The sequence below is a fragment of the Rana temporaria genome, chromosome 2, assembly GCF_905171775.1.
Source record: "Rana temporaria chromosome 2, aRanTem1.1, whole genome shotgun sequence".
In the NCBI taxonomy this organism is placed as follows: Eukaryota; Metazoa; Chordata; class Amphibia; order Anura; family Ranidae; genus Rana; species Rana temporaria.
In genome coordinates this window covers 259,534,345-259,678,523 of record NC_053490.1, presented here as the reverse complement: position 1 = coordinate 259,678,523, position 144,179 = coordinate 259,534,345, and the positions used below count along the sequence as shown (strand labels likewise).

Below are 144,179 nucleotides of genomic sequence, written 5' to 3'. Positions count from 1 at the left end.
TTGCTTTGTAAGAGGTTCCTTTTTTAAAAAAGTGCAATTTTAGGAAACAGCCAGCAAGTCTGTGTCAAACTGCAGACTGCTTTATAGCATTTCCTTGAAGTCCTCCCATGTCATGCAGTGAGCTGATTACACACAGTTTAGCTCTGGACAGACAATGCCATGACAATCTAGCATTTATCAAAACCTCAGTTATTGTGGAAAGGGGAGGGGTTTGTGAATAATTTATTAAGTGTGCTTATCTTAGAAGGAAAGATCTATAAAGTAACCATGAAATCACTCAACTCAATAAAAATATTGCCAAATATATATAAAAGATATCTATGAAGGTCCCTAAAAACAATGAGTCATGTTAAAGATTTATAAAAACAGTTGCAATTATTAATGTGAAACATACTTATTTCCAGAAACTAAGATTCCATGACATTTTTAGTTATCATCCAAAGCCTTATTTTTTTTAGTTTGTAGCTGTTCTGTCACCAGTGTTGTTGTTCAGTATCCACCTACTCCAGAGATCGTGCAAAGCCTGCAGCACTATACTTTAAGTGGGACTTCTCTAAAGATTGTTGTTTCTCACCGCAGACCGCCTAAAACCTAAAGTGTCATGACAATATAATACAATATTTAACATTAAAATTTAAAATGAAAATATGCAATTTAAAGTATATTTAAATAAAATCATTGACATTTCATATAAATTGTAACATGTTACTGTAATTACAAAAGTTGTTTTCAGTCTTTTTAAATATGCAGCTTTGATTAAAATAATGCCAGGTGATCATGACACGATAGTCATTGTTTAGGCACCTAATAACTCTATAACTTTTTTTATGTTGGCTTTTGAAGCACATGTGTGCTAGTTAGACAATGAGAGCACTCTAGATCCGTAGCCTATTGTATAAGCCAGTCTTTCAAGACTCACTTGTGAATGCTACTATAGACATGACAAAGATTCCTGGTATGTGACCATCAGGCTCTAAACTCAGCATTGTTGCACTCTCTAGACCATTGTATATTGTGTCAGTTAGCCATAGAGTACCTTTCAGCTCTAGAGCAGTGTTACAACCTCTGATGTGACCCTGTCCCTGACAAATCATTTGTTGCTAAGTCTATAGTACAGAGCCATGGCACAGGGCCTGGTGTGCCTCAGTCTCTGATGACTCACTCTGTAACTAGCCTATTGTTCCAGTGCCTGTGGATTCTGAACTCTTGAGCAGTAGCACAGCTCCTGGTAGGCCCTCACACATTGTAAGTGAGCTTGTATTGGGGCTAAACTATCTTAATAAATATATCCGTTGGGTACCTGCCTCTTTTTTCTACATTTAGAGCAATGCCACAGCCTTTCTGGAACCTGACCTCTACACATTCACTCTATATAATATCTCTGTTGCATTTTACATATTGTGTTATGTAACGCTATTATAGTGGACTCTGCCTCATGTAGCTTGTCAGTCTCTTGTGTGCTATATCGCCAACAGGCAGCCTACAATCAAGTTTTAAAGCTATGGCACAGCTTCTTAACTGACTGTGTCTCTGACAACGTATTAATTTGCCAAGGCAGTTCGGCTGCAGCAGCTGGAAATACTTGCGGATTTTGTTTATATGTGTTTTTATTGTTATTTGGTTTTACAGACACATAGAAGAAACAAAGGGTACAAATTGCATGTACAACCAAAAATACAGTTTGGCTCTAAAATACAGAGAAGGTAAATACTTTCTTAACTTGAATACATGAAAGATAGGCACAAGTGTGAACCTGCAAACCAGATCTGGGTAATAACACCAGAGAAGGAAGGGAGAGGGGAGGGAAAGAGGGGGAAATTGTGACAGGGAATCTAAGAGAACCATCAAGCAACCCCCATAAGCTGATATAAAACCGTTAGGCTATTAAGTGGTCTATAACGTTACAATGGGATAGAGAATGGTAACCCAACTAGCACTCCAAAGAAAAAAAGCACTGGAAACCATTGGAGCAGGTGTTGTCCACCCAGGTTCTAAGGCCCCTTTTATATGGAGTGAACTCCATCAAGGGAATCCACTTGCTTAGCAGGGGATCTGTTTGCTGCTCCCTACTGAGCAGGCAGATAACAGAAACACAGATGTTCCCCAGCCATCTAGCGGATCAGATAACAGTCGATTGTAAACGGACAAGCAGTCTGTTTCCATCCGACTGCCCCATAGAGAACAGCGGGCTGTGTTTGTGTCCGCTCTGTATCAGCGGAGCAGACATGTTCATAGCCTGTTGTTATCCATGGGGCGGCCAGATGGAAACAGACTTCCTGTCCATTTTTATCCAACCATCATCCGATCTGAACTGCTAAACGGATGGGGAACAGATCCCCATCTGTCTGTTTTTGACTTGTGTGATTCATCCCATCCACACTGTCTGTAAAGAATACCTATGATCAAAGTCCTCTGCCAGCTGGTTATTCACATTCCTTATGTCAAAAAGAGTATTAAAAGGTAAATAAAAGCTTAGGATGCATTAAGGTGAAAAAACACAAGCCTTTACAACCCCTTTAAGTTATTATTAGTTAGTTATTATTTCTGATATTTGTTCTTATTTCCAGATTTTCGTTCTTTTGAATTCTCAGATTTTTGTTCTTATTTTCAGATTTTTGTTCTATTTTTCAGATTTTTGTTCTTTTGAATTTTTCGGATTTTCATTCTTATTTTTGGATTTCTGAATTTTCGAATTTCCGAATCTCCAAAATATAGAATTTTTGAAATTCTGAATTTTAGGATTTTCGAATTTCCAAATTCTGAATTTTTTTATTTTTAGGATTTTTAAATTTTGAATTTCCGAAATTTAGAATTTCCCAATATTCGGAAAAATTCAGATATTTCCGAATTAACGAATTTGTCTAAATTGGTTAAAAAACAAATTTGGAACTAAACAAATTACACATGTCTATTGCTGAGCCTGTCATCTACTAGGACCCCAGGTACTTTTCCATCCTAGATTTCCAAGAGGTTCTCCCCCTAGTGAATAGATTGCATTCATATTTATGCCACCCAAATGCATTATTTAATTTTTTTCCACATTAAACCTCATTTGCCATGTAGTTGCCCACCCCATTAATTTGTTCAGATCTTCTTGCAAGGTTTCCACATCATGCGGAGAAGTTATTGCCCTGCTTAGCTTAGTATTGTCCGCAGACACAGAGATTGATCCCATCCTCCAGGTCGTTTATGAACAAATTAAATAGGAGTGGTCCCAAAACAGAACCCTGAAGGACACCACTTTATATCCCTGACCATTCTGAGTACTCCCTATTTATCACTATCCTCTGAACTTGCCCTTGTAGCCAGTTTTCAATTCATGTACTCATCCTATGGTCAATGCACAGTATTTGTACAGTAAACGTTTATGGGGAACTGTCAGGTGCTTTTGCAAAATCCAGATACACCACGTCTATGGGCCTTCCTTTATCTAGATAGCAGCTCACCTCCTCATGGAAGGTAATAGATTGGTTTGGCAAGAACGATTCTTCATAAATCCATGCTGATTAATGATAAAGTTTTCTTTACTAAAATCATGTATATAGGGCCAAATCCTCAAAAGAGATACGACGGAGTAACTGCTGTTACTCCGTCGTATCCCTGGTCCTAACTATACAACTGATCCACAGAATCAGTTTTCCATAGTTAGGGAGAAGATCCGGCATGTGTAATTGAATTACACTGCCGGATCTTAGGATGCAGTACCGCATCCGCCGCTGGGGGCATTTCGTGTCGAAATGCTGCCTCGGGTATGCAAATTAGCACTTACAGAGATCCACAAAGCTTTTCTGCTTCGTTTTTTCTCCGTAAGTATTAAGTTGCATACGCAAAATTAGGGCTGCTTTTACATGGTGTAAAGTTAGTACACCATGTAAAAGCAGACCCTTCTGTCTAGCGACGCGTTTTTTTTCGAATTTGAATTTTTTTTTTCGCGCCGTATCTTTTTTTTTTTTCGACGCAACTTTATTGACCCGTCGCAATCAACAAAGCCCGGTGTAACGTAATTTCGCGCTATGCACGTCGGGAAAATGACGTCACGAGCATGCGCAGTACGGCCGGCGCGGGAGTGCGCCTCATTTAAATGGGAATCGCCCCCATGAAATGAGGAACGCCTTGCGCCGGCAGAATTTAAGTTACACGGCCAGAAATTTCTAGGTAAGTGCTTTGTGGATCGGGCACTTAGGTAGAAATTTTAAGGCAGTGTAACTTAAATTAGAATTTCGCCGTTACGCCGGGTCTTTGTGGATTTGGCCTATAGTCCCTTATAATCCCCTCCAGGAGCTTGCACACTATTGATGCTAGGCTAACTGGTCTGTAATTCCCAGGGATGTATTTTGGCCCTTTTTTAAATATTGTTGCTACATTGGCTTTTCTCCAATCAGCTGGTATCATTCCCATTAGTAGACTATTAGTAAAAATTAGGAACAATGGTCTGGCAATTACTTGACTGAGTTCCCTAAGGACCCTTGGGTACAAGCCACCTGGTCCCGGTGACTTATTAATGTTACGTTTTCCAAGTCTATCTCTAATTCTGTCCTCTGTTAGCCATAAGGGTGCTTCCTGTGATGTGTCATGAGGATAAACACTGCAGTTTTGGTTACTAAAACCCGATTCCTTCGTAAAGACTGAGGCGAAAAATAAATTCAATACCTTTGCCATCTCCCCATCCTTTGTAACCAGATTTACTTCCTCATTCTTTATGGGGCCAATAGGGTCTGTCCTCCTTTATTTACTGTTTATATACCTAAAGAATTTCTTGGGATTTTTTTTGCTCTCCTCCGCTATGTGTCTTTCATGTTCTATCTCAGCCTTCTTGGTCGTTCCTTGACCTGACCTATCCCGCAGTGCATTTGTCAAATGCTCGCTCTTCTCTCAAGAAGATTTTACTACTTTGTTATTTACAGGGAGATTTTCTTCCCTTTACAATTTTTTCATGATAGATAAGCCTTTATCATCACCCTGTACTTGTCTAATCGAATAGGCAAGTCTTGTTTTTTCCTTCTACGATTTACGTAAGGCTACAGTGCAATTTCATATGCCCTTTATGGGTTCCACCAAGGTAAAAACGTATTCTGTTTTAGCATTGTGCTCTTTGCAGTAGACTCATTGATTCCTCCTTTCTTCTCTTTTTTCTAGAACAGGAAGTTTCCTAGTGCCAACATTAGGATTCCTGCTCCTCTCTCTTCATTGAAGTTTTTACAGTTTCAGCTATAATCTGAGGACATTTTGTACTCAAATACTGTTATTCCAATGCAAATTTGCTGGTGTCTAACAAACTCTTCTTTGTGGTATTGTCTTCACAGGCTTCTTTAGTTGTTGCTCTAGTTTTTGTCTGACCCATTTAAAAATAAGGGGCGTTGATTCTCCTTCCCTTCCCCATCCTTTTAATACTTTTAAATGTTTTACTCCTCAGAGATATCCTACTGAGCTTTCAGCTCTCTTACTGATTTTTATATGGTTTTCTCTTTTTTCCATGAAGTCAAAATTTAGGCATGCTAGGCTTATGCCATAATTTTACTGATATCTAACTTAGTTTCATTATTTGACATATATTTTTTTATTTCCTTTGATTTGACCAGGTCTAGTTTCATCTGCTTTTCAGATGCTGTAGTACTCTCTTTATAATTGATAGACTGCTACTCGATCCTTCATTTCCGGTTTTAGGACCATGGTTTTTTAGTTCAGTGCTTTCCCTTGATATAGGTTTCTATTCTGCTCTTTAGTTCTTGGTACTGTCTTACTGTTCTCACAATAGTGATTGCTTTTTCCTTCTGATTGCTTTTTCATATATAGCCTTCTATACCTAAGCATTGTTTTCTTCCAAGTATATTTTTATTTCAATGCTGTTGAATCTCTCAGTAGCTGTTGCCCTTCCCTTCAGTTTGACCACTTTTGTCATCCCTTTTGTCTATGATTATTTTCTGATTGTGTTCCTCAATGTACAATAAATACAATAAGATTTTGTAATTACCGAAAAATATTTTTCTTGAAGTCGTCAGAGGGACAAGGATCCTGCCCTCTTGAGTTCTTGGCCTTATGTATTGCTTGCTCACAAAACTGAGGCATGATGGTTGGAGGTGGGGTTCTACAGTGGGCTGGTTTACCATTTTTTTGTTTTCCAGTGTCCCAACCTCCCGAAGGCAGCAGGATACCCCATTTGTCTATGATTATTTTTAGTCCCTGTATCACTCAATGCACTTTAAAAAATATTATTTTTTATGATAAATACAAAAACCTTATTTTTATGGGAATAGCGCATGATACATAGTACTTTCACAAATTAAATATCAATTGAGGGTTTAGATCTATTTTTTTTTTACGGCAAAATATATAAATACAGTATTACAAAAAAAGGTGATTCTCATAATCAGCTATATATTATACTGCAACAAAATGCAAAGTAACAAAACATCCTGTCTTAAAAACTGTAGAGTCCTAACAAACATTTGTTGGATCCTGTTATGTCAACACCCAAAGTCAATGGCTTTATACACAGTCATACAGTGGCTTTATAGCAATTTCAAGGCAATGACAAATACAATGTCTGGGGGGAAGAGAGTTCCATAAACTTAACACAGTGTTCTATATAGTCAGAGTGGAAGAACTCCAGACATCCCAAATTGTGTTGTATTTTTGGAACACCCTTTACGTTCAGATTGTAATTTTTCATAAGGCCAAATTTAGTGGGTTTAGATCTACTTTAAGTTCAGATGTTATGTAAAACTCGTTCACAGTGATGTAAAATATTGGTATAAATTTAAATAGATCCTGTCAATACATTTAACACTCAGTTTTTCTATAATGTATGATAGGAGATACCCAATGTTACCCAGATATGTTTGCAGTTACCTCTAAAACAAACACTGGAGTGCACTGTATGCAAGCTGAGACTTTTGCCTTTGTCACACCAACAGGTGAAATATCCTTTAATACAGAGAATGACAGAGTATAGCTGTTTGGGCAGTACTCTCTCTTCTGGACTGTTGATTTTCTGTACAGCGATCAGCAGCCTATGTGCAGCATATAACCAGGCTTTGGGATGAGAAGTTTCATTTTGGACAAATATGATTGGGGCATAAACCCCCTACTATGAAAAAGTATAGTAAAACGTTTTTTTATTATTAAGAAACAGAATAGGCAATAATGGAGAGATAGCATGACACGTACTGAATATTTAATGCGCACGACATTGAATGAAGAATTTTTTAAAAGCCCATTCATTATGTATTAAACTCATATCACCACATGCTTGGCCAGCATAACAGAAATTAGAAAGTTTGCATTGCAAACTCCTTGTATTTAAGCATGTGTGTGTGTGTGTGATCAGACTTATCATACTACTTATGTTGTCACAGTTACTAGGAAATTTCATCTTGGTGTGTTTTTGTTCATATATTTTTATTCATTGTATAGACAAATGTATTTATGAAAAATTTGTTAAAGTGCATTTGTATGAATTATTTTAATATTCTTTTTAAACTAAAATAAAATCAGTTTTAAATTATACAGTATGTGTATACATGTAAAAGTCAATCTACAATGATAAGTTCTTTTGCAGAGCTAAGACATAGGAGATACACTGTTAGTTACACTGTTAGTTACTGCAAAGGTACTTTAACCTGGAAAACAGTGTTCTGCGTTCCCTTTGATTTACTTTGCTACTGGAGACTTCATGGCTAACCTTTTTAAACAGCACTTACAAAACGCCCTTACTGGGAACTGAGGTGGTCTAATTGCACAAGTGGAATGGCAGTTGACATGACTTATCTAGAAACCTCTTGTTTCTGGTTAAATTTAGAATTTACAAGTTTATAGTTTAAAGCGGACCTACAGTCATTTTTTCAACCTTCCATCTATTAAAGGGGAGTTCCAGGCTTTTTTTATGTTTATTAAAAGTCAGCAGCTACAAAAAGTGTAGCTGCTGGCTTTTAATAAACAGACTCTCACCGGCTCCACGTTCCAGCGACGTGCCGGCAGGAGCTCCGCTCCTCCCCCCTCTCCGGCCGGCGTCTTCATTCTTAGTGTGGGCACCCAGCCGTGACAGCTTTCGGCTTCACGGCCGGGCACTCACTGCGCATGTGCGAGTGGCGCACATGCGCAGTGAGTTGTTTCCCTTGGGATGAAACTAGTCAGGGCTGAACCAAGTGAAGGAGTCTGATTGTCAGTCGGCATTAGAGATCGCTCCCCTCCTCGCAGCTTGATCAGCAACGAGTGTTCGGTGATGTGGATAGCCTGACCCGACCTGGGTAAATCAGTGAGATATGCCATTTTAAAAAGTTTTATACATGTGAGTGTATTGGATGACGTTTTTATTGGGCAATTAAAGATTTTTAAGCAGGATCACGCTATGTGTCTGTTTCCTATCATCTTTTCTATGTATGAACCCTGAGCCATTCAGAGACGCTGAGCAGAGATTGAGGCTGAGACTGCACCTGTGACACGCTGATATATATTTGCTTTGCGGTAAGAGGCTACTCAAGAGGGGGTTCTCTCTTCTCACACACCCCCCTCTTTCTTCTATGAGCACAGACGTTGAGCGGTGTCTTTCCAAACCTATCATCTTGGGCTATAGTGGACTTTGTTTGAATAAGGATTGTTCAGTCCAGTATTGCCTTAAAGACTGCTATTCTTCATTTAAGAACTTTTCTATTCCAAGGACTATATTCAATATTTATATAATTATTTGTTTAAAGTCTAAATTTTGCATACGTCCAGCGCTGCCTGGTTAATTGTGATATAATTCTGACATATTCAGGTTTTTATTCATTTTTTCACCCAGCTATTGATGTGTTAAACTGGTCCGTGAACCAAGTATAATGGCAGCAGCTGCAATCATTTAGAGTGACTAGTTTGGATTTTTGGCTCATTGAATCGCATATTCGTTTTTTTTCTTCCAAAAGCGCTTGTTTTGTGTTTTTGCATGGGGGGTTTGCTTGAACACAACTGATTGATTATAGTGATTAAATACCACCAAAACAAAGCTCTATTTGTGTGAAAAAAATATATAAAAATATCATTTGGGTACAGTGTTGCATGACCACGCAATTTTCATTCAAAATGTGACAGCCCTGAAAGCTGAAAATTGGCCTGGGCAGGAAGGGAGTTTAAGTGCCCAGTAGGCAAGCGGTTAATATGGTGATGATAATAAAACATCTCTTCTAGAGGGATATGCCAATTGAATATCAGGTATTCATGCCACGCAGTGTTCCTGGTTTCGGGGCCATGTTGACCCGGAGCATCTGAACAGTGATGGGAACCCAGTGAGCGACTGGGCTCCCACCTTTGAGCATCCCAAGCTGTACTGCTGTTCGGTGGGGAGTCCATCTGAGGAGCGCCATTGAGAGGCTGGTGATCCAAAAGGGCCTCGACAAACCACCGGGGATCAAGGTAGCCGAACACTGAGGGATTGATCACCTGTCAGTCGGTACAAGTTGAAGGAGATCCAGGCGTAATTCATCTAAGGAGGTATATCTGCGTGATTACAATCCAGAGAGGGCCTGTGGCAGAGGTATCTTTCTGAGGCTCACCAAGGAGGGTCTGTGGCAGAGACTTTTCCTACAATTGTCCGAGTGATACTCCGGCTGCCAGGTCAGTGAGAGGCCTGTCCGCATATACTAAACCCACTCAGGCAGGAGTGGCGCAGAGAAGTTTTACGCTTGGGAGCAGGACTGTTTCCCTATCATCACGCCTGAATCTGCTGTTCTCTCTCTTCTTCAACTTTACTTTCCTCACCACAAGTTTATTGTTTTTACCCGGCTGGGTAATAAAGAGCACAGCAAAGAACACCTGTTGCGGACATTCCTTTACTTCTACCTAATGCAATAATGCAATACGCATCATTCACCCCTAGGAGTTCGGGGGAGCCATGAGGTAAATGTGCCACTAGGGGTGCAACGGATCGTGCCCGATCCGCGATCCGAACGGGTCGACCTGTTCGGATCGGCACAGTATGCGATCCGCGGAACGCACCTCTGCCGCGGCCTTAGGAAAGACCGCGGCTTCGGCCTAGCTCCGGAGCGGTCGGCCATCTTGGTACACTTGGCGGCGGTGCGCGCTGACGTCATCATCCCTCCCTTTGCTCGTGGATCTTTTCTATTCTGCAAGAGCGCGCTGACTCTGCATGCAAGCTGAGTACAGTGAGATTGACCGAGTACATCAGTACAGTGAGTTGGCTAATGGCTATCACAGGGGGAAAATGGCTATACACACAGTGTTACTGTTTACTAGTGTGGGGGCAATCTTGGCTATGACTATTATTACAGTGGCAAAAATGGCAATTACGGTGAAAAATAGCTTTGATAAAAAAAAAAAAATGGCAATTACAGTGTTACTGTTTTACTAGTGTGGGGGCAATGTTGGCTATGGCTATTAATAATAGCCATAGCCAAAATTGCTCCCACACTAGTAAAACAGTAACACTGTAATGGTCCCAAAAACGTGTCAAAATTGTCCGATGTGTCCGCCATAATGTCGCGGTCACGGAAAAAAAATCGCTGATCGCCGCCATTGGTAGTAAAAAAAAAAATATTAATAAAAATGTAAAAATACAAAACTTTTGTTTGTCTTGTGTTTTTTTTTTTTACTGATCCGAAAATGATCCGATCCGTGACTCCTGATCCGAGGATCGATCCGATCCGTGAGTTTTTTGATCCGTTGCACCCCTATGTGCCACCCAAACAACCAGCAACTCTTCCGGGGGTAATGCTACATTTAGGTAGGGCGATATGGGTAGCATGATAGGACATTGGGAGGGCTATTTGGCTACTCTAAAGTATTTACTCAAGTGTGGCACACTAGCCCTACATTACACTAGTTCCTATGTGCATAGTATATAATAGTGGCAAGTTAGAGAACATTCACATTCGTATAGAAACAAGGAATTTAAAGATTTTTCATTTATTTTTTATTTATTTTTACTCTGGGTTATGTTCAGTGACAGGAGGAGAGGGATCACACAGAAATGCTGGATGTTTGGACTTTTCTGCATCCAGGGGATCAAAAAAAAACATTAAGTAATAAAGCTGCAGTATCTTGGGAAATATATGTAATTAGTTTGCTGCTGGCAGAGGGATCTTCTCTACCCCAATGATCAGTCACTGGTGCTATTGTAATGCTGCAACCTTCTGGTAAAAGGCAGCATTATTTGTGTGAACAATGTGTACACATAGTCATGCTTATAAAGTGTGCAAATCAGGCATTGTGACAGAACTGTGTCTTCCGTGCGCCAGCATCTTAATCCAGGATGTAGAAGCTGACCCTAGATGATATTTGAACAAAGATAACTTGGTTCTTGCGGAATGTCTGTATGAGTATTGTAATCTGTTTGAAAGGTAATCAATGCCAGAAGGCCTTAATTGGCATTAATAAAAGCCACTCCTAAAATACCTAAAAACTGTGAATGGTACAGCAGTTTGGAAGGTAAAAACATGTGGTCCAGTCTCTTATGGTGTATTATCTGAAAACAAATGAATGTCTCTCCATACAGGCTTTTCATCAGTCCTGAATGTCATTGAATTGCTTTAGGCCTCATGCACACAGGCTTATCAAAGTAAGAATATTTTTTTTCTGCCAGAATTTGGCAGAAAAATGCCTCTAATGTTACAATATTTATGTGCGTTTATGTGCAAATTTTCATGTGTTTATGCGCATATAGCATTTGAGCATGCATGCACGTATACAAGTTGACATGTTTCTGCTTAAAAGCACCTTTTAGAACACGCCTTTGGTGCATTTTTTTTCCTCTTCAAACACCTATGTGTGCATGACCACTAAGGCTAATATAGAGGTGCTTTTTGCAGTGATTTGACATGTCAAATCACATGTTAAATTGGCGACTATTGCAGGCAATCGCACCGTCCGAATCGGTGACATTGTACTACTTTTGGCGACTTTGGGGTGCGATTTCCATAGACACCTGTGCAGAAACGCGCACAGATGTCTCTGAAATCGCCCCTGAAGTTGGGACTGACATGCAGGAATGAAATTGTGCGAGTTCAGCTGAACTTTCATTCCCGCTCTCAGGCTGGGTTCACACTACTACACTACTTTCATCCTACTTTGCTCTGTGTTCAATGTTTCCCTATGAGAGCGTCTTGTAGCGTCCTACACAAGTCGGTCCGACTTTGAAAATGCTCCCTGTACTACTTTTGGTCCTACATTGATCCTACTTCAGGCCCATTGAATATCATTGAAGTCGGACCAAAGTAGTATCCTGTTCATGAAAGTAGGATGGATGTAGGACCAATGTAGGATAAATGTAGGACCAATGTAGCAGAGCAAAGTAGGATGAAAGTAGTGTAGTAGTGTGAACCCAGCCTAAGTGTGAACCTGGGCTAACAAGCACAAAATAAAAAAGAGAAGATAATCTGCCTGTCAACTGGCAACGCTGTGACAATGGACAGCAAGCCAGAAATCCATGAAAGGCCCAATTGTTCAAGTCAGAGGATTTCTGATAAAAAGGACAAAAAACAGTCATAAAGCATATTACCATGTGTACTGTCAAAGGACAAATCACTGGATAATGGATTTTAAACAATATCCACACAATAAGCAGTAGATATTTAGATAGTATAAATTATGCATTTTGGAAAGGAGAGGAATAGCCACATTTTTTTCATTGGCTAATAAAGGTTTTTTTTTTTTTTTTGCAATGTAGGATGTTTGTTAGCAAAAAAACAAAACAAAAAACGTACAAAGGTTATAATATCACTTGCATGGCAAATGTCATACCTTGCATATTTTCACATGCGATATTTCTTTCAAACTTAGGCAAATTTTCAAACATTACAAGCAGATGAGATGCTGAAATCAGGACTGGCAGCACTTTCGTCATGTTACAATGACCACTGTTGCTACCCCAGTGACATCTTTGCTTAAAAAAAAAAAAAATCTGTCAGGTAGGTAATTGCAATTGCTCTGTACATCTAGGCTGCCTGTCATTCAGTGTGATTTTTGGGTTTAGCAATCAATTAGCCAAATAGGGTGCGTAAAAGAAGGGAGCAATTTATATTTGACATGGGGAAGTCACTGTTTCATTTGAACATTGTTGAATGCATACAGAAAGGGGAAAAGATGCAAGAAGCAAAGCAAGACTAACAAAATTAATAATTTAAATTAAATAGATATTGAAGTATCAACTTTGCCTATTGCCCTTTTAAATAAGCCCCTAAAAGTTTATGGACTGCTATTATAGAAGCAGATTTGTGATTTAATGGCTCATGAATTCATAGCCCTTAACAAACAATAACAAGTTTGCCTGGAGCTGCATCATTAGCAAACCTCTTGCAAGAAGACATAAAAAAAAGGTGTACACCTGTCATAGTCACTCTTATTAAAAAACAAAAGTAACAGGGGGGAGTGTGCTTAGTTTCAGGATAAAAAGATACCATCACTACTTCAGTGGAAAAAATGCAGCCTTGGTTAAACTACACTATATTACCAAATGTATTGGGATGCTTGCTTTCTACATCCCAATCTTGGTCCGTAGGGTTCAATATTGAGTTGGCCCATCCTTTGCAGCCATAGGTGTGCGCAGCCTATTGCATTAGGGTGTGCACCCCAAAGTTAAAACACAGAGCAACAGAGGCAGCGGCTAGGAGTATACACGTCATGGCCACAATTCTATGCTTCACAGCCACTGCAGAAATTACAAAGTGCAGAGCACATGTGAACGAGTCCTTAATTAAAAAAAAAAAAATGAATATTTTATTTTTATTTTTAACTGCCTTTTTGGGGGGCTTTGGTGACATATCAGAGTTCTACACAGACCCCTGATGATCAACATTTAAGACTGAGGATAGGATGAAGACGCAGATACTAGAACAGATCCCACTGCAGTGCAGCCGGAGGGAGGGAGAGGAGGAGAAGCCAGAAATGCGCTGCAGGGGAAGGAACAAGTGGACCGGTATCTGCAATTAGGCAATACAGCCGATCCTCCTGCTCATCATGTGTCTGAGCCCCCCTTTTGAATTACTAGGACATGGGCCTGATAAAGAGGGCAGGCTATACTTATCACTGGCCCAAGCGCACAGGGTGATTAGTGTTTACCCAGGCACACCCCTTGCGCACCACTATGTTTGCAGCTATAACAGCTTCAACTCTTCTGGAAAGGCTGTCCACAAGGTTTAGGAGTGTGTCTATGGGAATGTTTGACCATTCTTCCAGAAGCGCATTTGTGAGGTCAGGCACCGATGTTGGATGAGAAGGACTGACTCGCAGTCTCCGCTTTAATTCATCCCAAAGGTGTTCTATCAGGTTGAGGTCTGGACTCTGTGTAGGCCAGTCAAGTTCTTCCACCCCAAACGCGGTCATCCATGTCTTTATGGACCTTGATTTGTGCACTGGTGTGCAGTCATGTTGGAACAGGAAGGGGCCATCCCCAAACTGTTCCCACAAGGTTGGGAACATGAAATTGTTCAACATGTCTTGGTATGCCAACATCTTAAGAGTTCCCTTCACTGGAACTAAGAGGCCAAGCCCAAACCCTTAAAAACAACCCCACACCATAATCCCCCCTCCACCAAATGATTTGGACCAGTGCAAAAAGCAAGATCCATAAAGACATGGATGAGCGAGTTTGAGGTGGAGGAACTTAACTGGCCTGCACAGTGTCCGGACCTCAACCTGATAGAACACCTTTGGGATGAATTAGAGCGGAGACTACAAGTCAGTCACTTCTGGAAGAATGGTCAAACATTCCCATAGACACACTCCTAAACCTTGTGGACAGCCTTCCCAGAAGAGTTGAAGCTATTATAACTGCAAACGGTGGGCCAACTCAATATTGGGCCCCATGGACTAAGACTGGGATGCAATTAAAGGTAATGTGCGTGTAAAGGCAGGCATCCCAATACTTTTGATAATATAGTATATAGTTATTATAACCTAATGTAACCTGCTTTCACTTATAGTTGACAACTGTCAATGCAATAATGCATGTTACAAGTTGTTACTGCAAGGCTGACCAAACACACCTCCAACAATGCAAATATGTGTGGTTTTAATATAATGCTTCATCAAGCAAATTTATAGTAATGTGACATAATTCTTGATGCAGCCATTACAGTGACCTAAATTTGTTAAACTGATTGGTTGCTATATGTTTTCATACTGTAGTTTGCTCTACTAGCTACACTCCATACTAGATATGTTTGTATAAACCCCATGCCAAGTCCACATGAGACTGAAATCTCAGTGTAGGATTACAGGTGTGTAAAGCATACTTTTTGAACCACCATGTGTCCCCATTCATGTGTAATTTCCTGTGCTTTGCACTGCCTGTAACAATGCATTACAACAGGAATCCCATTATTGTCTATGGGGCCTGCTTACAGCTATGCAACATGCTTCCATGTGACTTGGTAAAGGGTGCAGACGCTTTTGGTGTGAATTGTTGGCCCTATATACTTCAAAGGGAGTAGATAGAAAAGCTTGAAAAATTCATTAGAAAATGCAAGAAAAACACATATTAACCCCTTCCCAACAACTCCCTTTAAGGGTTCCAAAAGTCAGGAGGTGGAGGAAGGCATTTGGATCATGTGACTGCTGTATTTGGCAGTCACATCATCAGAAAGCTTCTGATCGGGAGCTTTCCAGTACATGCTGGCTACCGTGCTGGGAGCATGCTCTCATAACGGTAAGTGGTTTACACAGGGCCGTATTTATGCAGCGGCTTGGCGTAAAGGCCCACAAGCCGAGAGGCCACACATATGTGTGGCCAGTGTTAAGAGGTTAATAAAGATGCAGGGATGAATCTAACCTAAATGTAATTCTGACTAGCTGAAGGATATGCCTGTTTGTTAAATTAAACTTAACATAACAGTTTCAGTTTACAAATCCTGAACTGCATGCAAATAACACATCCATTGTCATAAAATCAAAGTACATATCTTAAATACAAATTCCTAACCTGGGTTTGCACTGGTTCAAATATTTAAAGGATAACCTGGCTCAAGAGTTTCCAATTAAAGTATGTGAGTTGAATTTTGCACTGGCTCTACTTTTTAAAAGGTAAAACCCGGGTCTGGAGTTTGCAGTATGTGATTTGATTTTGACATTTGTGAATACAATTTATGTCTGATGAACATACATATCTTTTCATAATCATGGTGGTAGTAAATACCTTTTTCTTAATTTATACCTGCAGGTAAGTCCATAATAGGGCTTACCTATTCAGTAAACATCTCCTAAATGTGCAACATGATGTCACCAGCAAATGCGCACTGCGCTCTAAATGCATGGTGTGCAGTAACAGCGCAGCACTGGAGGGCTTAGTTTTCAGGTAAGTCTTCCATAATGGGCTAGTGTGCAATGCACACTAGCCCATTATGCGCTTATATTGCAGGGAGAATATTTTTTGCTTTCTTTTTTTGCAGTTTACTACTGCTTTAAACTAGTTCATTGAACATTGAAAAGCTTATTTTTTTTTACAGCTTTTACCACCTCCTGTCCGTGCTATAGCCAAAAGATGGCTAAGGCACAGGCTAACATTGCCAGGAGGGCATCTATAGACGTCTCCCCCTGACCGTGCTTCTCGCAAGCCCCCTGCAGTGTGCATGGGCACAGATGCAGCCCCAACAGTGCCCACAGGTGCTGCAAATCTGTGCCCATCAGTGCTGCCAAACAGTGCCCATCAGTGCTGCTAATCAGTGCCCATAAGTGCTGCCTGTCAGTAGCCATCAGTGATGCCTGTTAGTGGCCATCAGTGATATCTACCAGTGCACACCAGTGCCACTTATCAGTGCCCATCAGGGCAACATATCAGTGCAGCCTCATCAGTTTCCATCACTGCCGTCTCAGTGCCCATTAGTGCAGCCTATTAGTGCAGCCTATCAGTGGCCATCAGTGCAGTCTCATCAGCACACATCAGTGAAGAAGAAAAATTACTTATTTAGAAAATTTAATAACAGAAGCTAAGAAAAACTTTATTTTTTTATTTTCATGTTGTAAATGAACAAGGGGAGAGGACGGGTGAATAAACAACAGTACAACTGCTATGTATGAGAATAAGAAAAAATGATTGCATGAAGTTTTGCTTTAATAGTTACACCTTCAAGGTTGTATAGAATGAAGATGTGTACAGATGGGGAAAAAAAAGACACAAAAGACTGTAAAATTAAATGGAAATAAAACATATTAAAACAAATATACTAGCAAATACATACTCTTATGACAGTTCTGAGTATAAAAGGAAATCAAAAGAGATAATGATGACATAAAGTGATGAATTTGATAAATTATAAAAGAAATGGTACTTAAAAATATTTTGAAAATGCAAGAAATAAAACAAACCTGAAAAAGTAATGGAGTTTACAAATACTTAAGCTAAAAAATGGTTTCCTAATAATAACAAAATAAATGCCAGAATAGTTTTACAAGTACGTAAAATCCAAAAAGTGGAAACACTAAATACTTTTTCTTTTTCGTATATCACGGGACACAGAGCACTATAGTAATTACTAAGTTGGTTATAAGCCCACCTTCAGGTGATGGACACTGGCATAATCAAGACAGGAAGTCCCCCCTATATAACCCCTCCCATAATGGGAGTACCTCAGTTTTTTTCCCAGTGTCTAAAGGTGTGGTCACGGTTAAACTGTTAGGCCCCATAAACACGACCAAACATGTATGCTGAAACTGGTCCGCGGACCAGTTTCAGCATACATGTTCGGTCGTGTGTAGGCGCGATCGGGCAGAATTCCAGCAAACATTTGCCCGCTGGGCCTTTTCCCAGCGGGCAAATATTCCTGGACTTGTTTTAAAACCATCCGCTGGAATCCTGCCCGCTCGGACATGTATGGTCGTCTGTACAGACCTACCGTACATGTCCGAGCGCCCGCCGTCCCTCGCATGCGTCGAATGACTTCGACGCATGCGTGGAAGCATTTAAAAGGCAGGCCCGCCCACGTCGCCGCGTCATCGCCGCGGCGGCGGCACGGACACGCCCCGCGTATTGTTTACGCGCGGACTTCTGTACGATGGTTAGTACAGCCATCGTACAGAAGTCCCCGGGCAGACATGTACGGTGAAAACGGTCCGACGGACCGGTTTCATCGTACATGTTTGCCCGTGTGTACCCGGCCTTAAGCTCCCCGAATGGCCTGGGCAGGTCAGGGGCTATGCTATTGGATCATTTCAAAAGGTCTATAAAACAAAGACAAAAGTGGATGGTCCTCGAGCCTCGGTACGGAAGAACGAGGTCTTGCCTGTAATGTTTCTCTCAGAAGAGCTGGGCCCTGGAATCCAGCACCCTGGTCACATACCACAGATTTTCTAACAAGGGCGATATACAGGTCCAAGGCAGTGGGCCCTACGTTCAGAGGGAACCCCATCCTTGAAGGTCTGGCATGACACCAACCCACCGTGATGGGTGAAGATTGGGTCACTGTGATGTTCCAGTAGTACCCTGCGGCAGGAGGGGTAAGTTGAGAAGATCCTGGGTTCTTCCTATGGACTTCTCTTTTTTGGAGTAGATGGTGTCTTGCCTGGTTTGACCACCAGAGGATGTAAGAAAATATACTGATGTTAACATCCCATGCTTACCTGTTGGAATGTGTCTGCAGCACTTGTGGAGAAGTGTCTGCCTTTTCTCTCTTGTGTGTAGTCAGCCACCTATGGGGGGAGCGTTGTTGGGGACTCCACCTATTGCCAAGCCTGGCTGCCTCTCGAGGCCCCTTCCCCCCTCTGGGGGACGAAGCTGGTTGCGACAACAGCGGCACCCACATTAAAGCAGCAGGGGGCATATGGCGCGCAAGGGTGGGGGTCCCCTCTGCTTCCCCCCTTCCCTCCCCCTTAGTTTTCCTTTTTGATTGCGTGTGCAAGGAGCTCCCTCTTTCTTGCCTGGCAGAGAGGACGTCACTGGGGAACGGGTCGCGTGCACATGTTTTCACGGCGCAGGCATGGACCGGCAGCTTCCTTATTTAAAGCTCAGACTGTGTGTGCAGATGGTGGCTGATGATCGGGACACAGACACGGTTCTAAGGGCATGTAAGCGCTGAGGGTACAGGCATACTCAGGACCCATCTACTCAGCATCTGCTGTAGCATTAATAGCGACATATTTACCATTGCTAAGACTGAGCTCAGCAATAGTTGCATGGTGACAGTAACTCTGCTTTGTGCTAAGAACTATGTATTCCCGTAAGAGAGGAACAAAAACAGGGAGAAAGGGCGCAAAGGCACCACAGTCAGGACCTGAGAATCCTAGTCGTGCCTCCACAGTATCACCCTCCTCTGAAAGATCTGAAACGGCTGACCAGGCTGAGCCCTCAGACTTGTCAGGCATTGTAGCTACCTCCAACATTCCAGCCTCTACGTATATCACTAAGGATGACTTGGCTACAGCTTTGGCTGGTTTAGAGGGGATGTTAGTTAGTTTGTTCGCATCCTCCTCTTAGGCTGGAAAAAAAAACGCGACAGGTCCTCTTCCCCTGTCTCAGATCCGTCATCTGTGGAGCAGGAGTGGGCAGAGGATTTGGATGTGCGGACCTATTAGAGGGGCAGGAAGATGGTTCCCCGATTGGGTCCTAGTGGAGCCCTTTTCAGCTTCACAGTCTCAGAGATTGTTAATCCAATCACTCACTGAGAGGGTGCATTTTGAATATAAGCTAACCTTGGCAGAGATGGCTGAAGTTCCTTTTTTCCTCCTTGGGTTCCCTGAAGCCTCCTTAGGGTTTGCATGCTTTTCCTATGCACCCGTTGTTGGAGCAGCTTATTTATGCTGACTGGGATTATCCAGACAGGCATTATATTCCTCCTAAAAGGTTTTCTCAACTTTACCCTATGGAGAAAAAAATCACTAAAAAGTGGAAGGTGCCAGCAGTAGACACTGCCGGTTCTTCCCTGAACAAAAGTCTTACTTGTTAGGTAGACAATGTTCAGGTGTTTAGGGATCCAGCAGATAAAAGGTTGGAGTCATTGATTAAGGCCTCATTTTCTATGGGTGGTGCTGTTGCTAAGCCTGCGGTCGCAGCAACTGCTGCCTGTCAATCCCTTAGATCAAGATCAAGCAAGTTGTCAGAGGGGAAGTGGTCGCGGACCTAGCAGAACTGCCTAAAGCCCTTTGTTTTGCAGTTGACGCTATTAAATATTCTATTCATCAGATGTCTCGCCCTCATAGGGTACTATGGCTTAAGCACTGGTCAGCAGAATTACCTTGCAAAAAGCTATTGACTGGGTTCCCTTTTAATGGAGAACGGTTATTTGGAGATGACCTAGATAAGAACATCCAAAAAATTTCAGGGGGAAAAAGTACCCTTTTTCCAGTAAAGAAAAGAGGTAAACGCACCTCATTTAAATGTTTTGCTTCTCCATCTCCAGGGGCAACAGCCTCCAGGCAGTCAAGACGGCCTCCGCTGTCAGCCCCAAGAGAAAGGCTCCAGAATCTGGAGCAAAGCCAGAAAAAATCCTGGGGCACAAGTCTGCAAAGCAGAGTCCCAAGGCCTCCTTATGAAGGGGTGCCCTGCTCAATCGAGTGGGGGGAAGGCTTTGACAGTTTGCGGAGGCCTGGGGGGAGGAAATCCAGGACACGTGGGTAATTTCCACTGTGTGTCACGGATACAAACTGGAGTTTCGGGAATTTTCTCCACCTCAGTTTTTAAAGGCAAGCGTTCTGAAAGATCCAAAAAAAGGGGATCTTTATATCAGGCGCTAGATCGGCTGCTATCCAAGGGGGTGATCATAGAAACCTCCCTAGAAGAGCAAGGAATGGGTTTCTATTCAAATCTCTTCAAGGTGCCAAAGACGAATGGGGATGTCAGACCCATTTTGTATCTCAAGGGTCTGAACTGGTTCCTAAACATCCACTCGTTTCGCATGGAAACAATCCAGTCAGTAGTTTCCACCCTTTGGGGAGGGGAACTTCTAGCATCCATAGACATCAAGGATGCATATCTCCATGTGCCAATATTCCCTGCTCATCAGGAGTTCCTGCGATTCCCAGTAGAACAGTGGCATTTTCAGTTTGTGGCCTTGCCCTTCGGGTTGGCTACCGCGCCACGAGTGTTTACAAAGGTCCTAGCTCCACTCTTGGCAAGATTAAGGGTCCACGGTATAGCAATAGTAGCATACCTGGACGATCTGCTGCTGATAGATAAGTCCATAGCAGGACTAAACCAGAACATTATCAGCACATTCAGGTACTTGGAACATCTGGGTTGGGTTCTCAACCTAGAAAAATTGTCCTTATGGCCAATAAAGAGGCTAGAGTATTTAGACCTAATTATAGACATGGCCCACAAGAAGATGTTCTTACCCCAGGCCAAAGTTGGTGCCATAAGAGAACAAGTTCATGCGATTAGGACAATGGAAAATGCATCTGCGTGAGGTTATTAGGGAAGATGGTGGCCTCATTCGAGGCTGTTCCCTATGCTTAATTTCATTCAAGGTTTCTGCAAAACAGCATCCAGTCTGCTTGGAGCAGGAAAGACCTGGATTTGGATTGTCCAATGCGCTTGACTACAAGCGTACACCAGAGTCTCAATTGGTGGCTATCAGCCAAGAATTTACAGAATTTACAGAGGTAAACCATATTTTTACTTGGACAGAAGGGCATGTGCCGTGCCTGTCTGCGGTGTTCATTCCAAGGGTGGAAAATTGGCAGGCAGATTTCCTGAGTCGCAAACAATTGCTCCCAGGAGAGTGGTCTCTACATTCCGATGTCTTTCTGGCCATATGCCAGAAATGGGGTACCCCAGACGTAGACCTATTGGCTTCCAGAGTCAACAGGAAGTTGAACAGCTTTGTATCAAGGACAAGGGATCCGCTCACTTGCGGGACGGATGCCTCAGTAACTCCTTGGGATCAGTTCTCACTAATTTATGCTTTCCCTCCAGTTCAGTTTCTTCCACGTCTTCTGCGCTGGATCAAGGGGGAACAGAAGCAGGTAATTCTAGTTGCTCCAGCATGGCCTAGGAGATCCTGGTATGCAGAGATCGTAAGGATGGCAGAAGGGGGAACCTTGAACTCTTCCGTCCCTTTCAGACCTGCTGTCACAGGGACCAGTATTCCTGCCTTACGAAAGCTAAATTTGATGGTTTGGCTGTTGAAGCCCTCATTCTGAAGGATCAGGGGCTTTCAGGCTCAGTGGTATCTACCCTGATTAATGCAAGGAACCTGGCCTCTAGGGCCATTTATTATAGGGTCTGGAAGACCTATGTGTCCTGGTGTGAGAATAAGGGTTGGCACCCTCGCAAGTATGGTAAAGAAAATACTGCGCTCATCCAAAAATATAATAACGAGCAAGCAACTATAAGTCTTATATTACACCAAAAACAAAAACAGAAAAAGCTGCGCTAATAAAGTGACTATATAAAGATTCCTCTATATAAAGGCCATAAAGAATAGTTAAAAAACAAAACTCTCTATATAAACAAAATGAATTGATATACTATATAAATTACCCCAGTGATAAGTGTAAATAATAAAGTCCAAATATTAACAATCCAGATAAGATGAACATGGATTTTACGCTATGCAAGTTTTTTTTTTATGGCACATCCTTACATGTACTGAACATGAAAATCTGCATTGAGGATTTCCCTGGTGGAGAGCTGTTTGGAAGTTACCTGCCTTATGCGATTGCGATCTCCTAATCAGAGATCAAATTTAGCTTATGAGAGGCAGTAATTACCTATGGTGGAGGCTTTTCTATCCTCAAGTTTTTCTGGATGTTGGGAGTTTTCTGCACTGAAAAACCTAGTCCTGGGATTTCACCTTTTTGGACTGTTCAATATTTGGACTCTGTGAATACACCTAACACTGGGCTGTTTATCCACTCATCCATTTACTTACATGTTTTGGGAGTTTTTTGCACTGGATTAATAAGTTCAAACATATTTATTGGGACTCCACTCCACTCCAAAGAAAAGGATTTACAGGTAAGCTGTTACAAAAAATCCTATTTTTTCACTTGCCTTGAGCATTAATGGTGGAATGATGTAGAAAATACTCCTTGTTTAATAACTTGTCCAATACAAAGATCTTATCCTTAAAAAATCTCCAATTTTGCCAAGAAAAAAGATCCTACTCAAGTCAACTACTGTAAATACACTGCAGGGTATTTTGCAAACTTTATTACAGAGACTTACATGCTGTGGTGTTGGAACCGTCACAGGGATTACAGTCATCTTCTTTCTGAGAATGCCAAGAGGAAGGTATGCCTGCTATAATCACATGATCAGTTCCAGTGCTGTAATAGGAGTAAAACTGGTTCATAACGAACAGTGTCCACAATGTCCCCACCATTTTCAAATTTAGAATGAAGCAATTTGAGTTTATGAGCAGTATTAGAAAACCATAGTTCCATCACTGTACATTATAACATTAGGATAATGTTACATGGCACAACCACCTGGACCAGATGTCAGCTATCCATGTGTACTAGATGTATGCTTTGTATATGGTAGGTTACTGTCATTTATTTTTTAGAAATTCTTATAACTGGGTCAGTTTTAAAGATGGTATTACAGCTAACGCTGAGCTCCTGACAGGTTTACTTTAAGCTGTGGAAAGCCACATGATAAAGATAGGTCATGACTTGCACATCATTTCAGATTCCTGTATCCATGGATAAACTAAATGTTTTAACATGGGATGTTCAGTAAAGACATCCTATGTTGATTTGTTTTTCATTATATGGTAGGTTTTAAAAGCGCATTTGTGAAAGGCTTATATTAAAGCCCCAATCTGAAACAGCTTTTGGTGTCAGTAGGGGAGCATGAAGCCCCACATTTAAAATACTTGCATGCTCATAATCCTTTAGGCTTAGGTATTTTAGGTATTTGAGGTGAATCCCTAGCTCACGTCAAAGCAAGAGTCAAACAAATATTGACACATGCAAGGTTGGTTTTATAGAAAACACAGCGTTTCCACGATACTCTAATGATAAAAGCTCTTGACAAACTGACCTGTTTATGGGAATGGCCACAAACTATATCCAAGGCACATTGCTTTAATTCAAAATCAGTAAAACAATAGTAGAATGTGCCATGCAGGGACAAAGCTAGACAACTTGACAATGACAGGAACCTCTCGTGAGCAGCACGAGAGGTTTTATTTCTTTAACCACTTGACACCCGCACGCCGTCATATGACGTCCAAAACGGGGACCTATTATGCCGGGTGGACGTCATATGACGTCCTGGGCTTTGCGGGGGGATATCTCAATGATGCCTGCACCCAGAGGCATCATTGAGATATAATTTTTTAGCGGCGGCGATCCTGCGCACCGTAAGAACGATCATAGTGGCGGTTCCGCCGCTAGATCGTTCTTACAGGCGGCGGGAGGGGACATCCCCCCTCCCGCCGCCATCCGGTGCTTCTCCGGGCTCTCCCGTCCCACCGGGGGCCCGGAGAGATGATCGCCGTCCGCCGGATGTTTGCCATAGAGAAGACTGGTGACCAGATGGTCACCAGTCATCTCTATGACCGTCGGAGGCCCGGGCGCGATGTGATGACGTCACGCCCGGGTCCCCGTAAGTAAACAAACCGCAATTGCGGCTAGTTTGGATGAGATCTGTGAATTTTTTTTCACGATCTCATTCTTTCCAGCCTGGAGGAGAGATGTGGGGTCTTATTGACCCCGTATCTCTCCTTAAAGAGGACCTGTCACACACATTCCTATTACAAGGGATGTTTACATTCCTTGTAATAGGAATAAAAGCGATTGAAAAAAAAAAGTGTAAAAAAAAGTGTAAAAAATAAAGAAATAAGTAAAATAAAAAATAAAAAATAATAATAAAAAAATTAAAATGCCCCTGTCCCCGGTAGCTCGCGCTCAGAAGCGTACGCACACGTAAGTCCCGCCCACGTATGTAAACGTCATTCAAACCACACATGTGAGGTGTCGCCGCGAGCGTTAGAGCATGTGCAACAATTCTAGCACTAGACCTCTTAGAACTCTAAACTGGCAACCTGTAAAAATTTTAAAGTGTCGCCTATGGAGATTTTTAAGTAACGAAGTTTGGCGCCATTCCATGAGTGTACGCAATTTTAAAGCGTGACATGTTAGGTATCTAGTTACTCGGCGTAACATCATCTTTCATATTTTACCAAAAAATTGGGCTAACGTTACTGTTTTGTTATTTTTTAATTTATGAAACCATTTTTTTTTACAAAAAAAAGCTGTTTGAAAAATTATTGCGCAAATACGGTGCAAGATAAAAAGCAATGACCGCCATTTTATTCCCTAGGGTGTCTGCTAAAAAAACATATATAATGTTTGGGGGTTCTGAGTAATTTTCTAGCAAAAGAATGAGGATTTGTACATGTAGGAAAGAAGTGCCAGAATAGGCCCGGGAAGGAGGTGGGTTTTAAAGCCCGGTATTGAAGTGGTTAAGGGACAATTTATTTTTGGCAGACATATCTTCTATTCTTTTCTGGGCATTTTCTATAATAATTCATTTTTTACATCAAGAGAGTCATAAGTGATCAAACTTAAATATATATATATATATTAATATATATTAAAGTTTGATCACTTATGACTCTCTTGATGTAAAAAATGAATTATTATAGAAAATGCCCAGGAAAGAATAGAAGATATGTCTGCCAAAAATAAATTGTCCCTTAAAGAAATAAAAAAATCATATATATATATATATATATATATATATATAATATTATAAATTAAGCCCTCACTGACCTCTGTAGTTGAAGATACTGTGGAACAACACATGCAGAAGGTTTCAAGGTGCTCGGTATCAATGCATCTTCTTCCAGAACACCTGCCCTGTCTTTACATTAGTAATTAGGAGGATATAAGACTGCTGGTAGGGGAGCTGAGCTGACCTATATAACCACTTCAGTGCTTCTGTTGAGAAATTTGAGCATTAATCGCTCCACAGTGGTTGCAGCTACAAAGGACATTTACAGATTGTGTCAATATGTATAATATGTAGAATATGCAATATGTCCAAAGCCTGGTGATGGATTCACTTCAAGAAACATGTTTAAGCACCCATTATCCCAATAATAAAAATTAAAGTTAGGCATACACTGGTTGGGTCTGTTTTCCCTGTAGAAAACGTTCCTATGTTTTACTCGTTAAAATTGTCCTGCTGCTGGCCAATTTTAAAAGATATGTGACCTCTTTTGGAACAGGCATGCTTGCTGCTGTTCCTTAGCTGGCCACCATGGCTGAATGTCTGAAAAAGGGTCTGGTTGGAACAGAACCCCATGCTGTTATTTTTACATTTTATTTGCTACATACAAATTGAAATGAATAATTTCAGGGTGTGACTGCTTATGTAAGCCAACATAATTGTGAAAGAAAAAAAATGAATTCTATGACCCAAATATGCACTGCCAATGTACGCTGTAGCACCACATACAGCTTTAAGGCATCTCAACGCATATTATTTAAAAGATTTGTGCATTTTCTATGAAGTTGCATGAAAAGAAATCCCAGCTGTGTTTTTTTTCTTTTTGCATTGGTTCATGTACCTGGAAGTGCCTGGCTTTCTATATCTTTTTGGTAGTAGTTTGCCAATTAGTCCTAAAAAAGAGGCATAACTTACTAGTAAGATTTGCCTTCCACAGACTTCAATAGGGTTCAAAGACAATTCTGGGTTTAGCAGACATCCCACTGGATTTGACAACCCTCTGCAAACTGAATCAGGGCAGATTCACTCATTCTTACGCCTCTATTTTATTGTTGCATCTCTATGAACATCATGGAAGAGACCTCTCTGCACTTGTAGTATAGCAAATTTAGCTTTTACTTGTCTAAAATATGAACACCTGGTCCTCCAATAAGGTGTGGACTCTAAATATATATTATCCCTACATTTTTTTTTCTTTATTTTCAACAGGAATGTGGAAATATGAAAGCTCCCATCAGTTTCAGCTACTGCCTGTATTCCCATTATGAAGGAGTACCTCACTTTCTTCCCCAGTGACATCAGTCACAGAAACTGGAAATATCTTGATATCTCTAGGGATATAGGCTGTAATAAAACATGGTTCAACATAGTAGGGAAAGGCAAGAACCTCTTTAAAGTTTGTATTGCCAAGAGTGTTTCTCTCCATTTCTTCCTGGACTTGAGGCAGAGGTAACTAGTACAGTAAGTGAAGGGTAATCTCCCTTATGAAGACTCGAAGAATGAAAATCGGATGAAAGTTTAGACCCTTCCACTCTCAAAATTTTTTTTAAGTTTAGTTTTCTCTTCTCTCTGTACTTTTCTCTTTTTCTCCCAAACATTGCAACCAACGCATGAGAAAATGCAAGTAACTGACAATTCAGTTTGTGTATTTATGACTGTATTTTACCTGGAATTTTCCTTTAAGCCCAAAATGACATGTTTGATAAAAACTGCAAAATGTTATTGTTATATAATGTTAAAGCTGAACTGTGGGCACATATAAAATAACATTAATTAATGTGGTTATGTATGCATAATGATAGTTAAAAAATTAGTGTTAGTACCCAATGTATGTTATAATCAGTCTCTTGCTATCCTATGCAGTAATATGGACCAATCAGGTGTGCTGTGTGCACATGTTCAGACAAGGAGGAGTAAGCAGAGGGATCAGCTCTTTCACTGTCCAGTTACAGGCTGCATGCAGGAAAGTGATCTAGCTGTAATACTCTAACTGCAGTATAGAAATATCACATCAATCCCCTGGCTGTGCTATCTGATAGGTCTGCAAAAATCTCAGTACTGGCTGGATAGAAAAAATAGCTCCCATTTTTTTAACTGTAAATGTACGTAGTTGTTCACCTGAAGTTCAGTTTTAATTTTAAGGGATCTTTACTATTTTCCATACAACTTCAAATATATAGTTTGTACTATACCCTGAAAAAATAAATGCAAGATTAGGATTAAATAAACTGCACAAAAATCAATCAAGAAATATAACAGTGACCCTTAAAGGAGGGTCTGCTGGCCTGAGGTTTAATAATTACAGTAGCTACATGTGGCTCCATCATCCATAATTCCATCTTAGAATGTTCACAGTAACTAACATCATCCATACCAAACAAGAATAGGTCCTCCATTTTTTTTAACAGAAAAAGGTCCTCCATTTTTAAAATAACAGCACAATAAAGGATTTCAAGCACACACCATGTAATCTAAAGTCAACGTAATCACTAAAGGGTTATTATGTCATTACAAGACACAATTTTCAGATTTAAAGGGGTTAAAAGAAAAAAGAGAGCGATCGATATCATCACAGAAGCCGTATATTCCTATATCTTCTTTAAAAGAAGCATGGAAACGCTATGCTATGATATCACATAGAACATCTTGGAAAGCTGTAAATTGCCATTGGTGAAACTGAATTCTTGTGTAGGTCCACTTGCTGTGCCATTGCTTAAGAGAAGTCCAAGTATCCAGTGTCACTGAAACTAAAAAAACTGTGACTCCATGTCACATGACTGAACAGCGGTTGCGGCGTAGTGCTCCTTGGAAGCGTATTGCAGCATGTACATGCTTGCATCTAGCACAGCCTACACTTTTAAGCAGTTCACTGAAAAGTAGTAATATGTGCCAGTTATACTTGGCTGAGCATTCAATGTAGCCACATTTCCATGTCTTCTTCACCAAATGCGAAACGTTCCATCGTGGGATAACACGGCCTCGCTGCAGGTCACGTTTGTTGCCAACTATGATAATAGGTGTCTCAGATGTGCCAATCACTCTGTGGAAATTACAAAAGAATAAAAAACTGTAATGAGACATACCAGATTCTATTAAGGTGTAATTAAGAAAAAAAAGTAGCCAGCTGAGAGGAGCTAAAAATACTGATGAAGGCTGGGTTCACACTACTACATTACTTTCATCCTACTTTGGTCTGTGTTCAATGTTTCCCTATGAGAGCGTCTTGTAGCGTCCTACACAAGTCGGTCCGACTTTGAAAATGCTCCCTGTACTACTTTTGGTCCTACATTGATCCTACTTCAGGCCCATTGAATATCATTGAAGTCGGACCAAAGTAGTATCCTGTTCATGAAAGTAGGATGGATGTAAGACCAATGTAGGATAAATGTAGGACCAATGTAGCAGAGCAAAGTAGGATGAAAGTAGTGTAGTAGTGTGAACCCAGCCTGAAAGTAGTGTAGTAGTGTGAACCCAGCCGAAACATGTTCACAAAGCAGCAGAAAAATTAGAATACTAGGCTTACAGCTGTGTGCAACAAGATATAGCAGTAACGCTTATTTGTTCAAGCTCCATCTATTATGTTGTGTCATTCTTTTAATATACATCAATGCTAGAATGTGCTACTGGAGGATGCATGTTGTCTGCTTCATATGCAGAAATACCTTGGACAACCAAACAAGAGAATAGAGAAATGAATTGTGTTTTTTTAACTATAAGCCCCCTGTTCCCATCAGAGCAAGTCAAATCGCATGCCAAATCGCAGCCTATTGCCAGTGTGAACCAGGCCTGAAGAGCATTATGACCTCTTTCAAAATCCTCTGTACTATCTTCTTTGAAATTACCAACAAACTGATCTAAGTAGCAAAAAAAATTTAAGAAAATGTTCATCACAGTTTGAAAATGTTGAGTCTCGTGGTTGTCCCCTCTAACCCTGTTGCTCTAGGCACTGGCTCACAAGTTCTTAATGGTAGGAACAGCTCAGGGTATGGCTGTGAAGGGGGATGGTGGACACCCTCATACACAGTCATTAAACACCCTGTAAATCTGAATGTCAGAAGTATGGGGACTCCATTGTAGCAAGGCATAGACATACTTTATCTCCTTCTCGACAAAGTCTTCTCAGTAAGTATATAGTCATTTAATATTTTTCTTTAGATTGCCTTCTTTATTTTAAGACTTCAGATAGCCTTCTCAATACTATACCATAGGACATTAGAATTTATTTGCAGAAAAGCAGAAAGTAATATTTCAGAATCCAACCACAAAATACCTGCCTTCACTTGCAAAACTTTACCAAATGACAGCAAAGCTATACATTTGGCTTTTTCATGACATTAAGAAACTTTCTAAACCAAATGTAAAACATTAAGGCAACTTCAGATAAGACCATGACCTCAGGGAAGAATGGGAGCAAATACTAATGTTGGCTGGAGAGGAATCAACTGTAGTAAAAGTTCAGAAACACTAGGACACATGACATCCCGTCACACCAACGACAGACAGGGATGCTGCTTTGCGAGTACAGTGAAGCCTGAAATTTATATGATTGTACTAATTAACCACTTAACCCCCGGACCATATTGCTGCCCAAAGACCAGAGCACTTTTTGAGATTCGGGACTGCACCGCTTTAACTGACAATTGCGCAGTCGTGCGACGTGGCTCCCAAACAAAATTGGCGTCCTTTTTTTCCCACAAATAGAGCTTTCTTTTGGTGGTATTTGATCACCTCTGCGGTTTTTATTTTTTGCGCTATAAACAAAAATAGAGCGACAATTTTGAAAAAAATGAATATTTTTTACTTTTTGCTGTAATAAATATCCCCCAAAAATATATAAAAAAACATTTTTTTCCTCAGTTTAGGCCGATACGTATTCTTCTACATATTTTTCGTAAAAAAAAAACGCAATAAGCGTTTATTGATTGGTTTGCGCAGAAGTTATAGCATTTACAAAATAGGGGGTATTTTTATGGCATTTTTATTAATATATTTTTTTTACTAGTAATGGCGGCGATCAGCGATTTTTTTTCGGTACTGCGACATTATGGCGGACACTTCGGACACTTTTGACACATTTTTGGGACCATTGGCATTTTTATAGCGATCAGTGCTATAAAATGCATTGGATTACTATAAAAATGCCACTGGCAGTGAAGGGGTTAACACTAGGGGGCGGGGAAGGGGTTAAGTATGTCCCTGTGTTTTATCTTACTGTGGGGGGGTGGCCTCACTAGGGGAAACACTGATCCTCTGTTCATACATTGTATGAACAGAAGATCAGCATTTCCCCCGCTGACAGGACCGAGAGCTGTGTGTTTACACACACAGCTCCCGGTCCCCGCTCTGTAACGAGCAATCGCGGGTGCCCGGCGACGATCGAGCCCGCCGGGCACACGCACAGGAGTCGGGGGCGAGCGGGGGCGCACGCGCGCCTCCGGCGGCACGCACGCGCCCCTAGTGGCCGCTCGAAAAGCGGACGTATAGCTACGGGCTCTCGCCCAGGAGAGCCGACCTGCCGCCGTATAATGACGGTGGCTGGTCTGCTAGTAGTTAATACCTGTGAAAATAAATATAAATATATAGACATTTACAGACAGTGTAGTGTTTAACTTTTACAATTTTGGAATTATTCCAAATCTGGCAGAACAATAATGACTCCAAGGCCAGGTTCACACCTATGTGAATTGAGTGTGGCTTAAACCGCATCCAATTCACAGAACATTTCAAAATACATTGTTTTCAATGAGGCTGGTTCACATATGTGCGATGCATTCGCACTGCGCATTGCCGCCAAACCGTGTGCGTTTTTTAGGTCTTGCGGTGCGGCTCAGGTGCGAATTCAGTCCCATTATCTTCTATGGGTACGCAGCTGAATTCGCAGATGTGTTCATTTCTCTTCAGTATTTGTCTCATTCTGCTTAATACACTTCCCCCCTCCCCCCTCCCAGGTCTCCAAATTCGCAGATAATCTGCAGCTAAAATGCAATGGATCTGCTGAACACTTCTCTTATCTCTCTGCAGAGATAAGAGAGCTGAAATTCGCACCGCACAAGTGTGAGCCCAGCCTAAAAGAAAAGCCAGAAGTGTTCTGAGAAGGCTCATGGATGGATCCATTGAAGATGCCACTGTCCATTGATTTTAGCAACTCAAGGCTTCTTTCACACTGGCAAACCTACTGTAGTATTCACAGGACATTTTAAACACATTATGAATGCATATAATGATTTGTTTTTTATAACAATACAATGTTTTATTGTTTTTTACAGTAAATGACAAGACATACGACAATGTCAAAATAAAACAATTCTGTTCAGTATATAAAGTGCCTTGAAAAAGTTTTCACATCCCTTGAAATTTTCCAAATTTTTAATGTTACAACCAAAAACTTAAATGCATTTTATGCCATAGACCAACACAAAGTGATACATAATTGTGAAGTGGAAGGAACATGATACGTGGTTTTCAAATTTTCTTACAAATAAATATGTGAAAAGTGTGGCGTGCATTAGTATTCAGCCCCCCTAAGTCAATACTTTGTAGAACCACCTTTAGCTGCAATTACAGCTGCAAGTCTTTTGGGGTAGGTCTGTATCAACTGTAGAGAGTGACATTTTTGCCCATTCTTCTTTGCAAAATAGCTCAAGCTTTGTCAGATTGGATGGAGAGCGTCTGTGAACAGCAATTTTCAAGTCTTGCCACAGATTTTTAATTGGATTTCTTCTTGCCACTCTCCCATAAAGGCCAGATTTGTGGAGTGCACGACTAATACCTGTAGTTGTCCTGTGGACCAGTGTTTCTCAACTCCGGTCCTCGGGGCGCACCAACAGGTCTTGTTTTCAGGCTTTCCATTATTGTGCACAGGTGATTTTATCAGTTTCACTGCCTTAGTAATTACCACAGCAGTTTGATCTGAGGGAAATCCTGAAAACATGACCTGTTGGTGCGCCCCGAGGACTGGAGTTGAGAAACACTGCTGTGGACAGATCCCCCCACCTGAGCTGTGGATCTCTGTAGCTCCTCCAGAGTTACCATGGGCATCTTGGCTGCTTCTATGATTAATGCTCTCTTTGCCCGGCCTGTAAGTTTAGGTGGAAGGTCATGTCTTGGTAGGTTTGCAGTTGTGCCATACTATTTCCATTTTCGGATGATGGACTGAACAGTGCTCCGTGAGATGTTTAAAGCTTGGGATATTTTTTTTATAACCTAACCCTGCTTTAAATTTCTACACAACTTTATCCCTGACCTGTCTGGTGTGTTCCTTGGCCTTCATGATGCCGTTTGTTCACTAAGGTTCTCTAACACACCTCTGAGGTCTTCATATAACAGATGTATTTATACTGAGATTAAATTACACACAGGTGGAATGTATTTACTAATTAGGTGACTTCTGAAGGCAATTGGTTCCACTAGATTTTAGTTAGGGGGATGAATACAAATGCACATCACACTTTACAGATATTTATTTGTAAAAAAAAATCCTTCCACTTCACAATTATGTGCCACTTTGTGTTGGTCTATCACATAAAATCCCAATAAAATACATTTATGTTTTTGGCTGTAACATAACAAAATGTGCAAAAATTTCAAGGGGTATGAATGCTTTTCTGGGCACTGTAACAGTCAGGAATTACTTCTGACGAAGCAAATAATTACAGCAGGAATCCGGTTAAATCATAATCTAATCAAATAACAGATTACACAAAAAGAGAGAACGTTAAAGGTAATGCAAGTTACCTTGCAATTATACCATATTATCAATGATGAGTCATACTGATATCAATGTCAAATAAGTTACAGAGAACATATTTATATACTAAATAAACAAGAGTAATGATTTTTAATAGTGAATTCCACACTGCATTTAGTTTATTTTTTCACTTTAGTTGCATTTAGAGAAAAAAATAATTATGTGGGTCTAGTTTAGATACCCTAAACTGAAAGGGGCAGATCCACAGAGATCTGCACCCGCGCAGCGTATCAGAGATACGCTACGCCGCCGTACCTTTACCTGGCTTTCAGTTCGAATCCCTGAAGAATTTACGCTGTAAGTTACGGCGGCGTAGTCTATCTCTGGCGGCGGAATTCAAATCGGCGATTAGGGGGCGTGTTTCATTTAAATGAAGCGCGTCCCCGCGCCGAATGAACTGCGCATGCGCCGTCCCTAAATTTCCCGCCGTGCATTGCGCTAAATGACGTTGCAAGGATGTCATTTTTTTTAACATAGACGTGAATTACGTCCATCCCGATTCATGGACGACTTACGCAAAAAAAATAAAAAATAAACGTGGGAACGACGGCCATACTTAACATGGCAAGTCTAACTATACGCCGCAAAACACCAGCTTTAACTATACACCGGAAAAAGCCGACTAGAGACGACGTAAGAGAATGCGACGGCCGCGCGTACGTTCGTGGATCGTCGGAATTAGCTAATTTGCATACTCGACGCGGAAAACGACGAGAACTCCACCCAGCGGACGCCAAAGTTTTGCATCTACGATCCGAAGGCGTACGAAGCTGTACGCCTGTCGGATCTAACCCAGATGCCGTCGTATCTTGGTTTGAGGATTCAAACTAAAGATACGACGCGGGTAATTTGAAAGTACGCTGGCGTATCAGTAGATACGCTGGCGTACTTGCTCTGTGGATCTGCCCCAAAGTGTCTATACACATGTAAAAGTGTGTAAACGCACATAAAGGCAAATACATCTCAACGTAGGAGAACCTGATCTGGGAAGCATAAAGTTTGTTTATACACTACTTTTCAGACAATTTTTCCTGCGTTTATATAACCTAAATGCAGGAGGCTAGTGTAAATGTAGCCTTAGCGTTTTATCTTCCTTTAGCAAGCATGCAGAGTAGACTAGACTGGCGTTAACATTGCTACTTCTGTAACCAATCTTATGTTGTGTAAGATAAGTAAACATCATTTTATTTATAGTTTTATGTATGCTATTATTCAGCTGCAAAATTTTGAGAGGCTTAAAAAAAATGTGAGTAATGCCTGGTACACACAGCAAAATGTATTTTTTGTTCTGACAGGGGGACCGCTTCCGACAGAGATCATCGCTCACACAGTTTAAGCCCACGTTACAGATTTTCTGTAAAGGTGATCTTACCCTTTAAAGCGGAGGTCCGCCCACCGCTGCAAAAATTAAAAGCCAGCAGCTACATATACTGCAGCTGCTGACTTTTAATAATAGGACACTTACCTGTCCTGGAGTCCAGTGATGTTGGAACTGTAGCTGATGTTTCCATCGGCTGTCAAGTGCTGTTGCCGCCATAGCCAGTAAGGGAACCTGGTGGTGAAGCATTGTGGTTTCACGCCGGGTCCTTACTGCCCTCATATGAGCGAGGCACCCGCTGCGCTCTCCTACTGACCCATCAGAGGAGGAAGGAGGAGGGAGCTGAACAGTGAAATGTACTTCTTTCAGCCAGCAGACCTTTTTAGAGATATTTGTACATCCCTGATTTCAAAAAAGTTGAGAAGCTGTGTAAAATCTACATAAAAACAATATCCAGTTGCTGGAGTTTTGGGAGAGGAATATGGACCTATTCTTGCCTGAGCATATGCTGCTTTAAAGCCTGGATATACCTTTCAGCACTGATGTTGCCTTTCCAGATGTGCAAGCTGCCCATTCCATATGCGCTAATGCATCTCCAAACCATCAGAGATGCAGGCTTTTTTAACTGAGCACTGATAACAACCCATACAGTGCCCCTTCTTTTTCGTCTGGAGGACACAGAGCATGTGGTTCTGATCACAGAACAGTTTTCCATTTTACTACAGACCATGTTAAATGAGCTTTGGCCCAGAGAAGATGGTGGCATTTCTAGATCATGTTCAGATAAGGCTTCTTCTTTGAATAATAGAGCTTTAACTTGTATTGTTGGATGGCACAATGAACTGTTTACAGAGAGTTATTTTCTGAAAGTATTCCTGAGCTTATACAGTGATGTCCCTCACAGAACCATGCCTGCTTTTAATGCCTCCTCTCCCCCCCACACTGTACCAATAACAAGACATCAACAGTAGTGATTGCCAAATTTATTGGCCACCTACATATGAGCTCTAGAGTCGTTCTGAAACCACTTGGACCAGACTTTATCAAACTTTTTTTTTTTTTTTTCAAATTATTTTTGTTTTATTTAGATACACATTAATAATACATTATACATTATACAATTGTAGCAGTGCTTATTACTGTTAAGATACTATTGTTGTACACAACTTCAAAATATATACAATTCACGTAAATTGGCCATGCCACTGCGTACTGTAGTGTATCCCCTCTAACCTATGAATGCGATCCTAAGCACTCCTACCCATCTGTTAGAAGAAAAAAAAGAATATAAAAAAGAAGAGAAAAAAAACGTTAAAAAAGAAAAAAGAAATATAAAAAATTCACCTAGGCTCTCTCCGTTATCCCACGCTCCCATTCTCCCCCCCTCGAACCCTGGAATCTAAGAAGGATTTCCAGGAGGTCCAAATTCTTAAGTATCTTTCCTTTTGGTGTTGTGCTGTTTGTACTAATTCTTCTAATTTACTGATTTATTTTACTTTATTTATCCATATCTCTATTGTGGGTGGAGTTGGTGACTTCCATTTTTTTGTTATCCACATTTTTGCAGCATCTAATAGATGACCTAGACTTGTCTCCCTATATGCTTTCTCTTGTATTTGGTTCACGTGTAAAAGGTAAAATTCTGGATCTTCCGGTATCTCATATTCTGAGCACATCTGAAGTATCCTTTTAATCTCCAGCCAAAAACTCCTTAACAAAGGGCAGTCCCAAAATATGTGTAGCATCGTCCCTTTACTACCCTGGCACCTCCAACATTTATCTGACACCTCTGGGAAGATTTTGTTTAATCTCTCCGGTGTCCTATACCACCTCGCGAAAATCTTGTAATTTGTCTCCTGTGTCCTTGCGCATATTGATGTTTTATGCATTTGTTTATACATGCGTTGTCGCTGTTCCGTACTAAGTACCTTTTTTAGTTCCTGTTCCCAATCCTGGACACATTTCAGAGGGTGATTCCCTGACTGTGTCAGTATATCATAACTTATTTATAGTGTGTGTTGTAATCTTCCCCTCTCGCTACACATTTTTTCAATTCTCGTAATTGGTCTTTCGAAAACACCCGGGTTTGGTAATGTATTCAGAAAGTGAACCATCTGGAGTGCATTCCAAAACTTTAGGTGAAATCCCCCCCCTTGTATCAAACTTTTTGAGGCAACCCCTATGGCGATATGTATCTTTTTATATAGGTAGGGCTGTATTAACTAGTTATTGCAGAACGTGATTGTTGGAGAGGAAGGTTTTTTCCGTTCTGCCACTGTTGGATCTAAATCTTCAACCAAGCCCAGCAAACATATCCATAGGGAGTGTGAGAATTTTATGTATATGCCCCAACATGCCCCAACTTTTTTGGAACTGACATTGTAGATGAAGAGGCATTTGAAATCTTGTATACTCACTGAAAACTGTATGATGTTGGCACCAGCAATGGGTTTGTGCATCCTAACTATACTGAGAGTTTGCATACACCATGAGAAGCTCTGTGAGAAGTATATGAAGTTGTTACAAGCAACAGATTTGTGCATTATAACTTTACCTGCAAACACGCCTGCACTGACAGATAAAATGTAGCATAATCTTCTACGTACACACTTTTCAGTATACATAGATTTGTAGCTGTGCAAATTCACTGAGAACTATAAGATGTTGTCATTAGCAGCAGGTCCATGCAATTCATTCTCACCTGGAAACAAGTTTTTCACACTCCGGTTTATTAGAGAGGTTTTGTGTACATCTGGGCAAAACACCCAGAAAAATACAGATATGGATTGTTGATTGCTTCCATCTTTATCATTCTTGTCATTGTTTATGGCGCACATACTGGTAGGTATCAGCACAATATGACTGCTGTGTTCTTACAAATATTTTTTTGTGTACATCTGTTGGATATTTTTACTTCCCAGTCAGAAGATACCATGGAACAGAAAATGAAAGCAGACTAAAAAGATCACGTGTCTCAGATATTTTGATATGCTTCATCTTAGAATTATTAGTGTTGATTCATATGCGCAAATGCTCATTGAGATCCATCTGATTATACTTTTATGGTAGACCGGTGAACTGGGGTCTTTAATAGAGTTTGTTACCACGGTTTTTAAATATATATAACTATTTGGCTATATGTATTAATAATAATGCTTATCTGTGAAGGCAGTTTTCTGGCTTCAGTTTTTGCTATTTTTTTTTTTATTTCTGGATTTTTATATGTTTACTGTAGACTCTGAACCAGTGTAAGCAATTAAAAAGGACCTGGAGTCATTATCAGTGTTGTTGTTGATTTTAAGAGGGGACAGTGGGCCAAATCCTCAGCCAGGCGGCGTAACTTAACTTTCAGCAGTTAAGTTACACTGACTTAAAGTTTCTACCTAAGTGCCTGATCCACAAAGCACTTACCTAGAAATTTCAGGCCGTGTAACTTAAGTGCCGCCGTCGCAAGGCGGTTCCTTCTCTCCGGGGGGCGTTTAAAATTTAAATGAGGCGCGCTCCCGCGCCGGCCGTACTGCGCATGCGTGTGACGTAATTTTCCCGACGTGCAGCGTGCGAACGTAATTGACGCCGGGCGGCTTTGTGGATTGCGACGGGACACTAAAGTTGCGACGGGTGAAAAAAATATACGCGCCGGGAAAACAAATAATTTTAAAAAAAAATGACAGCGTCGCTCAGCATGCATTCCTGAGAGGGAGAACTCCATGCCAATTTTCAAAGAAAAAAACGGCATGGGTCCCCCCCCCCAGGAGCATACCAGGCCCTTAGGTCTGGTATGGGTTGTAAGGAGACCCCCCCACGCCGAAAATTCAACGTAGGGGGTCCCCCTACAATCCATACCAGACCCGTATCCAAAGCACGCTACCCGGCCGGTCAGGAATGGGAGTGGGGACGAGCGAGCGCCCCCCCCCCTCCTGAGCCGTGCCAGGCCGCATGCCCTCAACATGGGGGGGTTGGGTGCTCTGGGGCAGGGGGGCGCACTGCGGGCCCCCCCACCCCAGAGAACCCTGTCCCCATGTTGATGAGGACAGGACCTCTTCCCGACAACCCTTGCCGTTGGTTGTCGGGGTCTGCGGGCGGGGGCTTATCGGAATCTGGGAGTCCCCTCAAATAAGGGGGCCCCCAGATACCGGCCCCCCACCCTAAGTGAATGGATATGGGGTACATCGTACCCCTACCCATTCACCTGTAGGCAAAAAGTAAAAGTTAGTAAGCACACAACACAAGGGTTTTTAAAATAATTTATTATTCTGCTCCGGAGGCCCCCCACGGAGGTACCCACGTGGTGGGTGCACGTGGGTAGGCACCCACCACGTGGGTACCTGCCGGAGCATGATGGGACGATGATGCCTATATAAATGGGATGCAAGGCGCGCTTCCATCATTACAGTGACAAGAGGCGACGAGGCAACATCGGAAGAGGGGAGAAGAAGAACCTGACGTCACAGAAGACCGCGCCGGCTGCCTGTTAGTAATTGAGCTAACACACAAAGATAGCAGGCAGCCAGCGCTGAAGAAGAAGGCACCGGACAGCTGGAGAAGAACCGGGGTTCGCCGAGTCAACAGCGGAGAGCGGCGAAGAGAGAAGAAGACCCCCGGAGAGCGGAGAAGCTCCCCCCGGAGAGCGGAAGAAGAAACCCCCCCCCGGAGAGTGGAAGAAGACCCCCGGAGAGTGGAAGAAGACCCCCGGAGAGTGGAAGAAGAAGCCCCCCCTGGTAATAGAGCTAATAAAGAAGACAGGGGGGGCCTCCGGAGCAGAATAATAAATTATTTTAAAAACCCTTGTGTTGTGTGTTTACTAACTTTTACTTTTTGCCTACAGGTGAATGGGTAGGGGTACGATGTACCCCATATCCATTCACTTAGGGTGGGGGGCCGGTATCTGGGGGCCCCCTTATTTGAGGGGACTCCCAGATTCCGATAAGCCCCCGCCCGCAGACCCCGACAACCAACGGCAAGGGTTGTCGGGAAGAGGTCCTGTCCTCATCAACATGGGGACAGGGTGCTCTGGGGTGGGGGGGCCCACAGTGCGCCCCCCTGCCCCAGAGCACCCAACCCCCCCATGTTGAGGGCATGCGGCCTGGCACGGCTCAGGAGGGGGGGGGGCGCTCGCTCGTCCCCACTCCCATTCCTGACCGGCCGGGTAGCGTGCTTTGGATACAGGTCTGGTATGGATTGTAGGGGGACCCCCTACGTCGATTTTTCGGTGGAGGGGGGGTCTCCTTACAACCCATAACAGACCTAAGGGCCTGGTATGCTCCTGGGGGGGAACCCATGCCGGTTTTGATTTTACAAATTGCCGTGGAGTTCTCCCTCGGGAATGCATACCAAATGCCGTCGCTTGAATGTGCTTTTACATGGTGTTACTAACTTTACACTTTGTAAAAGCAGCCCTAGTTTTACACTTGGCAAACTAAAACTTACGGCGAAAAAACGAAGCACAAAAGCTTTGTGGATCGCCCTAAGTGCTAATTTGCATACCAGAAGAGGCATTTCGACTCGAAATGCCCCCAGTGGCGGATGCGGTACTGCATCCTAAGATCCGGCAGTGTAAGTCCCTTACAGATGTCGGATCTTCTGCCTAACTTTGGAAAACTGCTTCTGAGGATCAGTTCCAAAGTTAGAACCAGAGATACGACGGCTTACGCCGGAGAATCTCTTTTGTGGATTTGGCCCAGTGTACATAAATATGCATTTCAACTGTGAATTTGGGTCCATGCACACTGGCTTAAAAATCGCTGCTGCTACAGTTTTGTGTTTTGCCTGTAGAAGCAGCTCAATGTTATTATATGTGTCCATGCACACTAGGACAAGTACAAGCATATTTTAAGCTCAACGGGCCAGATCCTCAAAAGAGATACGGCGGCGTAACTGCTGTTACGCCGTCGTATCCCTGGTCCTAACTATGGAACTGATCCACAGACTCAGTTTCCCATAGTTAGGACGAAGATCCGACATGTGTAATTGAATTACACTGTCGGATCTTAAGGATGCAATTCTAGGCCGGCCGCTAGGTGGCGAGGCCATTGAGGCCGGCGTAGAATATGCAAATGACCAGTTACGGCGATCCACGAACGCTCCGACGGGCCCGACGCTCTAAATCTACGTCGTTTACGTCGAGTTCCGCCGCGTAAAACTAGGGCTAAGCCCTAGTTGTCCTAAGCCATGTTAAGTATGGCCGTCGTTCCCGCGTCGAATTTTAAATTCTACGTCGTTTGCGTAAGACGTCCGTGAATGGCGCTGGACGCCATTTACGTTAACGTCTAAGCAAATGACGTCGGAGCGACGTCAGTTAGCGCAATGCACGTCGGGTAATTTACCCGACGGAGCATGCGCAGTACGTCCGGCGCGGGAGCGCGCCTAATTTAAATGGGACTCGCCCATTTGAATAGGAACGCCTTGCGCCGGACGGATTTAAGTTACAGCGCCGCAAAATTCCAGGTAAGTGCTTTGTGGATCGGCACCTAACTTGGGAATTTTGCGGCGGAGTAACTTAAATCCGAAAAGTTACGTTGCGCCGCGGCTTTGTGGATAACCCCCAACATTTATAGGCAGGGGAAAAAAAAACTTCTGGTTTGAGTTTCCGATTGGAGTTTTCTGGCAGAAAAACGCGAAACTCTCCTAAACTGTGTACAAAAAACGCTCTATATGAGTGTTTTTTCTCTGCCAAGGGAACTGGCATTTTTTTAAAACCCAGTGTGCATGAAGCCTTACATTGTTTGCTTAAGTTCAGCTTTAAAATATCATGTTGGTCTAAAGCCGGTCATAGATAGACTCTATCGACTTCTGTACAACCAGCCTGTTGGGAAATTTTCACTTGATCAGTGCCACCAGCTTTGGTCGGTTGTGCTGATTAGTGTATTCTGATGGCGGTGAAGTCTTCCTCCTATCAGAATACAATAGCTCCATGGAAGGGATTTCCCTATTCAACTTGAATGTGTGGATGAGGTAATCAATTATTTTTCTCATTCAACCTGCTGGAAAGAAAATTAATTATGTATGTCCTGCCCCAGTAAGTTAAACTTTAAATGATCTGTATCTGAGCTGAATTTTTTTTTCTTATGCTGCCACATACTGTAAGTATCATGATCACATACATGCAAATGTCATTAACGATTCCATTTTATTTTTCTCACCTTGTTTCCAGTATTTGTTGCCTCAGGGTCTTGATATATTCGAAGCTATCAAAGCAACAGATGTCATAGACGAGGATGTAAGCATGTGCACTTCTGAGCCCCCGACAGCATGAATCTGCCCACTCCTGCAAAATACAACATATGAGCACATCCTACAGTGCTTTTACCTAAATAGGCTACAGTTATTTATTTCCATGCAATTCCTCTGGCACTACACACTGACTACACCTTTCACATATAGGTTTTGACCCCTCTGACTATAAATACATATATATATATATATATATATATATATATATATATATATATACATATACACACATATACACACACAACATGCACGGGCCAATTTTTTAAATTTGCACCACAACTGGCCCACATATATGTTAACCGGCTCTATTGAAAGCCGTTCTGGTTCACATACTATGCAAATCAGATGCAGTTCAAAATGCATCTGAGGCCTCGTACACACGGCCGAGTTTCTCGGCAAAAACCAGCAAGAAGCTTGCTAGGTTTTTTTTTTGCAGAGGAAACCAGTCGTGTGTACACTTTTCAACGAGGAAACCGACGAGGATCTCGTCAGGCCAAAAAGAAAGCATGTCTTCTTTTTCCCCGACGGGAATGGGAAAATTTGGCTCGCCGAGATCCTCGGCGGCTTCACAAGGAACTCGACGAGCAAAACGATGTGTTTTGCCCGTCGAGTTTCTCGGCCGTGTGTACGAGGCCTGATTCGTATATACCTCTATGTGAAACAAACCTTTTTTCTGATTTTTCTGTTTATGCAGGTGGGCTGTTCATAGATAAATTGAAAAAATATTTCTTGCGCTATTTTTAAAAGCAGCCTCACTTTTTTCTCCAGTGCCTAAAACTTTTGCACTATACTTTTCTTATATTAATACCAGGTCAGAATTACATAATAGATTCTTTACGACAATACACAGTTCAGGCCCTTTAAATAGGGGTGTTTCTTGTTTTGTAATCATATTACATTATACTTTGCAGTATTAATGAAAAATCTGTACTGAGGTAAAGAGTGGGCTGCCATTGCTAAAATCTCCTTTTGCAAGAAACATATTTGCTCGTCCAATGGATTTTATACTTTTTTGGGTAAGTATGCATATCAGGATTTCGAATTCCACTGTGACTTTCTGATCTCTTTTCTTCCGGGTCAGTGAATTAAATACTAAATCCAGAAACAGTCAGACAGTTAGCATTTTTAATAGCAGATAAGTAATGACATCCACTATATTTCTCTTTAAACACTGAAGTTGAGGCTCCAAAAAAAGTAAACCTGTGTACTAGTGATATAGATTATAAATTAAAGCATATATTTTTTTTAATTTTTGACTAATACTTCTTATGTTTTTTACTGAGTCTATGAACATATTTGCACTACGTATGCAAAACACATTCCTGCCTACTGAACAAGCTAAAAGGTGGCAACAATCTAAAGATAACACCAGAAGCTGCATATTGTAAAGAAACATTATTTGTATATTGCCAGACAATAGCTGAAGATAAAACATAAAGATAGCGAATCCCCTGATAGTATGGTGTATCCACAAAGATGATGGATGTATTATCAACAATAATAATAGCAAAAATAATAACTACTGCTATAGAAACAAGTGTTCGCTGTGATAACTACTGTGGCCTGTCCATGCACACAGCCACTCTCTGTAGTAGCCATGGCAAAGTTCCTCATGATAAATGCACTTGTCACAGAGGTTAGTGGCGTATTACACTGTAAAAACATCAGATGGTATAATTGAGTCTAACAAGACCTACAGAGAAGCCTGCATTTGCAGTTCGTATTTATCACCGTCCAGTTACAGTGATAAATGTACTTTTTACACTGGTAGTCTGGTGGCTTCTTACTTGAACGACTTGGAACTGCCAGCACAGTAACGACAATGACTGTGTCAGCTCTCTAGTGAAATAATGATTTTCTCCATTTTAAGCTGCTATAGGAATAGGAGAAACTGTTTCTGTTTCATTCTTTTCTTCACTTACTCCTCCTGTCACTATAACCTACGCACAGCTCCTTAACTGTGCTGCCGAGGAGGGAAAGGGTCATCCCTTGTGCCTGGGGGTTTGTAGCATACCCATCTCAGCGTGGGAAGTTGCTGAGGGATAGAGGGAACGGGGGAGGTAACTTCAAAGAGTGTGAAGCGACATGCCTGTGGTGGGATTCCCCATGACTGAATTTGCAAACGTTATGTAACTAGTTAGATCAAGACAAGCCAGATGAAGGAAACATTGCAGTGGGTGGCAGAAAAGGAGAATATAATGTAGAAGGGAAACACAGCACAGGGAATTCTCATTATAACTTGAAGACAGATCTGTATCTGAACAGCTAGGGGGATCACAGCTTTATGTTCATGCAAAATCTGACTCTCATACTTGTAAAATGTTTTATATGTATCAGTTTAAAATGTAGCCAATACACTCTTCCCAAAGCACACATTTCTGTGAAAGTGGCTGTACAAAAGTGGGTGATGAAGCAACCAATGGATGGAACCATGAAAACAATCAGAGCAAGAGATGTCACCAGCACACCATCATAGCTCTCCAAAATTGGAACCAAAGCTTTATTTAGCAATCACATTGTTACAGCAAACAGCAACATTTCAGAGCCACGCAGGACCCCTCCATCAGGCATGTGACAGTTCCAGCAAAATGGAGGTCCATGGGTTTGTGAATCTCATCTGAGCTCAGTTCTTTAAGCCAACTTTTCTCAACCTTTTTAACATAGGGTACCTTTGAAATAACTTTTTGGTTTCAGGGAACCCTTGCTAATATTTACCATATCTACAACTCACTTTACGTTGAAGCAATGATCCTTGTGAACAATGTATCTTACATTTTGTGGTGAATGGGAGAATCCACCCCAAACAGATAGCTTAAAAGATCGCTGGTGTCAGTGGTTACTTAGGGCCAGATTCACATAGAAGAGCGGCGGCGTAACGTATCGTAGATACGTTACACCGCCGCAATTTTTCATCGCAAGTGCCTGATTCACCAAGCACTTGCGATGAAAACCTACGCCGGAGGCGGGCCAATTCAAATGGGCGTGTGCCATTTAAATTAGGCGCGCGCCCGCACCAGACCTACCGCGCATGCTAAGTTTCCGAACTTCCGCCGTGCTTTGTGCAAAGTGACGTCATTTTTTCGAACGGCGACGCGCGTAGCGTAATTCCGTATTCCCGGACGGCTTACGCAAACGACATTATTTTTTAAATTTCGACGTGGGAACGACGGCCATACTTTATACAGCAATACGATTGCTGTGTAAAGTTAAGGCACCAAAATAAAACTTTGCGACGGGAAACTAGACTACCGGCGACGTAGCGAACGCGAAAAACCGTCGGAAATCGCCGTAACTCCTAATTTGCATACCCGACGCTGGTTTACGACGCGAACTCCCCCCAGCGGCGGCCGCGGTATTGCATCTTAAGATCCGACAGTGTAAAACAATTACACCTGTCGGATCTATGAATCAGTCGCATAGATAGAACAACAGATACAACGGAATATCAGGAGATACGCCGTCGTATCTGCTCTGTGAATCTGGCCCTTAGTTGCTCAAGGAACTCTTTAAAAGTTTTTTCTTTAGGAAAGGCAAATCCACTTTGCACTACAGTTGTAATGCAAGTGCACTTGAAAGTGCACTTGAAAGTGCAGTCACTGTAGATCTGAGGGGGACATACAAGGAGAATAAAAAAACAGCATTTTAGCTTGCACATGATTAGATGATAAAATCATCAGAGCTTCCCCTCATTTCAGAACATCCCCTTAGATCAGTGGTTCTCAACCTGGGGGTCGGGACCCCCTCGGGGGTCAAATGATGATTTGCCAGGGGTCACCGAATCCTGGGCTGTTCCTGAAGTCTGCACCGCTCTCCCAACCTTTTTGCGGCTGCCCATTCAGTTCACGGCATGGCTGGAGGGCAGAAACTAGAGGTCAGCCGACTGATGAGGAATGTTAAATGGGAGGGGCTGGAGGAGACCCTATCTCCTGATTTCAGCATAGGTGTCACTGCTGCGAGACACCACAAAGTCGGAGACACAGTGAAACCGGAGGCACAGTGAGTAACACTTCCTGTGATTATAGTTGCCATTAAAAGCCCCCACTACAGTTCTCAGATCGGCAGATGACCTTCATCAAGAGCACCCACCAGCACTGCCACTGATCCCAACTCCCCGCCAGCACTGCCAATCATCCCATCCCAAAAATAGAGAATACATCGAAGGGAGAGGAAAAGAGGGGGAGGAACAAAGAAAAAGGGAGAGAAAGAATAGGAGAAAGAACAAGAAAGACAGCTAGAGAGATGGATGGGGGGGAAAAAAATAAGGATTGAGAGAGACAGAAGGAAAAGAAAGGAGAACAAAGAGAAAGAGCGGAACATCCTAAAATGTACCATAAGGTTTTTTTTAATACTGTATGAGTGGAAGGGACTCAGGGAGCGCTAAATGTCCGTGGGTTAGGGGCGCAAATTACTTGTCTTGCATTTGGTGCTAACAACCCACGCTACAAAAATAGTTTTACTGTTAGGGGTCCCCACAACTTGGGAAATGTTATCAAGGGGTCACGGCACTAGAAAGGTTGAGAAACACTGCCTTAGATCTACAGCGATCTACAGCGATTGCACTTTCAAGTGCACTTTCAAGTGTACTTGCAGTGCACTTGCAGTGCAAAGTGGGTTTGCCTTTCGTAAATAACCCCCTTAGTATCCTCTGGAGCATGGGTCTCAAACTGGCGGCCCTCCAGCTGTTGCAAAACTACAAGTCCCATCGTGCCTCTGCCTGTGAGAGTCATGCTTGTAACAGTCAGCTTTGCAATGCCTCATGGGACTTGCAGTTTTGCAACAGCTGGAGGGCCCCCAGTTTGAGACCCCTGCTCTGGAGGAACTCTAGGGTTCATGGAACCATAGTTGAGAAAGGCTGTTCTATGCTATAGTGATCATAAATTGCCACAATGATCATTATTTATACCAATAAGAACTGAAAACATTGTCGGGAAAAATAACCATTATTATGGCAAGTTTGTTATGAAATTAAAATATCTCTTTGTGCCAATGACTTTACTAAACTGCTGTAATGTAGAAGACATGTCATCAAATCCAATCTAAAGTTCATATTGGCATCATCCCATAAATTAATATGTTTTTTTTTTTAAAACAAAAGTAGTAGGACTTTAAATATACCAAATGAGAACAAAGTCAGAATAAAAATCTATATACATTTTATTACACATAAAACATTGCCATAAACACAATATTAAAAACATAGGGCCAGATCCACAAAAACCGTCCCTAACTTAACTTTTGCCATTTAAGTTACACCGCCGCAAAATCTCTACCTAAGTGCCTGATCCACAAAGCACTTACCTAGAAATTTTCAGCGGGGTAACTTAAATCCGTCCGGCGCAAGGCGTGCCTAATCTAATGGGGCGAGTCCCATTTAAATTAGGCGCGCTCCCGCGCCGGACGTACTGCACATGCTCCCGACGTTATTTTCCCGACGTGCTTTGAGCAGAGATTTATGTTGCACCGGGATTTGAGAATCGCGACGGGTGTAAAAAAAAAAAAAAGAGTTGCGGCGGGAAATTAAAAAAAAAAAATAAAAAAATGACAGCGACGCGGGATAGAAGGCTATACTTTTACAAGGTGTAAACAGTTTACACTTTGTAAAAGAAGCCCTGATTTTGCGACGGCAAACTAATACTTACGGAGAAAATACGAAGCGTAAAAGCTTTGTGGATCTCCGTAAGTGCTAATTTTCATACCCGACGCTGGATTTCGACGAGAAATGCCCCCAGCGGCGGCTGCGGTATTGCATCCTAAGATCCGACAGTGTAAGTCCCTTACACATGTCGGATCTTCTGCCTATCTATGAGAAACTGATTCTGTGTATAGCAATATACTCCAAACTATGGGAATCCCAATTTCTATTTAAAACAGAGGGGATAAATCCAAAATACCAAAAAAAAAACAGGCATCTCTGTGACGATCACATAGGCTGGTATTGTGGTAGGTACATATTCACCTCTCCTCTGGCAACTTTTGGAACTCACATCGTTCAGAGTATATTGCTATACACCGGATATTTATTCCCCCCTTTTGGATTATTATGTTTACTTCTGCCTTAATAGGTCCAGACTATATCCTATGGGCCGGTAGGCAAATCATCTGAGACAGATCTTGTATTCCTCTCCTCTGTTTTGATGATTTATGATATTGAGTAAGAAACTGTATATAACACACTTGCAATATATGTATGGTCCTGAAGAAGTGGGGAATCCCATGTAACGCGTAGACCAGTTACAAGTATATGTATCCATCAGATTTACATATTTTTGTATTTTCTTTATGCATATCTATGTTTTTAATATTGTGTTTATGGCAATGTTTTATGTGTAATAAAATTTATATAGATTTTTATTCTGACTTTGTTCTCATTTGGCATATTTAACCCCTACCCGACCAGCCACCATGCAGTTATATTGGGGGAGGCTGGCTCCCCTGGGCGAACCGTCGTAGCTGTACGTCGGTTCGCCTTTTGACCACTAGGGGGCGATGCGCTTGCCACTGCCGAGCACCAGTGATCGCTGCACACAGAGACAGAACGGAGATCTGTCAATGTAAACAGTCAGATCTCCACGCTGTCAGGGGTGAGGAGAGCGATCTGTTGTTCATACTAAGTAGTAAAAATGTCAATAGCACCTTTAGAAATATATTTACCTAGAAAAATGGTGACGTGTTTAATACTTATTTTACCCACTGTGTTTGTGTGTGTAAATAAATATAAATATATATATATATATATATATACACACACACACACACACACACATTCATGTACATATACATAAACACACACACACACACACAGTATCTCACAAAAGTAAGTACACCTCTCACATTTTTGAACATCTTTTCATGTGACAACACTGAAGAAATTACACTTTAGTGAGTGTACAGCTTATACAACAGTGTAAATTTGCTGTCCCCTCAAAATAACTCACACAGCCATTAATGTCTAAACTTCTGGCAACAAAAGTGAGTACACCCATAAGTGAAAATGTCCAAATTGGGCCAATTAACTATTTTCCCTCCCCGGTGTCATGTGACTCGTTAGTGTTACAAGGTCTCAGGTGTGAATGGGGAGCAGGTGTGTTAATGTGGTGTTATCGCTCTCACTATTTCATACTGGTCACTGGAAGTTCAACATGCACCTCATGGCAAAGAACTCTCTGAGGCTCTAAAAAAATGAATTGTTGCTCTATATAAAGATGGCCTAGGCTATAAGAAGATTGCCAAGACCCTGAAACTGAGCTGCAGCACAGTGCCTAGCCAAGACCATACAGCGGTTTAACAGGACAGGTTCCACTCAGAACAGGCCTCGCCATGGTTGAACAAAGAAGTTGAGTGCACCGTGCTCAGCGTCATATCCAGAGGTTGTCTTTGGGAAATAGACATATGAGTGCTGCCAGCATTTCTGCAGAGGTTGAAGGGGTGGGGGGTCAGCCTGTCAGTGCTCAGACCATACGCCACACACTGCATCAAATTGGTCGGCAAGGCTGTTGTCCCAGAAGGAAGTCTCTTCTAAAGATGATGCACAAGAAAGCCTGCAAACAGTTTTCTGAAGACAAGCAGACTACTGGATTACTGGAATCATGTCCTGTCTGATTAGACCAAGATAAACTTATTTGGTTCAGATGGTGTCAAGCGTGAGTGTGGCGGCAACCAGGTGAGGAGTACAAAGACTAGTGTGTCTTGCCTACAGTCGAGCATGGTGGTGGTTGTGTCATGGTCTGGGGCTGCATGAGTGCTGCCGCCACTGGGGAGCTACAGTTCATTGAGAGAATTATGAATGCCAATATGTACTGTGACATACTGAAGCAGAGCATGATCCCCTCCCTTCAGAGACTGGGCCGCAGGGCAGTATTCCAACATGTCTCCAGATCTAAACCCTATTGAGCATCTGTGGGGAATGCTCAAATGGAAGGTGCAGGACCGCAAGATCTCTAACATTCACCAGCTTCATGATGTCATCGTGGAGAAGTGGAAGAAGACTCCAGTGGCAACCTGTGAAGCTCTGGTGAGCTCCATAGCCAAAAGGGTTAAAGCAGTGCTGAAAAATAATGGTGGCCACACAAAATATTGTCACTTTGGGCCCAATTTTAGGCTGACATACGCTTTAAAAAGAAGAAGGCTAGTACATGTCTAGGTATACTCCAGATGAAACATTATAAATGAAGAAATGCACTGGTGTTTTAGCCCACAGACAACTTCAACAAATGTCCTCAAACTACAATTTTTACACATCTGCAATGTTTTCCCCGGAATATCTTCATTAATATGTATGATAAACATTAAATATGAAGCCGTGCAGTACTAGAATGCTGTCGGAGTAAGGGTACAAAGGAAGAGGTAATCAAACCATTGATGAAACAGGCGGTTTGGCAAATGACAGAAGCAAGAACAAGTAATTGTATATAGTAACAGAGATGACAGACTGGAGGGATGCCTCATTAAACAAGCTAGAAAATATATTAGAAATTAATAAATCTTTCTTGCTAGGAAATGATTTGAATTGGTTTTATAGCAAAAACAAGGACTGTTTAGATGCAATCACCATACTATACTACTGAGAATAAACCACGCTGTGACAACACTAAAACTGATAGCTGAAAATAAAATATCAGGGGATATAAGTATATGATTTTATATTTTAATTGAACATATTCCTGCTTTTTACACAAGATGATTTCTACCATCTGTATGGAATGCAAGACATCATAAACAACGTCATTTTCACATATTTTATGATAAAATGTAATATTAATATTAACATTGTTGGGCACTGAGGCTTCAGTTTTTTGGTAGATAGTAGTTCAAAGAAACCTCATCTTTTAGTTGCCCAAGTGGCAAGATATCTGCATATGAATTAGCAACAATGCTGTATACTGGCCTAGGACAACAAGGCCCAGGCCTAGGGCAGCACTTTGCAGGGGGGCAGCACAGAAAGAGTCCCAGTCGGCTTGCGCTACACTGTTAGTGTAGCGCCAGTCTTATGAGGTGGGCTGGGCTGAGAGGCAAATTAGTTTAGCGCCCCCATAAAGCGACCGCACTGCTTCCGATATGCAGGTGGCCGGCGTTCCGCAACTGTGTGTGTGTGGGGGGGGGCACCGCTTCTAATTTTGACTGTCGTATCATCCTGGACCACAAACCTTCCCCACTGTGCTATATGTTTTCTGCTGCACCATTGGCATGGTTATATATTCTTATTCCTCTTAAAGTGAAACTATAGGCAACACTTTTTTTCCGCTTTGGATAGAGTAAGGGAGAATTATAGCCCTTGTCGGTTTATTTTTTACCATCCCTGTCCCATTGCAGGGATTTCCCTTCACTTCCTGCCCCGTAGCCAAACAGGGAGTAAGAGGAAATGTATGCAAATGAAGGGAATTTATTGCCCCTCCCCCAGAACTAGTGTCCCCACTCAGTTTTTTTAGGGCGGGTCTTAAACAGCAAGGGGTGTGGCCTTGACATAAAGGGGTGGGTCAAATTTAAATTAGGGGGTGCACGAGTTTAGTCAGGGCTAGGGCAGCACAAAACCTAAATACACTACTGGTTAGCAAAACTACCCACCTGCTGTAGGTTTTTTGAGAATGTCTGACATAATGTGATAGGCTTTTAATGTATACCGGTATGCCGGCTGAACAGACTCCTCCAGCCACACAAACAAGATGGAGGAATCCCCCCTGCCCGGACATTGTATTTTTGACAGCAGCATCTAAAATGCACTGATCATTGGCTGCAGCTTATGGACCAAAATGTCATCAGATCTTCAAAAATGGCAGGATACAATGTCCTGGCAGGGGGGATTCCTTCATCTTGTTTGTGTGGCTGGAGGAGTCTGTCCCTGCTGGACTGGCCAAATTTCAATTCGTGTGTGGACGGCCTTATGAAAAAAAGAGAAGATGTCACTACACCTGGGAAAATCATTCAACCGGAGAACATTGCAGTAAGGGAAAGCCCTGCGGGTTTCAGTGCATTAGTGTCTATCTGAAATATGAAATATCAGATTTCATGTCTTTGTATAGTATAAACCCATTTTCAGAAATGTGTACAGCTCTCATGGCCACAATGATCCAGTGTACACATTCAAGACTCCCAGTTTATAATCAGGCCAAACCGCCTTTGCTTATGAGTTTTAATGTCAAAGCACATATGATGATGATGATGTGGCATGTTAATTCAAGGACAGCCTCACCAAATATCTGTAGTGCCCCTGCCCTAGGCTGGCTAAATTTAGTTTTTTGGCTACACCCAGCTGAGCGGCAATTTATTTCTGGTCATGTCTTTCCCTAAACCTGGGAGTGGATTGCTCCCGTCTGCCTCTGTAAGAATGTTCCAGAAATAGTATGGAAGGATCAATTCTTTGGCTATGAATATTTATTGGACCCTAGCCAATCCCTGGGAGGGATGTTTAGAAGGTGGGGTTTGGGAGAAGAAAAATGTTTGGGAAGGTATGATCAGATCTCTCTCTCTGGGTCTTTCCCCCAGTGTCGGCAGCATTTACGCAGCCCCAGACCATGACACTCCCACCACTATGCTTTACTGTAGGCAAGACACACTTGTCTTTGTACTCCTGACCTGGTTGCCGCAACACACTTGACACCATCTGAACCAAATACGTTTATCTTGGTCTCATCGGACCACAGGACATGGTTCCAGTAATCCAATTCCTTAGTCTGCTTGTCTTCAGCAAACTGTTTGAGGGCATTTTTGTGCATAATTTTTAGAAGAGGCTTCCTTCTGGGACGACAGCCTTGCAGACCAATTTGATGCATATGGTCTGAGCACTGACAGGCTGACCCTCCACCCCCCCCCCCAATCTCTGCAGCAATGCTGGCAGCACTCATACATCTATTTCCCAAAGACAACCTCTAGATATGACGCTGAGCACATGCACTCAACTTCTGTGGTTGACCATGGCGAGGCCTGTCCTGAGTGGAACCTGTCCTGTTAAACTGCTGTATGGTCCTGGCCACAGGGCTACAGCTCAGTTTCAGGGTCTTCGCAATCTTCTTATAGCCTAATGCCGCGTACACACGAAAAAAATTGGATTTTTTTGTACTCACCGTGAAATTCTTTTTTTTGAGTCCATGGACGGACACAGCTCCTTAAATCTTGACAAGTGGGTTATGTTCCCTGTTTACAGGAGAGGACTAGGCAGAAACATGTTAGATAATAAAATACATGTCACATTAACAGAGTTGAACAGCCCTGCGCAGGGGCGGTCCCTCCAGACATAACCCTCCTCACTGCAGCATGCAGCCTCAGTTCGTAACAAGCAGTACAAACCTAAAAAGGAGGGGTGGGAGCTGTGTCCGTCCATGGACTCAGAGAAAAGGATTTTACGGTGAGTACAAAAAATCCTATTTTCTCTTATCGTCCATGGACGGTCACAGCTCCTTAACCACTTAAGCCCCGGACCATATTGCTGCCTAAAGACCCAAGGGGTTTTTACAGTTCGGGACTGCGTCGCTTTAACAGACAATTGCGCGGTTGTGCGACGTGGCTCCCAAACAAAATTGGCGTCCTTTTTTCCCCACAAATAGAGCTTTCTTTTGGTGGTATTTGATCACCTCTGCGGTTTTTATTTTTTGCGCTATAAACTAAAATAGAGCGACAATTTTGAAAAAAATGCAATATTTTTTACTTTTTGCTGTAATAAATATCCCCCAAAAACATATAATTTTTTTTTCCTCAGTTTAGGCCGATACGTATTCTTCTACCTATTTTTGGTAAAAAAAATCGCAATAATCGTTTATCGGTTGGTTTGCGCAAAATTTATAGCGTTTACAAAATAGGGGATAGTTTTTTTGCATTTTTATTTTTTTTATTTTTTTTTTACTACTAATGGCGGCGATCAGCGATTTTTTTCGTGACTGCGACATTATGGCGGACACTTCGGACAATTTTGACACATTTTTGGGACCATTGTCATTTTCACAGCAAAAAATGCATTTAAATTGCATTCTTTATTGTGAAAATGACAGTTGCAGTTTGGGAGTTAAACACAGGGGGCGCTGTAACATTTAGTGTTCACTTTGTGTGTGTTTACTAGTGTAGGGGGGTGTGGCTGTAGGAATGACATCATCGATCGGGTCTTCCCTATAAAGGGAATCACCCGATCGATGCGCCGCCACAGTGAAGCACGGGGAAGCCGTGTTTACACACGGCTCTCCCCGTTCTTCAGCTCCGGGGAGCAATCGCGACGGAGCGGCTAAAAACAAATAGCCGCGCCGTCGTCCCGGATCGCTCCCCGAGCGGACCCGACCTCCGCATGTACCGGGGGGGGTCCCGATCGGACCCCCCACCCACGTCTAGCAGAGGACGTACAGGTACGTACATGTGCCTGTCCGTGCCATTCTGCTGACGTATATGTACATGAGGAGGTCGGGAAGTGGTTAAATCTTGACAAGTGGGACATCCCCAAGCAGTGTCAAAAAACGAGAGGTGGGAAATATATCAGTAAAACCAATATTAACTTCACCCCAAAACAAGCAGAGCTCCTCAACGGAGGAGGTGCAACTTTAAACAGCTGCCTGCAAAAACTAGCGGACGAAAAAAGCATCAGAAGATGCACTCACAGCAACCATGTAAATTCTGCAAAAAGCGCGAACGGACGAGTAAGTTGCCGCCTCGCCTGTAGGACAGCCTGCCTGATCCACCGAAAAAAGGTGGTCGACTAGACCACCAGGCCCTTTTGTGGACCAGACACCGACACAAAAGAGAGTCAGATCTCCGAAACGGAGCCGTAGCAGGCTGGTACACCCGCAAAGCGAGTACCACGCCTAAAGTACGAAAGGCAACCTCCGTAGGATGTGCCGGCCGAGGACTGAAGGATGGAAGAACAATGTCCTTATTCCGGTGAAAGGCTGAAACCACCTTCGGAAGAAGGGAAGGTCGCGGGCGCACCACCACCTAATCCTATGGAGGGTCAAGCATGGCGGCACGCAAGACAAGACCGCCAACTCAGAAACCCTGAAATCTGCCCCCAAACGGTGCTTTAAGCAATTTTTAGATCCACTCCAATCTGTAAAAACAGCAGGACCCTGGACACCGAGTACATCCGTGGACGTCACTCCATCTCTTCGCACCAAGAGATGTAGGCCTGTCAGATGCGACGGTAGATCCTCTGGAAGAAGACTACCATGCCCTCAGCATGGTTGAGATGACCGAGTTGGACAGACCCCGGTCTCTTAAAGTCTGGCTTCCAATAGCCATGTTGAGCAAGTCAGTGACTGTACAACAGGAGGAAGAATAGGACCTGGAGACAGAAGGACCTCGCGCCCTGGCAACTGCCAGGGTACCTTCACTACCAGGATGACGAGACCAATCTGGAGCGATTAGAATAATCAGGATTCCCCAGCCTCCACTCTGTGGAGCAGCCGGGGAGGCCACTACAATGGAGAAAAAGGCACAAAGTCGCCGATACAGACCCCACAGGGCCACCAACGCGACTGACGTGTCTGTACAGGATCACTAGACCTGGCCACAGCCTTTGACACCCTTGCGGCTGAGACAAGCCGCTAGGAGATCCATGCCCTGTGAGACTCACCTCCTGCAAAGGAGTTGATGGCAAGTACCAAGACCAGTTGCCCTGGTCCAGCATCAGGCGACTCCTGTAGCCCGCCTGCCGGTATACCTGATGGAAGACCGAAGCCACAGCCGTGGCGTTGTCAGGCTGAATCCAGATCGGACGACCTTGCAACCTCCTCGACCACGAGGAGAGGCATAGCCTGATTGCCCAAAGTACTAGGACAAATAACGGTAGACAGGGTTTACAGCACCTGGTATTCCCAGGCTGACTCCCACCCAGGTACTAACCAGGACCGACCCTGGGTAGTTACCGAGATCAGACGAGACCGGGCGCATACAGGGAGGCGTGACCATAGGTTCACTCAAGTCCAGCGACTCTGGGCCAACTGGACCCCCCAGGCGCCCCCACAACCCAAGAGGTTGGCGTCTGTTGTAATCACTGTCCACAAAAAGGAAGAAACTACTTCCCGGACCGAAGAGTCGGGGAATCTCAGCCACCAATTCAGAGAGACACTGACTAGGTGGCGCACCTGAATCTGATGATTCAGAGACAAGAGATTTGTACCACTCGGACAGTATTTCCCTCTGGAAAAAACACGAGCGTGGAACTGGGCATACGGTACCGCCTCGAAGTAGGCTTCACACAGATCTAGGATCTACATGTAAACGGAGAGAAGACCGATTGCGTGATGCCAATACCTTCACCGCAGACTAAAGAGTCTGCAATTTCTCCAGGGGAAGAAAGACCTTCGCCACCATGGAGTGCGGAACCCCTAGGTACTCCAAAACTGAGTTGGGACCAGGACCGACTCCAAATGTTTAACGCTAGTGATAACATAGAGACAGTGATTTCTCTGAGTAAATATGCAAAAAAGTAAATAAATAATCACTGTGCTGAAACAGTGATAAAAGTGACAAAAACAAATGTAGGGTGAATGAATGAACCAGTGAAGCAAACAAACACAACCCAAAATGACAGTGTAAAGTCCATCAATAAACTAGTGGATGAATGGATGGTAGAATGACCACGTAGATCCTCAAGGGAAAACAATCATTTCTTAAACTCAATGGAGATATGAATGCGCTTACCAGAAGACGTGGATCTGCCTGTCAGTGACAGCAGATCAATTGGGCATGAAACTCTCAGGGCACGATCTGCTTGGCTTCCCCAAACTGGATCAACGGATGACATGGATCTTCAGTGGAGGGCCGTGGATGCACGATGTCCTGGAATGGTGTCCCGAGATGTCTGTCCCCAAATGAATGAGGGGGGATGGTGATGTAACCCCTTGGGGGATAGGACAAAGTAGAACTGGAAGGCTCCAAAAAGCATGTGGGGAAGAAAAGGAAAACACAGACCCAATGGTGCAGCTCAAAAATATAAAGGTTTTATTGTAATAAAACCGCAGGTAAACATTAAAAGCGATCACAAATGATAATGGGCTTGGTTTTTATCTTTTCTCATATTGCCCTTTTTTATCATTTGTGATCACTTTTAATGTTACATTCATTTGGGGACAGACATCAGATACAATGGCGTATCTGTCCGGCCCGCGTAACGTATGTCCAATAAGTTACGCCGCTCTAACTTTGGGCGCAAGTTCTTTATTCACAAAGAACTTGCGCCCTTAGTTACAGCGGCGTAATGTATGTGTTGCGACGTAAGGTCGCGTAATTCAAATGGAGATGTAGGGGGCGTGTTTTACTTAAATTTTGGTTGACCCCACGTTTTTTACGTTCTGTTTGAACGGTGCATGCGCTGTCCGTAAAATATCCCAGTGTGCATTGCTCTAAATGACGTCCAGCCGTATTCACGAACGACTTACGCAAACAACGTAAAATTTCAAAACTTGGCGCGGGAACGATGGCCATACTTAACATTAGCTACCCCTCATATAGCAGGGGTAACTATACACCGGAAAAAGCTTTCTGAATCCGGCCCACTGTCTCTATGTTATCACTAGCGCTACATTTTTTCTCCACATCACTGTTCAATATTTGTCACATTGTTGTGTAGCAGCTGTTCTTAGTTTCATCCTTATTTAGATTAGCACAATATTTTCCCCTTTTTTCCAAATGTTTAACGTCCACCCAAATTTGGAGGGTCTGAAAAGCTACCGATACGACCACTAATTCTGAGTCAGAAAGTTGTCCAAGTAGCCCACGATGGTAAAGCCTCGCTGTCCCAACAAAGTTAGGATAAGTGCAAGCTCCTTGGTGAAAACCTGTGGTGCTGGCGCCAGATCAAAAGGAATAGCCACAACTGACAGTGGGCCTCCCCATCGCGAGGCACAGAACCTCTGTGACTCGCGCAATGTATGCGTCCTTGATGTCCAAGGACGCCAGAAAGTCCCCCGGATGGAGCGCAGCTACCACCGAACAAATGGATTCCGAGCAGAACTACCCATCGTTCACAAAGGCATCTTAGGCCCTTGAGGCCAAAAATGAGACGGACCCTGTCCATCTTTGGGACCGAGAACAGATTTGGATAAAATCCCTCACACCTCTGGTCCTGCAGGAAAGGTAAAATCACCCCGCAGCTTAGCAAGGGCACCAAGGCAGACCGACGAGCCGGGAGAGGGAGACAGGAGGGAAGAAATCTGTTCAGTGGACCGGCAGGAACTCTATCTAGTACTCCGAAGATACCACCTCGCAGACCCACTGGTCGGAGAACAGGGAGGTTCACCGAGTTGTGAACAGCAAAGTCGACCCCCACCTCAGAGACGGGCAGGGAAAGCTACATACACTGTCGGGTTCGGGTGCCGGCGCGATCGGCTTACGCACCCAGGGACGTTTTAGTCCCCCAGCTGAGCCTTTGTCGGCCTGGGAGGGTTCGCCCGCGGACCCTGAATGACGAAAATATCACTTTGGTGTGGGAAAGAAATGACCCGGCCGACGGCGGGGCTCCTTCCCCCTGGAAGCCTGAGGGAGGCGAGTGCTATTCCCTCCAGTGACATCCTTGATAATGTCATCCAGCGAGGACCCAAAAGGTCTCCCACCCATAAAGGGTAAATCTGCCAGGGCGTAAGTTAGAGGCCTGGCCAGCAGACCAGCATTCCAACCAGTGAAGGCGGCAACCATCTCTGAAACCGAAGCCCTGGCATCCAGTGAAACATCACAGACATATACAAGGCACTGGACCAGCTGGTCAGTTAGCCGAATAACTTCGGGAGAGAGTGGGTGCTCCTCCACTGTCTGGTGCTAAATGCTCACTCCATGAGTGACTGGGACCCCAGCGTAGTGGCCACAATAAGCCGCAAGGCAGACCCCAGCATGGTATACATGGAACGGGTCAGTACTTCGGATCTTCTATCAGTCAGATCCATACAAGTGGGGGTTCCCGCAATGGGGAGGGTGGTCACCTATACATGACAACCGGAGGGTCCACCACCGGAGAAGAAGCCCACTCTCTTAAAAAGGCTCTCCTCAAAGGGGCACTGAACCACCAGGCGGTGAGGGACTACAAAAGCCCTCAGCAGCTTTTCTCATTCCGCATCTTTAGAAATGAACAAAGAAGGGCACAGAAGGAAAAAAACCTACACAGAGCGGTCCGATTTGTGTGATCCCAAAAAATACAGAGTCCATAGCAGAAACCCAGCTGCACTATCCAGCTAAAGACAGTCTCTTACAGCAGTGAGAAGCGCACCCATAAATGCCTTATCCTGTAGACCCAGGTACCTGGTCCATGGCTCCATGACAGATCATTCCCCACGGGATAACGGGGGAAGGGAGCACTCTTTTAACCCCCGTCCGAACGCAGTCCGCCCCCCACCCTGGCACCAAAGTGTCCAGGACCAACAATAAAACGCATCTGTGGGAATCCCAGGTACTAAACACCTGCTGCCACCACAAGCATGTTGGGGAAGGACCAGATACTGACTCCAAAAGTTTAGAAATACATACACATAGGGCCGGATTCACAGACAGCTTACTCTGACGTATCTATTGATACGCCGCGTAAGTTCTAGGATGCGTCGTCGTATCTATGTGCCGTATTCAGGAAACAAGATACGCCTGAATTTTGTCTTAATACGACCGACGTAAGTCTCCTACGCCATCGTATCTTGGGTGCATATTTACGTTGGCCGCTAGGGGCAATTCCGTTGATTTACAAGTTGAATATGTAAATGACCTAGATACGCCAATTCACGAACGTACTTGCACCTGTCGCAGTAAGCTATGTCGTTTACGTAAGGCGTACGTCCGGCGTATAGTTATCCCTCATAAAGCAGGGGTAAGTCATGTTAGGTTATGGACGTCGGAACAGCCGTCGGATTTTACGTTGTTTGCGTAAGTCGTACGTGAATAGGGGTTGGGCGTAGGTTACGTTCACGTCGTACGCATTGAGCCATCGTTTCTTAGGGAGTATATGCGACGTGACCATTCATTTACATGGGGTCACGGTTAATTTTAAAACAACACGCCCACTACCTTCCAAATTTGAATTAGGCGGGCTTATGCCAGCCCATTTATGCTACACCGCCGTAACTTAGGGAGCAAGTGCTTTGTGAATACTGCTCTTGCCTCTCAGAGTTACGTCGGCGTAGCGCATATGAGATGCGCTACGCCCGCTCAACGATACGCCAAAGTACCTGAATCCGGCCCCGTGTGTATGTATATCACCACAAAAAATGGAAGCTCCCAGGCCCTATTCAAGGCATCTTACCCCTTGCTGCGCTAACCAGGGTACCCAGGGGACTCACCTCAGGAGGGGACTGCCCAGCGCTGCCATTCGCCCTCAGCACACGGCGTGTGGGGAGTCTGTACAAATGGAGGGGGTGGTTTTTCCTGTGGGGGGGTCTGTACTAATGGGGGGTGGTTTATGGGGGGGTCTGTACTAATGGAGGCGGGAGGTTTGTCCTGAGGGGGAGTCTGTACTAATGGAGGGGGGTGGTTGGTCCGTACTAATGGGGGGTGGTTTATGGAGGGGTCTGTACTAATGGAGGCGGGAGGGAGGTTTGTCCTGAGGGGGCGTCTGTACTAATGGAGGGGGGTGGTTTGTCCTGGGAGGCAGCAGTGTGTGTGGGCTGTCGCTGCGGGCAGCATCTGAAGGACGAGTCCACCCCACGCTCACCACACAGGCCGGACACACGCCCGCAGAACCGCCTCCGCGACTTACAATGTAAGGGGGACCTGTTTTAAAGTTTCTGTTTAAAAAAAAACACCAAATCCCTGAAATAATATATTAAGCAGCCTCTATAATGTATCATTGCTGTGATTTGTAGTCCTCTGTAACTGCTGGTATTCTGCATTGCGTTTTATATAATGTATCATTATTGCTGGGATTTGTAGTCCTCTATAACTTCTGGTATTCTGCATTGCGTTTTATATAATGTATTATTATTGCTGGGATTTGTAGTCCTCTTTAACTGCTGGTATTCTGCATTGCGTTTTATATAATGTATTATTGCTGGGATTTGTAGTCCTCTGTAACTGCTTGTATTCTGCATTGCGTTTTATATAATGTATTATTATTGCTGCGATTTGTAGTCCTCTGTAACTGCTTGTATTCTGCATTGCGTTTTATATAATGTATTATTATTGCTGCGATTTGTAGTCCTCTGTAACTGCTTGTATTCTGCATTGCGTTTTATATAATGTGTTATTGCTGGGATTTGTAGTCCTCTGTAACTGCTGGTATTATGCATTGTGTTTTATATAATGTATTGCTAGGATTTGTTGTTCCTCTATAGCTGCTGGTATTCTCCATTGCGCTGTATAATGTATTATTGCTGGGATTTGTAGTTCCTCTATAACTGGTCAGTGGTAATCTGCATTGCGCAGTATAATCATTATACAGCGCAGTGGAGAATACCACCAGCTATAGAGGACTACAATTCCCAGTAATAGTACATTATATACAACGCAATGCAGAATACCAGCAGTTACAGAGGACTACAAATCCCAGCAATAGTACATTATATAGCGCAATTCAGAATAACGCCATCTATGCTATCTTTCTCTGTAAAAGATAAATAAGTTAAACGATCACTTTAAGCATTATAGCCATTAAAGCTTAATGGAGCACAGATATAATGTATGGTGTGAGTATGCGTGTGCGTGCGCGCCGGGGGGCGTCAAAATGCACCTTCGCCTTAGTTGGCAAAAATCCTTGCACCGGCCCTGTGTCAGAGTACAGATTTTCCCTGATAATGAAATACACTTTAAAAACAAGGATGAATAGATGAAACTGGTAAAATAAAGAGGTATCTTAAGCGCTAGCCAATAGTGAAAATAAATTAAATAAAATAAAGTGAAAGTGCAATCAAACAAACTGCTGCTCAAATCTATATGTGCTAACGACAAAAAAGTGAATTGAATAAGTGAAAGGTGATGAGCGCAATAAATGCATTGAACAGTGAACAACAGTTTAACACTGATAAATGAATGACAGTTAAACACTGATTAAATAGATGCAAACAAAAATATAAACATGAGAATGTGGTAATAAAACCAAGAAATGTGGATAAATTCCAAACACTAAATCAAAAATATGACACTAATCAAAATAATGTGTCAAACTAATAAAACCGCTGAATGTGGAAAAACACAAAAAAAATAAAAATAAAAATTCCCAATAAAAGTCCCATCCAAAAAACAATGAAGGTGGTCAGATGGCAACAAAGATGTGTCTTCATAAATGATGGTCTCACAGAGCGCTTACCTCCCTCTTGTGGAAAAATCGCCTGAGACCTCTTCAAACCAAATTAATGGAGACTGCAACGTCCTATCAGCTGTATTATGGATCCTGGTCTTCAGAAATATGGGGACTCGCCAATAGGGTGCAGGTATTAACAAGAAAAAAACAGAAACATAGAAGCTTCCATCGTGAAGTATATCAAACAGAGAGGGGGTTTATTAAAGGATAAAAATGCTTACAAGCATAAATATCAAAAACACCCCTTATGAAGTCACGTGACGTAACGCGTAAGGAACGATAGCTACACGTGACCGGAAGTGACGCGGAACCCCGTCCGACTGGAAGTGTTTGTACTCTGCGTTTTTGATATTTATGCTTGTAAGCAGTTTTAGCCTTTAACCACTACCCGACGGCCATACGACTTTATATGGCCGCAGGGTGGTTCTAAATCTCTAACTGGCCGTGTTTTTACGGCCTGCGCGCGCAGTCAGCGGCGCGGGCGCACGCGCGTCCGGCGGCGGCGCGCAATCGCCGCATCGCTGAGATGCCAATGCGAGTGCTTGGCGGCCGTGATGTCCGCCAGGCACTCGGGATCGGCAGCTACAGGGACAAGACATGGAGCTCTGTGTGTAAACACAGAGATCCATGTCCTGTCAGGGGAGAGAGGAGACCGATCTGTGTCCCTCTGTGTCACCTCCCCCAGTCACCCCCCTCCACACACAGTTAGAACACACCCAGGATACACATTTAACCCCTTCCTCACCCCCTAGTGTTAACCCCTTCAATGCCAGTCACATTTATACAGTAATTAGTTCATATTTATAGCACTGATCGCTGTATAAATGTGAATGGCGCCAAAAATGTGTCAAAAGTGTCCGATGTGTCCGCCATAATGTCGCAGTCACGAAAAAAAATGCTGATCGCCGCCATTGGTAGTAAAAAAAAATAATAAAAAATAATAATTCTGTCCCCTATTTTGTAAGCGCAATAACTTTTGCGCAAACCAGACGCTTCTTGCGATTTTTTTTATTTTATTTTTTTTACCAAAAATATGTCGAAGAATACGTATCGCTTAGACTGAGAAAAAAAAAATTTTTTAAAAAAATTGGGCTATTTATTACAGCAACAAGTAAAAAATATTGTTTTTTTTTCAAAATAAAAAAATAAAAACCACAGAGGCGATCAAATACCACCAAAAGAAAGCTCTATTTGTGGGAAAAAAAGGACGTCAATTTTGTTTGGGAGCCACGCCGCACGACCGCACAATTGTCAGTTAAAGTGACGCAGTGCCACAAGCTGAAATTTCACCTGGTCAGGAAGGGATATATGTGCCCAGTAAGGAAGTGGTTAATAAACCCCCTCTCTGTTTGATATACTTCACGATGGAAGCCTCTATGTTTCTGTTTTCTTCTTGTTAATACCTGCACCTTATGGCGAGTCTCCATAATTCTGAAGACCAGGATCCATAATACAGCTGATAGGACGTTGCAGTCTCCATTAACCGCTTCCATACCGCGCCATAGGGAAATGACGGCGACAGGAACCCCTCGCCGATCATATGACGTCCTGTGTTCCCGGCAATCTAGGGCGCGCGAGCCCGCGGCATCGCTTGTGACCCGGCGCGGGTGCCCAGCGGCCGCGATTGCCGCCGGGCACCCGCGATTGCCGGTAATCATGGCAGGAGTGTGGATCTGTGTGTGTAAACACACAGATCCACCTCCTGTCAGCGGTGAGGAGACCAATGTGTGTTCACAGTACAGAGGAACACACATCACATCACTGTATAAATGTGAATGGTCCCAAAAACGTGTCAAAAGTGTCCGATGTGTTCGCCGCAATGTCACGGTCACAGTAAAAAAAAATCGCAAATCGCCGCCAATACTAGTAAAAAAATTAATAAAATAAAAATGCCATAAATCTATCACCTATTTTGTAGATGCTATAACTTTTGCGCAAATCAATCAATATACGATTATTGCAATTTTTTTTACCAAAAATATGTAGAAGAATACGTATCGGCCTAAACTAAGGAAAAAAATGTTTTTTTTTTTTAAATTGTGATATTTATTAAATAAAAAAGTAAAAAATATTGTGTTTTTTTTTTAAATTGTCGCTCTTCTTTTGTTTAGAGCGCAAAAAATAAAAACCGCAGAGATGATCAAATGCCACCAAACGAAAGCTCTATTTGTGGGGGGAAAAAACATAAAGATTTAGTTTGGGTACAGTGTTGCATTACCACGCAATTGTCATTTAAATTGCAATAGCGCTGAAAACAGAAAATTGGTCTGGGCAGGAAGGGGGTAAAAATGCCCTGTATGGAAGGGGTTAATTTGGTTTGAAGAGATTTCAGGCGATTTTTCCACAAGAGGGAGGTAAGCGCTCTGTGAGCCCATCATTTATGAAGACACATCTTTGTTGCCATCTGACCACCTTCATTTGACAGCTGTTTTTTGGATGGGACTTATATTGAGAATTTTCTTTTTTCTTTTTTTGTGTTTTTCCACATTCTAGTTTGACACATTGTTTTGATTAGTGTCATATTTTTGATTTAGTGTTTGGAATTTATCCACATTTCTTGGTTTTATTACCACATTCTCATGGTTATATTTTTGTTTGCATCTATTTAATCAGTGTTTAACTGTCATTCATTTATCAGTGTTTAACTGTTGTTCACTGTTCAGTGCATTTATTGCGCTCATCACCTTTCACTTATTCAATTTGATGAAACTACTCATCCTGCACCAAAACTCAAGAAAATTTGTGAAGTATCTCAAATGTTTCTAAAAAAAATCCAATGGAGCTATGTGCCAGAAAGAGACATTCGCATAGATGAAAGTCTAATGGCCTACAAGGGAAGGCTTAACTGGATACAATACATGGGCATCAAAGAGCACAATTTGGCATAAAATCCTCCATGCTATGCGAGTCGTCAATTGGATACATTTGGAATTTAATCCTGTACACTGGGAAAGGAACAAAATTCAACCCAAAATATAGCAAATATGGAATGGCAACATCTTCTGTTCTTTAACAACCGACTACTTTTACACATCTCCTGAACTTTTTGAGTTTCTTCTGCAGAACAAAACGGATGCCTATGGAACTGTTAGGGCTAACCAGCGCAACATGCCGCCAATGTTTGGCAACAGGAAGCTGAAGACTGGAGAAATGGTTGCCTGGCAGAAAGGTGAAATGGTGGCACTGCAATGGCGTGACAAAAAAGATGTGTGCCTAATGAGTAGAATCCATAATATTTCCACTGTCATGGCATGCACAAAAGGTGGGAAATAAATCATGAAGCCACAAGTAGTGATATAGGTGGATTCAGAAAGACCGCCTTAACTTTGCGGCGGCGTAGTGTATCGTGTTTACACTACGCCGCCCTAAGTTAGCGAGGCAAGTACATGATTCACAAAGTACTTGCCTGCTAAGTTACGGCGGCGTAGAGTAAATCGGGCGTAAGCGCGCCTAATTCAAATTTGGCTGAGGGGCGTGTTTTATGCTAATGGAGGGTGACCTGATTGACGTATTTTCCGAACGGCGCATGCGCCGTCCGTGTACATATCCCATTGTGCATTGCGGCAAAGTACGCCGCACGTTCGTATTGGTTTCGACGTGGACGTAAATTACGTCCAGCCCTATTCACGGACGACTTACGCAGATGACGTAAAATTTTCAAATTTCGACGCGGGAACGACGGCCATACTTAACATTACTATTCCAGCTATTTGATGGAATAACTTTAGGCCTGAAAGTGCGTTACATAAACGGCGTATCTTTACTGCGTCGGGCAAGCGTACGTTCGTGAATCGGCGTATCTACTCATTTACATATTCTAGGCCGACCGCAATGGAAGCGCCACCTAGCGGTCAGCCTAAAAAGTACACTTTAGGATACGACGGTGTAAGACACTTACGGCGCTCGTATCTGAGCCTAATTTAAGCGTATCTGGTTTCCAGAATACGCTTAAATTTGCAACGGCGTAGATTCCGAGTTAGGTCGGCGTATCTACTGATACGCCGGCCTAACTCTCTGTGAATCACCCCCAGAGACTACACTAAGGCCTCGTACACACGGGCAAGAATCTCGTCAGGAAAAAAACGTTGTTTTTCCCGACGAGATTCTTGGCAAGAATCTCTTGCCGCCCGAGTGTACACACTGACCTTTTCAAAAGAACCGCGGTTCTCTTGAAAGTCAAGAACGCGGTGACGAGCACGCGATTGTCACATTCGATGCCGTCGCCGCCATCTTGCTTCACCCTACCTATGCCGTGGAAGCTACCGCTAATGCGTCAAAGTCATTTCAAGCATGCGCGGGTTTCCACGGTGACAGGTAAGTATACACACTCTCGGGTTTCTCGTTGGGAAACAGGCCGACAAGAATCTCGACGAGAAAAAAAGAGCACAGGTTCTCTTTTTTTCTCGTCGAGATTCTGGCCAGATTTCCTGCCGATCAAGCAATGATATTCTCTCCAGCAATGAAGAAACAGCAAAAAAAGTACTACAAGAAGATCTTCAGGCATCTTATTGACCAATGCTTGTGGATTGCCTACATTCTGCTCAAAAAAAAGTGTGACAGGCCTGTGATTTATTCTGACTTTATTTCACTTTATGGACTGTCTACATGTCACCAACTGAGAAAAAGTCAGCACCTACAAGGATGTGCGTGGTTTGTTGCTCAAAGCGAGATGACAGTGGAAATAAAATCCAAAAGGAAACCAGGTTCCATTGTCCTGATCGTGACGTCGGACTTTGTGCAATCTCATGTTTCAAAATTTTTCATACCTGGGATGTTTACTAAACCAATATGCAGCGACTAGTAATATTGCACCCTTGTTTGGACACATTTCAGTGTTTTTGATTTGATTGCATTATTGAATAAAATCTATTGAATAAAATGTATTATATTATTATTTGTTATTACACTGAGCAAAATTATAAAGGCAACACTTTTGTGCTTGCCCCTATTTATCATGAGCTGAACTTAAAGATCTACCACTTTTTCTATGTACAAAAAAGTCAAATTTCTCTCAAATACTGTTCACAAATCTGTCTAAATCTGGGTTAGTGAGCACTTCTCCTTTGCCGAGATAATCCATCCACCTCACAGGTGTGGTATATCAAGATGCTGATTAGACTGTGCATGATTATTGCACATGTGTACCTTATGCTGGCCACAATAAAAGGCCACTCTAAAATGTGCAGTTTTATCACACAGCACGATGCCACAGATTTAGCAAATTTTGAGGGAGCATGCAATTGGCATACTGACTGCAGGAATGTCCACCAGAGCTGTTGGCCTTGAATTGAATGTTAATTTCTCTACCATAAGCTGTCTCCAAAGGTGTTTTAGAGAATTTGGCAGTACATCCAACCGGCCTCACAACCGCAGACCACGTGTAACCACACCAGCCCAGGACCTCCACATCCAGCATCTTCACCTCCAAGATCGTCTGAGACCAGCCACCCGGACAGCTGCTGCAACAATCGGTTTGCATAACCAAACAATTTCTGCACAAACTGTCAGAAACCATCTCAGGGAAGCTCACCTGCATGTTTGTCGTCCTCATCTGGGTCTCAACCTGACTGCAGTTCGTAGTCGTAACCAACTTGAGTGGGCAAATGCTCACATTGGATGGCATCTGGCACCTTGGAGAGGTGCTCCCTTCACGGATGAATCCCGGTTTTTACTGTACAGGGCAGATGGCAGACAGCGTGTATGGCGTTGTGTGGGTAAGCAGTTTGCTGATGTCAAAGTTGTGGATCGAGTGGCCCACAGTGGCGGTGGGATTATAGTATGGGCAAGCTATGGACAACGAACGCAGGTGCATTTTATTGATGGCATTTTAAATGCACAGAGATACCGTGATGAGATCCTGAGGCCCATTGTTGTGCCATTAATCCACAACCATCACTTCATGTTGCAGCACGATAATGCACGGCCCCGTGTTGCAAGGATCCTTACACAATTCCTGGAAGCTGAAAACATCCCAGTTCCTGCTTGGCCAGCAAACTCACTGGACATGTCACCCATTGAGCATGTTTGGGATGCTCTGGATTGGCGTATACGACAACGTGTTCCAGTTCCTACCAATATCCAACAAATTCGAACAGCCATTCAAGAGAAATAAATCAACATTTCACAGGCCACAATCAACAACCTGATCAACTCTATACGAAGGAGATGTGCTGCACTGCATGAGGCAAAGGGTGGTCACACCAGATACTGACTGGTTTTTGGTCCCCCCCCCTCACCTCACCAATACAGTAAAACTGCAAATTCTAGAGAGGTCTTTTATTGTGGTCAGCCTAAGGCACACCTGTGCGATAATCATGCTGTCTAATCAGCATCTTGATATGCCAAACCTGTGAGGTGCATGAATTATCTGGGCAGAGGAGGAGTGCTCACTAACACAGATTTAGACAGATTTGTGAACAATATTTGAGAGAAATAGGCCTTTTGTGTACATAGAAAAAGTCATAGATCTTTGAGTTCAGCTCATGATATATAGGTGCAAACACAAAAGTGTTGCATTTGAAATTTTGCTCAGTGTATTTATAGTTATTTATTATATTATAATTTTGTGTTTCAAACTTTAACATACCCGGAATGTCTACTAGACTCTTGTTTAGAGAGATTTAAGTAAGTTATTACTAATGCCGCATACACACGGTCAGAATTTCAGATGGAAAATGTCTGACGGAATTTTTTCATCGGATATTCCGACCGTGTGTATGCCCCATTGGACTTTTTCCTTCGGAAATTCCGATGGAGTAAGAAAGAGAACATGTTCTCTTTTTTTCTGAGGGAATTCCGTTCGTCTGTATGGAAGTCCGACAGAGAAAAAAACATGCATGCTCGGAAACAATTTGACGCATGCGCGGAAGCATTAAACTTCCTTTTTCTAGGCTCGTCGTAGTGTTGTACGTCACCACGTTTTTGATGGCCGGAATTTGGTGTGACCGTGTGTTGCATACACACGGTCACACCAAATTCCGGCCATCAAAAACGTGGTGACGTACAACACTACGACGAGCCTAGAAAAAGGAAGTTTAATGCTTCCACGCATGCGTCAAATTGTTTCCGAGCATGCATGTTTTTTTCTCTGTCGGACTTCCATAAAGACGAACAGCTTGAGCAGAATTCTGTCAGAAAAACCCATCTGAGTTTATTCCGATGGAAAACACGATCGTGTGTACGAGGCATAAGAATTACAGGCCTACAATATAAAATGCCAAATTTCCATGCAAAACAATGTACCGCTTTTGCATTAAAAAAATCAGACATCATACCGCCGGTGAGAAAATCACCTTGGTTTGCAGTTGAAATGGTGGACAGATTTCTCACTGCCTTTTGTTCTCGATAAAAGGTTTCCCCAAAGGAACCTCTAAGGAATATTCTAATTCATAGGTTACAAGCACATATTAAGAAGGATTGCAGAAGGCAATGCTCAGCATGGGAACTTTAGACAAATAGCAGAAACACAGACAAGTAATATTAGCAAAAAGGTATGCAGTATGATATAGTCAGCATTATACTTTAAAGTGCATTTCCAATTTTGCAACCAAATTGGGAAAACACCTACATAATTTTTGTTACATTCCTTCATTTACATAGCTTGTAAACTAGATTTGAACACTATGGGGGAGATATACTAAAACTGGCACACACAGAATCTGGTGCAGCTGTGCATAGTAACCAATCAGTTGCTAGATTTAATTGTCAAAGCTAACTTGAACAAGCTGAAGTTAAAATCGGATTGGTTACTGTGCACAACTGCACCAGATTCTGTGTGCACCAGTTTTAGTAAATCTCCCCCCATCTGTCCTAACAAAGGGTTAGAGTTAAGGGTTAAAGTGATATTAAAGTCTTGTTTTTTTTTTAAATAACAAACATGTCATACTTACCTGCTCTGTGCATTGGTTTTGCACAGAGCAGCCCAGGTCCTCTTCTTGGGACCCTCGTCGGTAGTCCTGGCCCCTCCCTCCTGCCCCTACAGAAAGCAGCTTGCTATGGGGACATCCACACACAGAGCCATTGTTTGGCCCCCACTTCCTCTCTGTCCTCATTGGCTCACTGACATTGATTGACAGCAACAGGAACCAATGGTACCCGCTGCTGTCTCAGCCAAAGAGGAGAGAGACCCCCGGCTCTCATACAACATCGCTGGATCGAGATGGCGTTCAGGTAATATTAGGGGGGATGCTGCACACAGGTTTTTTATCTTAATGTAATGAATGTATTAAGATAAAAAGCCTTCTGCCTTTAGAACCACGTATACATGGGCAGAATGTCAGGAGACATTTACTGGTTACAAAAAAAAAAAAAAAAACATTTTGCCCGTTCAGCCGGCTTTTGTCAGATGTATGTATGCTGGAAAACCAGCAGCCGACCACCTCCCAATTGGCGCTCTCAGCCAATAGCAGAGTGCTGATCAGACTGTTCTGGCGGGTGGGGGCTGTTCTCCTGTCAGAACACAACAGCTCAGCGGGGTCGATCACTACTGAATCGTATGTTAATGAGGCGAAACGCATTGCTGACCTTCTTTGTCAGTGGGTAAAGACTGAGTTTTCTCTCATTTTAAATTATTCAGAAACGTTTGCAGTCTTAGAAAGATAAAAATTGTTAAAAAAATCTCTTAGGTATGTTGTATGAATGGGAACACATGGAAACATATAGTGGGGTTTTCTCAAATTTGGCTGCAAAAGCAGAAATACAATTTAAGTCTGACGGATTTCAGGATTAGATGCAAGCCAGATTTACAGCTTTGTTCTTTTGCAAAATGTAACTTGTTTCTCTGTAGTTCTTTGTGTTATGGAAAATATATATCTCCTGAACTAAGAGGTTCTGAGTTATGCTCCAGCATTTTCAGCCAACATATTCCAGACTCACTTGTAGGGTGTTGACAGGGAAGGAAGATATGGGAGGAAAGTCCATGATCTGAAGTTCGTGAACATGGCCATTCATGACAACAGCTGGTAGGAAGACACGTCGAGTATTGGTTGGAACAGAGGTCTCGCTGAACTCGTTGTACATGAACTGACGGACAATGGCACTTTTTCCCACTCCTTGGGCCCCAAGTACCGCAATCTTGAAGGTCGTCACCATGCCTCCCAGGGCCGGTGGTGGATGATTCCCTCACACGGTCCGTGGTGTTGGAAAGGTGGTCACACTGCGGCATATTCCGGAGGCTGCAGGCTCAGCCACTTTCAGGAAGCATCTCCCTGCAGAGCAGGAGGCTATATAAGTGATAAGAAAAGACATCACTGTAATCACACTGCATTAAATATTTCATGTTTCAGGCTACATTAATAACTAGTGAAATGGTAATTAACACAGCATACATTTCCCACTCCTGTCTTTGAACAGGGGTAGCAACAAAAAATAGATTAAATGTATGTACAGTCAAAACCTTTTTGCTTTTTTAGTTTTGGATGGCGTGGGGAAAGATTAAATAGATACGCGTATAGATCAGCCTTTCTCAACCAGAGTTTATGTGGGTTCTAGGGGTTCCTTAAACAATGAGCAGCTTCTGCTACTCAGATAAGTAAAAATGTCAGTGGTTACTTATCTACAAGGCAGAACTCTTCCCAGTGACCTCAAATGTAAGCAGGTGTATTCTTCCCAATGACCATTACACTAATGTACCATTAGTTTTTTTGTGTGTGGGAGGGGGGCGGGTACCTGGTTTTGACAGGTATCTGCTCCCACTACGGTTTGATGACTGTGGCAAATCCATTGGAGGTTCTCCTCCCCCCTCCTTACCTGCAGCCTTTGGGGACTCATCACAGCTACGGGACCATTTACAAAGCACCACATCTGCAGTGGGCAGCTGGCTGTGAAGCTGCAAGGAGTCACAGCCGGCTGCCCACAGTTAACATGCTGGTGCCAGGGACTGGAGACCAGTGAGGAACTGGCTTGGGTGAGGATCGCGCTGGATCCATGGCCAGGTAAGTGTCTTTTTTTTTAAAAGTCAGCAGCTACAGTATTTGCAGCTGCTGACTTTTTTTTTCCTAGGGTGAAGAACCGCTTTAAGGCCCCCCCTCTCCCGTACTCTAACATGATGCTCTCATCCCAATTCATTGTGCACTCATTCCTGTTCAGCCACCTTCACCTAGGAGCACATACCTCCGTAGTCAGCACACTTCCACTTACAGCACACCCCACACCAGCTCACATTGCATCCTTTCAGCCACTGCTCCCAGTAAATCAGCATCACCACACACACACACACACACAAATTCTGCCTCAACAACCACCCCCCCCCTCCAACAACCCACCTTGGCTGCCTCATCACCCAGCTAACAGCACATCACTCTCAAAACCACCTTGCCTCCCCTCATAATCCTGTCTACACCTTACAACCCACCCCCCATGTTACTCCCTTCTTCCCAGCCATTTCATACCTTCTACTATTAAATATTTCTCCCCAGCCTCATCACTGTTCCACTGTCAGACATCCCTCCCTATCCAATTACCCCATACACTGATACATATCCATCTCTTGCATCCCCATATCCACAATAATCAATCACCCATCCTTTCTCATCTCATCACCTCACCCGCTTCACAGTGTACCTCCAACCTCCTGCATAGAGTGAAAGCTTTCAAGCTCCTCCCCTGCGCATACTGCTCAACATCCAGAATTCTGTTCAGTATGTTCTGCCCAGCTTCTTATGCTAAGCCCTCCTGTCCAGTACATAATGTTTGATATCATTTGGATGTCTGTTGGAAAGAAATGTCACTGTATACTGTATTGGACCCAAATTATGCAAGGCATTCTCCATTTCCACCATATTATCAGCACTATCTGAGAATAAAAGTAAGTAAAGGTGTCAATTGATTGTATTTAGTGATGTCAAGAGCTATTGAAAAAAAAAGCATGCTTTTCCATTAGGCCAGACTACTTAAAAACTGTAACTGCACATTTGTTGAGAAAAAAAAAAAACAATCCTCTCTGGGTGATCAATGTTCACTGACAGTTTTTGTATACACTTTGCATCAAATTCCTACTTTTTGTTGCTCTGAAGAAATACAGTAGCTGTTTGTTTCACTGTTCCCCTTTGCACACTGAATCTGAATGGGAGGGACTGGTTTAGCTGGTGCACGCTCTATTAGATTATTCTAACGAGAAAAGTTCCATTCTGCGTTCCTCTAGAAGCATTTAAAGTATCTCACCAAAACTAACATTTCTATTGCAGGGGGTGCCTTTACTTTGACTAGTATCTTAGTGCAGATTTCAGGGAAAATCAATGAGCCAATCACACAAGCAGGAAATTATATTTCTGGGGGCTTCAACAGTGTACAGAAGATTGAAAAGGGAAGGTAATTTTTAATAACAGTAAATTACAACATAGCATTACAACATATTATATTTTTTTTTCACAGAAGTGACATTACCATTCAACATTATTACTTTTTATTTTGAGAACTGTAACTAATACTAAATATATCTGGCTAATTCTCTAGTTTATGTAGTTTTACTGTTCCCTAGCAAATCCTTGTTTTATTCTTATTCTGGGGACAGCCTGAGGAATGCAAAAAGATGTAGAGCTGAGCTACAAAAAATCCCTCTACTTTCAATTTCATCTTGCCACTGCTGCAAGCGGGACGTGTTTCATCCCTGTTCATTGTATTGAAACAGAAATCTATCTCTCATCCTTATTTTCCGTGTGCTGCAAACCAGGCACTTATCTGCTCCAATTTTTTTTAGACGCTTCTTTGCAGGTTATCTTACTTTTTAATAAACAGGGAAATTATTTTATCAAGGGCCTAAATTTCTCTGAAACTATCTGAATTCACCTGCCATCCAACACTTCAGTATTGGGAATGAAGGTATCCTCTCAAATAGAATGCAAATGGAAACATCTTGTTCAAAACTGAATGCGTACAATATAGTAGTTAGGTTATTCCCATTTAGGAGAATGCAGATTACTAGTGGTAGTGTTTCATACAGCAACCAATCATAATTCAGAGTATAAACGGTTATTGTACCCAGGAGTGCTCCTGTATTAATTGGTTCCTGAAGAGTCACTCATAATGGAAGAGGCAAATTTCCATGAAAGCACCCTGGGGTGACCATAGGAGGTTAGTGTCTGGGTTAGGGAAATCACAGGAGGTAATGCTGAGTGCCAAAGGGCAGTTTTGCACACGGGCACAGGTCATAAGCTTTTTACTCCTGCACGGGATATAATAACCATATCAAACCACCCTGTAAAAAGCACCTCCCTACGTAACCTTTTATGTAGATGCTGGGGATCAATGACGGGGAATACTGTATAGAGTGTCACTTTAATGACAGTATGTTGGTGTGTTGACATGCCATGCAAAATGGTGGCGCCCAGCAGCGATTTCAGGGCTTTGGGTGTCTACTTAAGGAAAGATTTGACAAATGCACATATTTGGCAGATAAATGCAAATATCATTTTATAGGAAATTTCTGTTGAAATTAATAGCCTGGTGACAGGGTCTCTCTAAAACAAAATGAAAGCAAACTATGTGTATTCTGTGTATGTTTTTTTTGCTGTAGGCATACAAATATAACAGAAAATGTCAGAGAAAATAGTAACAGTAGTAAAAGATCACAGATTTGAAAACATGTATGCTCCAACCTTAGATTTAATTTGCTTACAAAGCAAAATTATTAATACGGGTACTTATAAAGCGCTGTCAATTTACCCAGTGCTTTACATATATTATACATTGACATCAGTACCTGCCCTCGAGGAGCTTACAATTGAAGGTCCTTAACTCACATTCATACATGCTAGGGACAATTTAGACAGGAGTTAATTAACCTACCAGAATGTCTTTGCACAGTGGGAGGCAACCGGTGTACCTGGAGGAAACCCACACAGGTACAGGGAAAACATACAGGCTCCAGGCAGGTAGTGTCATGGTTGGGATTCAAGCCGATGACCCCAGTGCTGCTAGGCGTAAGTGCTAACTACTCAGTCACTGTGCTGCCCAATAAATCTAAAATAATGAAGGTCTGTAAGTGAAACTGCTTCTGTTTGGACAGGTGCTAAGGTACCTTTAAAAGACTGATATATAATAATGCTGATTTCAGCAGAAACAGGTGACAGTTGTGTCATCTAATGGCACCTTTAGACTTCAGTAAACACCCTTATCCAGTAGGTCTGAGGGATAAGAATGCTTGGTCTGTGTGACAATAACCTGCATGCCTGTGTGCTAAGGGGTCCGATTTTACGGGATAATTTTCTAATATACATTCAAACACTGAAAATATGTTAAGGCATATACATAGTATGAACATATATTGGCAAAAGACACAAATAAACATATGAATATATTAACATACAAAAGAAGAGATTTAGAGTTCCCCTATACAAGTTCAGAAAATATGATGGTGTATAAATGTTCTGCCACTGGAAACATTCAGATCAATGGTGATCAGATGGGCAGTTCATATTATAATTAGACTGATCAAATCTATCTGGGTGTGCTGCTGGTAGGGTACAGTGGCTTGTCAGGTCTCCACTGCTAGTTCAGTGTCTGTGTTCACTCTATCACTAGACAGAGACTTACATTTATTAGTTGGTTCTAAATCTGGTAATACATTTAACAATAGCACCCCTAGACTGACAATGCTGCTGTCTGCTGTTCCTCCAGAGTTGAGTCTCACTAACACAGGAGGTGTGTTATGCCGAGTACACACGACCGTTTTTTCTGTCGGAATACACACGGACACACCAAATTCCGACCGTCAAAAATGCGGTGACGTACAACACTACGACAAGCCTAGAAAAATAAAGACGTTCAATGCTTCTGAGCATGCTTCAAATTGTTTCCAATAGAATTTTTTTCCGTCGGAAAAAAAGAGAACATTGGGCATACACACGGTCGAAATATTCGATGAAAAAATTCTGTATGACTTTTTTCATGCTCAGTTTGGTGTGTATTGCTAGAGAGTTTTTTTTTTTATCTTGGGAGGGTGCATGTGATCAGCACAGGGCCAATCAGCACTGTCCAGACAGACACAAGGCTGCTATTTACTGCCAATGAGAAATGGTATTTATCAGTTTATATTTACTAAAATAATTGCCTTTCCATGCTGTGTACTGTGGAAGGCCAGATATAGTGAATGCAGATTCTGGGTTTAGTAATACTTTAAACAAGTGGGTTCCACAGGAAACAAGGGGTAAGAGGGAGAGGGCTAGAGAGAAAGGGAGGAAGGACATGGTAAGGAGGAATAAAGAGGGCTTTCAAAATATATATTTTTTAGTATTTACATTCCCTTTAAATACCTCTGAGATGAATCTTCACAAAACAAGCTTGTTTACAGACAGTAGAGGTTGTATGCTCAAGACTGCTCAAAAAAGTGTACAGGGTCGCTCCGCACTTTCAGCCAAGATGGAGATACAAGGCAGCAAAACTGATATTTTATATGCAACATCAGTGGTAATGCAGGTGAAGGAAAGGAACAAACCTCATGGAGCTTCAATATTTCTATATAAAAACAGAAATGTGAAATGACAATCAATATATATTGCAGATAGATTGAAGAAAAACAATTCAAATAGGTTAAACAGTGGAATAATGTTATTCTAATATAACCTACCAGACACAATTTGTGATTAAAGTGGACAAAAATATTCTTCACTCTCTAACTGCAGCGCTGATTATATCTCCCAAAACCTATCAATTGTATATTGCATTCTGGCTGGCAGAGTAATGTATTCATGCAATAAGAGGTCTTGGGTAGTGTGACCAAGTTGCATTGCTCAACATCAATAATATGTAGAAAGGATACGTGAGGCATAGGAGATCAATATCAGGACACCACATCCCATATTGACAGAAGAAATTTGGAGGGGAGGGAGGGTAACAAACCCCGGGACTTTTGAACGGTGTCAGTGAATAAAAAATAATATAATAGATAGAAAAATATAATTTATTTGATGAAACACATACATAAAACGTGGAAGTAAACACAACCACACAGTACACAGATGTGCGTAGCTTCAGAGAGAGCCACATTCATGGCTTGTACATGGAATGCCCATTGCCCAACATGTTTCGCCCCGAACGGGGCTTCATCAGGAGATTAATACAAGGCATGCTATAACGAGAGAATAATCATGTATGGGTAAATCAATAAAACATCAAGACAGTAAATAAATAACAAGCTCAATGTGTGATCAACAGTACTTAAAACAAGTACAATATGCATAGATTAGCGTTTTTTATCAAAAAAAACAAAAATAAAGAAAAGGAAAATAATCACAATGAGTCTACAATGCAGAATACATAAATACATGAAAAAGCATTATATAATCAATGCTGGACAAAGACACTCACCCAGGAAGCAGCGGATCCACAGTGCGCAGCAAGAAGAAATATATTGAAATGCAATGAAGGTTAATAAAAGGAATATGGGAAATTTAAATTCCCATATATATGCCTCACAAAGGATGCCTTCCAGAAATTGATCGATCCCACAAAGAACCGGATGGCTGCAGTAAATAAAGCAAAAAGTATAAATATGTATAGATGCATTAGAATGCTTCAATCCGCAAAAAAATGGGGTGAAGAAATTATTGATTTTTATGTCAAAATGACAATTTTTAAATGGAGCTACAATACCTGAAAAGGTGTAACTTAAAGAGTAGAGTCAAAAAATAGAACTGACTGCAGGAAAGAGAGATCCTCAAGGCTTATCAGTCTCCATGGTCTCCTCAGACAGATAGAGCAATCAGAACCGTCCAGCCAGACTTACTGTTTGAAAACAAACAAACAGTGAGAGTCAAAAAAGCTGCACAGAAGGGTCAATATTGAAAATCAGGGCTAAACAAGCCAAAGTATTGTAAAACAATCCCACAGTCTGAGAAACACTCAGAGCACGGGAAAAGGGGTTTGGACGAAAGCCAACACATACCTGCAGTGGTGGAATATAACACAGCTGCACCTGCAGCAATAGATAGTTCCTGGGCTTGGAGAGCCCTGTCAGTGGTGTCAGCCGCAGCTGAGCTTTAAATACCCCCCATGAAGAGGGCTGGCGTCTGACATCGCCGACCAGGGGCGGGCTTAAAATTGATGTCATGTGACATCCTGCAGCCACTCAGCCGAGGGGAGGCGTGCCGACGCACATGACACAGCCGCTGCCCGCCCCGAAGGGGCGTGCCCAGCGCTGCGCCACATGCGTCCGCCCCCAAAAAGGCAGAGAAGGTGGCGCCGATGGTGCGGGCGCCATCTTGGAAGCTGGAAAGATTGCCAGCACATAATGCTGGCGTCCTTAGCAGCAGATGCCCCTCCTTTCTAAGGATGGGAATGAAGAAAGGGGAGGACACCGGAACCTAGAGGGAAGCAGGGATGGCACTCAGACACCATAAAGGGGATCACTCGGAAGGGAATTTGTGACCATTGTTCCCTGTTGCCGAGTGCGCCCCTAGTGCCCGTACAGCCAAATACATTGTGGGAGAGATCAAGGAGGCAGTAAAGTAAATGAGGGGCATATAAAATAAAAATAATAATTTGAGAAAAAGGTCCTAGCTTATAAACGAAATGGAAATGATTTTAAATGTTTTGAATCCAGAACTCAAAAATTAATGATAGTAAAAATTGAAATAATCAAATTTAAACTGCTGCATAGATTTGGACCCGATGTCCGCAAGATTGGTGAAGATGTCCAGCAAATGATCTACCATTGGGATGTAGCAAATGACTAGTTACAGAAATACACGCTGCAGAACATACATGTAATAATACTATTTATAGTTTAATACTATAATACTATTTTATATGCCCCTCATTTACTTTACTGCCTCCTTGATCTCTCCCACAATGTATTTGGCTGTACGGGCACTAGGGGCGCACTCGGCAACAGGGAACAATGGTCACAAATTCCCTTCCGAGTGATCCCCTTTATGGTGTCTGAGTGCCATCCCTGCTTCCCTCTAGGTTCCGGTGTCCTCCCCTTTCTTCATTCCCATCCTTAGAAAGGAGGGGCATCTGCTGCTAAGGACGCCAGCATTATGTGCTGGCAATCTTTCCAGCTTCCAAGATGGCGCCCGCACCATCGGCGCCACCTTCTCTGCCTTTTTGGGGGCGGACGCATGTGGCGCAGCGCTGGGCACGCCCCTTCGGGGCGGGCAGCGGCTGTGTCATGTGCGTCGGCACGCCTCCCCTCGGCTGAGTGGCTGCAGGATGTCACATGACATCAATTTTAAGCCCGCCCCTGGTCGGCGATGTCAGACGCCAGCCCTCTTCATGGGGGGTATTTAAAGCTCAGCTGCGGCTGACACCACTGACAGGGCTCTCCAAGCCCAGGAACTATCTATTGCTGCAGGTGCAGCTGTGTTATATTCCACCACTGCAGGTATGTGTTGACTTTCGTCCAAACCCCTTTTCCCGTGCTCTGAGTGTTTCTCAGACTGTGGGATTGTTTTACAATACTTTGGCTTGTTTAGCCCTGATTTTCAATATTGACCCTTCTGTGCAGCTTTTTTGACTCTCACTGTTTGTTTGTTTTCAAACAGTAAGTCTGGCTGGACGGTTCTGATTGCTCTATCTGTCTAAGGAGACCATGGAGACTGATAAGCCTTGAGGATCTCTCTTTCCTGCAGTCAGTTCTATTTTTTGACTCTACTCTTTAAGTTACACCTTTTCAGGTATTGTAGCTCCATTTAAAAATTGTCATTTTGACATAAAAATCAATAATTTCTTCACCCCATTTTTTTGCGGATTGAAGCATTCTAATGCATCTATACATATTTATACTTTTTGCTTTATTTACTGCAGCCATCTGGTTCTTTGTGGGATCGATCAATTTCTGGAAGGCATCCTTTGTGAGGCATATATATGGGAATTTAAATTTCCCATATTCCTTTTATTAACCTTCATTGCATTTCAATATATTTCTTCTTGCTGCGCACTGTGGATCCGCTGCTTCCTGGGTGAGTGTCTTTGTCCAGCATTGATTATATAATGCTTTTTCATGTATTTATGTATTCTGCATTGTAGACTCATTGTGATTATTTTCCTTTTCTTTATTTTTGTTTTTTTTTGATAAAAAACGCTAATCTATGCATATTGTACTTGTTTTAAGTACTGTTGATCACACATTGAGCTTGTTATTTATTTACTGTCTTGATGTTTTATTGATTTACCCATACATGATTATTCTCTCGTTATAGCATGCCTTGTATTAAGCTCCTGATGAAGCCCCGTTCGGGGCGAAACATGTTGGGCAATGGGCATTCCATGTACAAGCCATGAATGTGGCTCTCTCTGAAGCTACGCACATCTGTGTACTGTGTGGTTGTGTTTACTTCCACGTTTTATGTATGTGTTTCATCAAATAAATTATATTTTTCTATCTATTATATTATTTTTTATTCACTGACACCGTTCAAAAGTCCCGGGGTTTGTTACCCTCCCTCCCCTCCAAATTTCTTCTATCAATAATATGTAGTTTTAGAGGCGGGACTTCCGTTCGCTACACCTGCTTTCGCGTTATGTTCCATCCGGTATGCCGTATCCAGCATTTGGAGCGCACACCAGCTCCAGGGAAAAGCGGAGCGGCGGCGCTCCTAGTTTTTTTTTTCAGCGTTTACAACTACTTTAATGTGGCGCAGATCGAGAGTTCCTAAAGTGCCTGGGACATTTGTGGTATAAGAGGAGGATCTGGTGGAACGGCGATAATTACCTGCTTTTTAATTAAAGGGTTTGCTCTTATCTGGTCAGTGTGCATTGGGATATGGTCTCACTGGCTGTATATGCATGGTCTTTGTGAAGAAAATCATCAGAAGAAATTCTTTAGTCTGCAAGTTCACATGGAGAGGCCATTTATTATTCAAGGACAGATTTATACTAATGGTTATATAGAATATATATATATATATATATATATATATATATATATATATATATATATATACACAGTCATAACCGAAATTGTTGGCACCCAAGAAATTTTTCCAGAAAATCAAGTATTTCTCACAGAAAAGTATTGCAGTAACCAGTGCCGATCCTGACCTCCCTGGGGGCTCTAAGCAAAATGACATGGCACATTAAAAATGAGAAGCGGAGGGTGCTGACGACAGTGACTTGTCACATTAAAGAAAGTTGAGAAGCAGGGGGAGGGGGTGTTCTTCTGTCGCAAATGACATCTTACATTAAATTGAGAAGCAGGGGGTGCTGACTTCTTACCTCTTCTCCCATGCAGCCAGCGAGTTGAGAAGCGGGGTGAGGGGGCGAAAATGACTTCTCACCAGGCGGGGCCTCTAGTAATTTGCGGGGCCCTAAGCGGCTTGCATAGTGAGCCTATAGGGCCGATCGGCCTTGGCAGTAACATATGTTTTGCTATACACATGTTTATTCCCTTTGTGTGTATTGGAACAAAACAAAAAAAGGGAGGGAAAAAAAAGCAAATTGGACATAATGTCACACAAAACAAAAAAAATGGGTTGGTCAAAATTCTTGGCACCCTTAACTTAATATTGGGTTGCTCACCCTTTGGACAAAAACTGAAATCAGTCGCTTCCTATAACCATCGATAAGCTTCTTACACTTCTCACCTGGAATTTTGGACCACTCTTCCTTTGCAAACTGCTCCAGGTCTCTCTTATTGGAAGGGCGCCTTTTCCCAACAGCAATTTTCAGATCTCTCCACAGGTGTTCAATGGGATTTAGATCTGGACTCATTGCTGGCCACTTTAGAACTCTCCAGCACTTTGTTGCCATCCATTTCTGGGTGCTTTTTGACGTATGTTTGGGGTCATTGTCCTGCTAAGAGACTCAAGATCTCGGACGAAAAACCCAGCTTTCTGACTCTGGGCTCTACAGTGCGACCCAAAATCCTTTGGTAATCCTCAGATTTCATGATGCCTTGCACACATTCAAGGCACCCAGTGACAGAGGCAGCAAAACAACCCCAAAACATCATTGAACCTACACCATATTTCACTGTAGGTACTTTGTTCTTTTCTTTGTAGGCCTCATTCCGTTTTCGGTGAGTGAGTGAGTGAGTGAGAAACTTATATAGCGCAACACATGCAAACTGAATCGCCTCTGGGCGCTTAGTGTCCATTCCCTTTTGCCCTCAGAAGAGATGGGTTTTTATTTTTTTCCTGAAGGCCAGGTAATTCACCTCCAATCGGATGCTGGTTGGTAGAGCGTTCCATAATCTGGGTCCTCGGACTGCAAATCTTCATTCTCCTTTGTATCTTGCTTTGGGTATCTGAAGTAGATTTTGGTTGGCTGGATCGCAGAACGCGATTGGGGTTGTGAGCTTTTAATTTTTCGCATAGATATTGGGGGCATTTCCTTGAACGCACTTATGCGTTAGACAGAGTGCCTTGAAAGTGATTCTGTCTATTACTGGCAACCAATGAAGGGATCTCAGTGAAGGCGAGATTGATTCCCATGGTTTTTTCCCAGTCACAAGTCGAGCGGCCGTATTTTGAACGACTTGCAGACGAGCGATTTGGTATTTTGGGAGTCCGAGGTACAGGGCATTAGCATAGTCAAGTCTGGAGTTGATAATTGTTCCCACCACGACTGCTATGTCTTCTTTTGGGATAAAGGGAATGAGTCTGTGTAGTAGGCGCAGCAGATGGTGCGATCCGCTGACTACTGACCCTATTTGTGCATCCATTGTCATGTAAGTGTCAAAAATGACCTTGAGACTTTTGACTTTGGTGCTAGGGGTGATGGTTTTACCCAGAATGGGCGGGGGTGTCCATGTTGTTGCGGGATGTTTGTTTCGATTGGCGTAAAACAGGAGAAGTTCTGTTTTCGAACCGTTGAGTTTAAGGTAACTCTTCGTCATCCAATTTTCTATCAACATAAGGCATTTCTCTAGTCCGAGATAATGATCCTCTTTGTTGCAGATGCGAAAATACAGTTGTGTGTCATCGGCATTAGAGTGGTAAAGTAACTTCTGGTTACTAATGATTTCAAAAAGAGGGCGAAGATAGATATTGAACAGTACAGATGACAAAGGGGATCCCTGAGGGACTCCGCATGACACCGTGCGCTTTTCAGAAGTGAAAGGACCAAGTTTCACTATTTGTGATCGGTTTTCCAAGAAGGAGGAGAACCAGGATAAATCACATTCTGCGACTCTAGCTACTTCAGCTAGGTGAGTCAGTAATAATTTGTGGTTTACCGTATCAAATGCTGCGCTTAGATCCAACAGTACCAGAAGACAAGATTCTCCTTCGTCAGCTGCTTCGAGGGCATCATCCCATATTTTGAGCAGTGCTGTTTCTGTCCTGTGACCAGGACGGAAACCCGATTGAAACAGGTCGAGTAATTTATGGGTGTCTAAATAATGTTGTAGCTGTTGTACAACTTCTTTCTCCATTACCTTGGAGAAGACATTTAGGCCTGTTATGGGTCGACGGTGGTTTGGGTCTTTGGGGTCAAGGGTGGGCTTTTTTTTAGATTGGTTTGATTATGCCTTGTTTCAGCAAGGTTGGCACCATGCCCTCCTTGAGTGACTGGTTTATGAGCTGCATGATAGCTGGTGCCAAAATATCGGCACATTCTTTCAGCAGTTTAGTGGGGAGGATATCATTGGGTGCTGTGCTGTTTCGCAGAGTACCGATGATCTTTTTAGTGGCATCGATGGAAATGGGTTTTAGAGTGAAATTAGTTGATTGCGGGGGATTTATGTGGGTATTAGCTTTGTGATTTAGAGGGGGGTCAATGAAGGTTCTATTTTGCTGAATACTTTCACATATTTTGTCAATTTTGTTAATGAAATAATCCGATAATTCGTTGCAAAATTCTTGTGAATCAAAATTCGGGGCCTCTAGACAGACTCGGTAAAAGGTAGAATGATGTGCTTTACCAAAAAGCTCTACCTAGGTCTCATCTGTCCACAAGACGTTTTCCCAGAAGGATTTTCACTTACTCAATTACATTTTGGCAAACTGTAGTCTTGCTTTTTTATGTCTCTGTGTCAGCAGTGGGGTCCTCCTGGGTCTCCTGCTATAGCGTTTCATTTAATTTAAATGTCGACGTATAGTTGTCGCTGACACTGATGTTCCCTGAGCCTGCAGGACAGCTAGAATTTCTTTGAAACTTGTTTGGGGCTGCTTATCCACCATCCGGACTATCCTGCGTTGCAACCTTTCACCAATTTTTCTCTTCAATCCACGCCTAGAGAGATTAGCTACAGTGCCATGGGTTGCAAACGTATTGATAATGTTGCGCACTGTGGACAAAGGCAAATCTAAATCTCTGGAGATGGACTTGTAACCTTGAGATTGTTTATATTTTCCCACAGTTTTGGTTCTCAAGTCCTCAGACAGTTCTCTTCTCCTCTTTCTGTTGTCCATAGTGTGGCACACACAGACACACAATGCAAAGACTAAGTGAACTTCTCTCCTTGTTATCTGCTTTCAGGTGTGATTTTTATATTGCCCACACCTGTTACTTGCCCCAGGTGAGTTTAAAGGAGTATCACATGCTTGAAACAATCTTATTTATCCACAATTTTGAAAGGGTGCCAATAATTTTGACCAGCCCATTTATGGAGTTTTGTGTGGCCAATTTGCTTTTTTTTCCCTCCCTTTTTTTGCTTTGTTCCAATACACACAAAGGGAATAAACATGTGTATAGAAAAACATATGTTACTGCAATACTTTTCTGTGAGAAATACTTGATTTTCTGGAAAAATTTCTGGGGTGCCAACAATTTCGGCCACGAGCTACATGATAGCTGGTGCTGGGGTATGAATACATTTTCAAGGCACTGTATGTATGTATGTAAGTATGCGTGTGTGTGTGTGTGTGTGTGTGTATATATATATATATATATATATATATATATATATATATATATATATACACACACACATACATACATACATACATACATACAGTGCCTTGAAAATGTATTCATACCCCTTAAGTTTTTCCCCATTTTGTCACTCATGTTACAACCAAAAACATAAATGTATTTTGTAGGGATTTTATGTGATAGACCAACAGAAATAAATGGTTTTCAATGTTTTTATACAAATGAATATCTGAAAAGTATGGCGTGCATTTATATTCAGCCCCCTTTACTCTGATACTGCTAGTTAAAAACCAGTGGAAACAATTACCTTTAGAAATCAAGTAATTAATAAATAGAGTCCACCTGTGTGTAATTTAATCTCAGTATAAATACAGCTGTTCTGTCAAGCCCTCAGAGGTTTGTTAGAGAGCCTTAGTGAGCAAACAGCATCACAAAGGCCAAGGAACACACCAGACAGGTCAGAGATAAAGTTGTGGAGAAGTTTCAAGCAGAGTTAGGTTATAAAAAAATATCCCAAGCTTTTAACATCTTGCGGAGCACTGTTCAATCCATCATCCGAAAATGGAAAGAGTATTGCACAACTGAAAACCTACAAAGACATGGCTGTCCAGCTAAACTGACAGGCCAAGGCAAAGAGAGCATTGGAGAAGCAGCCAAGAAGCCCATGGTAACTCTGGAAGAGCTGCAGAGATCCACAGATCAGGTAGGAGAATCTGTTCACAGGACAACTATTAGTCGTGCACTCCACAAATATGGCCTTTATGGAAGAGTGGCAAGAAGAAAGTCATTGCTGAAAGAAATCCATAGGAAGTCCCGTTTGCAGTTTGCGAGAAGCCATGTGGGGGATGTGAGCTTGTTGTCAGAAAATCCGAACGTGTCTATGCTCCATCAGACATTTGCTATCGAATTTCCAACAACAAATGTTTGAGAGCTGGTTCTCAATTTTTCCGACAACAAAAGTTCTTGTCGGAAATTCCAATTGTCTGTAGCCAATTCTGACGCACAAAAATCCTACGCATGCTTAGAATCAATTTGACGCACGCTCTGAATCATTGAACTTCATTTTTCTGGGTTTGTCGTAGTGTTGTGACCACGTTCTTGACGTTCGGAATTTCCGACAACATTTGTGTAACCGTGTGTATGCAAAACAAGTTTAAGCGAGCAATCCGTCTGAAAAAAATTGATCGTATATACGCGGCATTATAATCTGCAAAAGACTTGAGACTGGGGCAAAGGTTCCAGCAGAACAATGACCCTAAACATACAGCCAGAGCTACAATGGAATGGTTTAGATCAAAGCATATTCATGTGTTACAATGGCCCAGTCAAAGTCCAGACCTAAATCCAATTGAGAATCTGTGGCAAGACTTGAAAAATTGCTGTTCACAGATGCTCTCCATCCAATTTGACAGAGCTTGGCAAAAATTTCACTCTCTAGATGTGCAAAGCTGGTATAGACATACCCAAAAAGACTTGCAGCTGTAATTGCAGCAAAAAGGTGGTTTTATAAAGTATTGACTCGAGGGGGGCTGAATACAAATACACACACACATACATATATACGTATTGGAAATAAATTGCACTGTTATTTTTTTTGCGGTTTTCAGGTTGGATTAATTTTGATTTTGGACATAAGCACATGCACTTTAACCACTTAAAGCGGAGGTTCACCAAAAAATCCACTTTTTGACATTAGCTGTAGCATACTGCTAACATCTGCAGTATGCGTTTTTTTTTTTTTTTTTTACTTGTACTTATCGTTATATGAGCCCTTGTTTTCCGGCTCCGAGCGGGGAATCCTGCGGGGAATGGGCGTTTCTAAGCGAAGAGGAGTTGATTGACGGCTGCTAAGGCGCGTCTTGGCCTCTGTTTAATCTTCAACTGCCATGATGCTGCACATGTGATCAGTTATGACACCAGCCATTGGATGGTTTGACAGTTTGGTTGAGAGCACAACCAATGTGACAGTTGGCATTCCCGGCATGCCAGGAATGTAACTGCTTTTTCAAACTGTTAAATTGATGGGTGAACCCCCGCTTTAACAACCGCTGGCCGTAACTTAACGGCCTGGGCTTTGTGCGGTGATATCTGAATGATGCCTGCAGCTACAGGCATCAGATATCGTCATTTTCTGCCGACGATTCTGCACACCATAGAAAAGATTATAGCGGCTGGTCCGCCGCTTGATCATTTTTACGGGCGGCGAAAGGGGACATCCCCCCTCCTGCCGCCTTCCGGTGCTTCTACCGACTCACCTCTGTGATCGGTGAGTCAGTGACAGGCCCCGTCGGCCCCGATTCTTGACCATAGAGATTTATGGCGGACCAGATGGTCGCCGGAGTCTCTGATCGTCGGAGGCCGGGCGCGATGTTATGACGTCACGCCCTGTCTCTGCATTCAAAAAAACGGCGCCGCCTCGGCTGAGAAGCCAGGATGGTTTTTTTTTTATTTTAGGCTTCCCAGCCTAGAGGTGAAATGTAGGGTCTTATTGACCCCATATCTCACTGTAAAGAGGACCTGTCATGTCACATTCCTATTACAAGGGATGTTTACATTCCTTGTAATAGGAATAAAAGTGATCAATTTTATTTTTTTATTTTTAAAGTGTCAGAATAAATAAATGTAAGTAAAATAAACAATACATTTTTTATTTATTTTTTAAAGTGCCCCTGTCCCCGTGTGCTCGCACGCAGAAAAGAACGCATACGTAAGTCCCGCCAACATATGAAAACAGGAAAAAAAATTGTCTCTGGACAGCCGCACTCTGAACATATTTAAGCCTTTATTAAAAAAAAAAAAAAAAAAAGGACAGCACTACAAGTCACAGCAAAGTAAAATGGAACCCAACTGCTGATGCGTTTCACACTGAAACTAGTGTTTAGTCATAGCTATGCGTCTTGCTGTGACTTATTATTAATAATAATATAATAATAATCTGACTGCTCCTAATGGCCTTCAGTGGGCTTAAAATATAAACTGTAGTCTTAAGGGTCATTTAAATCCTTCTTCAAGTTAAAACAAGGATTAGGAGCTCGTCTAACTTGGACATGCGACTGAACCATGATTGGGACTGCATGGTGCGCTTTTGTGACCCCTTTTTTTGCAAAGTATTTTACTGAAACCCAGTAAATACCACTTTATCAATAGACTGTATAGATAAAAACCTCCAGGCTCACCAATCTTTGGTAACAATGAATAGAGAGATCCCTAACATATATGAACATGCCTTGCATTAATTTTCTGCCTCAACTTTACCACTGATATATCTTCAAGAGATAAGCTTACTCTATTTAAAATGGTCAAACTCTTTCAAAACGATCAAAATGTAGATGAAGATATTTTACATATGCTATGGGTTTGTGCTAAAACTAGACGCAACACAGATAACCACTTTTATTTCCCAGAATTTTGCCATCCCCAGTGTTTTTATTTCAGAAGAGTAGGTTTTAGATAATTTTTTGGTGATCTGGGTCTCAGTGATTCCAAAAAAAACTTTTTATGTTTTCTTCACTGCCGGAAAAATAGTAGTGCTAGATTTGACACTGAGCCCTTATTCATTAACATCTGGATAGGATTACTCAATACATTTTTGCCCCTTTAAAGTATAACTAGTGAGGTCTGTGGGTGCACTATTAGGTTTGACAAAATGTAGGGAGAATGGGTCAGTTGTATTAACCACTTAAGGACCCCTAACGCTGATACAGTCGGGATCTAAAGTTTGGGCACCCCAGGTAAAAATTTGTATTAATGTGCATAACGAAGCCAAGGAAAGATGGAAAAATCTCCCTTCGTTATGCACATTAATACAAATATTTACCTGGGGTGCCCAAACTTTCGATCCCCACTGTATACATCGGCAGAATGGCCACGGCAGGACACAATCACGTACCTGTACGTGTCTCTTTAAGCCCAGCCGTGGGGTCGCAAGTGCCCCGCCGGCGGCACGCTCTCAACCCGGTCAGAAGCTACGTGACCGCGCCGGCGGGACCCGATCGTCGCCGGTGTCCCGCGATCGGTCACCGGAGCTGAAGAATGGGGAGAGGTGTGTGTAAACACACCCTCCATGTTCTTCATTGTGGCAGTGGCAGTGATCGTCTGTTGCCTGATATAGGGAAAGACAATCACGGACGTCACACAGCCAGCCCTGCCCCCCTACAGTTAGAAACACATATGAGGTCACACTTAACCCCTCAGCGCCCCCTAGTGGTTAACTCCTAAACTGCAATTGTCATTTTCACAGTAATCAGTGCATTTTTCGGTGAAAATGACAATGGTCCCAAAAATGTGTCAATATTGTCCGATGTGTCCGCCATACTGTCGCAGTCACGAAAAAAATCGCTGATCCCCGCCATTAGTAGTAAAAAAAATAAATAATAAAAATGCAATAAAACTATCCCCTATTTTGTAAACATTATGGGCCAGATCCACATACATTTGGATCAGCGCAGCGTATCAGAGATACACTACGCCGCCGTACCTTACCTGGCGTATATTCGAATCCTCAGCGAGTTTGCGCCGTAAGTTACGGCGGCGTAGTGTATTTCTGGTGGGGGATTCGAAATTGGGCAGGTTGGGGGCGGGTTTCATTTAAATGAAGCGCGTCCCCGCGCCGAATGAACTGCGCATGCGTCATCCAGAAATTTCCCGCCGTGCTTTGCGCGAAATGACGTCGCAACAACGTCATTTTTTTTTAACTTGGATGTGAGTTACGTCCATCCCTATTCATGAACGACTTACGGGAAAAAAAAAAATTCAAATTTCGACGCGGGAACGACGGCCATACTTAACATGGAAAGTCTATCTATACGCCGCAAAATACCAGCTTTAACTATACGCCGGAAAAAGCCGACTACAGACGACGTTAGAAAATGCGACGGCCGCACGTACGTTCGTGGATCGTCGTAATTCGCTAATTTGCATACCCTACGCGGAAAACTACGCGAACTCCACCCATCGGGCGCCGAAGTATTGCATCTAAGATCCGAAGGCGTACGAAGCCGTACGTCTGTCGGATCTTACCCAAATGCCGTCGTATCTTGGTTTGAGGATTCAAACTAAAGATACGACGCAGTTTTCTTGTGAAAAAAAAAAAGATACGACGCAGGAAATTTGAAAGTACGCCGTACTTCGTCTGTGGATCTGGCCCTATAATTTTTGTGCAAACCAATCGATAAAAGCTTATTGCAATTTTTTTACCAAAAATAAATAGAAGAATACGTATCGGCCTAAACTGAGGAAAAAAAAGTTTTTAATATATATTTTTGGGGGATATTTATTATAGCAAAAAGTAAAAAATTTTGATTTTTTTTCAAAATTGTCGCTCTATTTTTGTTTATAGCGCAAAAAATAAAAACCGCAGAGGTAACCAAATACCACCAAAAAAAGCTCTATTTGTGGGAAAAAAAGGATGCCAGTTTGGTTTGGGAGCCACGTCGCACAACCGCGCAATTGTCAGTTAAAGCGACGCTGTGCCGAATCGCAAAAAAGGGGCAAGGTCCTTAACCTGCATAATGGTCCGGGTCTTAAGTGGTTAAAGTGGATGTAAACCCGATTCATGAAATTTGACCTAGGCACATATATCTGTAGTGTTTTCTTATCTTTCTCCAAAGCACTAAGTCATGTGTCTTTATGCAGTTTTGTTCCTTTGTTGTCAGCAGAATAACTTCTGATAACTTCCCCGAAGCGGGAAATAAAAGCAGCCTGAAGTTTGTCCTAGGGGGAAGTTGCTATAAATAGAGTAGCAGAGAGCTTGTCTTGTCACAGAACAGCTCTGCACGTCTCTGCCTATGTGGGGGGGGGGGGGCTGGAGCTTTCCTCCAATCAGCTTTGCCACCAGGAAGTTTTATAAATTATTCCTTTGCTGCCGAATGAGACTGTGGAGGAGTAGGAAGCTTAAACATGTGAGTACAAGCTTGCCTACAATAAAACACTTAAATTAGCATGAAAAAAATGGACGGACGGACCGCGGAACCCCCGCTTTAAGCTTTAAACTGTACATTGGCAGCTTAGTCTGGCTTCTTAAAGGAACTGATATATTTAAAGTAGGGATATTGATTAGAAACTTTCACAAAATAAAATCTGAGAGAATATAATCTGATATTTTATATTACATTTATTATACCAAGTCACAATAGTCTAATTATTCTAATGAATACAAAGAAGGTGCTATCCAATATTCTAATGATATATCTGTATGTGTGCTGTGAAATTCCAGGAATCTGTTTAATTACAGAATGCAATGTGTGGAGTGGGCTAATAATACATTTGATATTACATTTACAGCTTTGTCATACATAAACACCACATTGTGGGCTCTGCCTTGTTGGCAAGTAATGCAGTCGGGTCATTAGTTGTTGCTGCCAGGTCAACTGAAGCGAGACGTGACAGCTTCTCACAGTCACAGCTCTAAGCCCACGTAAACTTCAGAACATGATGATTTCATTTCAAACCAAGGAACAGCCAAAACCGAATGCAAGCAGGAAGTACACAACAGTTGGCCTGACATTTTTAATTGGATTTAGGTGACTAAGCTGGACTGGCTGACTGACTTTAAAGTTTTACCTTTGACTACTAACTGGACACCTGCTGGAAAATAACTACATACGTTATATACGGTTTACTAAAGATAGTATCATAACAACAGTTGGGAATTTAGAGAAATGTTCTTTATAAACATCCTATTCGTCAACCAAGTTACAATTTCTTGTACAATTTATTTGCAGACATAATGATTTTCCAAGCTCCTTCTTTCTATACAAACAGTTGGTCTGTGTTATATTATATTAGTATATAAGCAAGGTTTAAAAAAAAAAAAAACTAGACCCTACAATTCTTTCTGCACTGTCCTAACATACACAGATATATATATATATATATATATATATATATATATATATATATATATATATACACACAAACACATAGACACATACACACACAGTATCTCATGAAAGTGAGTACACCCCTCACATTTTTGTAAATATGTTTCGTGTGACGACAATGAAGCAGAGCATGATCCCCTCCCTTTGGAGACTGGGCCACAGGGCAGTTTTCCAACATGATAACGACCCCAAACACACCTCCAAGATGACCACTGCCTTGCTAAAGAAGCTGAGGGTTAGGCTCCTTTCACACAGGTGGACCGTTTAGGTCAGCCTGTCAGTTTTTTAGGCGGACCTGAACAAACGCTCCGTGCAAGTCTATGGAGCGACGGATGTCAGTGGGGGCATGTCTGCTGACATCCGACCCGCTCCGATCTGCTAAAGTCTGACGGATAAAAAAACTATTTTACGGTCTGTCTTCATCCAATCCCCCATAGAGTGCAGGGACAGACCTGTCATCTGCCTGCTCAGCGGGGATAGACGGAGCGATCCCTGCTGAACAAAGCGGAGCCCGTACACATCTGTGTGAAAGGGCCCTTAAGGTGATGGACAGGCCAAGCATGTTTTCAGACCTAAACCCTATTGAGCATCTGTGGGGCATCCTCAAACGGAAGGTGGATGAGCGCAAAGTCTCTAATATACACCAGTTCCGTGAAGTCATCATGGAGGAGTGGAAGAGGACTCCAGTGGCAACCTTTTCTCACTTAGGGGTGTACTGAATTTTGTTGCCAGCGGTTTAGACATTGTTGGCTGTGTGTTGAGTTATTTTGAGGGGACAGCAAATTTACACTGTTATATAATAAAATATTTACAAAAATGTGAGGGGTGTACTCACTTTTGTGAGATACTGTGTGTATATATGTATATACTGTGTATATATATATATATATATATATATATATATATGTATGTATATGTATATATATATATAATGATCCTAAACACACCTCAAAATCCACGGGGGATTACATCAAGAGGCTTAAACTGAATGTTTTGCCATGGCCTTCACAATCTCCTGACCTCAACATAATTGAAAATCTATGGATAGACCTTAAAAGAGCAGTGCGTGACAGACAGCACAGAAATCTCAAAGAACTGGAAGACTTTTGTAAGGAAGAATGGGCAAAGATACCTCAAACAAGAATTGAAAGACTCTTGGCTGGCTACAAAAAGCGTTTACAAGCTGTGATACTTGCCAAAGGGGGCAGTACAAGATATTAACTCTGCAGGGTGCCCAAACTTTTGCAGACACCATTTTTTTGTTTTCTGTAATTTTGAAAGTGTAAATGATGGAAATAAAATCTAACTTTTTTTTACATATTATAAGAATGTCTAATCTGTAATTTGATGCCTTTTGGAGATTTTTCCATCTTTCCTTGCCATCATTATGCACATTAATACACATTTTTACCTGGGGTGCCCAAACTTTCGATCCCCACTGTACCCTCATCCTATCATTTTCCTGTACTTTACTTTATTACTCCCGGATGTCCCGATTCACAGCTTAAGTCTCAGTATTCTCTAGTAACTCATTCATTGCAATGCTCCTACACACTGATACCAATAGAGAGCAAACTATAAATCAGCCACTATGCTAAAAAACAAATCCATATTAACTAATTAAATCTCCACTTTAGCATCTATGCTTTAATGTGTACCCTAAATCCAAACCAACAACAGAATACGTATTAATTACAGTATTTTGGTATAAATCAAGTGCACTTACTACAATGCATAATAGACATTTTTGTAAATATACATCTGATGGATTGTCCTCTCTCTGATCAGAAGTCTAATGCCACATACACGCGATCGGTTCGTCTGATGAAAACGGACCGTTTTCATCAGACGAACCGATCGTGTGTGGGCCCCATCAGTTTTTTTCCCATCGGTGAAAAAACGTAGAATCTATTTTAAAATTATCTGATGGTTAAAAAAACGATAGAAAAAAACTATCGTCTGTGGGGAAATCCATCGGTTAAAAATCAACGCATGCTCAGAATCAAGTCGATGCATGCTCGGAAGCACTGAACTTCATTTTTCTCAGCACGTCGTTGTGTTTTACGTCACCGCGTTCTGACACGATCGGATTTTTAACTGATGGTGTGTAGGCAAGACTGATGAAAGTCAGCTTCATCGGATATCTGATGAAAAAATCCATCAGACCGTTTTCATCGGAAGAACCGATCGTGTGTACAGGGCATAAGAAGCACTAGCACTTGATGCACAAGAAAATAATTCTACTCAACCAAATGGATCAAAACACACAAATGCTTAGTAAAGCATTGCATTATTTTTTAGATTAATCAATGTAAAAACAAATGCAATCTGCAGCTACTATTCTATTAATTTGTATTAATTACACATATAGTCCAAAACACATTTTATTTCTTCATACAGATCAATAAATGAAAAGCCAATGTGTTTGAGCGTTTCAAGGGGCCCCTTGTACCAGGGCTTTAAACATTTGTTTACAAGGGGACTTGACTTATTAAGGGATAACATGTATACAATGACAATGGTACTTGGTATGTTTACTGCATTGCTCTCACAGCTGGTTCAGACAGCTTCATTCTATGGCTATCTGAATCAGTTGTGACAGGCATGCAGAAAACATTCCAAAAACCACTATCATTCAGAAAGATTCACTCTCTATTTTTTTTGGGGAGCATTGAGGGAAAAAAAATAAATAAAAAAAGCTGTGGTGTCAACTTTCAATTGGGCAACTGTCTAAGAGGGAATTTCCCCTCACTTTGGAGAGATAGCCTCTCACCTGTTGTGTCTACAGAAAGTCTATGGGAAATCTCCTAAATTTGCTTATATGGGGCATTTCCAGATACTGGAGCTACATCTCAAGAAGGACTTTACAGTAATCTACTTGTCCTCAGTGTATTTCCATACCTGAAGCCTAAGAGTACTACTTTCAGGAAGTCAACAGTAAGGTGGGACGCAACAATGCTACAGAAGATGTTGGGATAACTTCTGTCGGATGAGCACACTGGAAAACCAGCAGCTGACCGACTCTAATGCCGCATACACACGATCGGATTTTTGATGGAATAAAATCCGATGGATTTTTTCGTCGGATATCCGATGAAGCTGACTTTCATCAGTCTTGCATACACACTATCAGACTAAATTCAGACCGTGCCAAAACGCGGTGACGTAAAACACTAATACGAGCAGAGAAAAATGAAGTTCAATGCTTCCGAGCATGCGTCGACTTGATTCTGAGCATGCATGGATTTTTTTTCCGATGGACTGCCACACAGATGATCGGAATTTCCTATCGTTTTTTTATCCATAGGAAAAATTAAACACATGTTCTATTTTTTTACACCGATGGAAAAAAGACCGATGGGGCCCACACACGATAGGTTTGTCCGATGGAAAAAGCCCATCTGACTTTTTTCATCAGACAAACCGATCGTGTGTACACAGCTTTAGTGTAATAGTTCAGGTTCAGGTGTGACTGGGAAGAACTAGCGTAGTTTAGCTGAAAAGTACAAACGTGGTTTTAAAAATATTTAATAGACCAATGTTACCCATCACCCCATTACCAATATATAATACAGAATATGTATTTTTTCTTAGCAATATTTTATAGTTATATATCTTTCAGCTATGACAACAATATTATTTATTAAAACACCAAATGATGCTGTTTTTTTTGGTAAGTATTGTTCCTTTAATATGATATACCATTGATTAATTGTTCCATGACATCATTCGGGTAAATAACACTACATGCTCTTGGATCCCCTATAGTTCTATCATGCTATTGCAAATGACACCAATAATTGAGAAAGAGTTCAAAGAAATTAATTATACATGTGATTCATGGTCTTATAATAAAGACAGGGGCTGCAGTACAGATCCAAATTACTGTTTGCTGATGCTTTTAATTCAGAATCAATGACTCACATTTCCACTGTGCTGACACCCTGACACAGCTCCACACCCCTGAGTTCTGCTTCCATCACATATTGAGACTGCAACCTGTCCTCTTACTAATAATGTAGAGAAATAATGGTCACGTGCTTAGATTTCAGACATCTCGCCTTTGCATCACACACATTAATTTCTTTTCTCCTTTTCAATTATTTTAAAGAAAACTAATTGTAAACACAAATATTCAGTTCCCAGATGCAACAAATTGCATTTGGACATCTGCTAAAAATGACTTTAATTTGTTTTTTTTATATAATTTTAAACAGGTCACATATCACATTAAAACAAAAAATAAGCTCACTGTAGCACATATGCAGAACTGTTCTGCACAGAGGGGCCACAAGTGATTTTCACTTCACCTACCACTAAAATCTCTAAAAACTAAACCAACAATCCTGACATCCACCTGCCTCCAGAGCCTACAGAGAGATCCTGGATCTTTTCAGGCCACAGCAGGGTGGATAAAAATTGGTGATTTAAAAAAAAAAAAACTTTTTATGTAAATCAGATTTTTTTTATCAAATGTATTTTAATTTAAAAAAGAGAATTTGGAGTAAAAATCTATCTAAAAGATACTTTTCTATATAAGACAATTTCATGCGTCAGATGGTAAACGCACCAACTAGAAACAAGGCGTTACTAGATCTACTGATTGCCAACAATACAGACCTGATCACGGATGTGGAAATACGGGGCAATTTAGGAAACAGTGATCACAGGTCAATTGGCTTCACACAAATAGGAAACACAAGGGGAACACAAAGACACTGAATTTCAAACGAGCCTACTTCCCTAAACTACAAACCTTGCTAGATATAAATTGGGATAAAATCTTAGAAACAAAGAACACGGAGTAGAGATGGTTTTGCTTTAAGAGCATATTAAATAAGGACATTAGCCAGTGCATCCCATTGGGTAATACATTTAAAATAGCAAAAAAAAAAAGTCCTGGATGGCTTAACTCTAATGTGAAAATGCATATAAAAATAAGCAAAGGAGAAGGCCTTCATAAAATACAAGGCTGATGGATCATCATCAGCATTCAGACTTTACAAAGAATGCAAGATATGTAAGGGTGAAATTAGGGTGGCTAAGATGGAACACAAAAGACACATAGCGGTGGAGAGCAAAAATAAACAAGAAATTCTTTAAGTATATAAACAGTAAAAGAGGGAGGGCAGACCATATTGGCCCCATAGAGAATGAGGAAGCACATCTGGTTACAAAAGATAGGGAGATGGCAAAGCTATTGAATATACTCTTCTGCTCAGTCTTCACGAAAGAATCGGGGGGTTTCAGTAACCAAAACTGCAGGGTTTGTCACATCACAGGAAGCACCCTCATGTCTAACAGAGGAGAGAATTAGAAATAGACTTGGGAAACTTAAAATGAATAAATCACCAGGACCAGATGGCTTGCACCCGAAGATACTTAGGGAACTCATTCAAGTAATTGACAGACCATTTATCCTAATGTTTACAGACAGTCTTTGAACTGGAGCAGTACCAGCTGATTGGAGAAAAGCCAGTGTAGCACCAATATTTAAAAAAGGGCCAAAATACATCCATGGGAGTTAGCCTAACATCAATAGTATGAAAGCCTTTGGAGGGAATGATATATACAAGATTTTAGTAATGAAAGCCGTATCATTAGCAGTAATCAGCATGGATTAATGAAGAATCATTCTTGCCAAACCAATCTATTAACATTCTATGAGGAGGGGAGCTGCCATCTAGATAAAGGAAGGCCCATAGACGTGGTGTTTCCCGTAAACATTTACTGTATCAAGTAAGGTCCGTTGGCATGGACCATAGGGTGAGTACATGGATTGAAAACTGGCTACAAGGGTGAGTTCTGAGGGTGGTGATACATGGGGAATACTCAGAATGGTCAGGGATGGGAAGTGGGGTCCCCTAGGGTTCTGTGCTGGGATAAATCCTGTTTAATTTGTTCATAAACGACCTGGAGGATGGGGTAAAAAGCTCAATCTCTGTATTTGCGAGTGACACTAAGCTAATCAGGGCAATAACTTCTCCGCAGGATGTGAAAACTTGCAAGAATATCTGAACAAATAAATGGGGTGGGCAACTACATGGCAAATGAGGTTTAATGTAGAAAAATGGAAAATAATTAATTTGAGTGGCAAAAATATGAATACAATCTGGGGGAATCAAGGATGGAAAAGGACCTGAGGGTCCTAGTAGATGATAGACTCTGCAATGGCATGCAATGCCAAACTGCTGCTAACAAATCAAACAGAATATTGGCATGCATAAAAAGGGGATTAACTCCAGGGATAAAGCAATAATTCTCCCACTCTACAAGACTTTGGTCTGGCCTCACCTGGAGTATGCTGTCCAGTTCTTGGCACCAGTCCTCAGGAAGGATGTACTAGAAATAGAGCGAGTACAAAGAAGGGCAACAAAGCTAATAAAGGGTCTGGAGGATATTAGTTATGAAGAAAGATTGCGAGCACTGAACTTATTCTCTTTGGAGAAGAGACACTTGAGAGGGGAAATTATTTCAATTTACAAATACTATACTGGTGACCCCACAATAGGGATACAACTTTTTTGCGAAAGGGAGTTTAATAAGACACGTGGTCACTCACTAAAATTAGAAGAGAAGAGGTTTAACCCTAAACTGCGTAGAGGGTTCTTTACTGTCATGCCGCGTACACACGGTGGGGTAGATTCAGGTACAGCTGCGCGCTCCTTACGGAGGCGCAGTGTACCCTTTTTACCCTGCGCCTACGCAAATTATCTGCGCTACGCTTCATTCATGAAGCAGTAGCCACGTAATTTGCGTGGGCGCTCCTCAAAAATGCCCGGCGTAAGGGCGCCTAATGTAAATGATCCCGTAGGGGGCGGGAATCATTTAAATTAGGCGCGTTCCCGCGCCGAGCGTAGGGCGCATGCTCCGTCGGGAAACTTTCCCGACGTGCATTGCGGCAAATGACGTCGCAAGAACGTAATTTGCTCCAAAGTGAACGTGAATGGCGTCCAGCGCCATTCACGGTTCACTTACGCAAACGACGTAAAATTTAAACCTTGACGCGACGCGGGAACGACGGGTATACGTAACATTGGCTGCCCCTGCTATTAGCAGGAGCAGCCTTACGTGAAACCCGACGTACGCAAACAACGTAAACTGCGTACGCAGGGCTCGCGTAGGGTTGTGAATCGGCGTTAGTATGCAATTTGCATACTATACGCCGACCACAACGGGAACGCCCCCTAGCGGCCAACGTAAGAATGCAGCCTACGATATGACTGGCATAAGAGCCTTATGCTAGTCATATCTTAGGCTGCCGTCGGCATAACGAGGTTCCTGAATCAGGAGCATTCGTAACGCCGGCCCAAGTAAGCAATTGCGCTGCGTAACTATGGTTACGCAGACGCAATTGCTTCTTGAATCTAGGCCGGTCTTTTTTCGGCATGAAAAAAAATGACATTTTTAAAAACGTCATTTAAAATCATTGTGTGTGGGCTTCACATGGTTTTTCAGCTTCTGAAAAACGACAATTTTTTTTTCGAACGTGCTGCATTTTTTAATGTCGTTTTTTTAAATGTCATTTTTCGGGTTGTAAAAAATGATCGTGTGTGGGCTAAAACGACGTTTTAAACCCGCGAATGCCCAGAATCGAGTTATAAGACGGGAGCGCTCCTTCCGGATAAAACTACAATTCATAATGGAGTAAGCACATTCATCACGCTGTAACAGACAAAAAAGCGCAAATCGTCTTTTACTAACACGGAATCAGCTAAAAGCAGCGGTGTTGTACGTCACCGCGCTTTGTTCATCATTTTTCAAAAACGATGGTGTGTGGGCAACATCGTTTTTAATGATGAAGTTGGAAAAACTTCGTTTTTTTGAACATGCTGAAAAATTTCTTTTTTTTTCATGCAGAAAAACGACCGTGTGTACGCGGCATAAGAGTGGCAAGGCACTGTAGGTTTGTGTTGTTGAGCCATTTAGTTTGTTCTATAAATACCTTGGGCCTGATTCCCAAAAAAGCTGCCTAACTTAACTTTCAGCAGTTAAGTTACACTGACTTAAAATTTCTACCTAAGTGCCTGATCCACAAAGCACTTACCTAGAAATTTCAGGCCGTGTAACTTAAGTGCCTCCGTCGCAAGGCGGTCCTCCTCTCCGGGGGGCGTTTAAAATTTAAATGAGGCGCGCTCCCGCGCTGGCCGTACTGCGCATGCGTGTGACGTAATTTTCCCGACGTGCAGCGCGCGAACGTAATTCACGCCGGGCTTTGTGGATTGCGACGGGACACTAAAGTTGCGACGGGTGAAAAAAAATATACGCGCCGGGAAAACAAATAATTATAAAAAAAATGACAGCGTCGCTCGGCATGCATTCCTGAGAGGGAGAACTCCATGCCAATTTTCAAAGAAAAAACCGGCATGGGTTCCCCCCCCAGGAGCATACCAGGCCCTTAGGTCTGGTATGGGTTGTAAGGAGACCCCCCCACCCAGAAAATTCGACGTAGGGTGTCCCCCTACAATCCATACCAGACCCGTATCCAAAGCACGCTACCCGGCCGGTCAGGAAGGGAGTGGGGACGAGCGAGCCCCCCGACCCCAGAGCACCCTGTCCCCATGTTGATGAGGACAGGACCTCTTCCCGACAACCCTTGCCGTTGGTTGTCGGGGTCTGCGGGCGGGGGCTTATCGGAATCTGGGAGTCCCCTCAAATAAGGGGGCCCCCAGATACCGGCCCCCACCCTAAGTGAATGGATATGGGGTACATCGTACCCCTACCCATTCACCTGGAGGCAAAAAGTAAAAGTTATTAAACACACAACACAAGGGTTTTTAAAATAATTTATTAGTCTGCTCCGGAGGCCCCCCCTGTCTTCTTTATTAGCTCTAATACCAGGGGGGGCTTCTCCGCTGTTGACTCGGCGAACCCCGGTTCTTCTGCAGCTGTCCGGTGCCTTCTCCTTCAGCGCTGGCTGCCTGCTATCTTCGTGTGTTAGCTCAATTACTAACAGGCAGCCAGCGCGGTCTTCTGTGACGTCAGGTTCTTCTCTTCTGTTCTTCTCCCCTCTTCCGATGTTGACACGTCGCCTCTTCTCACTGCAATGATGGAAGCGCGCCTTGCATCCCATTTATATAGGCATCACCGTCCCATCATGCTCCGGTAGGTACCCACGTGGTGGGTGCACGTGGGTAGGCACCCACCACGTGGGTACCTACCGGAGCATGATGGGACGGTGATGCCTATATAAATGGGATGCAAGGCGCGCTTCCATCATTACAGTGAGAAGAGGCGACGTGTCAACATCGGAAGAAGGGAAGAGAAGAACCTGACGTCACAGAAGACCGCGCTGGCTGCCTGTTAGTAATTGAGCTAACACACGAAGATAGCAGGCAGCCAGCGCTGAAGGAGAAGGCACCGGACAGCTGCAGAAGAACCGGGGTTCGCCGAGTCAACAGCGGAGAGCGGCGAAGAGAGAAGAAGACCCCCGGAGAGCGGAAAAGACCCCCCCCGGAGAGCGGAAGAAGAAACCCCCCCCGGAGAGCGGAGAAGACCCCCGGAGTGCGGAAGAAGAAGCCCCCCCTGGTATTAGAGCTAATAAAGAAGACAGGGGGGGCCTCCGGAGCAGACTAATAAATTATTTTAAAAACCCTTGTGTTGTGTGTTTAATAACTTTTACTTTTTGCCTCCAGGTGAATGGTTAGGGGTACGATGTCCCCCATATCCATTCACTTAGGGTGGGGGGCCGGTATCTGGGGGCCCCCTTATTTGAGGGGACTCCCAGATTCCGATAAGCCCCCGTCCGCAGACCCCGACAACCAACGGCAAGGGTTGTCGGGAAGAGGTCCTGTCCTCATCAACATGGGGACAGGTGCTCTGGGGTGGGGGGGCCCGCAGTGCGCCCCCCTGCCCCAGAGCACCCAACCCCCCCATGTTGAGGGCATGCGGCCTGGCACGGCTCAGGAGGGGGGGGGGGCGCTCGCTCGTCCCCACTCCCTTCCTGACCGGCCGGGTAGCGTGCTTTGGATACGGGTCTGGTATGGATTGTCGGGGAACCCCCTACGTCGAATTTTCGGCGTAGGGGGGGTCTCCTTACAACCCATACCAGACCTAAGGGCCTGGTATGCTCCTGGGGGGGAACAAATGCCGGTTTTGAATTTAAAAATTGCCGTGGAGTTCTCCCTCAGGAATGCATACCAAATGCCGTCGCTTGAATGGGCCTTTACAAGGTGTGACTAACTTTCCACATTGTAAAACCAGCCCTAGTTTTGCGCAAGCAAATCGGAACTTACGCAGAAATCACAGTGCTGAAAAGCGTTGTGGATCTGCTTAAGTCCTCATTTGCATACTCAAAGCTGCATTTCAATGAGAAATGCCCCCAGCGGCGGATGCGGTACTGCATCCTAAGATCTGACCGTGTAAGTGTCTTACACATGTCAGATTTTCTGCCTAACTTTGGAAAAAGCCTTTTGAGGATCGTTTCCAAAGTTAGGCACAGACTGAACAGCAGTTCCGCCTGCGTATCTCTTTTGGGAATCAGGCCCCTTATGTCATTGCAGATAAAATATTTCAATTTCTAGAACCCTACACCAGAAAGTAATTTTATTTCCAGTTCAGAGTAATTAGGAACACTGGGCCAGATTCACAAAGGAGATACGACGGAGTATCTCAGATACTCCGTCGTATCTCTCAGAGTATCTATGCGACTGATTCATAGAATCAGTTACGCATAGATATCCCTAAGATCCGACAGGTGTAATTGTTTTACACTGTCGGATCTTAGGATGCAGTACCGCGGCCGCCGCTGGGGGGAGTTTGCGTCGTAAAGGGTATCCTAAAATAGCTATTTTTCATGTTACATATTGTAAATGAGCATAATGCTAAATGCTTGAAACTGCATGTTTATGATTAATTTAGTGTTTGTGTTTGCAACATAAATGTATTTATAATCTCTTCCTAATGAGCTCATTTACAGTTGATCATTTCTCAAATTAATATTTCGGTGAGCACAACATTAACCTGAGAGTATTATAATGTTTCTATTTTAGGAGCTTCACATTGTCCCTGATTAGTAGAGCCTAACAATGCCAGCACAATATTGTACTTTGTCTTGATTGCTCTCTTATTTCATCTCACTTTCCCAATTTTCTTTACCTCTCTGTTTAACCTTTTTTTTGATCCCCTGCAGACTTTGTATGTTTGCCCACTTACAAAGAAATGAAGGGTCTGTAATTTTTATCATAGGTGTATTTTAAATGATAGAGACAGAATATAAACCAACAACCCAACAAAAACACACAATACAAATGTTATAAATTAAGTTTCAGTTCAGTGACCCATCTTCAGTGTTCTGGCTGAGAGAAGAAGGTTCTCATCTAGGTGTAGCACTGCCCCCGGAGCTGCTGGATTGTTTTGGGTGGCACATTTACCTTGTGGCTCTTCCGAATCCCTAGAGGTGAATGGTGCATATAGCAGTAGTAAAGGAATGTCCGCAACAAGTGTCTTTTCTGTGTTCTTTATTACCCAGCCGGGTAAAAAAAATTAACCGGTGATGAAAGGATAGAGTTTGGAAGAAGAAGAACAGCAGATTCAGGCGTAATATTTGGAACAGTCCTGCTCCCATTTGTAACACTTTCCGTACCACTCCTGCCTGAGTGGGCCTAGCGTACCCGGACAGGCCTCTCTCACTGACCTGGCAGCCAGAGTATCACTCGAACCTTTTGAGGAAAAGTCTCTGCCAAAGACCCTCCTGGAATAGACTTCAGATAGACACCTATGCCACAGGCCCTCTCAGATTGCAAATACGGAGGCAATCCTCCTTGGAAGAATTTCGCCTGGATCTTCTTCTTAACGTCGCCCAGGTATCGACTGACAGGTGATCAATCCTTCAGTGTCCAGCTACCTTGATCCCCGAGGTTTGTCGAAATCCTTTTGGACCGCCAGCCTCTCGCTTGGGATCTCCAAAAGTGGAAACACAGTCGCTCACCGGGTCCCCGCCATTGCTTAAATGTTCCGGATCAACATGGTCCCGGAACCAGGAACACCGCGTGGCACGCGCGCCCCGGCCAGGTAGGCCATAACGCAGGGGCGCAGTGATGTGGTCACCCTAAAGGTGGGTGCCACACTGGAAGAAGAAGACCCAGACTCAATGGTGTCTGTCTCATAAGTACCCTCTCCCAGCATGCCCAGCGAGGATACTCCCTCCTGATTGGCTGCTGGAAAAGAACACTCAAGTCTCGACTCTGCTGCTGTCACCTGTTGCCCTGGGGTGGGATAGCACCCCAGTAACAACAGAATGAGCCCACAGCACAGCCAAGCTGAAACAGAGACCCTACTTGAACATTGTAATTTGGATCAGAGTCATTAGTACTCTGATCGCCCTCAATTTCAATAGCACCGGTACTTGGAAGTAACCAGGTGCTACACGGGATTTTACAATACATCGCAACATCCATTGGGCCCTCAATACGGCAGTCGATCTGTACCTTTAGCAGAGAGACAGCTCCAAAGAATAATGTTACCACCTCCATTGTTGACTGTAGGGATGGTGTTTCTAGGGTCAGTCAGGATTTTACTTCCTACAAACACAGCTAATCCCCCTCCTCAAGAAGTCACATGTACAGTCATGCCAATGAACATCTAAATGATTCAGAGAATGATTGGGAGAATGTGCTGTCATCAGATGAGGCCAAAATTGAGCTCTTTGGCATTAACTCGACTCCGTGCTTGAAGGAAGAAAAATGGACCAAAAAACCCTACCTAAATTGTGTGCAAATACTGGTCACCAACTACAAGAAAAGTCTTACCTCTGTGTCAACAAGGGTTTCTCCGCCAAGTACTAAGTCATGTTTTGCTTGGGGATGAAGTACTTATTTTACCTACTGAACTGCAACTTAATTTATAGTATTTGTTTTATGTGCTTTTTCTGGATTATGGATTGATACTCTGGGCCAGATCCACGTACAGCGGGCGCTACTTAAATATTCGGATTTAAGTTACACCGCCGCAAAATTTCTTAAGTGCCCGATCCACAAAGCACTTACCTAGAAATTTGCAGCGGTGTAACTTAAATCCGTCCAGCGCAAGGCGGGCCCAATCTAATGGGGCAAGTCCCATTTAAATTAGGCACGCTCCCGCGCCGGACGTACTGCGCATGCTCCCGACGCGATTTTCCCGACGTGCTTTGCGTTACGTTACGTTGCGCCGAGTTTTGTGAATCGCGACGGGCAAAAAAGAGATGCGGCGGGAAAAAAAAAATTTAAAAAAAATTTGACAGCGACGCGGGAAAGAAGGGTATACTTTTACATGGTGTACTAAGTTTACACTTTGTAAAAGCAGCCCTAATTTTGTGACGGCAAACTAACACTTACGGAGAATTAATGAAGGGAAAAACCTTTGTGGATCTCCGTAAGTGCTAATTTGCATACCCGACGTGGAATTTCGACGAGAAATGCCCCCAGCGGCGGCCGAGGTACTGCATCCTAAGGTCCGACAGTGTAAAACTATTACACCTGCCGGATCTTAGGAATATCTATGCGTAACTGATTCTATGAATCAGCCGCATAGATAGAAACAGGGATACGACGGCGTATCAGCAGATACGCCTGCGTATCCCTTTTGTGGATCTGGCCCTCTGTTTCTATCATTTAAGATACACTGATGTTAAAAATTATAGACCCTTTATTTCTTTGTAAGTGGGCAAACTTACAAAATCTGCAGGGGATCAAATGATTATATGTATACTGTATATAAGAAAATAATTTCTGTGGAGCAGTTTCAAAACTTGAAACATAGGATAGTTACAGTAAAAAAAACAAGTGGTCCGTCAAATCAACTATTGATTTTCTTTTTGGGGGGGGGGTGGATTTAACTTTTTCTTTTCTGTATAAGGACACACAGATCCCCGAACACAGCAAGGACCAGTTGGATCGACTCGCGCATGCGCAATAGGGAACCTGGAAGTGAAGCCGCAAGGCATCACTTCCTGATTCCCTTACCAAAGATGGTGGTGCCTCCGCTTTTAAAGTTGAACCAAAAAAGGGTTTTATTTGTAACCAAACCAAAAACAACACTTCATTCAGCACACTGGGAAAAATATTAAAGTAAAAGTCTGCTTGTCTCCAGCATAAACAAAAAAGTCTGCTTGTCTTCAGCACAGCAATAAGTCAAAGCAAAGGCACATATGGTTTTTAGGCAGGTCTTTACACCCCAGAACTTCCAGTCCTTGCTGACCCTTTATCAGCTTCTAAGAGGTATACAGCTCTTCAGACAGGTGCACTCCCATACTCCTCATCACCTCCAATATCAGCACTTCCTGCCTTTTAAGCTGTTCCTCTGGAAGTTCTTAACCCCCTGTGTGCTTGACTGCCAGTGGTCAGGAGAGGATGCTCTTTCCCTCCCGAATGTCACTTTAGAGCCTCCCAAATTCCAGGCCCCAAATGACACTCTAACAAGGACAGAGAGGACTGTAGGCCTGTCCTCTTTGGATTAACTTTTATTGACCGGAATTTCTCACCCTCTCTGGGTGACCCCCCTGAACACTATACCATTCTCTTAAAGGGACCACAATCCAAATATTGGTGCAATATAGAGTCCGTCCAGGACCCAACCCTGGCGTCCTGTACACCTACATCAGTACCTCATCAGTGTTGCCCATCAGTGCCACCTGTAAAAGGAAAAAAATCTGTGCTGAAACCCTTATTAAATAAATAATAATGAAAAAATTACACCAACGTGCAAACAAGAAAAATTGCAAAAATAAAAATAAATGATAAATGAAGTGGTACTGCTTTAAAAAACCTTAAATCTTCAGTCAACATACATATATAAAAAAATGAATTGTGCTCCCACCTAGAAAATGTAAAATTATCATACAAACTCAAGTGACCTTCAACAATAGTGTTCATACAAAAAACAATAACGTGTAAGTTCATAAATACTAAAGGGTTAACACTGAAGATTCGTTCCAATAGATAAATATGAACAAACTCATGAATGGCAAAGTCCATATAAATTAAATGGGATAAGGAAAACTTGACAGCAGGTAAATCTACTCTGGTGTTCTGTTCATCTAGTAAAAGAAAGGCCTTCATAGCCGCTTACCAGATAGAAGATCATATAACGCCCATCAGAATATACTCCAGCCAGGCCAGGATAATCATCTGGGTATTCCTCCTCCAGAACACACCGTTTGCGTTGTACTGAATTCCGTTCGGCTTACACTGGATTCCTGCTGCGGTATACTCCTCACAGTCTCACGCGATCGGATCACCGATCACCGATTCCATGTAACACTCAGGCAGGATAAAAAGAAGAAAGCCTCATGGTGTAGTATGAAGGTTCAAAGGCGTTTATTTAAAAAGTTGCACTGCACTGCAAACACACCGCAAATACACCAAAGGACATGCAAAGATAAAAAAACACAGCCGTGCGTGGTGACGTATAGAGTACTGACTCCACCCGACTCATTTCCCCGTAACAGGATTCTCCTGGGAAAGGAGATCGTCGATCTCCTTTCCCAGAAGAATTCTGTTATGGGGAAACGAGTTGGGTGGAGTCAGTACTCTATACCAGTGTTTCTCAACTCCAGTCCTCAAGGCGCCCCAACAGGTCATGTTTTCAGGATTTCCCTCAGTTGAAACGGCTGTGGTGATTACTAAGGCAGTGAAACTGATCAAATCACCTGTGCAAAATAATGGAAAGCCTGAAATAGGGTTGTCCAGATAACGATACCAGTATCGGTATCGGGACCGATACCGAGTATTTGCACTAGTACTCGTACTCGCGCAAATACTCCCGATACCAAAATAGAATACTTTTTTTTTTTTTTTTGTGACATCAAACACAAATTGGATGGCACCATTGGATGGCACTGATAGGTGGCACTGGCATTGATTGAATGGCACACATAAATGGATGGCACTGATAGGTGGCACTGGCATTGATTGGGTGGCACTGATGAGATGCACTAATAAGCTGCCTCCCTGCACTGATGCACTAATGGGCACTGATCTGCACTGATAGGTGGCACTGGCTAGCTGCACTTTTGGGCACTGGCACCGATGAGCTGCACTGACAGTGATCACTCCTTCAATGATATGTAGTTTTCCAGTACCGTATGCTAAAAAACAGCCCCACACCATGATGTACCAGTTCTTCATAATTCTAAAGAAAATATCTTTGGTCTGTATTGTGGTTTGAAAACGGTCACATGACATTAAAAAAAAGTATCAGTATTCGGTATCGGCGACTACTTGAAAAAAAGTATCGGTACTTGTACTCGGTCCTAAAAAAGTGGTATCGGGACAACCCTAGCCTGAAAACATGACCTGTTGGTGCGCCTTGAGGACTTGAGTTGAAAAACACTGCTCTATGCGTCACCACGCACGGCTGTGTTTTTTTATCTTTGCATGTCCTTTGGTGTATTTGCGGTGTGTTTGCAGTGCAGTGCAACTTTTTAAATAAACACCTTTGAACCTTCATATTGTTATCAAGCCGGCTGACAAGGGGGGAGCCATTGTTATTATGGACACCCCAAAGAATGAAACAGAGGTTTTGAAACAACTGTCAGACGTTGACACATACAGACACCTGGACTTTAATCCGGTATTTAAAGTTTAAAAGAAAATAAAAAACTTTAACCTTAGCATTGAAAGATCGAATTATTGATGATCAGACACAGAAATTCTGATTAAACACCTGTCTGGGTTAACCATCTCTGTGTTAGCAGAGGAAAATAATCAATGAAGGAATCTAATTGTATTCATGTAGTCATTAACCATGGGATTTATTCCATATGTGATTGTTTGAAAGTGTTTACATTTTCATGAATTTATCTGAGATGTTCTGATTTGACGAAGGGCGTAAGCTTGTGAGCCTGAAACGGAAATCTTGAACATCTGATTATGTAACTTATTGAACTATTCATTAATAAATATTTTAAGTGCAGCAATACTTTTGGACTTTTTCTGTATGTGGTCGGTAGTAAGACCAGATTGCATTGCACTGATTGCAGACCGGGTGCTGCTCTCCTCAACTATAGTGAAGATATATATACAAAGAACTGAAGGGTCTATAATTTTTATCATAGGTGTATTATAAATGATAGAGACAGAATATCAACCAAAAATTTCCTTTAACCACTTAAGGACCAGACCAATATGCTGCTAAATGACCCAAGGGGTTTTTACAATTGGGCACTGCGTCGCTTTAACAGACAATTGCGCGGTCGTGCGACGTGGCTCCCAAACAAAATTGGCGTCCTTTTTTCCCCACAAATAGAGCTTTCTTTTGGTGGTATTTGATCACCTCTGCGGTTTTTATTTTTTGCACTATAAACAAAAATAGAGCGACAATTTTGAAAAAATGCAATATTTTTTACTTTTTGCTATAATAAATATCCCCCATAAACATATATAAAAAATAATTTTTCCTCAGTTTAGGACGATACGTATTCTTCTACCTATTTTTGGTAAAAAAAAATCGCAATAAGCGTTTATCGATTGGTTTGCGCAAAATTTATAGCGTTTACAAAATAGGGGATAGTTTTATTTATTTTATTTTTTTTACTACTAATGGCGGCGATCAGCGATTTCTTTCGTGACTGCGACATTATGGCGGACACTTCGGACAATTTTGACACATTTTTGGGACCATTGTCATTTTCACAGCAAAAAATGCATTTAAATTGCATTGTTTATTGTGAAAATGACAGTTGCAGTTTGGAAGTTAACCACAGGGGGCTCTGTAGGAGTTAGGGTTCACCTAGTGTGTGTTTACAACTGTAGGGGGGTGTGGCTGTAGGACTGACGTCATCGATCGTGTCTCCCTATAAAAGGGATCACTCGATCGATGCAGCCGCCACAGTGAAGCACGGGGAAGCCGTGTTTACATACGGCTCTCCCCGTTCTTCAGCTCCGGGGAGCGATCGCGATGGGGCGGCTATAAACGAATAGCTGCGCCGTCGTCCCGGATCGCTCCCCGCGGGAATCCGACAGCCGCATGTAGCGGGGGGGTCCCGATCGGACCCCCGACTCACGTCTAGGCAGGGACGTATATAAACGCCCATATGCCTGTACGTGCCATTCTGCCGACGTACATATACATGCGGCGGTCTGGAAGTGGTTAATAAATATACATCACTTTGCAGCTTTGGCCATAACAGGAAACTGCTAGTTTATTGAAGAGTATAATGACCAGTGCAAGAACTGGAAAATGTTATCTGCCTCAATCAATTCTTGTTCCAAATACACTACCTTGACTCAACTAATGGCAAAACATGTTTTTGATGAACTGGAGCAAAGCATCTACCCATCAGTTTTGAGCAGTTATGTAATGTACTTATCTCTGCTTGATTTGCACTAGAGTCACCATCATGATAGAAGCTGTTATTAGGGCCAGTAGTGGATAAGGGGTTTTCCCTGGCCACAGTGTCTTTGTATAGTACAGACCAAAAGTTTGGACATACCTTCTCATTCAGAGTTTTCTTTATTTTCATGACTCTGAAAATTGTAGATTCACACTGAAGGCATCAAAACTATGAATTAACACATGTGGAATTATACATAACAAAAAAGTGTGAAACAACTGAAAATATATTTCATATTCTAGGTTCTTCAAAGTAGCCACCTTTTGCTTTGATTACTGCTTGGCACACTCTTGGCATTCTCTTGATGAGCTTCAAGAGGTAGTCACCTGGCGCAGCACCCCATCACTCTCCTTCTTGGTCAAATAGCCCTTACACAGCCTGTAGGTGTGTTTGGGGTCATTGTCCGGTTGAAAAATAAATGGTGGTCCAACTAATGGCAAACCGGATGGAATAGCATGCCGCTGCAAGATGCTGTGGTAGCCATGCTGGTTCAGTATGCCTTTAATTTTGAATAAATCCCCAACAGTGTCACCAGCAAAGCACCCCCACACCATCACACCTCCTCCTCCATGCTTCACGGTGGGAACCAGGCATGTAGAGTCCATCCGTTCACCTTTTCTGCGTCGCACAAAGACACAGGGGTTGGAACCAAAGATCTCAAGTTTGGACTCATCAGACCAAAGCACAGATTTCCACTGGTCTAATGTCCATTCCTTGTGTTCTTTAGCCCAAACAAGTCTCTTCTGCTTGTTGCCTTTCTTTAGCAGTGGTTTCCTAGCAGATATTCTACCAGGAAGGCCTGATTCACACAGTCTCCTCTTACCAGTTCTAGAGATGTGTCTGCTGCAAAAGGTGGCTACTTTGAAGAACCTAGAATATGAAATATATTTTCAGTTGTTTCACACTTTTTTGTTATGTATAATTCCACATGTGTTAATTCATAGTTTTGATGCCTTCAGTGTGAATCTACAATTTTCATAGTCATGAAAAAAAAGAAAACTCTTTGAATGAGAAGGTGTGTTCAAACTTTTGGTCTGTACTGTATATGTATGTATTTCTCATCTCATGAACTGTTTTTGTACACTTTTGTGATCTGCATTTCAGCATTGAGTTTGCCAGATGACCGTTAAAAAATCTAGGACAAACTGACTAAAATGCAGCGAGACAAATAATCCTCTTATGTTCTTATTAGGGATGAGCTTCAAGTTCGAGTCGAACTCATGTTCGACTCGAACATTGCCTGTTCGCCGAACAGCGAACAATTTGGGGTGTACACAGCAAATTCGAAAAGCTGCAGAACACCCTGGAAAAGTCTATGGGAGAAATCTTTAGTGCTAATTTTAAAGGCTAATATGCAAGTTATTGTCATAAAAAGTGTTTGCGGACCCGGGTCCTGCCACAAGGGACATGTATTAATGGTATCAATTTTTTTTTTTAGGAGCAGTGATTTTAATAATGCTTAAAGTGAAACAATAAAAGTGAAATATTCCTTTAAATTTCGTACCGGGGGGGGGGGGGGGTGTAAAGTATGCCTGTGAAATAGCGCATGTTTCCCGTACTTAGAACTGTCTCTGCACAAAGTGTCATTTCTGAAGGATAAAAAGTAATTTAAAATCACTGTTCCCAAAAAAACTGCAGTTTTTTTCCTGGGGCAGGACCCGAGTCCCCAAACACTTTTTAGGACAATAACTTGCATACTAGCCTTCAAAATTAGCACTTTAGATTTCAAACGTTCCAGTCCCATGGGGTTCTAAAGTTCACACAAACTTTTTGTCGGTTCGCAGCAGGGCTGTGGAGTCGGTAGATAAATGTTCCGACTCCGACTCCTCAGTTTTATGTACTTCCGACTCCGACTCCGACTCCTCTGTATTAATATGCGAATGTATTTTATACATTCCTTGAGGGAAAGAAACGCAACCTACCACAGAACTACTGGCTGGGAAGCCAACAGTCTACTGTATTGCACAGTTTAAGCAAAAGACAAACACAATGAAAACAAAGTTTTTTATTCTAAAACATGATTTTCCTAGGAGAATCCCATAGTCATGTTTAAAGTTTAAGCTAACAATCGGAGTTTACAAGTTTTTATAGCCTTAGCTAAATGACAGCAGTTTTTCTAATGGTTTACAGCTTCAGTCTTGAACTATTGGCCCTCCATTCCCTTCACTTATACAAGTGTCTCACTCTCTAGTCCTGCAAAAAACATATTTATTTAATCCCTTATCAGTGAGAGGCTAGGTTACACATGGGCGCTGCGTTCCCTGTAACAGCAGAACACAACACTATGGAAAGTATAAGTATTGCAGCTCCTAATTGTGTGTTGCGTGCCATATAGTGAAGCACATGAAAAGCATGCTTCGTCACGGTCACTTAACGTGTTCGTTTTGCGGTTACGTGAGGCACTGCATGCATTGGTCTTTATTCTTACAGTAGAGAAGTCATTAATTATAACTTTTTGTGAATTGGGACATTTAAACTTGCTTTTTTTTATTTTTATTCCAATCTAAATTTAGTAGGAGTCGGAGTCGGAGTCGGTGCATTGTTTGCCGACTCCGACTCCAGGTACCCAAAATTTCCCCCGACTCCTCGACTCCGACTCCACAGCCCTGGTTCGCAGGTTCTGGCGCGAACCGAACGGGGGGTGTTCGGCTCATTCCTAGTTCTTATGTTTTTCCTCTGTATTATATGGACTTGGACAGCACACAAAAGTTAATTGAAGGATTAACAGACATAGCATTAGTGGCCTAATTTGTAAAATCATTTTTTTTGGGTTCCCCATCTTTAACCACTTCAATACCAGGCACTTTCGCCCCTTCCTGCCCAGGACAATTTTCAGCTTTCAGCGCTGTTGCACTTTGAATGACAATTGCGCGGTCATGCAACACTGTACCCAAACGAATTTTTTTATAATTTTCTTCCCACAAATTGAGCTTTCTTTTGGTGGTATTTGACGACCACTGTGGTTTTTATTTTTTGCTAAACCAACTAAAAACTACAGAAATTTAATAAATATACATATTTTTTTTCTTTTTGGTTATAAAATTGTGTTTTTCTCCTTCACTGATGGGCACTAATGAGGCGGCACTGATGAGGTGGCACTGATGAGGAAGCACTGATATGTAGAATTGATTGGCACTGATAGGCGACACTAATATGCAGCACTGGTGGGCACCAATAGGTGGCACTGATATGCAGCACTGATGGGCAGTGACAGGCAACACAATTTAGTATTTATGAACTTACACGTTATTGTTTTTTGTATGAACACTATTGTTGAAGGTCACTTGAGTTTGTATGATCATTTTAAATTTTCTAGGTGGGAGCGCAATTCATTTTTTTATACATCAGTGCCACCTGCCAGTGCAAATCAGTACTGCCTATCACAGCCGCCTGTCACTGCCCATCAGTGCTGCCTGTCACTGCCCATCAGTGCCGCCTGTCACTGCCCATCACAGCCCATCACAGCCACCTGTCACTGCCCATCAGTGCCGCCTGTCACTGCCCATCAGTGCTGCATATCAGTGCCACCTATTGGTGCCCACCAGTGCTTCATATTAGTGCCGCCTATCAGTGCCAATCAATTCTACATATCAGTGCCTCCTCATCAGTGCCACCTCATCAGTGCCCATCAGTGCCGTCTCATCAGTGACCATCAGTGAAGGAGAAAAACAACATTTTATAACCGAAAAGAAAAAATATATATTTATAAAATTTCTGTAGTTTTTAGTTTGTTTAGCACAAAATAAAAACCCCAGTGGTGATCTAATACCACCAAAAGAAAGCTCAATTTGTGGGAAGAAAATTCTAAAAGATTTAGTTTGGGTACAGTGTTGCATGACCGCGCAATTGTCGTTCAAAGTGCGACAGGCTGAAAATTGCCCTGGGCAGGAAGGGGGGAAAGTGCCTGGCATTGAAGTGGTTAAAGATGGGAAACTAAAACATTTATATTTTACAAATTAGGCCACTAATGCTATGTCTGTTTATCCTTCAATTAACTTTTGTGTGCTGTCCAAGTCCATATAATACAGAGGAAAAACATAAGAACATAAGAGGATTATTTGTCTCGCTGCATTTTAGTCAGTTTGTCCTAGATTTTTTAACTGTCATCTGGCAAACTCAATGCTGAAATGCAGATCACAAAAGTGTACAAAAACAGTTCATGAGATGAGAAATACATACATACATACATACATACATACATACATACACACACACACAAACACACTGTGGCCAGGGAAAACCCCTTATCCACTACTGGCCCTAATAACAGCTTCTATCATGACGGTGACTCTAGTGTTCAGAGCAAATCAAGCAGAGATAAGTACATTACATAACTGCTCAAAACTGATGGGTAGATGCTTTGCTCCAGTTCATCAAAAACATGTTTTGCCATTAGTTGAGTCAAGGTAGTGTATTTGGAACAAGAATTGATTGAGGCAGATTTTCCAGTTCTTGCACTGGTCATTATACTCTTCAATAAACTAGCAGTTTCCTGTTATGGCCAAAGCTGCAAAGTGAGGTATATTTATTAAAGGGAAATAGGCCGTTTACTTTGCAAAGGAAAATTTTGGTTGATATTCTGTCTCTATCATTTATAATACACCTATGATAAAAATTATAGACCCTTCAGTTCTTTGTATATATATCTTCACTATAGTTGAGGAGAGCAGCACCCGGTCTGCAATCAGTGCAATGCAATCTGGTCTTACCACCGACCACATACAGAAAAAGTCCAAAAGTATTGATGCACTTAAAATATTTATTAATGAATAGTTCAATAAGTTACATAATCAGATGTTCAAGATTTCCGTTTCAGGCTCACAAGCTTACGCCCTTCGTCAAATCAGAACATCTCAGATAAATTCATGAAAATGTAAACACTTTCAAACAATCACATATGGAATAAATCCCATGGTTAATGACTACATGAATACAATTAGATTCCTTCATTGATTATTTTCCTCTGCTAACACAGAAATGGTTAACCCAGACAGATGTTTTTCTCATGGTTTAATCAGAATTTCTGTGTCTGATCATCAATAATTCGATCTTTCAATGCTAAGGTTAAAGTTTTTTATTTTATTTTGAACTTTAAATACCGGATTCAAGTCCAGTTGTCTGTATGTGTCAACGTCTGACAGTTGTTTCAAAACCTCTGTTTCATACTTTGGGGTGTCCATAATAACAATGGCTCCCCCCTTGTCAGCCGGCTTGATAACAATATCTCGCCAAGCCGACAAGGAGGACACTGCTACGACCTCATCCCAACCCAAGTTGTTTGGTGTATGGTCAATTATATTTTTATCACCCACAAAGGATTTAATATCATAATTAACCTTGTCAATGAACACTTCAACAGCAGAGCAAGAAGTTGGGGGTACTGGAGTGGAGAACTTTTAGTTCTTAAAATTAAGCTTTTCACAGATAAAGACACATATTCCTTACTTGGAACACTGGGTTTGAATGCATAGTAAGCTTTAAATCTTAACTGTCTATAGAAACAATACAAGTCCTGTTTCAAAATAAAATCATACATTTTTTCTTTTGGACAAAAACCCAGACCCTTATTCAATACCCGCATTTCAGTCTCAGATAAAGATATATGCCTCCCTTCTTCCTGGTACGAAGTCTGATGTAACTGGGGGGAAAAAAGAGGTAGTTGCTTCATTTGCTGATGATCTAGTGGAGGCGATAGACAAGGAAGAGTTTGAAAATGGCTTATTCCGCTGGCCCCTTCTGAATGACTTTGTACGATAATAGTTAGTGTCAGACCAATTATATACCCGGTCATTATTATAGTCCTCACGATCACGTTATAGTTTGGTGCGTTCCCGTAATTAAAAATTTTTTCAGAATATTACAAGCTTTTCATCGTTATTTTTTTTTTAGATCAGTCAGCTCTTCAATAGAGAAATCTTCCAATTGTTTCTCAATCTCCATGATTTGTTGTTTGATTGTAATCCGTTCTTGTTGTAGACACTGAACCGTCAAAGTCATAATGTCAAGTGAACATTGATTCAATATCTGTGCAAATTTTGTTTTGAAATCCACATTTTGGAAAATAACGTTGGGATCAAACTCCTAAACCTCTTGGGATCATTTGCAATCTATAGTATTCAGCCAAGGTTACCTTGTGCGGTTCCATCGTAACCGGCCGCTGTATCAGTTTCTCCATCTTGCCAGTAAGTTGTACCATGGAGGACTGGGTCAGAAAATCTCTTGATCCAACAGTGTCAGTTTCAGAATATGAAAAGGATCCGCTGGTAGCCATCTCTGTGTAGATTCCAAATCTTTACCGATGCACGCTTTCAAAGGACATATATCTTCACTATAGTTAAGGAAAGCAGCACCCAGTCTGCAATCAGTGAAATACAATCTGGTCCTCCCACCGACCACATACAGAAAAAGTATATAATCAGATGTTCAAGATTTCCATTTCAGGCTCACAAGCTTATGCCCTCCGTCAGATCAGAACACATCTAACATCTCAGAAAAATTCATGAACATGTAAACACTTTCAAACAATCACATATGGAATCAATCCCGTGATTAATGACTAATTAATTCAATTACATTCCATCATTAATTATTTTCCTCCACTAACACATACATGGTTAACCCAGACAGGTGTTCTTCACATGCTTCAATCTGGAACCTTCACTTTATCAGTTTGTCAAAATAAATACATACAGTGCCTTGCAAAAGTATTCACCCCCTTGGCTTTTTACCTACTTTGTTACATTACAGCATTTAGCTCAGTGTTTTTTTTAATCTGAATTACATATGATGGGTCAGAACTAGAGCTGCACGATTCTGGCCAAAATAAGAATCACAATGTTTTTGCTTAGAATGAAGATCACGATTCTTTCACGATTCTCACGGCGTAAAATCTTTTACATTTATACAAAAAAAAAATGGGCTAACTTTACTGGCTAGTTTTTTTTTAATTAAAGTAATTTTTTCCCAAAAAATTTCATTTAAAAAGACTGCTGCGCAAATACAGTGCAACATAAAATATTGCAACAACCGCCATTTTATTCTCTAGGGCCTCTACTAAAAAAATGATATAATGTTTGGGGGTTCTAAGTAATTTTCTAGCAAAAAAAAATAATGATTTTAACTTGAAAAGAGCTGTCAGAAAAAGGTTTGGTGTTTAAGGGGTTAAACGTTCCCTAATTTACATACAGAAGTTTATTCCTTTGAAGTGATACAATGTTTAGACTTAACTTTCCACTGATAAAGAATGTTTTTAAAACTTGGCAGGCTGCCCAGACTGACTTTTGGCTGAGAGCAGACAGGAAATTCTTTACTTACCAAAGTGCATAGAGAAAATTATTTTCATGTCAAAGATCGCAAAACCCTGTGTCAAGAATTGCAACAGAAAAAGATTGCGATAACGATTCTTGGCGATTAATCGTGCAGCTCTAGTCAGAACACAATAGTCTAAGTTGGTGAAGTAAAATTAGAAAAATATATACGGTACATAAAACTATTTTTCAGAAATAAAAAAAAATGATAATTGGCACGTGCGGATGTAATACCCCTTGTTATGAAGCCCATAAAAAGCTCTGGAGCAACCAATTACCTTCAGAAGTCACATAATTAGTGAACTGATGTTCACCTGTGTGCAATCTCAGGCCGGGTACTCACGACCAAACATGTATGGTGAAAGCGGTCCGTCGGACCGTTTTCACCATACATGTCTGCCAGAGGGCTTCTGTACGATGGTTGTACACACCATCGTACAGAAGTCCGCGCGTAAACAATACGCGGGGCGTGTCCGCGGTGTCGCCGCGTCGATGACGCGGTGTCGCCGCGACAATGACGCGGCGACGTGGGCGGCCCGCCTTTAAAATGCTTCCACGCATGCGTCGAAGTCATTCGACGCATGCGAGGGACGGCGGGCGCCTGGACATGTACGGTAGGTCTGTACTGACGACCGTACATGTCCGAGCGGGCAGAATTCCAGCGGACTGTTTTAAAACAAGTCCAGGAATATTTGTCTGCTGGGAAAAGGCCCGGCGGGCAAATGTTTGCTGGAATTCGGCCCGCTCGCGCCCACACACGACCAAACATGTCTGCTGAAACTGGCCTGCGGACCAGTTTCAGCAGACATGTTTGGTCGTGAGTACGGGGCCTCAGTGTCACATGATCTGTCAATACATATACACACCTTTTTCAAAGGCCCCAGATGCTGCAAAACTAAAGGGAAAACTTTTTTTTAGCTAAATAGCTTCCATTACCTTACTGCACTCCTGGTTTCATGTCCTCGTTCGTTTTTGCTCTGATGTTGCTGTAATTCTTCTCTATTCTGGACACTTCCTGGTTGTCTGTTTCCTGATGACCACAGTACTGAGAGATTCTAGTTTTATTTTCCAAACCATCACTGCTCTATGGCTCTGTCTAGCACACAGGCAGGATAACATGCAAAAACGAAACTAGATGCAAAAATTAAACTAGATGCAAAAACTAAACTAGAGGTACATTAAATGATTGTTTTTTATTTATTTTTCAATCAATTTTAAAAAGGAATCAGTTAACTATTATGTCTCCATACCCTGTAAACAGTCATTTCAGCAAAAAAAAAATATCCCAATCTTTGATGATCCCTAGGAGCACCATCAAATCTATCACAACCAAATGGAAAGAACGTGGCACAACAGCAAACCTGCCAAGAGACGGCCGCACACCAAAACTCACGGACCGGGCAAGGAGGGCATTAATCAGAGAGGCAGCACAGAGACCTAAGGTATACCTGGAGGAGCTGCAGATACTGGAGTATCTGTACATAGGATGACAATAAGCCGTACTCTCTATAGAGTTGGGTTTATGGCAGAGTGGCCAGAAGAAAGCCATTACTTTCAGCAAAAAACAAAATGGCAGGTTTTGAGTTTGCGAAAAGGCACGTGGGAGACTCCCAAAATGTATGGAGGAAGGTGCTCTGGTCTGATGAGACTAAAATTTAACTTTTTGACCATCAAAGAAAATGCTATGTCTTGCGCAAACCCAACACATCACATCATCCAAAGAACTCCTGTTTTTCACCAGTCGGGACTGGGAAACTGGTCAGAGTTGAGGGAAAGCTGGATGGTGCTAAATACAGGGATATTTTAGAGAAAAACCTGTACCACTCTGTGTGATTTGAGGCTAGGATGGAGGTTCACATTCCAGCAGGACAATGACCCCAAACACACTGCTAAAGCAACACTTGAGTTGTTTAAGGGGAAACATGTAAATGTGTTGGAATGACCTAGTCAAAGCCCAGACCTCAATCCAATAGAAAATCTGTGGGCAGACTTAAAGATTGCTGTTCACAAGCAGGGCTGGACTGGGACAAAAATTTGGCCCTGGACTTCATCCAGACCGGCCCACTTTAATTCAATAAAATGCTGCCCCCACCCCCAAAAAATCACGCCCACCAAAAGGCCCCTACATCCATTATTGTATATCATGAGAGGGTGAGAGAGAGGGGAATGAGAGAGAGGGAGGGTTGAGGGAAAGGGGGTGAGAGGGGGGCTAGTGTAAGAAAAAGAAAGTGAGTGTAAAAGATAGGGGGTGAGTGTAGGACCCCTTTTTACACTGATGCGTTTTTTAGGCGCTTTTGGGCGCCTGTAAAGCGACTGAAAAACGCTTCCGCTGCAGTCTCAGTGTGAAAGCCTGAGTGCTTTCACACTGGGACGCTGCCAGGGCGTTAAAAAAAGTTCTCCAAGCAGCATCTCTGTTTTAAAAAACGGCCCACTGAGCCATCGGCCCACCGGGAAACTCCCTGTAGTCCCTATGGCCAGTCCATCCCTGTTCACAAGCGCAAACCATCCAACTTGAAGGACCTGGAGCAGTTTTGCAAGAAAGAATGAGCAAAATCCCAGTGGTAAGATGTGGCAAGCTCATAGAGACTTATCCAACGTGACTTGGAGCTGTGATAGTCGCAAAAGGTGGCTCTACAAAGTATTGACGTTAGGGGGGGGTGAATAGTTACGCACATTGACTTTTTTTGTTATTTTGTCCTATTTATTGTTTGCTGAAAAACAATGCAATGAAAAAATAAAATAAAAAATCTTCAAAGTTGTGGGCATGTTCTGTAAATTAAATGATGCAGGTTGTGAGGCAAAAAAAAAAAACGAAAAATGCCAAGGGGGGTGAATACTTTTGCAAGGCACTGTACATACAATATGGTATGTCACCACACAATTTTCCAAATATAACCAAATATATACAAGTTACATAAAGCATACAAAAAAAGCAGACCCTTTGGCCCGGATTCATAAAGGAGTTACGTCGGCGTATCTCCAGATACGCTGTCGTAACTCCGAATAAGGGCCGTCGCATCTCGGCGCCTGATTCATAGAATCAGATACGCCTCAATGTTGCCTAGATACTAGTAGCGTAAGTCTCCTACGCCGTTGTATCGTAGGGTGCATATTTACGCTGGCTGCTAAGTGGCACTTCCGTAGATTTCCGCGTTGAATATGCAAATGAGCTAGATACGCCGATTCACGAACGTACGTGCGCCCGATGTATCAAGATACGTTGTTTACATAAGGCGTCGGACCAGCATAAAGTTACCCCTCATAAAGCAGGGGTCAGTCATGTTAGGTATGGACGTCGGAAACGTACGAACAGCGTCGTATTTTATGTCGTTTGCGTAAGTCGTCCGTGAATGGGGCTGGGCGTAGGTTACGTTCACGTCGACTAAGCATTGAGCGGGCGTAATTTAATTAGAAAATTTGACGTGATACTGAGCATGCGCGCGCATGGGCTGTTCAATAACAGCGTCATTTACGTGGGGTCACGAAACATTTACATACAACACGCCCCCTACCAGCCTAGTTTGAATTAGGCACGCTTACGCCGTGTCAGATACACTACCCCGCCGTAACTTACAGCACAAGTTGTTTCTGAATACGGGACCTGCCGCTCTAAGTTACGGCGGCGTAGTGTATCTGAGATACGATACGCCCGCCTAAAGATAGGCAGATCTCTCTGAATCCGGGCCTTTGTGTTTTAGCTCAAAGATCTTTCAGCTGATGTTTTCAAGCCTTCCCTCCTAAATGACTATTACACAAAGTGTTACTAAAGCCTCAAGGCTCTGCAGCTAAGTATTTATTTTTTAACAAAGTAAAAAGTAAAGTATCAAATGTTTTATAGTCTTCCCAGAACTTCAAAGTTTGTCATTGACCTGAAACTCGAAGCAGCTGAAGCCTGAAAAGTCTGAGCTATCACCCTGCATACATGCTAGAAGCCAATGATTTATTAGGTTGTAATACCAAGTTCAGGATGAGAGACCCAGCCCAATAGCAGCTTTCATATTTCTGTCTGTTCACTTTAAATTTAAAAAAATAGAACTTTAATTTTTGTTCCCTTTTCAGGACACAGAAGCAGCTACACCTTCTGCACCTCTTGTGATTACCTGTTACTGCAATCTCTCATTGACTCAAGTGAAAACAGAGCACACAGGGAAGCAAAATTAAAGTCATTTCAATTAATATTGCAAGGTGGGTGGGGTAAGCAATCATTAGACACTCTGACTATGATACAGTCTTTTTCATTTTCCCCAGTGGATGGTGACTTTTCATATTTTCAAAAGTTCAATTCAGTTAATGTGAAGAAATATTTTCGGACGGCTGCACTTCCAGAAATCCTTTTATTGAAGCTTCATATGACAAGTGGTTGACAGATGGAGCAGGGGACAAAGAGGTAGACGCGGAGGAACATTGCATGTGACCGGAAGTGACGTGGATTTCGTTAACCCTTAAATCTTATTCAGAGAGTGTTCTTAGAGGTTGCGCTCATCACACTTTTTTCTTTATTACATTTTTTAGTGGATTTGTACACTTTATAGATTTGAGCAGCATTCTCACATATTGGTTCCCTTGACTATTTGGTGATTCACTAGGTGAGCTCAGGAGACTTCTTGTTTCAAAGAGGTAGACGCGTTTCATGTAAATAGCAGCCATTTCTCTCTTTTTTTTCTTAGCTAGTTTCCTGCAGTCTATTAGCAGCTATTTCTCGCCCTTTTTTTTTTTTCTCATTGACGTTCATTTGAGAAATTATGCACATACTTTGGGAATATGCTAGTATTGGTCCTCATGATGTTCTAACACTTTGTTTTTAAAATCATTTGTTCTTAACGTCAACTTCATTGTATATATACATGTTTTCTATTTTGTGTATGTTGTTGTAACTATACAATGATTTTGACTGATGTGTTGAGTTTGCTCCGAGTTCAATTGGTGTATCAGATTTTTGTCTGGCAGTGGATTTGGACCAAACTCTTTACATCAGATTTGAGTGTAAGTACCGTGTATTCTAGCCGGGTCTTCTTTGTAACACCAGCTTAGTACTAATTTTAATTGGTTAGTTCTCCTGTATCCTAATGATAACACATTAGAGCAGTATATAGGTGATTGTGGTGACTAGCTCCAATAGGTAATGACTAAGCTCTGACATTTGCGCGAAACGCGTCTAACTTTTTGTCCCCTGCTCCATTTGTCAACCACTTGTCATATGAAGCTTCAATAAAAATAGTATTTTTGGAAGTGCAGCCATCCGGAATTATCTCTTCACATTACACAGCATGCGAGCTGGGCTAGCACCTGACTAGTGTAAGTGAGGATCAAGGCTGGGTTCACACTGATACAACACGACAGTGATACGGCTTTCACCTGCTTTGCTCTGCGACATCAGTCCTACATTGATCCTACATTGGTCCGACATCAATCTGACTTTCATGAACAGGATACTACTTTGGTCCTACTTTGTGATAGTCTGACTTGTTCTTTGACCAATCAAAACAATCCCAGTGTGAGATAAATTCTTTTTACTGCTGTTGTAATCACCATGTCGGATGCCACAAGTCGGATGGTAAAGACAAGGATCCTACTTTGGTCCGACCTCAATGATATTCAATGGGCTAAAGTAGGATCAAAGTCAGACCAAAGTAGTGCAGGAACTTTTTTTCAAAGTCGGACCGACTTGTGTCGGACCAGTTAAGACGGCTCTCATAGGGAAACATTGATTTTTATACGTCATGCAAAATTAGCTCCTAATGACGGAGCGTTTGTCGTACCAGTGTGAACCCGGCCTAACCAGAGACTCACTCACCTGGATCAGCTTTTCTTGTTTCATTCAATTCAGTTAAAGGGTCACTAAAAGAATTTTTTTTTTTAGCTAAATAGCTTCCTTTACCTTACTGAAGTACTGGTTTAATGTCCTTATTGTTCGTTTTTGCTTTGAAGTTGCTGTAATTCTTCTGTGATCTCCACACTTCCTGCTTGTCTGGCTCCTTATAACCACAGTACTGGGAGCTTTTCACGGTGGTCTAAGCTGTCATTACTGTGTGTCTAAAACTTAACAGAACCAATCAGATTCATTTTAAAAACAAAACACTGCCCTGGATTTGTTTGTTTTTGTTCTGTGGGTCTCTTTACTTCACAGAAACATGAAACCAGTTTAAAACCGAAAGTGAAACTAGAGGCACATTATATGATTGAATTTAATCTATTTTTAATAATTTTTAAAAGGAATCAGTTAACTTGTATATCTCTATACCCTGTAAACAGTCATTTCAGCAAACAATTTTTTTTCCTTTAGTGACCCTTTAAGTTTTCGTTCAACCTTAAAATAAGATAAAAATATAAGTTTAAAGCGGGGGTTCCGTGGGTATTTTTTATTTTTTTCGTTCTCCTGCTCTTACCTGTAGTAATCTGCTCCTCATGTGTCCTAATGTCTTAGCCGCCACGATTATCTTTGTCCCGCAAAACATATTTTATATAATTCATAGATGGACGTTTCCATCTTGATTGTGGGCACTCTGAAGCCCACCCGGAGTTCCTTCTGGGATACGGTGAATGCTGACGTCCCAGCATTCACCGCTCTATCCCGCGCATGTGCAGTGTTGACGGCGAGCGTCACCGTCAACACTGCACAGTTGCCATCACAACGGCCGGCGTCACGTGACCCGCGACATATCGCGGGATTACAGTACAGCGCGTCTCCTGGGATTCTCATCACTCACTCCCAGGAGACATAGCGCTTGTCGGGGAAAAGCTAATACACGCCCACTCCCGCAGGGAAAGGCTGATTGGCACCACATTGATTGCTGCATTAGAAAGGTAAAGATTCCGATTAAAAAAAAAAAAAACAACGGATTGTGTTTAGTCGATGGGTAGTGGTTTCATTAAGAGAAAGTTGTAATTTAGGGTGAACCTCCGCTTTAAGCCCATGAGATCAGAGAGGTCACCAGTAATTCATTTCCACTAAAGAAGCATAGCACATCTAATTATAAAGCCATCATGCACACTTAGTTTAATATCGTAACACATTTTTAAGGCCTATAATTTCAGTCACTCAGTTAATGGGCTTCAGAAAGAATGAGAATCTGTAAAACATTTTCGACAATTTAAATTTTGGTTTTCTGCTATGCAACAGAAAATATAACCAATGAAAGCAAGCTGGTAATATCTAAAAGAAAGCCAAGAAATAGTCTATCAAAACTAAAAGCTTGCAGGGTCTTTAGGGTTGCATATTTGAATACACTTATAAAATATTAAGTATAGACTTTACTTAGCACTTATTTGATCAATTTAACTATAATTATTGTCTTATACAGTGGAGTACTTACAATACAGGCTACAAGTTTCAGTGTTAAAGCGAAGCTCCACCCTAGGAACTTCCGCTCATCGGAACCCTCCCCCCCTCCGGTGTCACATTTGACACCTTTCAGGGGGAGGGGGTGTCCTCTCTGCGGGGACCAGTGAGGACGGCGATGCGCGACTCGCGCATGCGCAGTAGGGAATCGAGCAGTGAAGCCAGAACGCCTTGTTTGTTTTGGCAAACCTTTTTTCCTCATGTTTTTGGATGTCAGCAACCCGTTATTCAAATAAAGGGTATTCTTTTTAAGAAGTTTCTGCACCATGAAGCCCCCTTTTCTTATTTTTAACATGCCTCATTTTGCGCCTTGAGCGGCATTACTTTGTTACCAATCTCTGGAGGAGATTGTTTGCAGAGTTCTGGAGAAGTAAAGGACTGATGCCCTGTACACACAATCTGTTCGTCTGATGAAAGCGGACCGATGGACCGTTTTCATCGGACGAACCGATCGTGTGTGGGCCCCATCAGTGTTTTTCCCATTGGTGAAAAAAAATAGAACCTGTTTTACATTTTTCGTATGGTTAAAAAACCGATAGAAAAAATCGATTTTCTGTGGGGAAATCCATCGGTCAAAAATCCACGCATGCTCAGAATCAAGTCGACGCATGCTCGGAAGCATTGAACTTCCTTTTTCTCTGCACGTCGTTGTGTTTTATTTACGTCACCGCGTTGGACACGATCGGATTTTTAACCGATGGTGTGTAGGCAAGACTGATGAAAGTTAGCTTCATCGGATATCTGATGAAAAAATCCATCGGTTCATTTTCATTAGACGAACCGATCGTGTGTACAGGGCGTGTACGTGGATTTCCGGATTAGCTCTTTATGCTGAGCTCCTCTGATCTCTATAATAGGGATCCAGCAGATCCAGTAAGCGGCCAATTTATATACCTGCTATCATTAATATTTGCCTGTCTGATGGAAGTGTAGGACGAAGATTTGCAATAAGCATATATTAATTGGTTTGCGCAAAAGTTCTAGCATCTACAAAATATGGTATAGATTTATATAATTTTTATTATTATTATTTTTTTACTACTAATGGCGGCGATCTGCGATTTTTATCGTCAGTGTGACATTGCGGCGTATATATCGGACACTTTTGACACTATTTTGGGACCATTCACGATTATACAGCGATCAGTGCTATAAAAATGCATTGATTACTGTGTAAATGTGACTGGCAGGGAAGGGGTTAACACTAGGGGGCAATCAAGGGGTTAATTGTGTGTCCTAGGGAGTGATTCTAACTGTAGAGGGAGGGGACTGATGAGGAGGAAATCAGTCGTTGTTCCTATATACAAGGAACATACGATAAGGGCACCTCTCCCCTGACAGGACGTGGATCTGTGCGTTTACACATACAGATCTACGTCCCTGCTCTGTGATGAGCAATTCAGGGTGCCCGGCGGCCGCTGGGCAAGCGCACCGAGTACACAGTGATGCGGCAAGCTCGCCAGAATGCTGGGAAAACAAGGACGTCATATGACATCTACCCGGAGGGAGAGAGGGAGCCTGCCACCGTCATTTTACTATACGGCGGTAGGCAAGTGGTTAACATGCTACTATCTGGCTAAATTGTAATACTTGGGTCATTGGCCCATTGTAAAAAAGTCATCAGTCTTTCAACCAGTTGCTTTCCCATGGGCTTGGTTAATATGTCTGGACCAGGCCTCGACAAAATCCGGGCGCCAGGTCGCAATTGCGACAAGAAATTGTGACCTGGCGCCCACGCCCGCCGGTAATTGAGGATGCGGCTTTGCAAACGAGCGGCGGGGGCACAGGGAGGCACAGGATCCTGTGTCTCTGTGCGCCCCCACCTCTACCGCCGCGCGATTGTGGCGGGCCTGCGACGGCCAGTAATTTAGGCCGCGGCTTTGCAGCCTTGTGAAGGCCCAAGCTGCCTTCTGTGACCTGGCGCCATCTGGTGGTGGCCGTTGGCATTACAAGTAAAACAGCAGTTCTAATGTGTGTGTTTTTATTGTTTTCACTGCCATCTCCTTCCCTCTAATTAGAACCCCCAAACATTATGTATATTTTTTTATTCTAACACCCTAGAGAATAAAATGGCGATCGTTGCAATACTTTCTGTCACATTCGCATCAGTTCCTACCCTCAAGGAGCTTACAACCTAAGGTCCCTGTCATGGATCTTAAGATATTAAAGTGTTTCTACTTGACATCTGTTACACAGGAGAGGGACATTCAATGCAAGGACACCGGCTATTGAAATGCTAAGTGGAACCAGCTAGAGAAATACCTTTTATTGTGCTCTGCAGGCTAAGAGCGGGTGTCGGAGACACTCCGTCTGGCTAAAAAACTATGGATTGAAGGTTAATTGAATCTAGAATGTATGTGTGAAGATGTATGTGTTTATTGTTCTAAAGGTCAGAAGCCTCCTGTCAGCTGTATTGAATTAGCATTCTATTGTCTAAAGCAGGGGTCTCCAAACTACGGCCCGCGGGCCACATCCGGCCCGCCAGGCCATTTATTCCGGCCCGCAGCGTGAATCCTTAGTTCCCCTGTTAGTTGTGGAACCTGCGCTGCATATTCGCCCCAGGCAATATGCAGCGCAGGTCCCGCAATCCCTCCCGGCGTCTCACTGTGTGTGTTGGCTGCTGGCTGGGACCACGGCATCCCAGCAGCCAATGAGGTGTTTAGGGCAGACCTGTTGCCGCCTCCCTGCTCCCGCCTCGCTGTTAACCAGTAACGAGTGTGTAATACCAGCGGGGCGGGAGTCGGGAGATGCAGCAGGTCTGCAGTGCACAGCCAGTGATGGAGAGTGGAGACGCGCTGGACACATGCAAGGAGGGGGGCTTATACACTTGTGTGGGGGTGGGTTGAATGGCGCTGATGGGGCACAAACATCTGGGGGCTGATGACTCTGATGGGGACACACGTGGAGGGGGTTTTTCATACTGATGGGGACACAAATTTTGGGGGACTGATGACTCTGCTGGGGACACACGTGGAGGGGGTTTTTCATACTGATGGGGACACAAATTTTGGGGGACTGATGACTCTGCTGGGGACACACGTGGAGGGGGGGTTGTAGACTGATGGGGGCACAAATGTTGGGGGGCTGATGACTCTGATGGGGACACAAATGTGGGGGGGGCTGATGACTCTGATGGGGACATAAATGGGGGGGGGGGGGCTGATGACTGATGGGACATAAATATGGGGGGGGGGGGGTGATGACTCAGATGGGGACATAAATGTGGGGGGGGGGGGGTGATGACTCTGATGGGGACACAAATATCTGTGGGGTTTGATGGGGACACAAATGTGGGGGTGCTGGTGGCTCTTATGGGGACACAAACATGTGAGGAGGGGGGCTGATGGCTCTAATGGTGACACAAATATGCAGGCGGGGGTGGGCTGTGATGGGGACACAAATGTGCAGGGAGACTCGGATAAATGATGGGGGGGCTCTAATGGGGACACCAATTTTTGGGGATACTGATGGGGAAACAGATGAATGCGGAGACTGATGGGGACACAGATGAATGGGGACACAGATGATGGGGACACAGATGATGGGGACACAGATGATGGGGACACAGATGATGGGGACACAGATGATGGGGACACAGATGAATGGGGACACAGATGAATGGCGACACAGATGATGGGGACACAGATGATGGGGACACAGATGAATGGGGACACAGATGATGGGGACACAGATGATGGGGACACAGATGATGGGGACACAGATGATGGGGACACAGATGATGGGGACACAGATGAATGGGGACACAGATGAATGGCGACACAGATGATGGGGACACAGATGAATGGGGACACAGATGAATGGGGACACAGATGATGGGGACACAGATGATGGGGACACAGATGAATGGGGACACAGATAAATGGGGACACAGATGAATGGGAAGACTGATGGGGACACAGATGAATGGGAAGACTGATGGGGACACAGATGAATGGGGAAACTGATGGGGACACAGGTGGATGGGGACACAGATGAATGGGGACACAGATGAATGGGAAGACTGATGGGGACACAGATGAATGGGGACACAGATGAATGGGGACACAGATGAATGGGGACACAGATGATGGGGACACAGATGAATGCGGAGACTGATGGGGACACAGATGAATGGGGACACAGATGAATGGGAAGACTGATGGGGACACAGATGAATGGGAAGACTGATGGGGACACATATGAATGGGGACACAGATGAATGGGGACACAGATGAATGGGGACACAGATGAATGGGGACACAGATAAATGGGGACACAGATAAATGGGGACACAGATGAATGGGAAGACTGATGGGGACACAGATGAATGGGAAGACTGATGGGGACACAGATGAATGGGGAAACTGATGGGGACACAGATGAATGGGGACACAGATGAATGGGAAGACTGATGGGGACACAGATGTATGGGGACACAGATGAATGGAAAGACTGATGGGGACACAGGTGGATGGGGACACAGATGGATGGGGAAACTGATGGATGGGGACACAGATGGATGGGGAAACTGATGGATGGGGACACAGATGGATGGGGAAAATGATGGGGACACAGATGAATGGGGAGACTGATGGGGACACAGATGAATGGGAGACTGATGGGGACACAGATGAATGGGGAGACTGATGGATGGGGAGACTGATGGGGACACAGATGAATGGGGAGACTGATGGGGACACAGATGATGGTGACACAGTTGGATGGGGAGACTGATGGGGACACAGATGAATGGGGAGACTGATGGGGACACAGATGAATGGGGAGACTGATGGGGACACAGATGATGGTGACACAGTTGGATGGGGAGACTGATGGGGACACAGATGAATGGGGAGACTGATGGGGACACAGATGATGGTGACACAGTTGGATGGGGAGACTGATGGGGACACAGATGAATGGGGACACTGATGGGGACACAGATGATGGTGACACAGTTGGGTGGGGAGACTGATGGGGACACAGATGAATGGGGAGACTGATGGGGACACAGATGATGGTGACACAGTTGGATGGGGAGACTGATGGGGACACAGATGAATGGGGACACAGATGAATGGGAAGACTGATGGGGACACAGATGAATGGGGACACAGATGAATGGGGACACAGATGAATGGGGACACAGATGATGGGGACACAGATGAATGCGGAGACTGATGGGGACACAGATGAATGGGGACACAGATGAATGGGAAGACTGATGGGGACACAGATGAATGGGAAGACTGATGGGGACACATATGAATGGGGACACAGATGAATGGGGACACAGATGAATGGGGACACAGATAAATGGGGACACAGATAAATGGGGACACAGATAAATGGGGACACAGATGAATGGGAAGACTGATGGGGACACAGATGAATGGGAAGACTGATGGGGACACAGATGAATGGGGAAACTGATGGGGACACAGATGAATGGGGACACAGATGAATGGGAAGACTGATGGGGACACAGATGTATGGGGACACAGATGAATGGAAAGACTGATGGGGACACAGGTGGATGGGGACACAGATGGATGGGGAAACTGATGGATGGGGACACAGATGGATGGGGAAACTGATGGATGGGGACACAGATGGATGGGGAAAATGATGGGGACACAGATGAATGGGGAGACTGATGGGGACACAGATGAATGGGAGACTGATGGGGACACAGATGAATGGGGAGACTGATGGATGGGGAGACTGATGGGGACACAGATGAATGGGGAGACTGATGGGGACACAGATGATGGTGACACAGTTGGATGGGGAGACTGATGGGGACACAGATGAATGGGGAGACTGATGGGGACACAGATGAATGGGGAGACTGATGGGGACACAGATGATGGTGACACAGTTGGATGGGGAGACTGATGGGGACACAGATGAATGGGGAGACTGATGGGGACACAGATGATGGTGACACAGTTGGATGGGGAGACTGATGGGGACACAGATGAATGGGGACACTGATGGGGACACAGATGATGGTGACACAGTTGGGTGGGGAGACTGATGGGGACACAGATGAATGGGGAGACTGATGGGGACACAGATGATGGTGACACAGTTGGATGGGGAGACTGATGGGGACACAGATGAATGGGGACACAGATGAGGACACAGATGAATGGAGAGACTGATGGGGACACAGATGGATGGGGACACAGATGATGGTGACACAGATGAATGGAGAGACTGATGGTGACACAGATGATGGTGACACGGATGTAAAGCCTCATGCACGCTGGAAGTTTAGCCCCGCTGCATGATGCTCCAGCGTTTAGGTGCCAGCAAAGAATAGAGGAGCACCATTCAATCTTGCTGTCAGCAGTAAGTCAAATTCTATTCTATTTCTACTGTGGATTTATTTATAAATTATGTTTCCGGCCCGCGAATATGTGTAAAATATAGAATGTGGCCCTCGAAGTAAAAAGTTTGGAGACCCCTGGTCTAAAGCAATGTAACCTCTCAGAGGTAGTAATTAAGTAGACCGGGTTATTGTGTACATTGATTACCCCCTGGGGCTTCTGTCTCAATACACAAGTCTTTCTATCCAAGCTATTGGACCAATCCCTGTTGACAATTTCAAGTCCTCATTTGCATGGTCAAGGAGGACTTGAGTGAAGACTGGATATACTTTACAATTGACCAATAGGAAAGCGGTTGTTGGGAGTGGGATGTTCCAAAATTCTGTATAAAAGTGTGCTGTGTAATTGAAAATAAAGGGTCCTGTTGGAACTTACATACAGCCTGCCTGGTGTTTGTTCTTAATGGGTCCGAATGGCACATAGCTGTAATTCGGATCCCGGAACCTTGGATGACTGGACCATCAGACGTTGCAATCTGCAAGCTGACTCACTGGTAGCAGAGGAGTGTCGGGAGAGCAGGACCTGGGCGAGGAAGGATCTCGTCACATTGGTTGGGAGCGGTGGGATTTGCTCTCCAGTTACTGGGACAACTCCAAACCACCACCATGAATGACCAGCTATGCAGCCTGGAGGAGAACCATGCTAAAAGACTTGCTTGAGAGCCGTGGAGGGACCGGTGGGAAGAACAAGGCCACCCTGATCATTGCGCTAGCCGAGATGGATCAGAGGGATGGTGATGCAGGACCCTGGTCAGTTGAAGACTTGTTCCAGCAGCGAGTTCAACAGCGGTTGGCATTATATGGTGCAAACCCATCAGAGACCGCCATACAGAATACCATTAGAGACCTCCAGCGGCAGGATGAGAGAGAACGAGAGCGACAACAGAGAGAACGAGAGCGGCAACAGGAGCTGAGAATTGCAGAAATACGGCGATCGGTGACAACGCCTAAAGAAGCAGCACCAAATGAAAGAAGAGGAGAGGTACAGATATCAGTAACCATGGAAGAGGAATTCAGAAGGAGGTTGCGAGAGAAGCAGATACAGCGCAGAGGACCAGTATCAGAGGAGGTCCTGCTTGGATGGTCTGATTCGATCCGCTGCGAACTCTGGAAAGAAGCGCTAGCCCGCGAGCAGCGACACCAGGGAAAAGCTCTCCCCTCCATCCATGTAAGGTACTGGTCACAGTATGAAGTACGGATGCTGTTATTGGGGGAACAACCAAAGCAGGAGTGGACAGCAGAGTTAAGCAGGCTGATCCGGGAAGAGATGCGGTTGGACGAGAGCTACAGAGCCCTCCGGTGGTATGTAGTCCAAGAGTGCCCCTGGTCAGCGGATGACAGCCCCACGGAAGGCTTTGACTATGATGGCCTGGGATTGTTGTATTGGAGGATGTCCAGGGATCCCAACTTTGGGAGCGATCGGGAGTGGCGTTGGGAGGAAATAATGGAGCACAGAGAGCGAAGACTGAATGTCCCGGAAGTGCACTGGTTACAGGAAGATTTGGAATTCCTGGCCGCTCAGGAATGGGAACTGGAAATCGCCTACAAACAGCTGCTAGACTCCGCTCAGCAGCAGGGTGAGATTCCCTTTACCTGGGACTATGAGGAAATATCAGCTGACAGTGATGAAATCCTGGCTGATGAATCAGCAGTGGAAAATCGGGAGCTTGCCATTCCCAAAGCTGAAGTGCTGACCGCAGGGCCGAGCTCTGCTAACCTCTGCTCAGTACCCATAGCATCTTCTGGGTTCCATGGACAGGAGATGATGAACCTCTATCCCCAGACACCAGTTGTAGAGACAGGGGATTTGATAGACTTTTCTGCTGAGGAAGAACAACCTGGGGAGCCTCCAGCAGAAGAACTGGTATCAGGGCCAAACTTCACTGTGCTCTGCCCAGCACCAAGGGCAGTATTTGTGGAGTTACAAGGAACTTCCTCAGCTGAAGCACTGGTCACCGGACAGAGGGATCAAGACCTCTGCCCCACCCCCGTGGCAGTTCTGGAGGCTCAGGGTGAGAAGATGGCGATCACTCCCCAGCCACAGATTACAGAATGTATTGACTGTTCAGAGGATGTTATGGATTATGCACCCCCAGCAAAAGTGCTGGCAACAGGGCAGAATGCTAGCCATCTCTGCCCAGCATTGGGACCAACTGTGGCGTTCCAGGGAGCCGGGGCGGTTGGCCCCCCTCCCCAGCAACAAGCTGAGGTAGTAAAGCTGTTACTCCCAGCTGAATCACTGGCAGCAGGGCAAGATGCTACTGGCTGCTGCACACGACTACAGCTTGAGCGGATATCGGTGGATGGGACTGTGGTCTCCACTCACAGCAACCCAGCAGAAGAGCTGGCAACAGAGCAGAGTGCCCCAGGCCTCTGCTCTCAACTAACAGGAGAGGGGGTTCCTGTGGTAGTGGATGGGACTCTGATCTCCACTGACACAACCCCAGAAAATGGTGCGGCACTGAGACAGGAGGATGTCGGCTTTGCTTTGCAAGCACCGGGGGATTTTCACCTAGCATCAGTGGATGGGACTTCAGTCTCCACTGGTGTACCTCAGGAATGGTGGCCAGTTGGCCCAGATCCACAACAGCATGATGAACTGAGCCCAGCCACCCTGTCTTCTCTCCAGCGGCTGAAAGGACTCCAGGGAGAAGGGCCAGTCCAGGCCTCTCCCCAGCGGCAGGCGTGTTCTCTGAGAGAGGCAGAGATGGGCTGGGTGAGTAATGCTCTGTTTGGGACAAGGTATCTGGGGTACTGGGTGGGTACCGGAATTGGGATCTCTCCCAGGGTTAGTCTCCTGCCAAAGGGGGAGATGTGTGACAGACCTAGCCGGGACAGGGGCTTTTGGAGAGGACTGAATGTGAGCCTCTTGCCGTCCGATTATGGGCCAGGACCTCAAAACAGGAAGGCAGATGGGTCATCCCAGCGGACAGTCCTGGAACCTTAAGACTACTTTTCCAACATCCTCGAGTTGACCCGTTTGGGTCCCACTGCGGCTGTTGGACTGTTTCCCAGGGGAAGTAATGTCATGGATCTTAAGATATTAAAGTGTTTCTACTTGACATCTGTTACACAGGAGAGGGACATTCAATGCAAGGACACCGGCTATTGAAATGCTAAGTGGAACCAGCTAGAGAAATACCTTTTATTGTGCTCTGCAGGCTAAGAGCGGGTGTCGGAGACACTCCGTCTGGCTAAAAAACTATGGATTGAAGGTTAATTGAATCTAGAATGTATGTGTGAAGATGTATGTGTTTATTGTTCTAAAGGTCAGAAGCCTCCTGTCAGCTGTATTGAATTAGCATTCTATTGTCTAAAGCAATGTAACCTCTCAGAGGTAGTAATTAAGTAGACCGGGTTATTGTGTACATTGATTACCCCCTGGGGCTTCTGTCTCAATACACAAGTCTTTCTATCCAAGCTATTGGACCAATCCCTGTTGACAATTTCAAGTCCTCATTTGCATGGTCAAGGAGGACTTGAGTGAAGACTGGATATACTTTACAATTGACCAATAGGAAAGCGGTTGTTGGGAGTGGGATGTTCCAAAATTCTGTATAAAAGTGTGCTGTGTAATTGAAAATAAAGGGTCCTGTTGGAACTTACATACAGCCTGCCTGGTGTTTGTTCTTAATGGGTCCGAATGGCACATAGCTGTAATTCGGATCCCGGAACCTTGGATGACTGGACCATCAGACGTTGCAATCTGCAAGCTGACTCACTGGTAGCAGAGGAGTGTCGGGAGAGCAGGACCTGGGCGAGGAAGGATCTCGTCACAGTCCCTAACTCACATTCATACATACTGTAAACATGTACATTAGACCAATCTGTAATGATCCTGTGCTTTACTATATATTGTGCATATTATCACCTAGACCAGACCTGGAATTTGTTTCCAACATTTAGAAGAAAGCTTTAAAACATTAGAAGCCAGCAACTAAGTAGCTTTTATCTGACAATAACATTATTTACAGTATGTAGACAGTTACATTTTTTTAAATGAAGGAAATAGGAGAAGGGAAAAAACTGAACACAGACGGCAGAACTTTTTCAGCCAACATTCACAAAACTACGTTGTTTTTCAGCTCTTTAGCGCCACCCTTTGGGCAACTACTGCTAATGTTGTCTGATGGTTAGCATTGGTTCGGAGCATGCGTGCTTGTACTTTGGATTTTAGTCTGAAGGACTTGTGTACACGATCGGATAATCTGATGGAACACATTTGTTGTCAGACAATTTGAGAGCATAGCTATCCAACATCTGTTGTTGGAAATTCCGACAACAATTGTCCGATGGAGCATACAAACGGTCAGATTATCTGACAAAACACATCCATCACACAATTATTGTCGGATTATCTGATCGTGTGTACGAGCCTTAAAGTTAACAAAAGGATTCATGGTGCTAAACAACCAACAAGATAACATGTAAGTTAAAACCCAATCATTAAATAAAACAGAATCATCTGTGCAGAAGGAATGAAACTCGGTGAGGAAAAGCCATGCTGTATTCACAAGCTGATATCACCGACGACAGTTCAATGTAAAAAATCTTATACAATGGCAAGATTAAAGGGTTACTAAAGGAATTTTTTTTTCTTTAAAATAACAAACTTGTTATACTTACCTCCACTGTGCAGTTCGTTTTGCACAGCGTGGCCCCGATCCACGTCTTCTGGGGTCCCTCGGCGGCTGTCTCTGGTCCTCCCCACAATTACTCACCACAGTCATGCGAGAGAGCTCGCATGGTGGTCGGTAATTGCGGGCGTGCTCCCGTGATACAGCGGGCGGCCATAGCCGCTCGCTGTATCACTCGGCCAGAAGGTGTGCAGTAGCATCAGCAGATCTGGCAGAATCCAGTGGAATCCTGATACACCAGTCTACACTCTGAAGAAGTCTGTTCTAAAGAAGTGCTCTTGGTATACTTGCCGCTAAAAAAAGCTATGCCTCTGACATGAAAACAAAGTCACGCTTTGCCTATGCATGAAAACACTATAACAGGAAAATGGCGGCAAGTGCTCTGGGACTTTTGACAAGCAGTGCAAGCAATAGTGATGCATGGTGCAGTTTCCTTGCATTTTTGCACATAGAGTTGGGAATTTTATCAAAATGTGTGCTCTCTTCAATGTTGAAAAGTACAAGAAGATAGTTATCCAAACCAGTAGTCCCATCAGTGAGGCATCTGATTGGTTCCAAATTCATTCGGCAGCATTGCAATGGCCCCAAAAATATAGCCAAACTCATAAATAACTAACTTTCTTTAAAGAAATTAAGAAACAAGAAGTCTTTAAATAAATTATATGGCCCCCACAGAGCCCTGATCTCAACATTATTGATTCTGTCGGGGATTACATGAAGAGACAGAAGCAACTGAGGCCTTGTACACACGGCCAGACATGTCCGATGAAAACAGTCCGCGGACCGTTTTCATCGGACATGTCTGCTGGCAGAATTTGGTCTGATGTGTGTACACACCATCAGACCAAATTCCCCGCGGACAGAATACACGGTCACGATGACGCGGCGACGTGTGCGAACCCGGAAGTTCAATGCTTCCATGCATACGTCGAATCACTTCTCGGGCCAGCGGACATGTCCGATGAGTCGTACTGACCATCGGACATGTCCGACGGACAGGCTTCCAGCGGACAAGTTTCTTAGCATGCTAAGAAACTTTTGTTTGCTGGAAACCTGTCCGCTCGGCCAGGAATCCGGTCCGCTAGGCCCTACACACGGTCGGACATGTCCGCGGGAACTGGTCCGCGGACCAGTTTCAGCAGACATGTTCGGTCGTATGTACGAGGCCTGAGACAGCTTAAAGTCACAGAAATATGATTAGTTCTTCTAGATGTTTGGAACCACCTACCAGCCAAGGTCCTGTGTGGAAATAATCGTTGTTTTAAAGGCAAATGGTAGGGGTTTTCTGCTTATGCACTTTTAAGTAAAGAAAGCATCCTTACTAGGGTTGTCCCGATACCGATACTAGTATCGGTATCGGGACCTATACAGAGCATTTGTGCAAGTATTTGTACTCACACAAATGCTCCCGATGCCTGACCCGATACCTGGTCGGTGGGCGAAGTCTGCGAGCGGAGAGGGCGGGCAGAGATTGCGAGCTGACAGGGCGGGCGGAGTTTGCGAGCTGATAGGGCGGGGGGAGTTTGTGAGCAAACAGGGAGGGCGGAGTTTGCAAACAGACAGGGCAGGCGGAGTTTGCGAGCAGAGGGGGGCGGGCTGAGTTTGCGAGCAGACGGGTCGGGCGGAGTTTGCGAGCAGAGAGAGCGTGCAGAGTTTGCAAGCAGAAAGGGTGGGTGGAGTTTGCAAAAAGAGAGGGCGGGCGGAGTTTGCGGGCAGAGAAGGCGGGCGGAATTTGCGAGCAGAGAGGGCGGGCGGAGATTGCGAGCAGAGAGGGCGGGCAGAGTTTGCGAGCAGAGAGGGCGGGCGGAATTTGCGAGGAGAGAGGGCGGGCGGAATTTGCGAGGAGAGAGGGCGGGCGGAATTTGCGAGCAGAGAGGGTGGGCCGAGTTTGCGAGCTGACAGGGCAGGCGGAGTTTGCGAGCTGACAGTGCGGGCGGAGTTTGCGAGCTGACAGGGCGGGCGGAGTTTGCGAGCAGACAGGGCAGGCGGAGTTTGCGAGCAGACAGGGCAGGCGGAGTTTGCGAGCAGAGGGGGGCGGGCGGAGTTTGCGAGCAGACGGGTCGGGCGGAGTTTGCGAGCAGAGAGGGCGTGCAGAGTTCATCAATGCCCATAAGTGCCGACTATCAGTGCCATCCATCAGTGCCACTTGTCAGTGCCCATAAGTGCCATCAGTGCCACCTGTCAGTGCTGTCCATCAGTGCAAGCCCCATGTCAGTGCCAGCCAACTGTCAGTGTCATCAGTGCCCATAAGTGCTGCTTATCAGTGCCAGCCACCTGTCAGTGCCATCTAACAGTGCCAGCCACCTGTCAGTGCCATCAGTGCCCATAAGTGCCGACTATCAGTGCCACCTGTCAGTGCCCATAAATGCCATCAGTGACACCTGTCAGTGCCGCCCATCAGTACCAGCCCCATGTCAGTGGCAGCCAACTGTCAGTGCCATCAGTGTCCATAAGTGCCAACTATCAGTGCCATCCATCATTGCCACCTATCAGTGCCACCTGTCGGTGCTGCCTATTAGTACCCATCAGTCAGTGCCATCTTTCAGTGCCCACCAGTCAAACTGTCACATGACATTAAAAAAAGTATCGGTAATCGGTATCGGCGAGTACATGAAAAAAAATATCGGTACTTGTACTCAGTCCTAAAAAAGTGGTATCGGGGCAATCCTAATCCTTACTTTTAAAGCGTTTTTTACAAGTGCCTTAAAGTGGTTCTAATGCATCAAGGTATTTTTGTTTTACCTTAATGCATCCCACGCATTGAGATAAAAAACCTTCTGTTGAAAAATTATTCCCAGAAGGTAATGATATCAATTTTTTTTATATGCTGGACATCTAGTTCCTGGAGATTTTCCAATTTGATTTTTTGCTTATGTCATACCCCAAATATCCATTTCTTATGACACAGTTTGATTTCTGATAAAGTCAGCTACAAGTCATTTACGCAAACAAGTAGCAAACTATCAATACAGAGATAAATCAACATGGCAGATCAGATGTCACACAATACAACGCAGTGTTAGTCATCATACGTAACACGTATACATAATGCTGGAACTGAAGGCCATATAACTTCTACATTGGGTTCTAAAATAAATGATTTCCAATATGAACAAACCCAGTATCATCAAATACTCTGCAGTTTCTTTAAAATATATTATACAGTACACTGTATTTTACAGAAACCTTTTAAACAAAGGTGAAAGAGCCAAGGTCAAATCTGAGATTATCAGTTATTAATCATAGCAAAATGTATCCACATTCTGTCTGGTAAAAGTCAACCTCTTGCAATAAATTAAGTAATTTATTGCAAGATCAATACATATGCCTTTATTAGATGGTATATATTCAACATAGACCGATGCAGCAGTTAAACAATAGACCCCAAGAGGCCTTTCACAGGTCTGTGCTTTAAATACAGGGTTAAAATAAATTATTCATTGATCTCAGTTCAACATGGTATAAGCTACAGTACTACTTACCAGGGGAGATTTAACTCTTGTTCTAGTAAATTGTTTCAAATGCAAAAAGGTTGTTAGTCATACTGTATAGGGGACAGTTCACAATGATAATGTGTAGAGTTCACCAAGGTCGGCTCCCCCGTTAAAGCCAAAAGTAGGCAAAAGACTTGCCTATGCCAGTTTACTTGCATCTTTTAATCTCTGCAGTCTGCAGATTCTTAGAGCTTGAACCAGTTTCTGCCAGCCTGCATCCACATGTCGATGTTTAGACTGTATCCAACCTCTGAAGGACAACCTGCTTTTCTCTACATGAGGCTTAATTGGCTTAGCAATAGATAGCACCTGAGCTATTATGCTTTATACCTGAAGAAGCTGGTGAGTCAGCATCTCTAGAACAGCGAACGTGTAAAACATTGACTTTTGCCAGCGTGTACAAAGAACTTTCATCCAATAAAAGCATAGGGTAGAGTAAAAAAAACACAAAAAAATCCACATGACCCATACTGAACATAAATTAGCTGCACCGAGTGTTCCAATAGCAAGAAATAAAATCATATTACTCTACAGTTTGATAAAAACAGCTGCTAATCAAATACAGTTGCCAAGCCACCTAATTACATTCATTTAACAGAAACGTAATATAACTGCTACACAAGAACATTCTATTGTCCTTTTTCACGTCATCCAGTTTATAGGATGGTGCAAATTGGAATGTTTTCATAATTATTTTGCCACTAATAAATGTGCCATTAGTTATGCCATCTAGTGAATTCAGACAATGGACTGGCAATAGCTAACAAAGCACTGCTGTTGCAAAAGCCAAATCTAATATTGCACGTGAACACTGTATCCGCAAGTAATTGCACTGCAGCGTTTGCATTTTATATAGCTCTGGTCTAATACTGCACTGGGCAATATGAAAAGTGAAGTTGGACTGCAGAAACAAAGGTCTTTCTACTCCCACATTGACATTTTGAGCCCAGTAAAAAAACACACAGAAAAGTGCATACAAGTGTGACAGATCTGACAGCTGCGGAGATGGGTGTATGTAAAATCAGAACTACGTTCAGAAACACATGCAACTGCAAAATGAGAAACATTTCTACACTGCCGGCTTCTCTCAGATCCAAGATGTTCTGCAGCAAGTAGCGGTTGTAGAACAATGCTACATTAAAGATCATTAACACTAACGATCATTAAGCAAGTTGTCTTGCATAATGCATATGTGACGAAAAGATATGTAGTATATAACATTTAAATGACCTTAATGAAACAAAGAAGACTGTCGCAGAACCGGGGGGGGCTGTCCCCTATAGCAACTAGTTAATTTTCACTCTTACACATAATAAAAAATGAAGCCTGGTTCCTTAGGCACCATTAACTATTTGTTGTCTTTGTGGAAAAGGATCACTTTTCATCCTTGTTCAAAGCTCCCTTCTTAAAATAACCATGCAGCCAGACAAGCCTAATTTATTTAAAGTGCTTCTAAACCTCAGACAGGAAATATAAACAAAGCATATCTGTCTATAGTGTGTACTTGTCTCAATCCAAAGTACTAAGCGTCATTTCTGTCTGCTACCTCATTATTTTGCTATCAGAATTAACAACTTCTGACAAGTTTTCCTGACACTAAAGCCTCGTACACACGCTCGGTTTTCTCGGCAAGAACCAGCAAGAAAACTGCTGGCAGAGCTTTCTTGCCGAGTTAACCGTGCTTGTGTACGAGGCTTTGAGGTTTCTCGTCTGGAAATCTGCCTAGAATACTGACAAGAAAAATAGAGATCCTGCTCTCTATTTTCTCGTCGAGATTCTTGTCGGCCTGTTTCCCGACGAGAAACCCGAGCATCTGTATACTTACCTGTCGCCGTGGAAACCCGCGCATGCTCAAAATGACTTTGACGAATGCGCGGTAGCTTCCTAGGCATAGGTAGGGTGAAGCAAGATGGCGACGGCATCTAATGTGACGAGCGCATGTTCGTCGTACACGATGATGTCACCGCAATCTTGACTTTCAAGAGAACCGCGGTTCTTTTGAAAGGAGAGTCTGTACACTCGGGCGGCAAGAGATTCTTGCCAAGAATCTCGTCAGGAAAAACAACGTTTTTTTCCTGACGAGATTCTGGCCCGTGTGTACGAGGCTTTAGAGAAAAAAGGTGACAGGGGAGAGACTTCTAGATGATTGACATCCTCAGCTATGTTCCTGTATACTGCGTGAAGGGGTGTGTCCCTCGCTTCCAATCAGCTCATAGATCTATCTTCACTTGGCTCAGCAGAATGTAATATCAGCTCCCTGCTTTGTGCTGCTGTGAAAAATTATCTCTCTGTGTTTCACAGGGATGTACATGACAGATGGATGCAGATAAACAGGTACAACTAGCATAGGATGATTTGTTTCACCACTGTGTATTACCAAAGGCCAATCAATTCATTGGGCTTCATCTTAATGCATAGAATGCATTAAGATAAAAAACCCTCTGACCTGAGAAAAACTTTAATATTATTATTATGATTATCCTTATGTAATTTTTAAAGAGTAATTCCACTTTTGTCGAGAACAAGAAACATTTCCCCTGGGTGATCTATGTACATTGCAAGGCTTATAACCACCTTTGTTGCAGATTCCTACCTTTTGTTATTCTGAAGTAATCCCTGTAGGTTTCTCCGAGCCTCAGTGATGAGTGTATCTAATGGGAGTGGTTTTATAATTATCTAGAAGGTGTGCACCTGCAGGGCACTAATGAGGAAATCTGCTGGGCCTGCATCCCTTTAGGCCCCGTACACACGACCGGATCTATACGCTGGGATTGATCCGCGGATCAGTTCCAGCGGACAAATCCGGTCGTCTGTACGGCCTAGCGGATATTTATCTGCGGAGATTCCTCGGGCCGATCGATTTCAAGCGGATATAAATTTCTTAGCATGCTAAGAAATCTATCCGCTTGAATCGGCTCCAGCGGATTGATCCGGTGGTCTGTACAGACTCACCGGATCAATCCGTCCGCTCCCCTCCCTCGCATGCGTCGTAATGATTTGACGCATGCGTGGAAGTACTTACCTTCCAGCGTCGCGCACGTCGCCGCGTCATCGTCGCGGCGACGGCGCGACACGTCACCGCGGATGAATTCCGCACGGATTTGGATCCGATGGTGTGTACACGCCATCGGATCCAAATCCGGAGGAGGAATCTCCGCTGGAAACGATCCGGCGGATCGTTTCCAGTGGTGTGTACGTGGCCTTAGACGTGTTCCTACTGGGAGTGTCTCACTAAAAATGTCATTTTTGTTGCAGGGGATGCCTAAAATCTGACCTGTATCTTAGGCAAAATTGGTGAGCCAATCACACAAGCAGGAAATGATGTGTCTGGGGAGAGGTCAGTACATACTCTGTACAGAACAACTCCAGGTAGCCATATTGCATTGCATTTACAGAAAATGACAGCGGCTGCAGATTGAAAAGGAAAGGTAATTATTAATAACATTCAATTACAATATGACTTGTGTCACAATTGTACACGCTATATTATTTTTTCCTTATTTTCTATTTTATTTTTTTTCATGAAAGTGGAGTTACCCTTTAAGTCAGTCAGTGTGGCATACGCTTAAAGCAGACCTCCACCTTTTGCCATCTCATCCAACTCCTGCCTCTCTCGAAATCATATACACACACACACACATATATATATATATATATATATATATATATATGGCCACAGGATATGCTACTGCTCATTTAGTGCATCATCATCAGCAACTGACCCCCTGATCATCAGGAAGCTGGCTGCAAAGCCCCCCCCAAAAAAAACGACCCCCTAATGATGTCTCAAAGGCCAATAGCGGTGCGAGACCCTGCGCACAGCAGCGGCATGAAGAATCACTAAGAACATTGCTGGATATTTGAGTATATTTTTTTGTGAATCACTCAGCGTAAAATGTAAGGGGAGGGGGGTGAAATTCTTTAACAGGTAACAATAACATACACAAGTGCCCATGGTAAACAGAGAGCTCATCTCCTAGAGCAGGCTGAGACTGTAGTAGTATTATTATTATTATTATTATTATTATTATTATTATTATTATATCAATAATATTGAGCATTAGAAGGTACAAACAAAGGGTATTTTCTCCCTCCATCAGGCTCACCGTATATATATGACAACAAGTGTGGGTAAGGGATCAGCACCACATGAGCCATGGACAGCGCCACACATCTCCAGCGGGCAGCAGATGGGTTAATGGAACAATGCCATCTGCAGAGGGCTCCATCCGAGCTCAGCACAATCACACAGCACTGCACATGTCTAATACAAACAATCTACGGCTCCTATGCATTGCAGTACTCCATGCTTACAAGCCGTATAAAGGGGGGGGAGTGACTAGTAAATCTCTCCATTGAGTGCTTACCTGGAGCGCTGCTATGGCACACACGGTGGCATCACCTGCTTGCCTCGCACTGACCGCTCGCTCCGCTGCTCAGAGTCCTCGCGCCATCTACCCTCAGTCCCCCTCCCCTGAGCACGAGGCGAGCAGAGGGGCGTGGCCAGAGGCTGCAGCTCCGCGGGATCCTATAGAGACCAGTGTTTCCTGCCTGGATAGGGAGAGGAGCGCGCAGTCCGATGCGATGCGGCTATTCAGACAGGCTTGGGTGGAACAGTCACCCACCTTTCTTCTTTTTTTTTTTTTTTTTTTGTAACTCACAGCAGCAGCAAAAAAAAAAAAAAAATCATGTACAGCTTCAACTTTAACATTGCCATGACAACAATTGCTTGGCTGTAATGTCGGTATAGTTCATGTTTATCTAGTTTTATCAACACTTGTGTATTGGTAGGGTTTTAGTCATGTTTATCTGTCATATTATATTTTTATAAAGACATTTTATTCATTTTTGACGGTAAGGAGCAAGATAGAAGTTAGTAGACCTGTGATAAGGTCCGCTAAAACTGGGCTCCATGCACGCTAAGAATGCTAGAAGAAAAACGCAAAATACTGAAAATAGCATTTTTGTGCCAGCTGGTTGGAGCGTTTTAG

The 144,179-nt window shown here is 43.1% G+C and overlaps 1 protein-coding gene across 2 annotated transcripts; it reads right to left on the bottom strand.

The window, feature by feature from the left end:
• Positions 1 to 27,840: 27,840 nt before the first annotated feature.
• Positions 27,841 to 143,692, bottom strand: LOC120926691 (ras-like protein family member 10B). Of its 2 annotated transcripts, XM_040336838.1 has the most exons (5): positions 143,556 to 143,692; positions 76,324 to 76,525; positions 70,949 to 71,295; positions 41,802 to 41,926; positions 27,841 to 28,637 (listed from the first exon to the last, which is right to left on the bottom strand). In XM_040336838.1, exons 3-5 carry the CDS (start codon positions 71,162 to 71,164, stop codon positions 28,367 to 28,369), a joined length of 612 nt encoding a protein of 203 aa, XP_040192772.1. In that variant the 5' UTR covers positions 71,165 to 71,295; positions 76,324 to 76,525; positions 143,556 to 143,692; the 3' UTR covers positions 27,841 to 28,366. The 2 variants fall into 2 exon arrangements, with proteins under 2 accessions (XP_040192772.1, XP_040192773.1); XM_040336839.1 differs by lacking the exon at positions 76,324 to 76,525.
• Positions 143,693 to 144,179: the final 487 nt, after the last annotated feature.

Coding starts and splice junctions, on each gene's coding strand:
- LOC120926691 (XM_040336838.1), bottom strand. CDS start 71,164: ATGGTGACGACCTTCAAGATTGCGGTACTTGGGGCCCAAGGAGTGGGA. Junction 41,927..70,948: donor TCCCTGTCAACACCCTACAA/GTGAGTCTGGAA, acceptor TGTATTTTGCAG/GAGTGGGCAGATTCATGCTG. Junction 28,638..41,801: donor CAACAAATACTGGAAACAAG/GTGAGAAAAATA, acceptor TAATTTCCACAG/AGTGATTGGCACATCTGAGA.